The sequence below is a fragment of the Eulemur rufifrons genome, chromosome 14 (assembly GCF_041146395.1).
Source record: "Eulemur rufifrons isolate Redbay chromosome 14, OSU_ERuf_1, whole genome shotgun sequence".
Taxonomy (NCBI): Eukaryota; Metazoa; Chordata; class Mammalia; order Primates; family Lemuridae; genus Eulemur; species Eulemur rufifrons.
The window spans coordinates 35,923,922-36,061,669 of record NC_090996.1 but is presented as its reverse complement, the minus strand read 5'-3'; the positions used below and the strand labels follow the sequence as shown (position 1 = coordinate 36,061,669).

Genomic DNA, 137,748 nt, shown 5'->3' with positions numbered 1-137,748 from the left:
GCGTCACGCCGGCCCGGCTGCCGCGTGAGCGCACAGCCCCAAGGCACCGCGTCGGAGGCAGAGAGCAGCCCTCACCAGACCCGCACCTGCGGGGCCTTGGTCTTAGGCTCCCTGAGCCCCAGAACTGAGAGGAAACAAACTTCTATTCTTGGTAAATTAGCCAGTCTCGGGCGTTTGGTTGTAGCAGCGGAGACGGGCCAAGACACCTGCTCTGCTTGCTTCTCCAACAGCGTGTGTCGGGGGTCGCCGAACATCGGAGCACTTGACCTGCCCAGCTCTTAACGGGGCACCGTGCTCAGCCACGGGAGGAATTTGGGAGGCGATAGCCGGGGCTGGGCACGAGCAGCGGGTTTCTCTAAGCTGGGCGCAGGGCTCCTGGGGGCGGGGGGGGGGGGGGGGGGGGGGCTGGGTCCGTGCCTGTGGGCGTTTGTAATTAAATTCTTTGCCCTTTTTATTTTGACATAATCTCAGACTTAGGGAAAAGTCACAAAAATAGTACAGCGAATGCCCGTGTTCCTTTGCCCAGATCACCCAACTGTTAACATTTCCTCATAGTCGCGTTATCCTTCCCAGAGAGTGCGCCACGCCAGGTGCTGTTCATGCGGCCGCGTTTCTTAGAAGCGGGTGGGGGTGGGGCTCCCACGCAGCCTGAGTGAACATCGATACAATGTGTCGGATCATTCTCCTACCTTGTACCATTCTCGCACACCACAGGTTAGCATCGATACAATGTATCACACCATCCTCCCACCCAAGTTAGTATCGATACAATGTATTATCTAATCCTTGATTTATATTCAGAATTCTTTCATTATCCCTGTAATGACTTCTGCACGTTTCTTGTGAGGTTTACTCCTAAATATTTTATCCTCTTTATTTCTGTTCATGGTGGGAGCGTCCCCACCGTTCCATCCTCGGACAGGTTATTCCTTGTGCACGTCAAGCCTGTTGACTAATTTCATACTATTCCTTACTGAACTCACTGACTGTTTGAGTTAGATTTCTCCCCATTGATACTCTAGGGCTGAGCTGCCCCATGTTGTGGTCACACGTGGCTATTTCCATTTACGTGTAAGTGAAATACAGAGGCAGTTTTACTTCTTTCCAATCCCTGTGGTCCCAGCTGATTCCCCGTGTCTGCAGGGCGTCGAGGGGGTGCAGGACGCTTTGACTCGTTCCTGCTCTTAAGGGAGATGATACCGCCATTTTCTTATTCAGTGAGGTGTGGCTTTATGAAAAGGAGCATATTTACTTATATATTTCTGTTTTCATTACTGTTTATATTTTTATCAGTAATAGGCATAAACTTTGCCAGAGGCTTTTTCTGCATCTGTGGAGATGATCATGACTTTTCTCCTTAGCTCTATCAATACAGAGGATTTGACTCATGGATTTCCCAGGATGAACCAGCCTGGGCTGCTTGGAATAAACCCCGCTCAGTCGTGGCGTATGATTCACTGTGGTGTCGGATTCTTCTTGTCAATATGTCACTTGGTACTTTTGCATCAGTATTCACGTGATATCGTCCTGTAAATTTCTCCTTTTACACTGATTTTCTCACAGTTCAATGTCCATGTTATCCTTGTGTTATAAAAAGAATTTCAGATGTTCCCTCATTTTCCATGTTGTGGGATAATCTGTGGAGCTCTGAGACCGTCTTGTCCTTGAAGTTCTGGCAGAATTTATCTGTGAACTATCTGGGCCTGTTTTGTTCTCTGTTTTTTTTTGGTGGGATGGTTCCTCGATAACTTTATTTCTTCTATGGAGAAGGATCTGTTTACATTTTCTCTCTGTGTTAGGTCAGTTTGGTCCACTGCGTTTCCCCAGAACATTGTTTCACGTAGGTTTTCAAATTTATTTGTAGAGGCTGCTGCAAAGTAGTTGCTCAGGATTTTAAAAATGTCTTGTTTCCATAATTTTTCCTCTTATTATTTCTTATTTACATATTTGATTTGCTCTTTTCTCAATTAATTAGTGGATTATCTATTTTTTAAAGACCAGGATTTGAGTTTATTATTATAATTAGGTCTACTATTTTTCTGTTCTTTATCTCATTAATGTCTATTCTTATCTTTATTATTTCCTTTTTTATGCTTTATATTGATTTACTTATTTCTTCTTCCAAGCTTTTTTTTTTCTTTGAGACAGCGTCTCGCTTTGTTGCCCAGGCTAGAGTGTCATGGCATCAGCCTAGCTCACAGCAACCTCAAACTCCTGGGCTCAAGCGATCCTCCTGCCTCAGCCTCCCGAGTAGCTGGGACTACAGGCATGTGCCACCATGCCCGGCTAATTTTTTCTATGTATATATTTTTAGTTGTCCAGCTAATTTCTTTCTATTTTTAGTAGAGACGGTCTCACTCTTGCTCAGGCTGGTCTCGAACTCCTGAGCTCAAATGATCCACCTGCCTTGGCCTCCCAGAGTGCTAGGATTGCAGGCGTGAGCCACCATGCCTGGCCCTTCCAAGCTTTTTGAGCGGGGAATTTATTTATTTTTTTTTTGGTGATAGAGTCTCACTCCATCACCTGGGCTGGAGTGCTGTGGGCTCATCACAGCTCACTGCAGTCTCCAACTCCTGGGCTCACGCGATCCTCCTGCCTCAGCCTCCCGAGTAGCTGGGATGACAGGCGTGCACCATTGTCCCCACCCAGTTTTTGTTTTCTTTTTAAATAAAAACACTTAATACTATGAATTTTCCTGTGGTCAGTGCTCTAAATGTATTTTATAGAATCTGATAAGTAGTGTTCTTATCATTTTTTAAAAATCCTCTAATTTTAGTTATATTTCCTCCATCCATCCAAGAGTTCTTTAATAGTTTTGTCAGCAGAAAAGAAGCTAAACTCTGTAACATAGTTTAAAAAGGTTTACTCTGAGCCAAATTTGAGGACCATGGCCCGGAGCCACGCCCAGAAGCCTTGAGCAAGTGGACTCGCTGGGCGGGGTCACGGTTTGGTTTTACACATTTCAAGGAGAGGGAATTACACGTGAACTCATGAATCAATACATGGAAGGTGGACACTGGTTTGGCTTGAGAGGGTGGGGCGTCTCAAAGCAGGGGCTCACGTTAGAGGTGGGCTTAGACGCTTTGATTTGTAATTGGTTAAGAAATGAAGCTCCTTTGTTAAAGGAAAGGCCAGGAATGTTTCAAGATAAGGAAGTCTGTTAACCAGAGACAAGCCAGGGGCCCAGACTCAGCACTTGTGCAGACCGAGACCGGCAGGCCCGTCCCGCGTAGTCTCAGCCTGTCGGTGAGTTGTTACAACAGCCAAGGACGTCCCGCAGGAAGGGAGGGGCGTGCTGCCGCCTGTCTGGCCTCCCCCTCACGGCCAGCGCCTGGGTTTTAGGGGATCCCTGTGGCCGGGAGGGGCCATTCAGTCAGCTGGTGGGGGCGCCCCGAGCTCGAGATTTTTGGTTCACAGTTTAAAAAAATGCCCGTGTGGAGGCTCCATTGCTTCGACTTGTTAATAATCTGTCATTTTGTTGCATGTGGTTAGAGCTTCTGGAACATTTTTACTCTGTGAAACTGGCTGTTTTCTCAATGACTGTGTTAGGTTCTGTTGCTGCAAAACCTAAACCTTGAAAACGCTGTGTGTCGTCCCACGTGTGCCGTGTCACGGCGGCTCTGTGCACCCCCTGCAAGGGTCTCAGGGCCGCGTGGACGGCCGCCTCCCCCTGGGGCTCGGCCGAGTCCAGTCCCCGGTGGCCGGTGGCGGAGGCCCCGCTGCTGCCGGCTGTGGCCTGAGCCCCGCGCAGGGGGCCGGGGGGCTGCTCGGGCTGCTGCGTTGCCTGGCAGGAGCCGCCGGCCCGCTGACCACTCCCAGGCGTGGCCGCCCTTGGGCCTGTGGGGATGGTCCCCTGTCTCGGGCGTGGGACCCTCCCTGAGAGCCTGACAGGGGTCTGTCAGCAGGCGAGTCCCGGACACCTGCGCTGGTGACGGGGCCAGCTTCTCTCCGTGCGTTTCCTCTGCGAGCGCGTGTCCTCTGTGTGTGTGTCCCTGGCCAGTCTCCCTGGGTCCCCTGCGCTGCAGCCTCGTTCCGACGTGATTTTAGTTTCCTTCCTTCCGCCTGCCGTGAGCTCCGTCCCTTCCTCCGGCTTCCTTCACGCTCTGCGGGCGCCGTGGGAGGGCGGGTCCCGCCGTGTTTCCAGGTGTTTCTGCTTTGACCGCTCCGCCCGCCTGCGCCCAGGTGCCCCGTGTGGATGGTCTGGGTCTGTCTGCGCCGCGGCCGCGCGGTGACGAGGTCCCGGCTCCGCGCTCCTTCGGGCCTGTGCCCTCTGGCTTTTTGGTCGTTTTGCGGTGCGGAGCGCCAGGCTCGCCTCCGCCGCCCCCTCTGAAGGGAGCTCCCGCCGTGGCTGCTCCCCGGCGGCGAGGCCTCTCCTGGGCCGCCGCTGCCGCTGCCTCCCGGGCCCACCGCGTCTCCCGCGTCTCCCGCGTCTCCCGCGTCTCCCGCGTCTCCCGCGTCTCCCGCGTCTCCCGCGTCTCCCGCGTCTCCCGCGTCTCCCGCGTCTCCGGCGCAGCCCCAGCTTCCCGCGTGGGAGGAGGCGTCCCCGGCTCCCTCCTCTGTCCTCTGCGGTTCCTCGCCACCGAGAGGCCCCCGTGGACCGTGGACCTGGACCGTGAGGGTAGGTGGCTGGACCTGGGCCTTTCCCTCCCCTCTCCCTCCCCCTCCCTGCCGGCTCACCTGTAACTGCAGGTGCGGCCCCTCTGTCTTCTTGCTGGCGGGGCTGTGCTGTGCGTGGTTTCATCTGGGCTTGTGCGTCCTCGCCCGCTCCGGGGGCAGCAGGGGGACGCTTTGGGTGTTGGCCAGGCCCCAGGGGTGGCCCCGGTGTGGCCCTACAGGTGCTGTCTCCCGGGCACCTCTGCCCTTGGCGCCGTCGTGGGTGGAAAATGCCACTCGGGCTCCGTTCTGGCTTCCCCGTGTGTGGCTGAGGGCGGCACCTGCCTCCCCGTCTGCGGCCACAGGCCCCGCGTCTCTGGTGCCGATTCCTCTGGGGGGGTGGGGAGGGCCCCACGGGGAAGCGTCTGCCCACGGGCATCAAAACGTTTTCCTGGTTTGTTTCTTTCCACTTTCTAATGATTTCCCCGAAACTCTGCCGAGCCTGGGAACCGCCCAGAGCGTGTCCTGTGCACACGTGACGGAGAGTGGGCGGGACGGACGCGGCTCAGTCTCCTTGTGACCCTCACTCTCGCAGGGGACAGTGTTGTCTCTGACACCGTAAGCTCCAGGACACTTCACGAAGCTGCCCCTTACCCACCCCACAGAGGGACCAAGGGACACATGTTTTCACACTGCACTTTCCGGTCCTTGCCTGAGAGGTTCAGCTGTGAGTGAATAGAAATAGACGTAATTATGGAAAACGCTGGCGCTCAGAAGTGGGCAGCGGCCAGGCGCGGTGGCTCACGCCTATAATCCTACCACTCTGGGAGGCCGAGGCGGGAGGATTGTTTGAGCTCAGGAGTTCGAGACCAGCCTGAGCAAGAGCGAGACCCCATCTCTACTAAAAATAGAAAGAAATTATCTGGACAACTAAAAATATATAGAAAAAAATTAGCCGGGCGTGGTGGCGCATGCCTGCAATCCCAGCACTCTGGGAGGCCAAGGCAGGTGGATCATTTGAGCTCAGGAGTTCGAGACCAGCCTGAGTGAGAGCCGGACCCCCTGTCTCTACCCAAAATAGAGAAATTAGCCGGGCATGGTGGTGCATGCCTATAGTCCCAGCTACTCGGGAGGCTGAGGCAGGAGGATCGCTTGAGCTCAGGAGTTTGAGGTTGCTGTGAGCTAGGCTGACGCTATGGCACTCTAGCCTGGGCAACAGAGTGAGACTCTGTCTCAAAAAAAAAAAAAAAAAAAAAAGAAGTGGGGAGGGCAGTATCTCTGGGTGGTTTTTCTATGTTTCGGGTAATTCTCGGCGGAAGGGGTGTGTGAGCAAGGACAGAGCGCCGGCGCCGGGTCCTCGCGGCGGCTCGGTGGGCTCAGACCTGCCGACTGGTCCTTGAGGCTCCGATGCCATCTGTCCTGGTCCCGCTCAGCGTTGGGGACCCTCTATCCCCTCCTGCTGGGGTTGTGAGGGCCCCTCCCCAGGTACCTGGGGCTGAGGTCCCCCAGCTCTTCTGCCCTGGGAGGAGCCACGTTGGATCCCAAAGTGAAAGGCCGTTGGGGTCCTTGGGTCACTCTAAAAATCCCTCTCCCCAAAGACCCCTGAGCAAGGGTCGGTTTTCCTGCCATAGGAGGAGAATTCTGTGGGAGGCGGGTGGGGCTGGGGTGCAGTTGAGTCCACAGGGGGTGGGGCAGGTGTGGGCGGGGCAGCCACCTAGGCACGGCACCCGCGAGTCCAGGGGGAGCCTTGGCCAGGTCCTGGCCCCTCCCCGCTTCCTGGCTGGCCCTTCCTCCCCAGGCCGGGCCACCTCCCAAGTTTCCTGAACGGCCAACTCGACCCCGAGGGTCCCAAGGGTCCACCTTTATTTTTTAATTTTATTTATTTATTTATTTGTTTTTGAGACAAAGTCTCGCTCTGTTGCCTGGGCTAGAGTGCTGTGGCATCAGCAACCTCAAACTCCTGGGCTCAAGCGATCCTCCTGCCTCAGCCTCCCGAGTAGTTGGGACTACAGGCATGCACCACTATGCCCGACTAATTTTTCTATTTTGGGTAGAGACGGGGTCTCGCTCTTGCTCAGGCTGGTCTCAAACTCCTGAACTCAAGCGATCCTCCCGCCTCGGCCTCCCAGAGTGCTGGGATTGCAGGCGTGAGCCACCACACCCAGCCAAGGGTCCACCTTTAATCATGTTGAGGGGACAGGGTTGGGCTCCCACCTCAGTTCGGTGGCATCTAGCAGGTCACAAGGGTGCACAACCCTCACCTCTAGGGAAACATTTCATCCCCCGAAGAACCCGCCCCATTAGCTTCGCTTGTTTCCGGCCCCAGCCCGCCGTCTGCTTTCTGCCTGGATTTGCCGGTTCTGGGCGTTTCGTAGAAATGGACTCACATGGCAGGTGGTGTCCGCGGTTGCTTTCTCTGATGACCACGTCCTCGAGGTCCCCCCACGTCGCAGTGTCTGTCTCAGTTTCCTTCCTTTTTAAGGCCAAGATTCCTCTTTGTGGACGGACCACGCCGTGCCCACCCATCATCCGTGGATGGACACGTGGCCGTGCCCACAGCCGTGACGTTGTGAGTGGTGCTGGCATGAGCGTGGGGGGCGAGTGTCTGCCCTGTTAAATTTCTCCCAAGCGTGGGCCGGGGGTGGCATTGCCGGGTCGGGCGGTGACCTGGTGACCCCGGGTTTAACTTCGGGGTTTTGCTGCAGGGGGCAGGCAGGCCCTGCGCCGACGGGACTGGGTGGGCCGGAGCTGTGGTGGCAGCAACGCCGTCACCGTGGCCTCTGCCCCAGCGGGTGCGGCCCTCGGTGTCTCTGCCGAGGGGTCTGGCTGCAGCAGCGTCACCTTTGCTGGCGGACAGCGGCTGGTCCTCAGCTGACCTGCTCCCAGCCCCGCCTGGTCCGCCCTGCGGCAGGGACCGTCCCGGCCGCTCCAGGAGCAGCCGCAGGGGGAAAGTCGTCTCCGGCAGTCCCGGGTGGGGGGGGGGTGCAGACCCAGCTGTTACGGCGCTTGTAGAAGATTCACGGCCGTCAAGAGGGAGCTTAGGGTGCCGATCACGCCCGAGTGTCAGGTGCCGGCGCCTCCATGAGCCGCCTCTGCGGCTCTGGCACTCTGGCTCCAAGCTGGCATCCCCCGCCACCGTCACAAGAGCCTCGGCCACAGCCGCCACCAGCCTGGCACTGTCACAGCAGTGCGGGCTCTGCGTGCAGATGGCCGGGACCCCCTACGAGTGCGTTTGTTGGCGGGGGACTGTGGGGGGTGTCGGGGGGGTCAGAGCACGGAGGGTGCCGGAATCGGCAGCGCATCACTCCCGGCTCCTGGAACACAGCAGCCGCGACAACCCAGCCAGGCCGGGAGGGGCAGGGCCACCGAGGCCAGGGGGTGGAGTGGGGACCAGGGACGGGGTCCCCACTCGCAGGGACCCCTTTAGTCTGCACCGGCTGGCCCCTTAGTCCTTGGGCTCGAGCGTGCATTTGGGGTGGGGGAGAGCAGGGCCCTTGGCCCCAGCAGGCTGTGGACCTCGGCACCTGCTCTGTGTCGGCCACGGCTCCGCCCCGGGGAGGGCGTGGTCGGGTGGGGACAGCCCAGCGGTGGCTCAGGAGCTGCACCGAGGGGTCTCAGTGTGGTGCTGGTGCCCTCCCCCCCCGCCTCTCCCGCGGGCACAGCGGCCTCCTGACCCGCACCTGTCCTGGCCAGAGCCGTGGCCGGGCGCAGACGCCCACTGCCGTGTGACATGCGGGTTTCAAACCAAGACTGGCGGGAACAAGGAGCAGCCGCACGGCCGGCACCGGCCACGAGTTCCGGCGAATCTGCCGCACGAGTGTGCGTGTCACGCTCCTGCCTGTGTGTTCTGCCGACCGTTCCCAAGGGCGCAGCAGACGCCGGACCCTAGAAACACTTCCTGCCCCGGAGCGCGGACGAGCCAATCAGAAAACAGGCCGAGTGGACAAGCACGTAAATTCCAGAAACCGGGATGGGGACTGACGCCCCCGTGGTGACGACAGCAGAGGTCCCGGTGCCCTCGGCTGGGGAGGTTGGGGACAGAGTCCCCGGGAAGACATCGGAGTGGGGAGGGTCCCCGTGGAAGGTCAGAGCAGGGGGCACGGCGGGAAGCCCCGGAATGGGGACGTCGGGGCAGCCGCAGGGGGCGGGGGGAGGGGACGTGGGACGCTGAGAAGGCATCGGAGAGAATTCAGTGCCCTTTCCGGGTAAAGTCACTGAGAAACTAGGAGTAGACCTCACTTGAGGTCACAAGTTCAGCTGCTGTGACGGTTACGGAGCCTGCGGTGTCTGTGACACTTGGGGTGAGTTTTGGTTGTCACTGGTCCGTTTGTTCTAGGCAGTCACAGCAGTCACATGTACGTGTGTAGCGGGGCTTGTGTTTGACTCGCGTGTGCCCAGGTGGCCCAGAGGCGGAGCCGGCCCCCCTGAGGTCGTGGGGGCAGCTGTGCCGTGGAGGTGACGCTGCCGGTATGCCCAGGCCACGGCCAGGATGGCGGGCGTGTCGGTCTCCGGTGGCTTCTGTAACAAGTTACCACAAGCTGGTGGCTTCAAAGGACAGAAATTCACCCTCCCACAGAGCCGGAGCCCAGGAATCCGAGCCCCCGGCCCAGGTCCTTCCTGACCCTTGGCTGGTGACCTCGTCGCTCCAGGCCCTGCCCCGTGTCCCTGTCTCCTCTTCTGACTCTTCCCGGGACGCCTGTCGTTGGACTCGGGGTGTCCCAGCCCAGGACGCCCCCCCCTCGAGACCCCACCAGTCCTCACCCCTGCAGAGACCCCTTCCAAGTGAGGCGACTCTCAGTTCTAGGGTGAGGACATGGACGTACTTTTCTGGGGTCCCCTATCTGCCACCATGGCGGGTCCCCAGACCCCACACCAGAGCAGGGGGTGTCCCCACCTGGGCGCAGACCCTGCCACGGTGGGAGACGGCTGCCTTGTGGCCCCCGGGACTCGCTGGTTCTCGTCTCAGATGCCACGGCCGCGGGCCCCGGGGTCAGTGTGGCCGGCGAGTTAATCCGCGAGGTTCCTGCCCAGTGTGTGTGTCCGTCACCCGCCGTCAGGTCCCCTCCTTATTGTCCCTGCAGGGGCAACGGGTGCTGTGGGGTCCCCACTGTGACATCGAGAAGGGGACACTGGCCTCGTGCTGCCTCGTGCTGAGGGGATGGGCGGGTCCTCGGCGCTGCCTGAAGGGACCTGGGCTCAGCGTCTCCCCTGGGAGGGGTCCTCTGAGCGTCCCCTGTGCAGGCCCAGGGCCCGGGGACGCTGCCAGCCCTGCTGCCAGCAGCCAGCGGGAGGCGCAGACCAGGGCTTGGGGCACAAGTGGGCACTTTGTTTTCTGAGCAGCCGGGGTCCCCGTCCTGGGCTGGTTGTCGGCACAGCTGTGGTGCCTGAGACAGGTGACGGTCAGCTGTCCGCGCCAGGGCTCCCCGGCGAGTTTAACCCTCGCCTGGCAGGCGCCCCTGACTCCTGGCGGAGGCAGCCGGGCCTCTCCCCGTGCCCCACGCTGGTGCCAGGATTCTTCACTCTCCCTCGACATCCCCGGCCAAGACACTGAGACCCTGTTCCCAGAGGGCACAGCCCCCACCCCCGCGGGAGGACCTGCCAAGCCATGAGCCCCAGCGCCTGCCTCTGCTCCAGGTGGGAGAGGTGCCTTGGGGTCCGAGTGCCAGGCTGGGCTGGGGACAGGAGAAGGGAGAGGGCTAAGGGCCGCTGCCACCTGGAGGCCCGCCAGGCTTTGCCACTGCCCCCCAGCACTCAGGATCAATTGAGCCCCCAGCTGGGTCCTCCCTGCCAAGAGCCTGTAGCCCAGCAAACCCGGGCACCCAGCTCTGTTCCTCCCGGAGGCAGGGGCTCGGTGGTTGTTTGTGGAATGAACAAAGGGCCACCCTCGGTGGGGCTGAGGGACGCCTGAACTCAGTGAGCCCAAGGCAGGGCTGGGCTCCTGCGGGCCCCGCTGCGGTGCTGGGCAGGGGCCGGGGGACCAGTGGCTGGACGGCGTCCCCCCGGGGGTAGTGGACGCTGGGCATTGCCGTGGAGGGTGAGGGAGGCAGCGCAGCCAAAGGACTGGTCAGAGTGACGCTGGGTGACAGGACGTCCCCAGGCGGCCACAGGCTCCCTGGAGGAGGTGTCCCCATCCCGGGGCTGGGTCTGCCTTTGGAAGAGGCGTCACCCCGAGCAGAGATCTCCTTCCCAGGTGTCCTGTGGGCTGCTGGACGCTGGCGTTTCTTTCTAGAAGGAAGAGGCCCCTGAGCCCCTCTCTGCGGTGGGACGTTGAGTCCAGGCCCAGCGGGCCGGGCGGGAGCTGGGAAGAGGGCTGGGCGGGCCCAGGGTGGGGCGGTGGCACGTGTGTCCCCAGGCCTGGGCACCCACTCCTGTTTCCGGAGCATGTCGCCGGCCACACAGTGACACACTGAGATGTCAGCAGCGGGTGTCGGACACACAACCGCATACGTGTGCGTGCTGTGTGCATGCCCTGGCTCCCCAGGGGACACACCGTGAGACAGCCCCTCACCTCACGCACCCCCACCGCCACCCTGCACCGTCTGTGGCCTTGGTGACGCTCTCCCAGGTCCCGAGGAAACCCGAGTGTCCGCGACAGGCTGTCCAGGCCCCGCCGACCGGCCCGTCACCCCCAAACTCCCACTGGCCTGGCCTTGGGGGGAGGAAAGGGACCAGGGCTGCTCCTCCTGTCCCCTCAGCGTCCCCTCAGTGTCCCCCTGCAAGAGCAACTCGGGGCAGGTGACAGAAGGAGAAAGAGAGACAGAAGCTTAGCGGGTGTTGTGGAGGTGGCCTCTCCGTCCCCTGTGCCGGCAACGCCTGGCTCCAGGAAGGGGCTCAGGGCCCCCGGTGTCTCCACAGGGACTGGAAGTGGTGCCCGAAGGCCCCTCCCCCTCGTGCGCAGGGAGGGCAGAGGCTGGGGGGGCCTGACCCCGGGGCACGTGGGCTCTGACCCCGGGCCACGAGGGCTCTGACCCCAGGCCACGTGGGCTCTGACCCCTGGGCCACGTGGGCTCTGACCCTGGCCCCGTGGGCTCTGACCCCGGGCTCTGACCTCGGGCTCCATGGGCTCTGACCCCTGGCTCCGTGTGGGCTCTGACCCCGGGCCCCGTGGGCTCTGACCCCCGGCCCCCGTGGGCTCTCACCCCCGGGCCCCGTGGGCTCTCACCCCCCGGGTTACGTGGGCTCTCACCCCCCGGGCCACGTGGGCTCTGACCCCGGGCTCCGTGGGCTCTCACCCCGGGCCACGTGGGCTCTCACCCCGGGCCACGTGGGCTCTCACCCCGGGCCACGTGGGCTCTCACCCCGGGCCACGTGGGCTCTCACCCCGGGCCACGTGGGCTCTCACCCCGGGCTCCGTGGGCTCTCACCCCGGGCCACGTGGGCTCTCACCCCGGGCTCCGTGGGCTCTCACCCCGGGCTCCGTGGGCTCTCACCCCGGGCCACGTGGGCTCTCACCCCGGGCTCCGTGGGCTCTCACCCCCCGGGTTCCGTGGGCTCTCACCCCGGGCCACGTGGGCTCTCACCCCGGGCTCCGTGGGCTCTCACCCCGGGCTCCGTGGGCTCTCACCCCCCGGGTTCCGTGGGCTCTCACCCCGGGCCCCGTGGGCTCTGACCCCGGGCCCCGTGGGCTCTGACCCCGGGCCCCGTGGGCTCTCACCCCGGGCTCCGTGGGCTCTCACCCCGGGCTCCGTGGGCTCTCACCCCGGGCCACGTGGGCTCTCACCCCGGGTTCCGTGGGCTCTCACCCCGGGCCGTGTGGGCTCTCACCCCGGGCCCCGTGGGCTCTGACCCCGGGCTCCGTGGGCTCTCACCCCGGGCTCCGTGGGCTCTCACCCCGGGCCCCGTGGGCTCTCACCCCGGGTTCCGTGGGCTCTCACCCCGGGCCGTGTGGGCTCTCACCCCAGGCTCTGTGGGGTCTGACCCTGGGTTGTGGGCTGTGACCCTTGGCTGCAGGTTCTGACCCTGGGCCCAGGTTCTCTAACTTAATGACACCCGCAAATACGCTAATTCCAAAGGTGACATTCCGAGCTCTGGGTGGACCGGTGTTTGGGGACACTGCTCAGCCCAGGGGTGCAGCTGCCTTCCAGGTCCAAGCTGACCCTCAGCCCCTCCCGGGTGGAGCTGTCGCCCCAGGGAGGGGACGCACAGGCCCGGGGACGCTGCCCAGAGGCGCAGTGGCGGACGTGCTGGCGGGTGGCTGGGCAGGCCTGGGGGTGACGGTGGCCAAGCACTTGGCACGCAGGGCGCTGGTGGGGCTTGTCCCCTGACCTCAGGACTGTGCCGTCCAGGGGACGGGGCCACGGCAGGGCAGGGCGGGCAGGCAGGGACGGCCCTGCGGCAGCTGTGCGGTGCACAATGGGCCGGCGCTGGTGGCCACACAGGCGCTGACACTGCGCTAATGGCTTCGTGTTCTTTCACCCAGAAGAATTGTGAGTGTGGAGTCGCGCGGGGGCCAAGGGCACTCGAGCCCACCCTTTAAAGGAACAAGGCGTTTTCTTCCCCATCCCCCATGTGGCCCAGACAGCTGGCCCCTTAAATATTCATCAGCCCCATTGAGATGCAAATGCGCCGCGCAGAAAGCTGCAGCTGCAGGGCTGGCAGCGGCGCCCTGGCGGCCCAGGTGCAGCCCCGGCCGAGCCAGCGCAGAGGGCGGCTCCTGGACGACCTTCCCCGAGGACAGACGGGCGCTTCCTCCTTGACAGCAGGAAGGACGGCGTGTGCCTTGCCCTGTCCCAGTCACTCTGGTCACAGCCCTCCCGGCTCTGGCTGAGCCCTTGGAACAAGGGGTCCCGACAGGGGGACGTCTCCGATGGCACCACTGCCCCGAAGGCGCGAGGCCGGTCAGGTGTGCTCAGGCCGGCTGTGCTGGGCTCTGGCCTTGACTTTGGGTGGCCTGACAGGGGAAGGGGCCGTCGGGCTCCCCAGGCCCGAGTGACGCTGCCTCCCTTCCTCCCCCGTCTGGTGCCACTTCTTAAAACACTGGGAGAACAGGAAACACCCCCAGAGCAGAAACGGGGGGCGGGGGAGCATCCACAGAGATAGGGCCTGAGGTGGGACGTGGGACCCCCGGGGCCTGAGGGACCCAGACAGATCCAGGTCTTCCCGCTGCCTCGCGCTCCTGAGAGACCAACGCCCAGCAGCCGCTCTTCCCGGGAAACCCGCTGGGAACGCACGAGGGTCTCACGCCTCGCCGAGAAAGCACGGGTTTTCTGATTGGAACTTTTCTATTGTGACTGGAACACACTGGAAAAAGTACACAAAATGCAAGCACGAGCTCAAAAACTGCCCCCACAGTGAGCGTCAGCGTGACCAGCACCAGGCGGGGGACGGGACGCCTGTGTCCCCAGGTCCCTGCAGTGCTCCGCTCGCCCACGCCCCCGTGCGAGCTCGCCACGGTTCGCTGGTCCACGCCACTCCCAGGGACACGCGGCCGCTGGCACCTTTGTCTCTGGGCTCTGGAGGGCCGTGTCCCGCGGGCGCCTGTCCACACCGCGGCGCTGCCGACTCACTTTACCGCGCGTCCGTTCTGTGTCTGCGCCAGTGCCGGGGCCGCAGTCTCACTCGCCGTAGCCTGGTGTGGGCTCCTGCGTTTGCGCCCCTGTCACCTGTGTCATCCCCAGCCCTGTGCTGCATGATGCCATGCGGGAAGCGTGACACCTGACACGCGTGGTCAGTGTTGAGACCGTGGAGGTTCACGCGCTGGGTCAGGGCTCGTCCGGGCAGCCAGCTGCACTTCACACAAATAAAACGCAGCTGTTCTGGGTGTGCAGCCCGTGGTGTGACAAACGTGTGCCCCGAGGCACCACCCGGCACCCGCAACGGAACATTCCGGTCTCCCCAGGTGGTCCCTGCTGCACTTCCTGGTCACCTGGCCCCAGGTGCGCACGGCTGTGTGCGGTTTCCGCACAGACGGGATCACAGGCGTGTCGTCTCCGTGGTCCGTGGCTGAGCGTGCGTTTCTGGGGCCCCGGCGCCGGTGTGTCGGCCACTCGGCCTGATGGTGGCTGCGGACGACTCAGCGAGGGAGACGGCGCCACGGTCCGTCCGCGCTGCCGCGGGCGCCGGGTGGCCCTGGCTGCTACGTTAGCTCTGCCGTGAACGCCGCTCACGCGCCCGCGTGTCCTCGTGTCCGACGGCCGGTCGTGCGTTTCGTGTTTCCGAGGGAACCAGCGGCCCGTGGGGCGCCCTCCCCCGTCTCCGGACGAGCTCGCGTAGGGTGACGCCGTTTCTGTTACCTGTCGGGCGGGATTCGCCGGGGAGACTCTGCCTGAAGTTCTCTGGGAAAGTTCTAGATACGAATCGGCTTCTTCATCGGCCGTGGACTCTGGGTTTGCCGTCTCTCCACGAGGGTCAGCCTCACTCCGTCCTCACGGATCTCGTTTCACTTCATCGGGGACGCGGCGTCTGTTGGGATAAAGTTGCCCGTGACGTTCCCTCGTCACCCTTTTGGTGGCCGTGACAGTCTGCAGTGACGTCTCCCCTTTGCTTCCTGAGATCGGCCACTCGCTCGTCCCCTGGGCCTGTCCTCGCCCTCCCGGTCTGTTCATGTCACCGACGTTTTCCAAGAGCCAGGCCGGGTTTCTCCGGGGTCACTCTGTGCAGTGCTGTCCCCGGAACGACGTCAGCTTCCCGTCCGTGACCGTGGGTGATTCTGCCGTTTATTTACGTCAGCTCCAGTCTCTCTCGCTCGGGGCTTTCTTCTCCTCGGAGTTTACTCCTGGGTGTTTTGCTGTTTCGGATGCTGTTGTCGACGGGTTTCCCGAGCGTCCTTTGCAGGCTGTTGCTGGTGTGTAAACACGCCTGGTTTCCGTGTGATCTTGTGTCCTGCAACTTTGTTGAATTAGTGTATTAGCTCTAGTAACTTTTTGTGGCTACGTTGGGATTTTCTACACACAGGATCCTGCCCTCTGTGAATAGAGACGGTTTTACTTCCTTTCCAATTCTGTTTCCTTTTATTTCTTTTCCTCATTAATTTCTCTGGCTAGAATTCCAGTAAAATGTTGAGCAGGATGAAAGTGGAATGTCCTTGTCGTGTTCCTGATCTCAGGGGGAAGTTTTCGTCTTTGCCCGTGGACAATGCGGCTGGCTGTGGGCTTTTCCTAAGTGTCCTTTATCGTGTTGAGGAAGTTCCTTCTGTTCCTGGTTTTCTGAGCAGTTTTTGTCATGAAAGGATGATGGAATTGCTGGCCCAGGAACTTTCTGGAATGTGGAATGGCCACGAGGATGGCTCTGCAGCTTCCTCATGGGGGCCTGGCTTGAGCCGGATGCGGCGAGGTGGCCCAGGCTTTGGCTGCCACTGCCGGCAGCCGCCTCCCCCATCCAGAGTGTCACAGCCGCGGGGGTGCTGTGCTCTGCGTGGGGCGCAGCCCCCGGTGGGCAGAGGCTGCGTGGAGGCTGGGCCGCCCCAGCCACCTCCTCTTCCCGTCTCCCTCCGACGTCTCAGGCCAGGGTCAAGAGCAGGACCCCCGTGCCCCCAGCCCCCGTTAGGGGAGGCCTAGAGGCCAGACCCCGAGCACCCACCCTCCCCACTGTGCTGGTGGGGTTGGGGGGTCTCAGGGGGACCAGCTTGGCCAGGCCGCCAGAGAGTTGCAGGGGCGTAGCTCAGGCGCGGGAGAGCAGGTGGAAGAAGTCCAGGGCTTCCTAAGTTCCCGGCCCTTTGGACACGTCAGGCCCCCCGCGGGCAGCCCCTGGGGTCCAGGAGCAGTGGGCGCGTGACGCGCTGGCATGGGTCGCGCCTGTGTGATGCCAGCACCCCGTCCCCCTCACGCGGTGGCTGTGCTCTCCTCGGGCAGGGCCCGACCGCCCTCCTGCAGCCCCCGGCGTCCTCCCCAGTGCAGACAGTTCTGCAGGGGACAGCTGAGGAGGGACACAGCCCGATCCGGTCAGGACACGGCCGTCCGGGCCCCTGCCCCCTCCTGCTCTGGAAGGTTCTCTCGGGTTGGCTGCAAAGCTGGAGTTGCGAAGAGCCCACAGTCAAGCATTTGGGCCTCTCATCAGGCCAACGGCTCACCCAGCGACTCGCAGCGAGTGCCACGGCCTGGGCACAAGACGGAGACCTCCGCCCGCCAGAGCAGGACGGGGCAGCCTGCGCTGGGGAGCAGAGCGGCTGCGCTGACGGCCACGTGGGCGTCAGCACAGTGGTTGCCGGTGCAAAGGCCCTGCGGCCCCCGCACGGCAGAGGCTGGTTGCTGGGGGTGGGCTCAGCAGTGCGGGGGCCTCGGGACCATTTGCCAATGGGTCCGTGGGGCCGAGGGGACGGGGCTTTGGAGGGGGCAGGCCTGAGTCAGCTGAGGCACCACCACAACCCGGGCCTCAGGCCACCTAGGATGGCCCCAGGGTGAGCAATGTCCAGGGGTGTCTGGAGTGACCAGACTGAGGACACCAGGACCCGTCCACCCCCAGGACGGGGCGTCTCCCTGAGCAGGGCTGGCGCCTGACCCCTGCCCCAGGGCAGGTGGGGACTGCAGGTCGCGCAGAACAAAGGCGGCCGCTGGGGTCCGTCGTCCTGCGTGGGGGCGCCCGCTTTGGCTGCGGCTCCCAGGACGGCTGAGCCCCCCGTGCCCTCAGAGCCCCTCGGAGGACTCCCTGCCAGCGGGGGAGCTGCCAGGTGGTGGTGTCCCTCGGGGCACCCGGGTCCCCTCAGGGAGCGGGGGCAGAATTTCCCTCACCCACGAGGGGAGGCGCCCGACCTCGGCCTGTCTGAGGCTGGAGGGGCCCCGTCCCGCGGGGCAAAGCGAAGGTGGCCGTGTGCAGGCGGCGGGTGAGGCGGGTAGGAGGAGGAGCTCGCGCTCTGCAGCTGCCCTGCGTCCAGGGCTTGGCGGGGGCAGCTGGTCTCCGGCGTCCCCACCCCGACACGTCCTGCGCCCAGCCCCCCACCCCCAACCCCCGCCGATTCGTTCGTGGACTTTCTGCCCCGCGCTGACCCCACTGACCCTGCGCTGACCCTGCACTGACCCCACACTGACCCCACTGACCCCGCACTGACCCCACACTGACCCACTGACCCCACACTGACCCCACACTGACCCACTGACCCCGCACTGACCCCGCACTGACCCCACTGACCCTGCGCTGACCCCGCACTGACCCCACACTGACCCCACACTGACCCACTGACCCCGCACTGACCCCGCGCTGACCCCACTGACCCTGCGCTGACCCCGCACTGACCCCACTGACCCCGCACTGACCCCACACTGACCCACTGACCCCACACTGACCCCGCTGACCCCACACTGACCCCGCTGACCCCAGGGCGTGGGCGGCTGTGAAGTCAGGAAGCTGCGAGAGGCAGACCTGGGGTCCCACCTGCAAGTTCAAGTCCAAATCCAGCAACTCGCGGGTGCCCGCCAGGGAAACCGAGTCCCGCAGGGGGAGGTCCCGAGATGGCAGGTCTCCCCGCGGTGTCCAGGCCGTGCGGTGGCCTCGAGGCTGTGTCCCTGCGATGCAGGACTCAGCTCGGCCTGGGTCCCTGTGCGCCCCCGGCCCCACGTGGCGGGACAGGGGCTGTCCCTGCAGGGCTCGCCCAGCTCCTCTCCCCAGGCCCAGCGGCCCACGCGGGAGTGTCGGTCTCTGCTGTGCAGTGACGCCCACCTGGGCCTGACACCTGCGCCACTGTCCCTGCGTCCCAGGGACACTCGCTGGGCAGAGGCCCCAGCAGCCAGGAGTGAGAACACCCCCCGGTCCCCCCATCCCACGCAGCCTCCTCGCACGCCAGCCGTGGTCCTCCCGGGGCAGGGACGCTGCCTTCCGGGCACCCCCACGGCCTGGAGCAGCCGGTGCCCTGCCCCTCGCCGGCCTCCCCCCCCGCCCCCGCCCAGGGCTGGCACCAGGGGTCACACCCTGGTCCTCAGGAGCCCAGACTCACCTAGCACCTGGGGGACAGCCACCCCACGCCCGTGCCTGAGTCTCCTGGCCTGGTCACCGGCAGACCCTGCACCCCACACGTGGCACCCAGCCCCGTCCACAGCTGATGTTTTGCTTCACGGGGCCATTGGGGACATTCCTGAAATGTCACTCGGACTGGCCAGTCCCCAGGTCACCCCTCACAGCCTCCGTCAGAGATTTCGGAAACACACGACAAACTAATGATGGATGAATGAGTACCATGTGGCCCGTCCACGTGACGGAGTATCTCAGCCACGGCAGGAGTGGAGCCCTGACATGGTGACTTGGGTGACCTCGGTCACTCAGTGACAAGCCAGGAGAGGGTCACATGTGGGATTCCCTTTACACAAAGTGCAGGGAGATCAGAGACCAGACGAAGATCCGTGGTCCGGGCAGGGTTGGGGGAGGCGCAGCCTTGTGGACGGACCAATGCCCGGAACTGTTCACTTAGGGCTGCGGTTAGTTTTGTCCCCATTTCCGCCTGGAAACGCTCCACTTGTCTCCCGGGAAGCTGCGGCGCCTTTCAGTGGCGAGAGCACAAGGGGCGGCCCGTCCCTCCCGCCGCCGGCTCCAGCCCTGCCCTGTCTTGCTGGGACCTGCAGCCCCCGGGGGTCCCAGGAGGCTGGAGTCAGGGCTGAGGCCCCTGCAGAGCCCTGGGCCGCCGCGCAGAGCTGGAGAGCAGGGGCCACGTGGTCCTGGCAGGGTGGGCTCTCGTGGAGGGTGCTGGGCAGGGCACGGGGCCGGCGTCTCCTTGGGCCTCACCTCACCTGGCCTGGCCTCCCGCGGGGGCTGGGCTGGTCCTCGGGACTGTTCCAGCACCTCCTGCCGCTGCCGGACACGCCCCCCGCGCTGTCCCACGTGGCTGGTGGGGGCGGCGTCCCAAGGATGTCCCCCCAGGCGGGGCTGCCCGGGCCGGCGGCGGCAGTGGGCTCGGGGGCTCCCCCGGGCAGACGTGCTGGCTCCAGGCTGGTCCCTCTGAGGCCTATCTGTCCCTCGACAGACACAGGGCGCCCTGTTTCCCGGGAGCCCAAACACGGTCTCTCTGTTCGCACCTGGGCCGCCCGGCCCCCCAGGCGGGCTGTGGGGGCTCCACACAGACCCGCGCTTGTGCCCACCCGCCCGGCCCCTTGGCCTGAGCCACCACGTCCCTGCCAGGGCCTCCGCTGTGCGGCCGGCCAGGAGCTCCAGGCGCCCTGGACGCAGGGGGCGGTGGGAGGAGGGGTGGGTGGCTGTCACCCCCGCCCCCACCGGCCAGGGGGAAGGCAGGGCCTGCTGCCGCAGGGGCTGGGGCTGCTCCGGCCTCTCCGGGGATGAGCCTCTCCCCTCGGCTGTGGGGAGGCGGCTGCATAAGCAGGGACACCGGCCCGTCACCCACACTCACCCTCCCCTCCCTCCTGCCGCAGGGCCCCAAGTCCCCCCCCCCCCACGCTTGGTTGCGCAGGTCGGGGAGGTCAGGGAACGTGAGGTTGGGGGACAGGGTCACAGCAAGGGGAGGGAGGTGCCTCGACAGGGCCGTGGGACGGAGGCCAGAAGGGCGGGGGGTAGGGGGGCGCCCAGGAGATCAAAGTGGGTCTGTCCACACCTCACAGATGGCCCCGGCTAGCCTGGAGGTGTCCGCATGTGTGCACGGGCCGTGTGCAGGGCTGCGTGCATGTATGTGTACCTGTGTGCAAGGCTGTGTGTGGGAGGTGCCCAGGCAACGACCTTGTCCCAACACCTGCTGATGGCACAGCCTCGGGCTGTGGCCGGGTGACAGGGTGCTGGTGGGTGAGGCCGGCTGAGGGTGCCTATGGGGACAGGGCCAGGGGCTTCCTGGCACCGACCTAGGGAGCCGGGACTGCAGGGTCTTGGGACACAGGCGGCGGGGCCTGCAAGCCCCCCGCGTGGGCGGACAGCACAGACGCCCGCCCGGGGACTCAGACCCGTCACCCTCCTCTCCCTGCTCTTGTGGGGGCGTCAAGCTGGGGGCGTGTGGGCGGCGGAGTGAGGGCCGCGGGCAGAGCGCAGGGAAGACGGACAGCAGCCGGGTCTTCTGCCTTTTATTTCTTTCTTTTTTTTTTTGAGACAGAGTCTCACTCTGTCACCCGGGTTGAGTGCTGTGGCGTCAGCCTCGCTCACAGCAACCTCAGACTCCTGGGCTCAAGCGATCCTCCTGCCTCAGCCTCCCGAGTAGCTGGGACTACAGGCGTGCGCCACCATACCCGGCTAATTTCTTCTATATATTTTTAGTTGTCCATATAATTTTTTTCTGTTTTTTCTTTTTAAGTAGAGACGGGGTCTTGCTCTTGCTCAGGCTGGTCTTGAACTCCTGACCTCCAGCGATCCTCCTGCCTCGGCCTCCCAGAGTGCTGGGATGACAGGCGTGAGCCACCGTGCCCGGCCTTTCTGCCTTTTATGTCACGCTGCGCGTCTAGGTGGCCTCGGGGACGGCCACTCCCGCGCCCTGAAGTAGTCCTCCAGGTCCCGCAGGCCGAGTGCTGGGAAGTAGGGGCCGATCCTCTTCCGGGCCCACCACTTGCCCTCGGCGGCGTGTCTGCCCCCGGGACGGCTGAACTTGTACCTGTAGTGCTCGCCTCGGACCCACCTGCGGGGGACAGCGCGTCAGCCTGGCGCCCACCTGGCCCCCCGGCCCGAGTCTCGTGCGCCTGCCGGGCTGCGGCGCTCAGAGGGCTCCTCATGGGGACACGGGGCTGGGAGGCCCCTCAGGCCCTCTGAGCCTTCCCAGCCACCCACGGTGGAGGGGCCACCCCAGGGAACCCCGCTCCCAGCACACGGGGCCCTGGCAGGTCCCCAGCAGGCCGAGAGCCCCGCGCGGAGGCTCCCTGCAGAGCCGGCCGGGTGGGCGTGGGCGCTCCAGGAGAGGAGACCCCTCGGGGACCACCGTGAAGCATCTGCCCCAGCCCAGAGGGCAGCACCAGGCAGGGCCCGAGGCCGGTCACAGGCCTCAGGTGACCCCAGCTCGGGAAGGAGTCCATGGCACCTGAGCAGGTTGGTCCTGGCTCGTGTCCTGGGCACCCAGGGCTGGGGCAGCTGACCTGTCTCTGCGGCGTGCGGGGGACCCGCCTCCCCGGATGGGGGCTCAGAGAGAGATGCGGGTAGGGGTGGTGGGGACTCTCCCCAGTGACCCTGGTGGCCCCGGGACTCAGGCCAGGCCGGGTCTCTGTCCCGAGCCCAGCGGAGCCCGCCGAGGACCTGGGGTTTTCTGCTGGCGCCCATGACTTGGGGTGGGACTCGGCCCTGTCTGCACCGCCCAGCGTCACCCAGCGGCCCCTCCCCAGTTTTGCAGCCGGAGCTGGAAGCCCCTCGGCCCCTTGGGGCAGCCCCTGCCCGAGCCGCCCGCGGGGGAGGGCTGTGCTTGCTCTCAGACGCTCGCTTGCGCTTTCCAGGGTGGCTGCCCCGTTCTGTTCCCACCAGCAACACGCGTGACCCAGGTGGCTCCGTCTCCCCTTATCTCAGCCATGCTGACGGCCTCGCGTCTCGGTGTGACCTGCGCGTCCCCCCACCCCCCGCCGGGTCACACCGTCAAGCGCCCGTTTGCCGAGTGTTTACCCTCGTCCGGAAACGGCTCTGCGCGTGGGGTGCCCATTTCCAGCTCGGTTATCTTGCTGTTGAATTTCAAGGTTCTTTATCTATTCTAGGTTTGGGTCCTTTGTCAGATGTGTTGATAATGCTTTGCAAGTGTCTTCTCCCCGTCATGGCATTTAAACAAAACCCTGTTAGCAGAGTCTCAGAGCAGAAGTTTTTAATTTTGATAAAGCGCAATTTACCAGGTTTCCTTTTCGGGGTCGTCCGTTTAGTACCGAGTCCGAGAACCCTTTGCTACCTCACGTCCCCACGCTTCCTCCTCCCTCGCGCCTGACAGTTTGCCGCGGTGTTTGATGCTGAGTCCACACCCACGCTGAGGGGATCATCGTTTGCCAACAGGCTCCCGGCTGACGAGCTGTCACACCGCGGCACGGCTGGGTCCATGTGTGGCACTCGGGGCTCTCCGCTCTGTGCCGCTGACCCGCGGGTCCGACCCCTGCCGACGCGGAGCCGATTGCTGCCGGTGTGTGTCTTGGAACTGCAGACGGCTCCTCCCACTTCATCTCTCAAAATGGTTTAGCTATTCTAGTTCCATTTCTATATAGAATTTGGAATAACTTGTCTTTATCTGCAAAAAATCTTGCAGGGATTTCGACAGGAATTGTGTTACACTTGTACATAAATTTGGAGGGTCTTAGCCGGTCATGGTGGTGCCTGTGGTCCCAGCTACTGGGGAGGCTGAGGCGGGAGGATCGCCGCAGCCCAGGGGTCGGAGGCTGCCGTGAGCCTGGGGGACGGAGCAAGACGTTGTCTCTAAAAATAATAATAATGACTTGGAGGGCGCCGCCATCCTCACCATGTTGAGTCTTTCAACCGAGGAACACGGCAGGTCTCTCCATCGATTAGATCTTTCACTTTGGCAGCCTCGCAGCTTTGCACTCAAGTCCTGTGCGTGTCCTGTTAGATTTACACCAAGTCTTTCACTTTTGTGAGTGCCTGTAAGTGGCGTCGTGCATTTAGCTTAGGTGTCTGTGTTCACTGCTCGTGTCTGGGAATCCGGCGGGGATGCCGGGCCTGGCCTGGCAGCTGCCCCCGACACGGGCTGGTGATACTTGCACGAATTCTGTGCAGACATCACCGATATGCCCAATATAGTGAGATAATCAACGGGGTATGTTCACGTCTCACAGGCCATTAGTACTTACTCACCCCTCTCGTGCAGGGCGCGGCAGGGCTCGGCCGCACCCGGCGCTCTGCTTCTGCGCAGGGCCGAGCGCCGTCCGCACACCTGCTGCCCGACGGGGCCCTCTGGGCTCCCCTGGCCTCACGGACAGAAAGGGCAGAGTGATCGTATAAACAAACGTGCACTGCAAACGGCGCAGCAATTTAAAATTATGATTCTAGCAGGAGGAGAGAAATACATTTTTAAAAATGCCTCGGCCGGGTGGATCTGAACAACAGAAAAGAAATACAGTTGGGTTTTGTGCGCTGATCTTGTATCCTCTGGCTGTGCTGAATTCACTTACTAATTCTTTTTTTTGAGACAGAGTCTTGCTCTGTCACCCGGGCTAGAGTGCTGTGGCATCAGCCTAGGTCACAGCAACCTCAAACTCCTGGGCTCGAGCGATCCTCCTGCCTCAGCCTCCCAAGTAGCTGGGACTACAGGCATGCGCCACCATGCCCGGCTAATTTTTTTCTATATATTTTTAGCTGTCCATATAATTTCTTTCTATTTTTAGTAGAGACGGGGTCTCGCTCTTGCTCAGGCTGGTCTCGAACTCCTGAGCTCAAACAATCCGCCCACCTCAGCCTCCCAGAGTGGTAGGATTACAGGCGTGAGCCACCGCGCCTGGCCTTCACTTACTAATCCTGGGAATTTTTTGAGTGGATTCTTTGGGATTTTCTGCGTAGACAATTGTGTCATCTGGAAATGGGTGCAGTTTTATTCCCTTATGACCTGTAACCCTTTTCTTTTCTTTTCTTTTCTTGCCTTATTGCAGCAGCCAGAGCTTCCGGCACTTGCGGAGTGAGTGGTTAGACCCACGTCCCTCCCCTGCCTGGCCTCGGGGAGGCGCTCACGCTCCCGCCAGCCTGACCTTGGCTTCCGGGCTTTCGCAGATGTTTTCCTTATCAAGGTGAGGACTTCCTCTCTTTCCCAGGGGTTTTATCACGAATAGGTGTCGAGCCTGTCGGATGCTTCTTCCACGGCAGTTGACGTGGTCATGTGAGTTTTCTTTTCTAGTTGGTTAACGCGGCAGATCACACTGAGTTCCAAATACTGAACCAGCCTTCACCCCTGGGATACACCATACTTGGTCATGGTGTATAATTCCTTTTTATATATTGCTGAATTCTATTTACTAACGTTTTATTACAAAATTTTGTGTCTACATTCATAAGGGATATTGGTTTGTAATTTTATTTTCTTGTAGTATCTTCATGTGGCTTTGGTATCAGATAAACGCTAGCTTTATAATATAAATTGAGATGTTTTCCCTTCTATTTTCTGGAAAAGACTATACAAAATAGATATTGGTTCTTCTCTAAGCATAGAAAGAATTCCTCAGGGAAACCATCTGGGCCTGGAGATTTCTTTTTGGAAGTTTTAAATTTCAAATTCAATTTCTTTACTACTTAAAGGGCTATTCGTCTATTTCATGCCAGGTGAGTTTTGGCAGTTTGTAGTTTTTGAGAAATTGGTCTATTTCCTCTACATTGTAAAACTTATTTGTGTGTGTGTTCATAGTATTCCCTTCTTCCCCTTTGTACGACTGCAGGGTCTGTCACCACACCCGGCTGAGCTTAGGTTATTGATCTGAGACCGTCTCTCTCCTCGGATGTTCGCCCTCAGCGTTCTCCGTCCCACCCCCGCTGTGACTGTCCCGCGGATGCTGACGTGGATTCTGACGTGTCGTGCTCTGCATTCCGGCCAGGTCGGTGGGAGGCACAGTCTGTCAGTGTCAGTTAGTTCTTCCGGTTGATGGTAGAATGTCGCTGTGTTCCACGTTCTTGCCGATTTTCCCTCCGGTTACTTTGTCAGCGGTTGAGGAGGGTGCTGGAGAGTCCAGCGGTAGCTGGGTTTGTCTGCTTCTCTTCCTGTGTCGTGCAGCTCTGCGATGAGTGCGCACACACTTGGGGCTGCTGCGTCTGCTGCTGCCGTTGGAGAGCGGCGCCGTCTCTGACCGTGTCCTTTGCAGGGACGTCGACCTTACCTGACATTGATAGTCACGCCTGCTCTCCCTTCATGGGTATTTACATGCCGTGTCTTTCCCTGTCCTTTACTTTTAATCCGACTATAGAGTTGGTCTCCGAATTACAAGTTTTTGACTCTGTGATGTTGTGAAAGGGACCTGCGTTCAGTAGTGACCACACTTCGACCCACACGGTCACCCTGTGTGTCACTGTCAGGGCCGTATTCGGTCCGTTACATGACATTCAACACATGATAACAGAGGTTTGTGTTAGATGATTCTGCCCGGCGCAGGCTAATGTACGTGTTCTGAGCATGTTTAAGGTAAACCAGGCCAAGCTATGATGTTCAGTAGATCAGGTGTATTAAATGCACGTTTGACTTATGTTATTTTCAACTTGTGATGGATTTATCGGGACATAACCCATCACGAGCTGAGCAGATGCTCAACTCTGTTACCACAGTCGAAGTGGCTTTCTTTTAGACAGCATGTGGCTAGGGCATGGCCTTTAATCAATTCTGCTGATCTCCTTTATGTACAGTTGATATAATTATTTATATGTTATGGTTTAAGTCTATCATTTTGTTTTTCCATTGGTGTTCTTCCCCTGCCTCATTGTGGGTTATGGAAAAGTTTTTTAGAATCCCATTTTGATTTATCAATAGTTTTTAAGTGTACTCTTTGTATAGGTTTTTTTTTTAAATTGTTGCTCTTCATACTACACATTGTACACACGTAACTAATCCTAATCTGCTAGTGTTGCTTTGTCACCAGTTCAAGTGACGTACAGAAAACCTCTCTCTTTATGTCCATTTGCCCTCACCCATTTATAATTGGCTTAAATATTTCTTCTATGTAAATTTTGGACCACTTCAGAGAGTTCATAACCTTTGCCTAACCAAACATTGTGGACTCAGAGGAGTCCCAGAAGGAAAAGAAAAAGATCTTGGGCCTAAAAGAAATACAAGAAATAGTAACTGGAAGAAGGAAGGTCTATTGCTTTTACCCCTATTTTAATTCCTTTCTTTTAATTATCCTGGTGACAGATTCTCCGACTCTTCCTTTGTCTGCGACTCCCCTTCGTTCCTGAAGGGTGTTTTTGCGGGTAGGGGCTCTGGGGCTCTGGGCTGGCAGCTGGGAAACGCGGGGCCTTCACCCTGGGCCCCCACGGCTTTGGGGGCTGCGGGTGAGAAATCTGCTCTCCTCCCGGTGGCTCCCTGGGGGCTGAGGTGGTGTTTCTCGCTGTTTCCACAGCTTTTTTCACTGTCTTTATTTTCAGAAATTTGACTTTGATGTGTTTAGCTCTGAATTTCTTTGGGTTTTTCCTGGGTGGGGTTCACTCAGTTTATTGACTCTTTAGGTTTGTGTCTTTTACCAAATTTTGTAAGTTTCCAGTTATTATTTCTTCTAGTACTTTTTTAGCCCCAGGATCTTTTCCTTTTGGGACTTTGATGACACAAATTCTAGACCTTTTGTTACCGTCCCACAGGTCCCTGAGGCTCTGTTCATTTGTTTTCAGTTTGTTGTCTCATTATTGTTCACACTGGGTAGTTTCTACGTTTCTATCTTCAGACTCATTGATTCTGTCACCTCCGTGCTGGTACTGAGCCCTCATCGAGTGTTTTACTTCAGTTATTGTAGCTCTCAGTCCTAAACTTTTCATTTGGTTCTTTTTAAAATCTCCTGAGACTGTATTTTTAAAATTTGTGTCGTGTCCGTAATGGCTCACGAAGCACCTTTACAAGGGCTGTTTACAATCTTTGTGAGATGACTCTAACGTCCCTGTCATCTGTTGTCTTTTTGCTGTCTTCCTGGTTCTTGGTGTGACAAGTGAGTTTTCAATGGAAAACTGAGTATTTTGGATACTGAGTTAGGAGTCAGGATCTTATTTGAACCCGTTGCAGGTGGCTTCTCATACTAGGCTGGGAGAGGAAGGAGGGCCCCACCCTGCTGCCAGGTGGGGGCAAGGCCCGGCGGACACAGAGGTGGGTGTTCCTTGCTGCCGCTGGGTAGGACGGGAGTTCTGGGTCTGTACTAGGCCCCATGACACTGTGGCAGGGTGGCCTCATCACTGCTCGGTGGTGGTGAAAGTCCCAACTTTCCACCAGGTGTCATCGTGCTCTAGTCCTGGGGAGACAGTGCTGCCGGGTGTGGGTAGAAACCAGCCCCACGTAGTCTCTGTGGACACCTCCAAGTGGGGGCTCGCTCTTGCCCACGAGGATGAGAATCTCGGCCTCTATTCGGCCTCCTCTGACGGTACCTGGTGAGGGGCGGGCCCCTCCTTACAGCCTGCTCGGAGCAGGGGTCCGGCCCCCCGCTTGGTCTTCCTGGCACGGTGGGGCCACCGCTTCCCATGGTGTTTGGCGAGAGCAGCGTGATGAGAGGTTTTGGTTGGGGAGTTTCTGTCCATGTCTGCTGGCATTAGCAAGTCGCCATCTTCCTCTTCTCCCAGTCTAGGAAACGAAGCAGAGAGAGAACCAAGACACTCACTTCCATCGGTGTTGCCGCTGGGGTTCGGAGTCTCCTACTGGCGAGCCTTCCTCTCTCGGAGTCTTCCTCCGTCTGTTTTGTGTGTGGCGTCCGGGGGCTGTAGCTGCGCTCGGCGGGGGGAGCAGGGACGAGCGTCTATTCCACCCTCATCCGCTGTAAAAAGTGAACTAGGGATGAAGTAAATGCAGACCCACGGCCCGGCACGGAGTCCACACTCAGGCCCGGGGTGAGGCCACGGCCAGGCCATACCCGTCACGAGGCCGCACGTTCCAGCTGCCAGACAAAACATGCATCTCCAAGACATGGCCGAGGGACGTGTGCTCCGTGGCAATTTTAAATATTTCAGATGTTTCCCCTAAATATAATTCATTACCAGTTCATGTAAAAGATTAACTGATTTTCATGTCTCAATTTTCATAACATCCATCCTCTTTAGACAGGACCGTGGCATCCAGAACACGCACCTGAAACTGCTCAGACACGGCTGTTTCCTTCAGCACTTCCTGGCTGGGAAACAGATCTGACCTGTGCACTTCAGCGGAGAGAGGCTTCGCTTTGGGCCCGAAGGCGGCAAACCTTCCTCCCGGCCAGCCCCGCAAGCCCCGTGTGCCCGTGTGGAGCCTTGGGGTCACCCCCACCAGCCCCTGTTGGGGGACAAGGGCGCTTCAACACCGAGACATGGCCGGTCTACCTGCCAGCTCTCACCTGGGCAGCCCAGACAGGACAGTAACAGAGAAAACCCATGTCGAGCCAGAGGCATGAGCTGGCTGGTCACTGGCACACCTGGGGACGAATGTCTGCCTCAGGTGACTGTACTGTCCAGGCTCCACGCTCGGCCATCCTCTGTCCACCCCCAGGTTTGCTGGTGGCCCTGCCTGAAGGGGCACCAAGAGGGAGGGGCGGCGTCAGTCCCTGGACAGCCTGAGGCCCGCCCCACGCGGAGGGACGCCCCCCCCCATCTCCACACTCCCAGCCCCCCAGGGTGGGGAGGGGGTTCTGGATGCATCACTGGCCAGGCTTGGGTGCAGCTGCTTCTCTGCAGACCCTCGGCCTCGTCCCCATCCTGTCCCCCAGCTCCGGGGCTGGGGCCTCCGGACAGCTGCGAGCGACTCACTCCAGGCTGCAGCTGTCCTGGCTCCCAGCGAGGGAGACCCCGGAGCTGCGTGTGCCGTCAGCGGCTGACAGGGCGCAGGGGAGGGGACCGAGCTGCCTCACGGCTCCCTCTGTTCCCAAACCTCCAGGTGGCCGCTGGGTTCTAAGCCACGTCAGGGGCAGGGGACACAAACGTTCAGAGTGCCCACCCCAGCCTAGGTCTGTGAAGGAGGCCGCCTGGGGGTCTCTGGTCACCCACTGCCATCCCCAAATCCTCCTCCCCATACAGTCTCCAGGGCCCCCAGGCCCCAGCAGGGAAGCTGGGAGTGTCAGCCCATCACCCCAGACCCCGGCCACCTCCCTGGAATGTCACCCAATCACTGAGTCACTGCCCGGGGGCCAGGATGCAGGGCCCACAAGGCCCCACCCCTATTGCACCGGCCCCAGCTCCTCGAGCTTTGCCCTCCCCGAGGGGTCTGCAGCTGTCGGCCCCGCCCAGTCCTCTGCAGCCGCCTCTGGCCCCGCGTGCTGCTCCTCTAGGCCAGGTGCAGAGCGAGCGCCTAGGGGCCACCTCAGCAAAACTGTATGGGGGCCGCCCTGCAGCTGTCACCTCTGCCTGGCTGTCCTGGGCTCTTCTCAGCCATGGCGGGTTCGGATGGGGGGTCACACGAGGCAGGGATTGGGGCCAGCCTCGGCTCTGAGGCTCCTGAAGGCCCCAGCCCACCGGGGCCCCACGGACGGGGGAGGGCTGTGAAGGTGGGCGGGGCAGGGGGCCCCAGCAAACACCTGGCTGTGGGGGAGCAGATCCCACTCGGGGGCCATCCTACCTGGGGGGGTCTCTGCCGGAGAAGGGGTTGAGCGCCAGCAGGGACAGGGCCTCGGGGTCGTTGGCGAGGAGCCGGCCAGCCAGGTGGATGATCCACTCGTTGTGCTCGTAGGTCTGGGGAGGAGAGGACAGGCGTGGAGACAGTGTGTGCCCCCCCCCCCAGGCAGCCCTGACTTCGGTGTGTGTGTCCCGGCTGTCCTGGAGGGGCTCCCAGGGGGTCCACATCTCGGGGGGCAACTGCCTCACATTCTCCTCGTGGGCCCCGCACCTGTGGGGCACTGCTCTGCCTGGGCACCGGGGGTCTCGAGGCAGGCCCACCTGTTTCCAGGGCTGAGCTGGGGGTAAGGTCACCTGCATGCTGGCGGCAGGACCAGACGGCGAGTCCCCCCCTGCCTGCCCATCCACCGCAACCCTGCGGACTCCTTCGCCGGCACCCCGGGGGGATCTCGGGAGCTGGGCTCTTGGATGACAGCCCCCCACCCCCGGCTGGGCATGTCGTGGGCTCCGTCATTGTCTCTGGCGGGATTGAGACCCCCCCCAGCGGTGTTCTAGGGGCCTGTGCCTCCCCACCGCGGTGCTGGAGTGACCAGAGCCAGGACCTGCCGCCAGCACCCAGGGCACACCCAGGAGGGAGGCAGGGGTCAAGCACTGAGGGACGCCTTACCTGGAAGGCCGCGAACCACATGAGCCAGTCCAGGCGGTAGTGGTAGGGCGAGATGAGGCAGGGCCGTCTCCTGGGGTCCCCGGGCTTGCACTTGAACTCGTAGTCCTCCCACACCGCGTCGGGGGCGCTGGCGTTGGGGCTGGCTGTGCCCTGCAGGATCACCTCTGTCCGCTCCTTGGTGATGCTGTGGGGAGACCGAGGCAGGCCTGGGGGGGCTGCAGCACGCCCACTCACACGCAGGTGCGCCTCTGCTTCTCCCGGGGCTGTGGGCTCCCTGCTGGGCTCCTCGGGGCAGGGGATGGGGGCTCCCTGGCTGCCCACGAGGCCTCCGGGCACAGCCGGGCACCCCCACCCGTCTCTGGTTGGGGTCACTGAGCAGGCAAACGAGGTTACTGGCTTTGGGCCCCCTGGACCCCCCATGGGCTGTTTCGAGGGCACCTCCCCGCTGCCCAGAGCCCCGGCCGGCACACGCCCCGCCCCTGCCAGCAGCCGGGGAGGAGACAGAGGCAGAGGCTGTGCAGGGACCAGGAGCTGGGAAACCAACGCCAGTGACCGCCCGCTCTGGGAGTGACCGACAGGCTGGCCCCTGAGATGCCACCTGTGTGCAGGGAGGACCAGCAGGTGTGGCCAGGAGCTCCCTGCTCTTCCAGGTGGGGGGCAGGGTAGGGGCGCAGCCACACCTGCCTGGTGACCTGGACCCACTGCCGACCCCTCCGGCCCCCCTCACAAGGCCAGGACCGAGGTCGGCCTCCCGTGCGCCCGGCCCGCTGTGAGCGGCGGCTGCCTGAGCTGCTGGTTCCCTCCCGACCCCATGCAGGAGCCTGTGCCGTCCGCCCCAGGACCCCCGTGGACGCAGCCCTGCCCAGGGACGGGGACTGCATGGCTGTGGCCGCCTTACCCAACCCCCTGCCGCTCGCCCACAGCCCAAGTCCCTGGTGCCAAGGGTCAGGTGACATTCCGGTATCACCCAGCGCCCCCTGGACGAGCACACATGGTGTGGCTGGTCAGGGCGGAGTCTCCCTGAGAGGAGAGAGTGGGGAGAGCCCACCCCGAGCCCCAGTCCCGTACCTTCCGAAGGCCCCGTAGGTGTTGACGATCCTGAGGGAGCTGAAGGAGGCGTTCATGACCTGCTTATCATTCAGCAAGTTGAGGACCACGGGGACGCTGAGCCAGGCCACCAGGACGCCCAGCGAGAGGTTGGCCGCCCGCCGCACCACACAGCCTGGGCCAAGAGGGGGTTGTGAGAGCCCACCAGGCTGGCTCCTACCTTGGGGAGGAGCCTCGGTGCCCCCTTGGCCTGTGCCTGGGAGATCCGGCTGCCGTCCTGCCCTCCAGGCCCAGGGACGCCAGGGAGGTGCCTGCCGGCCGAGCAGGGAAGGGCCACCCACAGCCCCTGTCCCCACACCCAGGGCACCATTCAAGGCAGCTGCGAGGCTGAGTCCTGGCAGTTCTCACTAAGGGTCAGCAGGCGCTGAGGTCGCCCGCCCCATTCCCAGGGAGGATGCACGTCCCCCCAGGTGACCAGGGCCCACCTGCCACCGCCCTGCCCTGGGGGAGCCTGGGCCGCCACCTACCGAGTCTGGGCTGGGGCCCGGCCCCGCGGGCGTCCTCCTCCTGCAGCACCAGGACTCGGGCCTTGAGGCTGCCCGGCCCGGAGGGAAACAGCGGCCCCAGGGTGGCGTCATCGAAGCAGGCGAGGCTGGGCACGATGGTCAGCCAGTTCAGGAAGCTCAGGTTCCCGCTCACGATGAGCACCACCTGGGAAAAGGGCGGAGCTGGGTGGGGGCGTGGCCTGCAGAGCCCCACCCACCCAGTGCAGGGGCGGGGCCTGCAGAGCCCCACCCACCTGGCGGAGGGACAACTGAGGGAAACACAAAGGCCCCGCCCAGCGGTCTCCGAGCCAGTTCCCGCCCCCCTTTCACCCCGGAAGCCCCTGCAACCTCGGCTTGGTCACTGTGGCAGTGGCGGCTGAGGCCCCGGGCGCAGCTGGCCGCAGACAGGCCACGGGGTCCAGGACCGCGGGGACAAGGGACGGAGCGGGGACCCGGTTCCCACGCCCTGGCAGGAGGCGCGGAGCTGGTGGAGACAGGAGCCGGTGGAGACGCTGAAAGTGATGTATCAATAAACTGGATTTTAAAAAATAAACAACAAAACGGACCCATTTTAAGTGTACAGTGCAGTGGTTTTGACAAATGTCTGCGCCTGTGTAAGTCACTAAAATCCCGAACATTCCATCCCCAGCAAGTACCCTGGAACCTGCGTGTGGTGACCCTGTCTCCCCGCAGCCCCGAGCCGACCTGGTGCGGTCACTTTGCACATCGCCCGCGGCGGGAGGGGGCGCCGCCCCCCACAGGCAGCCCCCCAGGAATGTCAGGGCGCACAGGGGGACGCCCAGTCGCTGCCACTGGTCCCTGTCCAGGAGCGTCTCCGGGCACACGCTGGCTTGGACTGGGTCGCAGGGCAGGTGTGGGGCTGGGAAACAGACCGTGTTCCCCGTGGTGGCACCTTCCACGTCCCGCCAGCCCTGGGCACGCGGGTGTCGGTGGCCGGCCATTCTGGAGATGGGGGTTTAACCAGGTGGCCCCGCTAATGACACTGAGGGCAGCGGCGTGTCCCGTGTGGCGTGTGTTCACAGCCTTCCCACGGCGGTAACCAGGCGGAATCGCTGTGCAGCTGAGTCCGTCACAGACGCCGGACGCAGGTCCTCCGACCCGCGCACGCCCTGAGGGGCTCTCTGCCGCTGGGGCTTTGCCTGTCCCTTTTCTTTACCGGGTCTTTGCAAGACGTGAAGTTTTCAATTTTCATGAAATCCTGTTTGTCATTTTTAAATTTTACACTTTGTGCTTTTTGTGTCTCCTCTAAGACATCTTTGCTTACTCCGAGGCACAGAGACGTTCCTCTAGACGTTCTGCAGGTCTGGCTGCCGGCTGGTCTGATCCGTGCTGGTCAGTCTCTGACGGACGGCGTGGGGCGGGCTCCGCCGCACTGAGGGGCCCGACAGGAGTGAAACAGGCGCCGTCTGGACCGGGGGGCGCCTGTCCCGTCGGGGTCTGCAGCTGCCGGTGGGCCCTGGGCCAGCTGTGCCGAGGTGTGTCCTCCCAGGACGGCCTGAGCTCTTCCCACGGGGGAGCGAAGGGTGGCACCGTCCTGAGGGGCGACGCCGACACCCCTGCCCCGTCTCTGTGTTTTGACTAAAGCCCAGTCTTGCTCCCCGTAGCTGGGGGGGATTTAAGGTAATAGATGCTGGCGTCTAACGAGGGTCAGCGGGAGGAGCCGGGATTTGTGGATTACGACGGGTTTTATGAAGTGTGGATTCACGCCTCTCCCTGGATTAATTTGGAAAACTAGTTTTCCTGGTGCTGAGCCCAAAAGTAATTATTTCTTACCCTCTGCTGTCTGCAACGTCACCAAACTCCCGTGCCAGAGCCAGTCGGCCCGGTCTCCAGCCTTGGGTCCCAGCCCGAGGGTCCTTTGGCCTGAGCTGGCTGAGAGCCACCGACCAGCGGTCGGGCCGGGGACGGGCACCTGTGTTGTGGCTCCCTCACGCCCAGGCAGGGCGCAGGGCGGGTGCCGAGGCCTGAACTTGGGCGGGGCCCCTGGGTGCTGCGCAGAGACCCCCCCAGCTCCCCCAGAGACGCCTGGGCCACCTGCCGTCCGCCCCGGTGGCTGCGCCCGCTCTGGCCTTTCTCACGCTTCCTGGTGGTCGGCTCGGCCTGTGGCCGCCTGCAGACAGGACGGAAGCGCCCCCTGTCCACGGCTGCAGGACCGAACCTCTCCAGCAAGTCCCGTGTGGAAGAGCACGGCCATCCCGCTGTGTTCTCACAGCCTCCAGAACGTTCCAGAAGTGCCCCAGCCAGGACACTCTCCCACCCGCCTGGGCCCCCACGAGAACCTGGGTATGGCTGGACGGGGCCTGGGCGTGCGGGAAGCCACGCTGCCTGACCAGTCACCACGTGCCTCCTGGAGGCGGCGGCTTCTCAGACGCCTGGGGCCACTGTCCCCCCACAGGGCCACAGGGACCGGAGCAGCCTGGTCTGTGCCTGTGGGAGAGGCCTGCACTCCCCTGAGGGCTCGCGTGGCCACCTCCGTTGCGTTCCCGGGGCCACATGGGCCGGCCGCTCAGGTCCGCCCTGTCGGGTGGCACAGCCTCCCCGCAGCCGCTCGCCGCCTCCTCGCAGAGCCCGGAAGGCCCCGTCCGGGGAGGCAGCCCAGGAGTGTGAGCAGGATGCCCGGGTCCGAGCAAGGTCGGCTCCTGCACACCTGCCATGCGACGGCGAGAAGCCGGATGGTTCTGCCGGGACCTGAACCAGCGACTGAGACCCTCTGAGAAGGGGGCGCAGGCAGGAGCGTGCGGAGGGAGTGGCGGGGGTTCCGCACAGCACACGGCTCAGCACGGGCTTCCCGGGGAGCAGCGACCGGGAAGCAGAGCTAAGTTTCCCAAAGCAGCGAGACCCCAGCCTCAGGGCCGGACCCCAGGACGGGTCGCCGGAACCGCGTCCTCGTTTCCAAGGACGGAGGAGGAGTAAAAACAGTTACACATCTACGTGAAACAGCGTCACAAAGGGCGAGAGACGCAGGAAGGAGGAGAAAAGGGGCACAGGGACGGCGGCCGCAGGTGCGCAGGCGCCTCTGAGACCGACCAGGGGCCGGGAAGGACCTGCCCTCGCTCCCCGGCGGGCGCCACCAGGAACACACGGACCTTCACGCCTCGTGAGCAAACAGTGCCGGGGAGGAAGTTCGGCTGTGGCCACAGGCGTCGCCCGCGAGCTCCCAGGGCGGCAGGGACGGCCCAGCTCGCACTGAGTGTCGGACGACACGGCCCGGTGTCCACCCCCTTCCGTGTTCCTCAAACGCCCACACGCTGGGACACCACACGCCCTCCTCCATGGTCTGTGGCCCCGTCACCAGCCTCCAGCCTCCCCGTAGCAACTGGGGCGAACGGCCCGCTGGGCTCTCTGCCGGCCCCGGTCAGCACGGCCGATCGGAACTCAGTTTCCCAGGACCTCACGGAGAACGAGCAGCCAGCAGGCCACCACCGCCCTGTCCTGTGTCCCAGCGGTCCTCGGCCCTCGGCCCCCCGCGTCCCAGGCCTACGGGCCCTGAAGGAAGCTGCGACCTCGAGTTCCAGGGATGACTGGGTTTTCAGGAGTAAAACTCCACTGGTGGTTTCTGCTTTGGGCTGAGGGAGCAGGCGCTGGGCTGGGGCCACATGCTGGGCAGGACAGACCAACCCTCGTCCTGGGACGCTGACTGCAGCTCTGAGCCGAGGACAGGGAACGGCCCGTGACAGCCACGGCTCTCTCTGGGGGCGATTGCAGGACCCCTGCAGGGAGGGAAACCCCAGGAGCGCAGAGACCCTCAGGGCGTTGACTCGGGGGCAGGAGCCGTGTTGGTGGCCCGAGGAGGGCATTTCTCTAAACGGCTGCCTAGCTGGGCTGACGCTGCCCCCTGCCCCGTCTACGGCCGCAGGGCAGCCATTGTGCTTTCGCTGGGCGCCTGCCCCACAGCCTGGCCCTGCCAGCAAGGCAGCCGGGGGCCGGGGGTCCCTGAGCGACCGGAAGGGCCTGTGGAGCAGGAGGGCTGAGCCCGACGCCTGGGGGTTTCCTCTCACTCTGCAGCTGAGCAGACTCGGCGTGGCCAGAACTCGGGAGCTCGTGGCCGGTCAGTGGCCACTGTCCCTGCGGCCCTGGGACCCCAAAGCTGCCACGGCCTCACTTGTCCCCTCGGAGCTAGTGGGACCTGTCCCAGGAGACTTGGGGCTGTGTGGGGAGGGAGGAGGGACGTGCGTTCAGGCACCCTGACCTCAGGGCGCAGTGACAGTGACGTCACAGCAACTCACTGGGGGGAGAGAAGGCTCCGGGTCTCCAGGGCGGGAAGTGCCGGCTCCGACCTCTCCCCCGTCACACATCGGGCTTGTCCCTGTCTCTCCCTCGAACAGACCAGAGCTACGTGTGTGTTCAGTGGCCGAAACCTTTCTTCCCGCAGACGCTTACCCGGCGCCGCACACACCAGACCCCAGCAGCATCCTCGGTCGGCCCCACGTTACAACCTCAGGGGAGCACTGAGCAGAGCCCGGCCCGGCCGGAGCCCAGGTGTGGCCTGAGGCCTCAGAGCCACGTGGCACAGACACTGGCCTGGCGCAGCCTCGGGGCCTGGGCGCCGGCGCAGTGCGGACGAGTGCGGCTGTGCCGGGCCCCGCCGGCCTGCGCTGGGTTGGCTCCGTGCACCTTGCCGGCTGCTCTCCTAACAAGAGAGCAGGACTCTGCGCAGCCCGCGGCCCCCGCGCTCCGAGGGGATCTCGTCCTTCCTGTTTGCCTTCGGGGTCACGGAGCCTGTCCCTCAGAGGGGACCAATCTCGTCACACGGCCCAGCTGTGCTCCCCGCCGGCCACCGGCGATGGCGAGTGTGTCCGCGGCAGCGGACAACCGGCCTGTGGAGCCCGGGGCAGGGTGAGGCCCGTGGGGCGCCGGGGGCGGCACAGGAAGCCGGGCTGCGGGGGTGGAGACTGGCCCGGGGGACGCGGCAGCCGTTCCAGCCGAGCAGCCGACCCGGCAAGGGAGGGGCTGGAAACCTGGATGCTGCCCGCGGGGCTCTCGGTGACCGGAGGACACGCGCCCGCAGGGGACACACTCAGGGTCCCAGGAGGCCTGTCCAGCGGCCACGGACCAGGGCTTGGATCAGCGTCACGGAGACCAGAGACGCACAATGCGCAGCCGCGGAGCGAGAATCTGCACAGACGTAGCAGGCCACGCGCGGGGCGCAGGACAGACGTGTCCACGCGGCGCAGAGCGCGGACACACCTGTGACTGCACGGAAAGGTGCAGCTCGGGCAGGTCCGCGGGGCGGCAAGGCCACCGCCCAAGGCTGCAGGGCAAGCAGGTGCGGGCTGCGCACCGTTACCATGCCGACGCCACAGAGCTGCTCTCCCCGTGGAGACGTCCAGGTTCCGTGTGCTCTGCGCGAGCCCAGGGCGCCGCGCGAGTTCCCACCCAGCCCCCGGCGGAGGCCGAGGCCGCTGCCCTCCCGGGGCCCCTCAGAGCCGGTGCCGGCCGGGTGGTCTGGCCGTCCCGCCACTGCTCACGTGCTCCTCTCCAAGCAGGCAGGGGTCGGGGCCTGCGGAACCCTCCGGAGCAGCTGTGCAAACGGAGCGTGGGCGGAGGCGCACATCCCAGCCCCTCCCAGAGGAAGGAGCAGAGGAATCGGACGGCTCCAAGGAAGCGGCTGCACTCGGAGCCGCCCCTGGGGTCATAGGGCACTCCGGGTCCCAGATCCGCACGGAGAGGAGAGTGGCCCTGGCAGGGCACACGGTGGGTCACTCTGTCCCCAGCCCCACGTGCCCGAGAGGACCAGGTGTGTCGCAGGCACACTGGCCTCCCACTCCTCCAGGAGGGCCGAGCCAGGCCCCTGAGCAGAGCCGGAGTCCTGGACCCAGCTGTGGCTGCAGAGGACGCCGGGGACAGGCCTGACCTCTGGGGACCTGGCCGGTGCCGGGGCCAGGTCTCCTGGGGACACCCAGAGCCCAGGGCGGTGACGGCCCTCGAGGCCCCGCTCTGCCTCCTCCCCGCCATGTCACCACGTCACACCATGCAGGGTGTCCGGACAGTAAGTCCACTGGGGCGCAGACCCCAGGACTGGCCTGTCGCGCCCGGGAGAGCCCTCCACATGCGGGGGGGCCGTGGGGCTGGCGGGTGGAATCCTCGTCCTCGCCCTCCGCAGGCCCCCCCTGGTGCTTTCCAAACACGCGAGGTCTCGTCTCAGAGGTCAAAGGGCGCACCCCCAGTTCTGCGTCCAGGCTGAGCCCTCCCCAGCGGCACCAGCGACTCAAACTGCCCGCGCTGCATCCGTGAGTAACACGACCACCGCCTTTCCTCGAGCTCGCGGGAGCAGCTCCAGCTCACACGGGGGAGAGGCCGGGGTCGTCGGTGCAGCCGAGGGAGGTGGAGGCCCCGCCGGCCGGTCAGGTTCGCGACCCCTGAGGGTGGGCGCCAGCTCAAGGGCTGGGAAAGCAGCCAGTGGGCTTATTGACGCCCCAGCCCCGTGTGTCTGTCACCGTGGCAACTGCAGGGCGTGAACGGACCACATTCCTCCCCCTGCGTGTCATTTCCCTGGTGTGGCAGCTCCACACACTCCACCGGGAGGAGCAGGTGGGCTGGGACCCTCGGCCACAGAGCCCAGGCTGGTGGCTGCTCCCAGGGAGGCTCGAGCCCCTGCCCAGCGCCTCCCCCCACCGGTGGGGACCCCAGGAATCGGGCTCAGAGGCCACCCCTCCCTGGCACCCGGCGCCCCCGTCTGGGCCCTTCAGCGGGTGACAGGTAAACACGCTGCGGCACAGCCCAACAGTGGGGAACCAGGGCCGGAAGAAAACGGGTGACAGAGCCACGAGAAGACACGGAGGAACCTCAAACGCACGTTGCCAGTGAGACGTGACCTGGAAAGGCCATGCCCGTGTGGTCCCAACTCTGTGACACTCTGGCAGAGAAATAGCCACGGGGACGGAAGATCAGTGGCCGCCGGGTGCTGGGGAGGGGGACGGACAGGAGAGCACGGGGACCTTCAGGGCAGCGAGGCCAGTCCGAGACGTAGGGAGGACACACGTCACGGTGCCTGTGTCCACACCCAGAGGACGTGCACATGTCCTTGTGTGAACCACGGACGTCCGTCAACGATCCTGTCACCGGTGCCCCTACCCAAGGCACAGCAGCGCCCTCGAAAACGTCCACGGAAGAGCGAGGGCACAAACGTCACAGCAGGCTCATGGCAAAGACTGGAAGCCACCCCACAGTCCACAGACAGATGGTAAACCGAGGCAGGAAGTCACAGTGGACCCGGCCAGCAAGGGTGCACCCGACACACACACCGACAATGTGGTCGGACCCCCACCCAGTGCTGCTCCACGGCAGCTGCTCACAGAGGACGAGCCACGCCGCACGGCCACGGCCAGCCCAGCAGGCGGGAAACTGACGGGAGAGCGCGTGGGACCCCTCCCGGCCTGCACGAGGGTGCGGGGCGCCCAGGTGCATCGTTTGTCAGGACACCTGAGAGCTGTGCACCCCTGGATGCAAGTTTTGCCTCCATAAAAACAAACAATATGTAAGACTCAAAAATTTAAAAAATCCCAACCATCGGCCAGGCGTGGTGGCGCATGCCTGTAGTCCCAGCTACTCGGGAGGCTGAGGCAGGAGGATCGCTTGAGCCCAGGAGTCTGAGGTTGCTGTGAGCTAGGCTGATGCCACGGCACTCTAGCCCGGGCAACAGAGCAAGACTCTGTCTCAAAAAAAATAAAATAAAAAAATAAAAGCCAATCCCAACCACGTTTGTCTTGGAAACTGACAAACGGGCGATCACGTTTACGGGGAACAGCAGCAGAGACCCGAGACTGCTCACCCCCGGAGGAGGCGCGCAGAGCCCTGCCCTGGGAGCGACACGGGGCCCCCCAGCCGTCCACGGGAGCAGGGAGAGCGACCGCCCTGCACAGGGACCCCTCTGGCGAGTGAAAGGAAACTCTGTGACTTGGGGACCTTCGGGGCAGGGTCCCCGACGTGGGAGTGTCCGTGCTGGGTGTGTCTGGCCCCTCCCACCCGCTGAGCCCCAGACCCGGCCGCGCCTGGCGCTGCTGCAGGACTCGCTCGCTGCGTCCAGCCAGGCAGCTGCAGGGAGACCCTGGGGGCTGGGACGCTGCACCGAGGAGGCCCGGACACGAGCGCAGGCAGCAGGGAGGTCGCCCCTGGGAGGGGCCCGTGACACCCCAGGGTGCCCCCCGATGGGCTCCATGGCAAGGGGCCTGTGACACCCCAAGGCGTCCCCCGACGGTCCCCTCGGCGAGGGGCCTGTGACTCCCCCCAGGGCGTCCCTCGATGGGCTCCACGGCAAGGGGCCTGTGACACCCCAGGGTGCCCCCCTACGGTCCCCGCGGCATCCCCCGACGGTCCCCGCGGTGAGGGGCCTGTGACCCCCCAGGGTGCCCCCCGATGGGCTCCACAGCAAGAGGCCTGTGACACCCCAGGGTGCCCCCCGACGGTCCCCACGGCGAGGGGCCTGTGACCCTCCTAGGGCATCCCCTGACGGTCCCCGCTGCAAGGGGCCTGTGACCCCCCAGGGTGCCCCCCAATGGGCTCCACGGCAAGGGGCCTGTGACACCCCAAGGCGTCCCCAGATGGTCTCCGCGGCGAGGGGCCTGTGACCCCCCAGGGCGCCCCCCGAGGGTCCCTGCGGCGTGCGGCCTGTGACACCCCCCAGGGCCCCCCGAGGGTCCCCGCGGCGAGGGGCCTGTGACACCCCAAGGCGTCCCCCGAGGGTCCCCGCGGCGAGGGGCCTGGCTCACCTGGAAGAGGATCTGCAGCACCCCGTGCAGGACGCACATGTGCCGGCCCAGGAACAGGAAGAAGGGCACCACCAGCTCCAGGAAGTGGTTGCTGAGCGTCTCGAAGCGATGGAACCACCAGGGCGACCTGTGCAGGTAGTAGGCCATCGGGTTGGGCACCGGCTGGGTCTGCGGGGAGAGGGGCCATGAGCCTCGGGGACGCCGGGCAGGTGGCGCCCACCGAGGCCCCACCCAAGGACGCCGCGCCTGGCCCTGCCTGTGCGAGAGCCGGGGCCTTCCGAGGAAGCTGGTTTCTGAAGCAAAAGCAAGTTCTTTACCTTTGTTTTAAAACCGTCACCACCTAAAGCCCTCGAGCACACACTTTCGCTGAAGGAGACACGGCAGCTTCAAACCATCGGTGCCTAATCGAGAGCACCTGCTGCCGGCCGCCCCCTCCGGGCACCTCCCATGGGGCAGGCCCCGAGCGCAGGGCACGGAGGGGCAACGGCCACTCGCCCGCAGCCAGGAGACCAGCAGGACGTGGGGGCAGGCGCGGCTGCCTCTGGGCCCCAGACCTGGCCCCAGCCCAGGGCGATCCGGGGGCAAGAGCCCCCCACGTCCCCTCGGCAGCCCTGTGGGAGGCGGGCGGGGCCCGGGCCCCTCAGAGCAGCCGCCCCGGCTGACGAGAGGAGCGAAGGACTCGGCGCTCGGGAGGCAGAAGAGGAAACTTCTGGGCCTTTCCGAAAAGCCAGTTGGGGTCCAGTGTGTCCCGGGGGCCGCCGTGCGGGGGTGGGTCCCGTGCCCTCCCTGCTCCTGTAAACCCAGCGACAGGGTTTTGTTTTCGTTTGCACTGAGGCTGGAAAAACCACCTTGAGCTAAAACTCGGCTGTAAGCCGGGGAGGTGGGGGCGGCAACGTCGCACCCCATAAAGCACAGGGGCTCCCGCGCTGCCAACGTCGCGGCGGCCTCGGCCGGGACACTCAGCCTCGCTCGTTAGGGGACGATGACGACCTGTCGGAGCCTGGGCCAGCCCCGACCTCAGGTAACAGTTTACAAATTTGTGCTCCCCAAAAGAAACAATTTTAAATTAAAAAAAAAAAAAAAAGCAGGAAAATAGGAGGGGTGATGACAACCGTTTGGGGATCCAGGAGGCAGCAAACCTCGGGGTTCACGCTCTCCCCTCGGAACCCCCTCCCCCAGGCCCCATGGGGAAAGGGGTCAAAGGGCAGAAACGTCTGGCCACCGTTTTCCGCTGCAGAGGCCGAATCATGGTCTGGGCTGGTGAGGAAGGGAACGTGTGTAATTCCCGTCCGCGGAGTTTCTTAAAACGCTCAAGCTTCGCAGATTCACTCCACGGAGACCCGCACCAGGCATGCCCTCTGCCCACCCACGCGGGCACCATTGCACCCAGGTGGTGAGACCCTCGCGGGACGGCCGCAGCTTTCCCGGGCTTGTCAGGAACATGCGTCTCGGGGGCCGCCCACAGCCCTCAGTCCAAGGCAGGAGGTCATGCACAGGTTCCCACAGTGGCCGGGGGGACTGGGGGCCAGCGAAGACCCCGTCCTCCAGCCTCGGGTCTGTGCTGGGGGTGACGCTGCTCCTGCTCACAGGGGCGCAGAGAGGCCACTGTTTCTGAACCTCCCCCAACCACCGTGAGCTCCTCCCCTTCCCCCCTTTAATTTTGCTCTTTTCCCCTTTGAGAGAAAAATATGTAAGAACATTCAAAAGCACCTGCACGTACAGGAAATCAGGGAGGCTGTGCAGGCTCAGAACAGACCCGAGAGACCTAGAGTCGACAGCTCGGGCTGATCCTCGCACGGACACTTCCTGCAACAGCCACAACCCAACAACAACATCCACAACAAACCCTGGGGGAGGGAAGGGAATCTGATTTACACAGTTACACACCATTAGATTCAAATGTCCCACTTTTAATTAAAAATCACAAGGCACACAAAGAAACAGGAAAGTACAGCTTATTCAAAAGAAAAAAAACTGTCCTGAAAAAAACCAGGTGGCAGATGTACTAGACAAAGACTCCAAAACAACTGTCGTAAAGAGAAAAGAAACCAGAAATTCTGAAGCTGAAAAATATAATAACTGAAATGAAAAAATCCCTGGAAGGATTCAAAGGCAGGTTTGAGCAGGCAGGGGAAAGAATCAGGGAGATTGAAGATAGGACGATGGAAACGATCGAGTCCGAGAAACAGGAGGAAACACGGTTGAGGAAAACCAAGCAGAGAGGCTGAGGGACCCGGGGACACCGTCCCGTGAGCCGACACAGCCCTCACCGGAGCCCCAGGGGGAGTAGGGAAAGAGAGAGGGGCAGAGAAACTGTTTGCAGAAATAATGGCTGAGAACTCAAATTTTATGAAAGACATAAACATCCAAAAAGCTCGAGGAACTCTAAGGAAGATGACGTCAAAGAGGCCGACGCCAGACGCCTTGTGGTCAAAGTGTCTAGAAAGCAGCTCGTCACACCCAAGGGACCTGAGCAGGTTTCTCATCAGGAGCGTCGAGGGCAGACGCAGGGGCCGACACTCGCAAAGTGCTGAAAGAAAAAAGCCACAACCCGACAACCGAGAACTCTCTGTGCAGCAAGGCCGTCCTCCAAGGGTGAGGGCGGCGTCCAGACATTTCCAGATGAACGGAGCTGAGGACGTCGCTGCCACGACCTGCCGGCAGCGCCGGAGAGACCCCCTCGGGGCGGGACGAGGACGCTGGGCAGCGGCAGAACCGCAGGGAGGGTCAGGGTCCCAGCAGAGGCGAGTCCCCGGCGATGGCCAGAGTGGGCAGAGTTGGGACAACAGCTTGTCACGCCACGCCTTGTTTTCAACATGAGATACAGACACGTTCTACACAATTATGAGTTTATGGCTTTGGACACACAATGTATAACAATGCAATTTTGTGACATCCACAGCTGGAAGGAACAGGGACAGAGTTTTCGTATTAATATGTTATTGAAGTTAAGCTCATATAAATCCAAATTAGGGTGTTACAACTTTAGGATGTTAAATGTGACCCCCACGGTCATTATTAAAAAAAAGCTACAGAATCCACACAAAAGGAAACGGGAAAGGAACTTAACTACGTCACTATTAAAGCACACACAGGATAGGGTTCTTAGCAGATAAGACACGAAAGAAGAAAATATTAGTGAATTTGAAGACATGGCAATACAAACTGTCTCTACTGAAACACACACAGGCACACACACACACACACACGTACACACACACAAAGTATTTTCCAAATGTGATGAAAACTATAAACCCACAGACCCAGCGAACCCAACACACTCAAGCTCAAGAAACACTGGGAAACGACGCCAGGTGCGTCGTGACCCGAGATGGAGAGAAACCCCGGGTGACAGAGACGCGCTCAGGGTGGCCAGGGGCTGTCGCGGAAACAACAAGGACGAGGACACAGCGGAGCCTCTTCAAAGCCCAGAGTCACACTCGACAGCCAAATGACAGTGAAACAAAGGCCGCTTCAGACACCGACGGGCTGAAGGATTTGTCACCCGCAAACCCGCACCGCCAGAGGCACGAGGGAGTCTGCTCCACGAAGGAAGGACGGGAACAGACGGGAACACGGGCCCACGCGGAGGGAAATGGCGACGACGCCAGGCCATTGTCCGGCTTCGGTAAACAACTGCAAAGAATGACCTCATGAACAGAAGTGACGCTGACGAGGCTGTGGCTTGTGCCACACATGAAAGGGACCTGCCCGAAAGCAGCAGCACAAAGGCCGGGGGGGAGGAGGAACGGGAAAAACCTCCAGAAAGTCACCTCTGCATTTGTGACGTTAACATCACTCGGAGGTAAACTGTGGTGGATCCAAGATATACACAGGAAACCCTAAAACCACCTCAAAAACAAAACAACAGATAGAGCTACTAAGCCAAGAAAGGCCATGAAAAGGAGTCACAAAAATATTCAAATTAATAAAAAAAAAAAAACCAACACCAGAAAAAAGGAACAAGGAACGGTAGGAGCAACGGGAAACAGCAAACGGCAGCTGCCTCCTCGCAAAGGCTGCACGTGAGGCCCGTGGCCTGGACGCCGGGTGACACCAGCGTTCGCCAGACAGGATAAAAAGACCTGGCCACGTGCCGCCGTGAGAGGTCACCACGCACAGGTCAAAGGCAGCGGCTGGAAACGCCACGCAGACCCAAAGGTCGGACTTCAGAGAGAGGGCGTTAACAGCAGCAAAGAGGTCGCTTCGTCTCGGCCACGGAGGCCGTGGACTCTCCGACACTCCCCAGGTGGACGGACCCGCCCGCGGCCAGGCCTCGGTCGCCCTCGGTCACCAGCAGAACAGAAAACAAGGCAGAAACGGCCGGAAACATGGGCGGCCGACCCGGGCTGAGTGACACCCCAGAACACAGCACGCGTGCTCCTCTCGCCTTTGTTTCTCTTTTTCCCTTTTGCTTTTTGCCAAAGCCTAGCGAGTCTGGGCACACACTCTCTTTTTAAGCTCAAATGGAGCTTTCACTGAGACAGACCGTATTCTGGGCCACAGAAGATTCGAGGCACATAAAGTATATTCTGACAACAAAGGAATTAAATCAGAAAACAATTGTGGAAAGGTATCTGGAAAATCCCCACGTATTTGTAAACTCAACCACACGTCTCTAACTGGCCTCCATGGAATCTGCATTCCAGCGTGTCACGGCACTGCTCTAGCCACCTCCCTGGGTGGCGTGTCACCAATTTACAGCTGGGAACACGGAGCCTGTTGGGCACACGTGGCCAGGATGGGTGCTGGGAGGGGCCGCACAGCTTGGGGTAGGGAGGAGTGACCCCTGCTGACCCCCAGGCGGCACCCCCACCCCCAGCCATGGCAGGGGCCTGGGTACCCCCCGCCTGTCCCCGGCGTCCCCGACAAGAGGCATGGAGGTCCAGGCCTGCGGCAGGCTGGCCACGCGGCCCCCTCTCGGGCTGTGGGTGGGTGATGAGCAGGGTCCCTGCCCCAGCAGGTCTCTGGGCCCCAGTGACAGCCAGGCCATGCGGCCGTCACCAGGGCCAGGGCCGACGTCACACAACGCTCGGGAAGAACCACCTGGACGCACCTAGAACACGCCACATCCACCCCCAAAGCACGGTTCCCCGAGCCGGGTCTGCTCAGGCTAGATCGGGTGGCGAGATGTCGGTTCATTGCAATATTTGGTCTACTGTAAAATTTTCCACGGCAAAAATAAAATGTCAAAAATGACATCAGAAAACTAGGTTTCAGCAGAAACATGCAATCAAATCTTGAGGTAAATTTTTTAAGTTTTTAGCTGTTTTGCTCTGTTGCCTGGGCCAGAGTGCAGTGGCATCACCACAGCTCACTGCGACCTCAGATGCCTGGCTGAACTAAAAGATGATTGCCAAGTGCAGCTGCTCGGCTCCTGGGCAGGGCTGGGGACGCCACCACGCAGACCCCATGCTCCTGCGGCCTCGGGGTCCCGACAAATCCTGCACCCAGCAGACAGAGATCTGCAGAAAACCCCCTGGTCACATCCACAGGTGCCCCCAGAGCATGCTCCTGAGGGCGTCTGCAGCGGCTGTGACATCGTGACCTAGGGGGAGAGACGCGTTTGGTCGTCATCAGGCGCCCAGCACGGAGATTCCGCACCCCGGAACTCGCCGAGTCCCGGGTTTGTGCTACAGGGGAAGGACCCCTAGGGGCGGGGGCTGGTCCCAGAGGAACCGACCACGGGGGCAGGTGACACTCAGCCCTGTCCCCCCCAGGAAGCCGGGGGTTGGTGCGTCCTCGGCCTCCCGGGCGCGGGCATCACAGGCACGAGCACCGCCCCGGCCTCACAGTCTTAGCTGACTTGGTGCCGCAGCTGCTTCGAGCTCTGCTAGCGTCCCAGCCGCTGCTGGGAACTTGTCTCTCCATTCGGTTCTATCAACTTTTGTTTAATGTATTTTGAAACAATGTTACGTACATACAACCTTAGGATTTCTATGTTTCTTGTTAAAGTAACTCTTAACTGAGCCTCGTTCTCCTCTCTCTGCCCTCCTTGCCCTGAAGCCGCCTTGTGTGATGTTAACAGTCGGGCCAGCTTCCCTTCCGGTGCTGTCTGTACAGCTCCGTATCTTCCCCACCTTTTTACTTTCAACCTGTTTCTTTGATTAAAGTATACTACGCACGAGCACACACGCACGCGCCCAGGACACACACATGCACACGCACACGCAGGACACACACGGCGCTGGTCCCGCCCATCCCAGCACCTGCGCTGCCCTCGGAGCCGGCCGCAGTGCGAGCCGGCTGTCCATGCCCTGGCTCGGAGTCTAACTTAGAAACTCAACCAACACCACACAAAGGCTCCTTTCACGCGCTGCCGCGGGGACTTTACAAATAACAGGAGTGGAAAGTGATTTATATCCCCGGGTCAGAGGTCAGCTTGGCACGGCTGACTTGGGAGCAAAACAACAACGTAAACTTCCACTAACTGCTCACGCGCACCCCGCGCACGCCGAGAGGGAGGGAGGGAGAAGCTACGTGCGGATTCGAACGCCCAGCGCAGAGGGGACCAGCCTGGCGGCCGCGGGCTCCTCAGACACCTTCCAACAACCTGGCAGCCAAGACCACGCCTGTCCTCGTCACAGCCCAGCCGTGAAGTTGCCGGGCGAAGCATTTCTATGCAAGTGACATGTCCAGTACAAGGAAATTTTAAGGCACAGATTTGTGTAATCCAAGTATTTCAGGGTTGAAAGTGTTCAAATTTGGTTAATTTGTAGAGCAGAGGGGTCCACGCGGGAACCCAAGTTTGCTGCTAACGGCGTTTCCTTGCTGCTCCAAATGGAACGTTGCGTATTTTAAAGCCAGTTGAACAGGACATAAAGCTGCTGGCAGGTCAATTGCATTTATTTTTCTCCCCTCGTTAAGTGTCTGAAAGCTGCGGGCTCCCGTGGGCTCGTCCGCGGACTGTTTCACTGAGCCGGCTGTGACCGCAAACAGCCGTGGAGCGGAGCCGTGAGCTCACCGACGGAGGCTGACAGGGCACGCTGCAGCCTGTCACTCCGCGGTGCCCGCTCTGGCGTCCATATGCCCTACCGGCTGCGCCGCAGCTGTGTGACGTCAGCGGCCGAGCTGGGCGCCACGGCCCCGCCACTGAGATTCACAGGAACTGTGGGGGAGCCACAGGGACGCCAGGCCCCTCATGGTCACAGGGGCGTGTAACTCAGGCTTCTGGGGACAGACGCCGCCACACGGGAGGCCCTGGGGGACCTGGCCGGACCCTCGCTACTGCGACCTGGTGAGAAATCCATGTCTGGCCGTGGCCGGCCCTGGCTCACAGCTTCCAAAGCCCCCGGACGTCCTGAGTGACGGGTGAGAGGAGCCCGTCGGCCACACCTGTGATCACAGGGACGTGACTTTCATTCCCAGCCCCGACCTCTGGGACTCGGTCACCAGCGGCCAGGGACTGAGCCAGTTGTGCCCACACAGGAAGCCTCTGCAGACAGGTTCGGGGCTTCGCGGTTGGTGGGCGCAGGGGCTGCTGGGAGGAAGCCTAGGGGGCTTGGGGGTCCGAGCACCCCACCCCCGCCTTGCCCTGCGTCTCTTCCCTCCGGCTGCTCCGAGCCGTGTCCTTCAGGACACACTGGTAACCGTGAGCACGCGTGTCCCTGCGCCCCGAGAGCCGTCCCAGCGACTTGTCCGCCACGAGGAGGGGTCATGGGAGCTTGACCTGTAGCCAAGGCAGGCAGAACTTGGGGGTGACCTGGGGTTCCAGGGGTGCCCGCTGTGGGGGCATCCTGTGGCCTCAGCCCGGGGGCCTGTGCCACCCACGGCGGGGCTGAGTGAGGGGCAGGACACCTGGCGTGTGACCACGGGGAGCCGAGAGTGTCGATGTGTGAGAATCCGTGCGTTTGGGGTCGCAAGTGCAGTGAGTGGAGAAACAGCGTTTTCTCTTTTCTCCCCAGGGTGGGAGGGAGACGGCAGCCGCCCGCCTTTCTCTCAGTGTGACCACGAGTGTGCGGTGACGCGTCCCCAGGATTTCTCCTGCTGTGGCTGAACCCACCCACAACTGCCAGGGCACGTGACACCACCGCCCTGTCTCGGGGACAGAGGACGGGTCTGCTCGCCCCGTGCTCTGAGACTCGAGGGAGGAACCCCAGAGAGAGACGTCCCTCGGGACGGCAGTGCTGTCACCAGCTCCCCCTGCGGCTGCAACTGCGCCCTCAGGGCTCCTCCTCCGAGGTGCTCTGCACTCCCCCCACGGGCAGGGGCGGCTCTGCTGGGCAGGGGGGGTCCCTCCCCGGCTCCTCTCTGAGCCGCGCAGTGGACGGACAGCAGACGGCCTCACGCCCCAGAGCAGACGGGCGAGGCAGACACGCGGCAGACACACGGCAGACACATGCGGCAGACACGCGGCAGACACACGGCAGACACACGGCAGACACACAGCAGACACGCGGCAGACACATGCAGCAGACACGCGACAGACACACGCAACAGACACACGACAGACACGCGGCAGACACACGCAACAGACACGCGGCAGACACGCCACAGACACGCGGCAGACACGCAGCAGACACACACAGCTGGGGGACCAGACCCGCCTCAGCCCGTGTCGTGCCCAGAGAGAGAACTCGCCCCGAGCACCAGACGCTCCCAGAGCCTCTCCAGGGCCTCCTCCCAGCGGCGTCTAAATCCCTGGGGCCACACGGCCACCGTCCCTGCCCTGGAGACACAGACCTCAAAGGGATAATCCGGCGGCTGCTCCCCGACCCTTCAGCCCCAGCCAGGGGGAGACGCTCCGCAGCCGCCTGGGGGCTGCCCCACCCCAGGGAAAGCAAGGAGGCCGCTCACCTGGGCGTGGGGCTGACCCCCCTGGAGCGGGACGCGCAGGTGAGCTGGGCGCGGGTGCAGGCGCGACTCACCTCGTAGTGGAAGTCCATGCAGGTGAGGTCTCGCCAGCACGGGTCCCCCCGGATCTTGATCAGGCCCTGCTGAGGCAAGACAGAGGCGGCGTCAGTGACATCCGCGGCCGAGAACCTGCCGGGCAGGAACGGCGGGAACGGATTCACCCGGTGCCCGAAATGCTCCAAAAGGTAAAGTTCAAGCAAAGCTTCACGAAGGCACGTTCAGACCTTTGTGAACATAACCTGACAGGTGCACGTTACAGGTAAAAACAAACAGCGGCTCCTTTTCGTGAGGCCAACGCCCCTTGTGCTTCCTCAGATGTCCGAGCGTCACCACCGTGACACCGTGACGCAGCCGGGGGCCCTGCTCACGGAGGACCTGCAGCGCCCTGAACACAAACCCCCTCTGCAGACGCCGAGGACCGCGCCAAAGCCGTGACTCTCGACTGCTACCGCCGCCGCCTGGTCACGAGCTCAGTGGGCCGGAGAGAAAGACGTATCCACGTCCGAACCGCGGCCGCCCCCTCTGCACACACGGGGACCCAGGCTCAGGCCTGGAGCATCTCCCGTGAGCCACCGTGCCGCCCTGAGTCCCGAGGTGAGGACGGGGGGCACCAGCCGGGGACACGGGGCGAGACTGCCGTGGGGGCTCCATGAGCAGTTGGCCCTGCGGCCGCCTCAGCCACCAGCGAGCGCCAGGAAGGAGGTGGCGCCTGTGCCTGTCTGCTCTCTCCCGGGCACTCGAGACTTCCGACAAGTGAGAAACTGTCCCCTACCAGAACCAAAACCACTGCTTGCGACACAGAGATTCTCCTCCAGTTCCTGTCTGTCACTCGCTGAGTCGGAAGGTCAGAAACTGCACAGACGGAGAAACAGCCCCAGCCTCCTCCTGAGACAGACAGCGGTTGCCGCAGCTCTGACTACTGGTCAAGTCTCGCTGACCCACCCGCCTGTCCTTCCGCCCACCCGTCCTTCCGCCCACCCACCCGCCATCCACGCATCCAGCGCACGTGGACCGAGTCCCGTGGGGTACCAGGCCCTTCCTGCAAGCCCAGGTCCAGCTGGGCCCGGAAGAGGCCACGTCCTGGGGAGGGCAGGCACGTCGGAGGTGCAGGGGCCAGGATGGGGTGTCTGTCTGTCCTGGAGGCTGTGACAAAGCACCACAGGCTGGGTGGCTCATAGCAAGAGAATTTATTTCTCACGTTTTGAGGCTGGAGGTCTGAGCCCAGGGTGCAGGCAGGGCCGGGCTCTGGTGAGTGCTCACTGCCCGGCCACAGACGTCCATCTTCCCCCCACGTGCTCATGTGCAGAGGGTGAGGGGTCTCTGGGGTCCCTCGTACAAGGGCACTAGCCCTCGTCACCCGAGTGAGGGCTGCCACCCGCAGAGGTGCTGGGCATCTGGGTCCACCTGACACCGTCACCCTGGGCTCAGACGTCCAGGTCACAGCAGGGCAGCCCTGGGAGGAAGGAAGGGCAGGGCACGGGCATGGCGGAGCAGGGAGGCCGCCAGGGAGGGCAGCTGGGCCCCCGCGCGGGATTTCCTCCCCTCCAGGAACCCCCGGCCTGCCCCAGGCCTTGCTAAGACCCCAGCCCTCTTCCCTGCAGTGCCTGCCGCCCGCGGACGTCTGCGAAGCAGCACCGGCAACGCGAGATCAGCGCTGGGCGATCACCAGGGGCCACTGCCCAGCCGGCGGAGGGCAGAGTGGGGACAGGGCTGTGTGAGTTCCGGCCACCGTGCGATCGGCAAAGGCAGGGGCCTCTGCAGCCGGCCGGCAGAGTGACCTGGGCAGGGCCGGGCCGTGGTGCGTGTCCAGCCCCAGACGTGTGCGGGCCGTGCAGCCCACAGGACTGGGCGGGGGACTGCGAGGGGCCGCGGCCACCTGACCCCCCTGGCCTGGGCCACTGGACCGAGAGCCCCTGACGTCACGGTGCCTGGGAGGGGGGCTGTGCGGAGGGTATCCGGGAGCGTCGCCACGCGGGGATTCGAAGGACGAGTTAACTTGAAAACCGAGAGTCTCGTCCTCTGGAAACAGGTTTGCTTAGACCACAAGAGCAGGGAGAGGCAGCATCGGGCCGGCGCTCCCGCTCGGGGTGTGTTGGCATTTGCGTGACACAGCGCTTCAGAAGTCAGGTGTGTCCCGCGACCACGCTGCCGGCCACGGCGAGCACCGGCCACGGCGAGCACCGGCCGCAGGAATGCACCGCCCCGCCGGGCAGGGGCGCGGCCGCCAGCACCCAGGCGCCCGGGAGCACCGCTCGGCTCAGAGCCCGAGGGGGACTCTTCGGAGATTCAAACCAGGAGAATAAGAAAAAAACAAAATAATTAAAATGTCATTCAAATTCTAAGCTGATATGAGACACTTAAAAATCTGAAACATTCTTGCAGGAGCGGAGGATAATTATATTCCTCCCATCTAGCGATTCCTCCCCACGTTGCACATGTCACATTTTCCACGGATTTTTTTTTTCTTCCAGAGCAAGTGTCAAAGGAACAAAGCCTTCTTTGAGGCTTTTTCAGCCCAAAATTAATTCTGAAAAAAATGGCACAGACAGGCCAGTAACGTGCCAGACCCGAGGAACACGAGCGGCCACGTCCCTGCCGCCCTGGGCTCGGGAAGGGAGAGTGGGAGACGCCAGAACATTCTGGGGTGATGAAAGGTGGCTCGGGCCCTGCTGTGACGGGGGAAGTGGACAGCTCCTATGTCCTGGTGCCTCGTGTCCCTGAACATGCTTAACTCCAGTTTGAAAACATAAAACACCGGCCGGGCGCGGTGGCTCACGCCTGTAATCCTAGCACTCTGGGAGGCCGAGGCGTGTGGATCGCTCAAGGTCAGGAGTTCGAGACCAGCCTGAGCAAGAGCGAGACCCCGTCTCTACTAAAAATAGAAAGAAATTATATGGACAACTAAAAACATACATACAAAAAATTAGCTGGGCACGGTGGCGCATGCCTGTAGTCCCAGCTACTCGGGAGGCTGAGGCAGAAGGATTGCTTGAGCCCAGGAGTTTGAAGTTGCTGTGAGCTAGGCTGACGCCACGGCACTCACTCTAGCCTGGACAACAGAGTGAGACTCTGTCTCAAAAAAAAAAAAAGAAAACGTAAAACACCAAGGTCCTGGGCCGCGGAGAGGAGTCACAGCCCCAGTGCTGCTGTGGACGCCGTGTCCGTGGCCCACCCAGGGCCCCATCCCACCCCGCCCCCCTGCCGGCGTCTGTGCTGACCGTGGGGTTCCCCCGTCTGCACACGGGGATCACTCACGGGGCTGCTCCTGTCTGCACAGGACACCAGAGGAGGAGCCCGCCGCCCCCCAGCTGGGACTGAACATGGGGGGCTGGGCTGGCACGCCCGAGCAGGTGAGGGGTCGCGGCCCCTCTGGGCGGTCACTTCTCTCTCTGGAGCTGAGCTCGGCGCACAGACGGCCACACGTGCTCGAGCGCCGGGCGACCGCTGCCTTCGAGATCCACTCCGTGACCCGGGCGGCTCTCAGGGCCCACCTGTGCCCACACCCGAGGGTCTGCCTGGCCGAGGCCTCTCCCACCCCGGGCTGGTGTCGGCACTTCCTGACCAGTATTTTGTCGTGAGGACATAGGCGTCCGCTCGGAGAGGAGAGACCGAGCGTCTGAAACGCGCGCGAGGGCCTCAGCTGTGGGCGTCTCCGGCAGCTGGCAGAGGATGGCACCTTCCGCTGGGAATCGTACCTGGCAGCTCACCGGAAGCTGCACTGGGATTTGAGTTCCAAGGGACCTGGGCTTGGATTAGTGCCTGGGAGTGAATTCCCATGAGCTCTAGGGCAGCGCCGTCAGCCCCCAGCAGCCGGGAGACGCCGCCCCCGGCAGACAGGGGGGGCCGCAGAGCCTGGGGCCCCACCCGGCCCTCAAGAGCGAGGACAGCGTGTGCACGCCACGCTGCGGCTTTCCGACCACGCGGGCCGGGCGGAGCCCGGGAGTTCTGTCCGCCTCCCCCGCTGCGAGGCCCGTGGTCCCGCTGTGCGCAGCTCTCGGGGCCCCGGGCTGGAGCCCCCCAGGCATCGGCAGAGCCCGGGGGCCACATCCGAGCCTGGACACCCAGGACTTGGGCCACCCGCTGCCGCTTCCCCAGAACGTCCCTGCCTAACCCGAGCAGCGACCCGGGGGCCAGCGGGGGACTAAAGGGACGTGATTCCACAGCCTGGGGTCTCAGGGCGCTTCCTGCAAAGGCAGCGTCACCCGCCTGTCTGTGGGCGCCCACCCTCCTCCCGGAAGCCACCGCCCTCTGTCAGAAGCAGTCCCAGCACGGGAGTCCGCCCGGTCTACGGTGTCAATAGCTGTCTCAGAAACTTGACATAGGAGATTTTGAGTTTACTACACACACACACACACACACACACGCACATATATATATATATTTTGCAAACAACATGTGATTAAACAGAAAACCACCCTCTGAATCCGGGACAGAACACGTGTGTGTGCACAGCAGGGTCAGCCGCCACTTGCGGGAAACCACGTGGGCTCAAACGCCGTTAGGAAGAGACGTCACTAACGCTGTCCTTGCAGGGTTTCATCCTCACCCGCCACCCCCTCCCCCAGCCTGGGGACCCTCTGGAAACCGTCTCCACGGCACCCGCACGGACAGGCTCTGCGGAGGCTGCAGGGGGAGTGGGGGACGTGGAAAGTCCGTGGCGCTGGGGCCTCTTTAAGCCACCGAGGAACAGCCCGTCCTCCGCGTGACAAACGGTCGGACACCAGAGGCACACAGGGGTTGCCGGGATCCTGCCCGGGGTGCAGCCGGGGCCAGACGTCAGACACCGCAGACCTCGACTTCCAGAAATTCCCGTGACGCCTCCGCGGCGCAGGCAGAGGACTGCCCCCTCCGGGCGCCCACGGGCAGGGTAGGGTGCCAGGACCTGAAAGAGCCTCTTTTCCTCAGCGCTGTCCCCGCTAACGCAGTCAGGCGATTAGAATAACCGCCCTCGCCGCTGAGTGGGGCGCCGGGACCAGGCAGGCCTGTCAAGGACACGACAGTCACGTCCCCGGGGCTGTGGCAGACGGCGGGAGAAAGGTGCCTGCCCGACCCCTGCCCGCTGCTCACCTATTCCAGCAGCTGCTGTGACTGCAGGACTCTGGATCAGCTGGGGTGAGGAGGAAGAAGAGGAGGAGGAAGAGGAGGAGGAAGAGGAGGAGGAAGGGGGAGGAGGAAGAGGAGGAGGAAGGGGGAGGAGGAAGAGGAGGAGGAAGAGGAGGAGGAGGGGGGAGGAGGGGGAGAAGGGGAGGGGCTGCTGAGGCCACGTGAGGCAGCCCCACGGCCCTGCCCGGCGTGGGCCTGTCTCGTCCCCTTGGCACTCCCCTCCCTGGAAGCGTCTCCCTGCGTGGCACCCGCCCACATCTCCTGCCCACTCACTGCCCAGGCGGCCTTCCTCAGCCATGAGAAGTCCCCTGTGGCACCAGGTTCCTTACATGGCCGCTGGTGGGCAAGGACCACGGGCGAGCCCCTGCCTGGGCCACCTCCCGCCCCCCCCCCGGGAAGGCCACCCCCTCGTCCTGCCTCCCAGCCCGGCACGCCCGCCGCGCCCCACTTCCACCTCTGCATCCATTATAACCAAGTCACTCGTCGGCTGGGCATGCGGAGCCCACTGGGCGCATCTCCCGCGACTGTCATGGGCAGAGAGCAAACCCCCGACACTGGCTCTAAGGCAACGGGCTGAGCCACGACCCACGGGACGCAAACCACACCCTGAGCATTGGGTGCGGCGCAGCATCGGGCGTCGGCCGCCCACCATGCAGACAGGAGCAGGGACACCCTCCACGGAGGTCCTCGCTCGCTCGTGGCCTCCTTCCCGTCAGGCCCAGCCCCTCCCCCGCCCCCACCTGCTCCAGGCTCCACCCAAACGCGCCGGGGCTGCAGCGCCTGGCCCAGCCCGCTGTCCGTGCAGCCACCTGCAGCGGGAGCTGGTTCTTGCCAGGGCTGCGTCCTGCTCCGAGCACGCGGGTGCCACAGCCCATCGTTCCGTGGCTGGAGGACACGTGTTGTTCACAGCATCCGGCTGGCATGGATGAAGCTCCTGTGAACGTTCCCGTCCGAGCCTGTGTGTGCACACGCGTGGCTGCTCTGGGAAGTGCCCGGGTGACGCAGCTGGCAGGGGCAGGTGCGTGTTCCCCTGCACGGACCTGCCCGACAGCCCCGCGGGTGGCGGCACCGTCCACATCCGTGTGCGGGAATGCGGCTGCCCGCCTGCTCACAGCACCCCGTGTTGACGGCGAGGTCTGGATTCAGGCAGCCCGAGCCCACTGCTGCCCCCGCCGGCGTTCGGCTCCCTCGGTCTTTGATTCTAGCTGTTGGGGGCAGGACGCAACATCTCAGGGCACATTTACTCCCGGTTTCCCTAATAGCCAACATATCTGAGCAATTTTTCAAGTGTTCTTAATAGCCATTTGCATATTTTCTTTTGTGAAGTGTCTGCTAAAATCCGTTTCTTATTTTAAAAATCAAATCCTCTTTATTATTGAACTTTATGAATTCTTTATGTATTCCAGATACAGGTTCTTTGTCATGTATAATGGTATTATGAATATTTTTCTCCTAATCTGTGCCGTGCTATTTTCTCAATGGTGTCTTCAGAAGAATAGAAAATTTAAATTTTGATGAAGTTCAAATTATCTACTTTTTTCTTTCATGATTAATGTGTTCTGTGTCATAAGCGATCGTTGGCTGCCGCAAGGATGCAAAAACAGTCTTCGCCATCTTCAAGGGCCTTACGTTTGCGGCGAGACGGAGCGGTCGGGAGCATTTGCCCCACGTGGATCTCCAGGGGTTCGGGCAGGAGCGGAGGCGGCTTCTCTCTCTCGGTTGGACTGACTTGGTGACTTGTCCCAAACCCCTGCGGGTGATGTCGCTGTGGGCCGACTTCTACAGCCTCCAACCCGCTCCGGCGACACGGCTGTCCGCCCACCTGGCCAGGGCACCGTCTCCATGACTGCGGTTCTGCAGTGAGTCTCGGGGCCAAGCCGTGAGGCTCCGACAGCCTCAGCCCTGCTCAGCGCCATCCGGCTGCTGAGGTCCTTGGCATTTCCAAATACACCGAAGGGTCAGCTTATCAGTTCCTGAAAAAAAATCCTTCTGGGATTCTGTCTGGGGTTTCACCCACAAGCTCAAACACTTACCACTTCTCTGTGTCGGGAACACCTGAAACCGCCTCTCTGAGGCTTCTGGAAACAGACACTGGATCACCTTTAGCTCTGCTCACCCAGGGTCCACCGGGCAGAACGACTCTTCCCCGGCTGTGACCTGTATTCCCGCCAACTGCGCTCTCCCCAGCTCCTCCCATGCACTGTGCTCCTGCCAACCGCGCTCTCCCCAGCTCCTCCCGCGCACTGTACCCCGCCAACCGCACTCTCCCCAGCTCCTCCCGTGCACTGTGCTCCCGCCAACCGCGCTCTCCCCAGCTCCTCCCATGCACTGTGCTCCCGCCAACCGCGCTCTCCCCAGCTCCTCCCGCGCACTGTACCCCGCCAACCGCGCTCTCCCCAGCTCCTCCCGCGCACTGTACCCCGCCAACCGCGCTCTCCCCAGCTCCTCCCATGCACTGTGCTCCCGCCAACCGCGCTCTCCCCAGCTCCTCCCGCGCACTGTGCTCCCGCCAACCGCGCTCTCCCCAGCTCCTCCCGTGCCAGCCCGGCCTCCGGTAGCCACTGCTCTGCTCCCCACTTCTCCCTGGCCACCTTCCTCAGCTCCCAAACGCGTGACAACATGAGACACGTCTCTGCGCCTGGCTGATTCCACTGCACATGGCATCTTCCAGCACTACCCGTGTTGCTGCCAACGACAGGATCTCGTCCTCTCATGGCTGGACAGTGTCCGCCGTGTGCACACGCCACCTCCCCTGTCCCTTCACTGTGCCTGGCTACCGTGAACACGCTACGGCAAACAGGGGGGTGCAGGCGTCTCTCCCACAGACTGGTTTTCCTCCCTCTGGGTGAACGCTCAGCAGTGGGACTGCTGGGTTGCGTGGTAGTTCCGCTTTCAGTTTTTTGAGGAACCTCCATTCTGTTCTCCGCAGTGGCTGCAAATTTACGTCCCCGCCAACGGTTGTGCGCAGGGGCTCCGTGCCCTCCCCGGCGCCTGTCATCAAATGTCTACACCACCCAAAATAATCTGCAGAGTCCACACAATCCCTGTCAAAACTCCACTTGCATTTGTCACAGAAATAGAAAAAATAGACCTAAAATTTGTGTGGAACCACAAAAGACCGGGAATAGCCAACGCGATCTTGAGAAAGAACAATGCTGGAGGCATTGGCCAGGTGCGGTGGCTCACACCCATAGTCCCAGTGACTCTGGAGGCCGAGGTGGGAGGACTGCTTGAGGCCAGGAGTTCAAGACCTGCCTGGGCAACATAGCAAGACCCCATCTCTAAAAAACAACAACAAAAAAAGCTGGAGGCCTCACACTTCCCGATTTCAAACTACACACAAAGCTGTGGTGGCCAGAACAACAGGCTACGGGCAACAAAAATAAGAGCCATTGACCAGTGGAACAGAACGGAGAGCCCAGAAGTAAACTCACTCGTGTACGGTCAACTGTGATGTGACAAGAGCTCCACAAAGACACAAAAAATGGGAAAACTGGATATTTGCACGCGAAAGAATGAAACTGCACAGTATCTAACACCACTCACAAAACCCGCTCAAAATAAAGACGTGAATGTGGTACAAGACCTGAAACTGTGAACTCTAGAAGAAACCGGGGAAAAGCTCGTCGACGCCGGCCTTGGCCGTGACACGGCACCAGGGGACAGGCAGCGAGAGCAGAGGGACCGCGGGGCCACGACAAACCACAGCACAGGGACGACCGGCTAAGTCAAAGGCGACCCACGAATGGGAGGAAACGTTTGCAAACCACGTGTCTGACGGGGGCAACGTCCGAAATGTTAACATCTGCGAAACTCATGTTAAACAGCACAAAAACACCACGGTCATAATAAAAAGCAGGCAAAGGGTCTGAGCAGACATTTTCCCAAAGACGACACACGAACGGCCACGGGAGTAGGAACAGGGACGGCTTCCGAGTGGAAGCCACCGCGAGATGCCGCCTCACCCCCGTCAGGACGACCACAGCCCATCCGTGTCCCCCCGGGGTTCCCGCCAACGCCGTTTCCGTGCCAGGATCCCATCCGGGAAGCGTTTGACCGTCACGCTCTCGAGGTGGACAGCTGCCCCAGCTCTGCCGTCTCCCGGGACTTTGACACCCGTCAGAACGCCGGTCGGTTGTTTGGAAGAACGTCTCTCTGTGAGGGTTTGTCTGAAGTTTCTCGTGACCAGACAGCAGCCAGCATCTTCTCGAGAACACAGAAGTGACGGCGTGTCCTTCTCGGAGCCCCTCCCGCACGGATCCCTCTCGGCACCCCCCTGGCTCCAGCAGCACCTGGAGGGGCCACGCCTGTGCCCCTCAGTGACCTCTGCTTCCCGCCTTCCGCCTGGAGCCGCGGCCCAGAGCGCTGCCGGAGGGCGGACACGCGGTGGGGCCTCCCTGCAGATGGCCGCCCAGGCCAGCTGCCCACGCGAAGCAGCTGTGTGAGCCTCCTGCTGGTGCCAGCGTCTACACGGCCCTGTGCTGGGTCCCCTGGGGTCAGGAGGGCTCAGCGCCCTGGCCCAGGCGTCCCAGGGGCGTGGAGGACGAGCCTGTCCCTGCCTTTCCACTCAGCACCTCGCCTGGCGGCCGTGGGGCTCCCCCAGGACGGGCACCTGAGACACGCCACCCACAAAACTGCAGGAGCCGGTTTCTGCATGAACCCGCCAAGGCGACCACGGGCTCCGGCTCTGACCCCAGAGCACACTCGTGGGATGGGGGTGCTGCCCCCCGGCCCGCCCGCGTCTGCCGCGGCTTTCTGCCACCTCGCTGGCGTCACTCCCAGCCAACTCGACCTTTCTGCCTCCCGCTGCGGAGGTTCGTCACGTCCCACACCAGCCGTACCGCGTGACTACTCCTCTCCGCGCGCCCGACTGCGTCTCACCCGCTGGCACCAACTGTCAGTCACACGCCACGAAAGGTGCTCTGCGTGTGCTGATGACTCACGGCCTCTGCCAGGCGTCGTGGGAGTTTGTTCAACTCTTGGCACCACGAGCCTGGCACGAAACAGTCTGACAGCTTCTCCACGGGGGCGGGGTTTCTCCACGGGGGCGGGGCTTCTCCACGGGGGCGGGGTTTCTCCATGGGGGCGGGGCTTCTCCACGGGGGCGGGGCTTCTCAGGGGCTGGGCTTCTCCATGGGGCGGGGCTTCTCCACGGGGGCAGGGCTTCTCCTCAGGGGCGGGGCTTCTCCTCAGGGCGGGGCTTCTCCACCCAGGGCTTCACCTGGATGCTGCCTCACCTACCGAGGCAGTGGTCCACATAAAGTCCTTTGAAACATTTCATATATTTTTATGCCTACTAAAGCCCACTGAGGGATGACTCTAAGATTAAGTCCCAGACAGATGAGGAGCCACAGCCTAAGAACATGGGTGCTGTGATTAGCGACGAAAAAGACTTTCAATGTTTTATTAAAAGGAACCTTGAAAACAACTCGCCTTTCTAATCACCTGGAAAAATGCGTGTGGAGACAGCATCTCACCCCACTGTGGGGGCTGCACACAGGGTCTCTGCTTGGACCCCACCCCGCAGCCACTCCCCGTTATCTGTGGCCACTCGCGCTGGACCTGGGCTGGGCCCTGCCACGGGGCTCCCGAGAGCTCCACCCCCGCCGCCCCTCCTGCAGTCGTGCAGCCCCGCGCAGCCCGGCTGGCCGGACGCAGGTGCCAGCCTCTGGGGTGGACGTGGCCACGCCCTGCTGCTCCAGCGCCGTCCGGGGCCCCACCCACTGAGCTCCACGCAGCGCTAACCACGGACAGTCACCACCCGGGGCAGGTGTCACGGAGTAGAGGGTGGGCTGCTGGGAATCGGGCCGGCCTGGGACGTCCACACGGTCAAGACCACAAGGATCTAGAGCAGCAGAGGTGACCAAGCTGCCAGGTGTGCCCTGGTGTCCCGCTGCCCTCAGGTGCCCCGCCCACGTCCCTCACATGGAGTGGCCTGCCCCTCCCTGGCCACCAGGGCCACGGGGACATCCGCAGGGCAGGAGCACCGGGAGCTGCAACGCAGGGAGGGAGGAAGGAGGTTCCCAGCCAGCGATGGCCTGGTCCCACCTCCTTGTCCTCAGCTGTGAGGGGCCTCGGTGCTGGGGCCGTGCTGGAGTCTCCTGCTGCTGTGGCCAGGCTGCCGAGACCGACGTGGCCGAGTCTGCTGAGACAGCGGCGAGCCCAGCCGTGGGGACAGGCCTCAGGGGTCCCCGTGCCCCAGGCACCTGTCCTGTCCAGGGGCCGGGCTGTCGGCTCCCTCACAGAGCAGACGTCCCCGGGCTCTGGTCAGGCTGGTGCTGGCTGAGACGCGAGGGGGGCGGGTGAGGGCCTCGGGGGGCCGCACGCACCTGCTGACGGGCCCCGGGCAGCTCCCACCAGGAACTTCGCCACCCGAGTCTGCGGCTGGTGCAGCTGAGACGGCGCCACAGCCCTGCAGGGCCCAGCCCCGACACACACGGCCCCACTGCCCAGGTCAGGGCTGGCGGGGAAGCCGTGGAACACTCCGGGCTGAAGCAGAGGAGCAGACGGCAGGGCAACCGCGTGAGGTCCTGGCATGGCAGCTGCCACCAGGGCCACGCCTGACTCCCAGTCAGTGGGCTCTAGCCCCTCACAATCTAAACAGTCACGCTCGGCACATCTGCACAAGGTTTCCAGTGCGACCAATGGAATGTTTCATAGTAATTCTGGTATAAAAATTAAGGTCTAATTAACAAAGAGTAAGAAGCGGAACAGAGGGCGAAGGCTCCCAACCTTTCTGCTCAGCACAGTCGGAAGGAACCACAGACGTGTCTCCCCTGTACCCCCAGGGACCAGCAGGGACGCAGAGGACAGGCTTGGACAGAGCACCAGGCACGCATGGCCCGTTAAGTCCACTACAGTCCAGTGAAACATCTGCCCCATGCACCTTGCTTTTTTATTTTGTTTTGTTTTTTTGAGAGTCTCGCTCTGTCACCCGGGCTACAGTGCAGCAGCCTCAAACTCCCGGGCTCCAGCCATCCTCCAGCCTCGGCCTCCCAAGCAGCTGGGACTACAGGGGCACAACGCCCGGCCCGTACCTGGCTTTTGTAAGCGACACACCTAAAACCAGGCGAGCGGCCGTGCACGAGAAAAGACCAGCAGGAGAGGGTTCCTGGCAGGAGAATCACAGACAACACGCATATGACACGTGACTTTCATCCTTTAAAAACGATCTCTGCCATGTTTCATACACCCCAGAACCCACAGGAGGGGCCGGGGGGAGGGAGCGGCCTCTGCGGCTGTTTCCCGCTGACGCGGTCGTGGACTCGGCGGGAGGAGCCAGTTGAGTTCCAGGCGCTCGACAGGCCCCTGCGGGAGGCAGGGGGACACGCACTGGCCAGGTGGGCCAAGGGGAGACAGGGGGACACGCACTGGCCGGGTGGGCCGAGGGGAGACAGGGAGCTGCAGGTCAGCGAGGGGGACACATCCCGCCTCGCCTGGAAGCCGCGCGGCCTAGCAGAGCTGCGGGCACAGGTTGGGCACGGCGCTGACAAACCGGAGCTCTACTCACCGCGCCGAGCATGATCCTGAACACCAGCCAGCGGAAGCCCCACAGGACGACCCGGGACGTGGGGCTGAGCCTGGGCAGCCGCGCCAGCGTCCACAGCGGGCACAGAAACACCCCCAGGAACCCTGTTTCCAGGAGCTGGGACTCCCACCCTGAAACGACAACCGAGACACCAAGTGTTAGCAGAGGCCGGACGTGCACAGGGAACCCACCTCTCCCACTCAGTGTGGCCAGAACAGCCCTTCACGTGGGACCGACCTCGCCACCCAGAGACAGGACAACCACCGCCCCCCCCCACCATGTCCGTCTAAACGGCAGCAGCAGCTCTGCAGGGGACAAGGGTGCACCCTGTCTGCCGTCCCCGTGCTCTGCCGTCCCGTGTGGGGGCGGGAACAGAGGGCGCGGCACGAGAAACCCGACGGGTTCATCCGTCTCGGCTCTGCTCACGATCACGACGCCCAGTTCTCACAGAAACTCCCAGAGCTGAGCCCGTCGTGGACCTGGCTGTCCACGCAGCCCACCACCCTGGGGGACCAGGGACCCCACTGGCCAGCCTCCGCCGGGTGCCAGACAGGACCAGAGCCGACTGCTCCCACGTGACACTGACGGACGCCTGGCACTGAGAACAGCGCCTGTGTGGGCACTCGGGGACGTGGCGGGGCCGGCAGGACCCGCGGACAGGCTCCCAGTGGGGTCCTCCTGCCCTGCTGGAGACCTCCCTACGCCACAAAGTGTTTTAAAATTAAAAGCTTTTAAACAAGCAGCTAACAAAGTAGCACTCAGTGACACCCGAAAGTATAAAATAAGCATCTCTGAGTCCACAGCGACATGAATCATCAAATCGACAGGTACACGAGGACCAGGACACACTTCCCTGCAGAAGAATCCTCATGACCCACGTAGACCCCAGAAGGCGGAGCGCCAGGCCCGCGTGAGGCCGCGCACAGGCTCCTCCCACAGAGCACAGGACGGGGTGGGGGGGCAGCGTGGGGGGGGGCGTGGGGTCACTGCATGGAGAAGCCCAACAGCACGCTTGGCGGGACGCGTCCCGTGGGTGGCGGTGCCCGGCGGGGACCTTGTGCGGGAAAGGCCATCGTTGCCCAGTGTCGTCCTCCCCAACCCAGCAACGGTGAGAGAACCAACGACACCCGTGGACGGGAACCCGGTTCACATCCCACACCCCCAAAGCCGTCCAGGTCACCAAAACAAGGAGAGCCCGAGACACCGTCCCAGCCCCCAGGAGCCTGAGGAGACGTGAGGACCCAGTGTCACCGGGATCCTGGGTCAGGAAGGGCCCCAGGGAAGGACCGAGGGAGCACGAGCGTGCGGACGTCAGCTGATGAGCTGGGTGTGGAGTACGTGGAACTCGATTTACTGGCTCTGCAATTTTCCTGTAAATCTAAAACTGCTCTAAAAGATAAAACCTATTTTAAAAAGTAGGAGCTGCAGGCCGGGCACGGTGGCTCACACCTATAATCCAGCACTCTGGGAGGCCGAAGCGGGAGGATCACTCGAGGTCAGGAATTTGAGACCAGCCTGAGCAAGAGCGAGACCCCCGTCTCTACTAAAAATAGAAAGAAATTAGCTGGGCAACTAAAAATAGATGGAAAAAATTAGCTGGGCATGGTGGTGCATGCCTGTAGTCCCAGCTACTCGGGAGGCTGAGGCAGGAGGATTGCTTGAGCCCAGGAGTTTCAGGTTGCTGTGAGCTAGGCTGACGCCACGGCACTCTAGCCCAGGTGACAGAGCCAGACTCTGTCTCAAAAAAAAAAAAAAAAAAAAAAGAGTAGGAGCTGCAGGCTGTGCCCCAGCGGGGGACCCTGAGGGTCCATGTTTCACTCTAACGACCGTGTCACCCACAAGACGAGACGCCAGCCTGCCGTGGAGGAGGCAGCTGACAAACAACCCCAGAGCCCCCCCCACCCCGCGGGTCACCGGACAGTTCTATCGGGAACCTGTGGTTGGAGGACACCTGGGCTCTGACCGCAGGTCGGAAAGGGCCCGACTGTCTGGGGGCAGCAGACGCCGGACCCCGAGACGGCTGCTGGGGTGTGGGGGGCACACGGCTGCAGCAGCGGGGTCCCCGGGGCCTTCCGGATGCGAGGACGCAGTGGGGGCGGGTGGGCCCTGGGACCCCGAGCTGTCTTCCAGGGCTGTGCAGCTGCGGCTTGTCACCAAGAAGAGGAACACTGAGGGGCCGGTTTACTGGGGACCCACCTGTCACCAGGGACCCCAGATCACACAGTGACTTAATCCCAATGAGATGGATCCCCAGATGTGCTAAGTAAACGAGGCTTTGGGGGAGAGCAAGCACACTGTGGTTCCACTTACAGAAAGTTCTAGAATGCACAGAACTGGTATAGGTTAAAGGAACCACAGTAACGGCCGGGGGGCGGCCATCACCACCAGGTTCCCCAGCGCCTCCTGAGTGGCCCACGGTCCTCACGCGGCTCGGGAGCAGGTGGGTGCTGAGCAGAGGCCTGGGGGTCTCTTGTAGCAGGACCCCCCGCCCGCACCCCCAGGGCACACTGGGCCCCGATCTCCCCGGCGGAAGCAGGCGCCGCCGGCTGGCCGCGGGCCCCTTGCGGACGCGCTGGGAAGGGAAGGGTCGCGAGGACCCACCTGCTTCTGTTTTCTGTGCTCGGATCCTGTGGAATCCCCGCAGCTGTGCTGCCGGACAAGGAGCGTCATTGTTCTTGCCTCAGTGTGGGGGACGACGCGTCCCCAGAAAAACAAACAGCCAGCGCCTGCCAGGGCCTCGGTGCCGGTGTCCCTCGGGGCCGCTGTTGCCCAGCGCGCCCTGGGCAGCACGGAGCACGGCTCAGCCGCAACCCGCAGACCCGCCGGGGGCCTGTCCCAGCCACGCACCCTCCACGCACGATGCCTGGGCTTTGCTGCCCCCCCCCACCCCCCGGGCCCTTCTCCTGGGGGAGGACGCGGCTCCGGCACCAAACCAACCCGCTGGAGAAGCCACAGGCACAAAACCGAGGGAGCCGCTCGGTGGGAGAGGCCGGGAGGCGGGCACAGCCAGGGACAGGAGGGTGGCGGGGGGCTGGGTGCTCACTGTCCCCCAGGGATGTCCCCAGAGGCTCCCGCCTCGGGAGGACACCATGGGGGGCACAGACACCGCCCCGAGGCTGGGACCACACTCCAGGAGTCCACGGGGCACGTCCAGCTCAGGCCTGACAGGTGACTGGCCCCAACGCAGTTCTGACCACAGCCTCAGGGGCCGCCGCCCCGTCCACGGCCCCCAGGTCCTCGCCTGTGCTGGGCAGACTGCCCGGGCGTCGGCCACCTGTGACCCCCGGCAGCTCAGCCCCGCAGACGTGGACCAGCCCCAGCCAGGCAGACTGGTGGCGCAGACCCCCGTGGCAGAGCCAGCCCCTCCCGCTCGTGGCCCGTGCTGACCTCAATGCCAGCCCATGTTCCGTGTCCACCTGTGGGAAAAACTTGTCCGCAGGTGTGACAACACCTGTGCCCCGGGCCAGCTCTGACCACTCCAGAGAAATGGGTAAATGCTTCACATTCAAGAGCGAGGGACGGCTGCGGCACACCCTTCCAGTGTTGGTGAAGAGCCCAGATGTCACGTGGACAAAAGCTGGGGGGGGGGGGGGCGGCCCACCAAGGGGCAGCGACAGGCCAGAGCAGGTCAAGTGCCAGAGCCTGGTGCACCGTGGCCTCCCTGCCCCGCAGGACGGCGGGGGGGCCCCCAGGAACACGCACACTCGGCGTGGGCCGCGGGCCACGTGACTGCTCTGGCCTTCCGCGTTCCCTCCCTTCCGTCCCTCCCTCCAGCCGTGGTGGTGAAACGCTCGCAGCTGTGGGCTCAGGTGGAAGGTGTGGTTTCTCGGCACTAAATCTCCAAGTGCAAATCACTAACGATACGAGGACACGGAGCCAGAGGGCCACGCAGTTCTCACCCCCAAACCAACGGCTGAGAACCCCTTGTGCCGGCCCAGGAAGGGGCGTCATCTGACCTCCGACCTCCAATCTCCCGAGGCTCACAGGGCCCCGGGCATCGGGCATCGCCCTTCCATCCGCCTCGCTCAGCACCTATTTACAACCAGCCAGGGGAAAAAACGCCCTAGGACCCAGGTTCCAAAGAGCCAGAGCTGCAGACCTGAGGGGCGCGGCCTGGGGACATGCAGGCTGGGCGGGTACAGCCAGGGAGGGACACCCACAAGGGACCCCACAGGACAGAGGGGGGGCGGCCCGGCAGGCGGAGACTGCCTGGGGGGCAGATAGCCCCCCTCATCGTCAGGACGGCCCAGGGCTGCCCCCGCTCGAGGGCTGAGCTTGGAGGCACCTGCTCCCCGGCAAAACCAGCGCAGCCACACGGCCGTGTCCTCCTCTGCTTATGGGAACCAGAGAGGGACGGAGGGCTCCACCACGGAGGAGCCAGAAGATTCGCCACCAGGAGACCTGATCCGCACCCGGCGACTCGGGACTCGCGGCAAACTCGGGAGGGAACGGGCACCCGAACCAGCGAGGGGGCCGGGGCGGCGGGCGGCGGGACTCGCGGCAAACTCGGGAGGGAACGGGCACCCGAACCAGCGAGGGGGCCGGGGCGGCGGGCGGCGGGCTCGACAGACCACTCGGTCAGGTCAGCGTGTTGGGGCTGAGCCGCCTCTGACCACGGCAGACACGTGATTCAACACGACGTCTCAGAGGCGCAAACCGCCACGATGGCCACGCCAGCAGGAAAACACCAACTGAGGTCTCATTAACTTTGTGGAAACTATTTTCGTTACTCAGAGAGTAATTAAATATAGCACAGATGGATCCTTCAAAAGTGACAGCCACCATCCGCATTAGAGGCAGGAAATCCATTAGCTGCGCTGCTGAAACGGGTGCGGGAGCGGCCTTCCCGCCGCCGGCTGTCACTCAGCGCCGAGCTGGCCGCCCTCTGCCACCCCAGGGGCTTCTAATCGTGGCCCCAGAGAGAGCTGGGAGCTTTTAAAAGTTTCCTTAATCTTTACAGGTTATATTTTAGGATGAAAAGTTACGAAATAGCATTCCGAGATCTCGCTGCACTACAGCTGACGCGGGAAGGAGCTGCTGGCGGCAGACCCGGAGCTGGACAGGCTGCCAAGCAGCCGCGGCCACCAGACCCGTGTCCAGACGTGGCCCGGCCAGCGCAGAGGTGGTGGCACTTGCAGGCCAGACCCACCCGGCGCAGTGACCAGCACACAAAGCCGTGGGCCCCACTTCTCCACGTGTCTCCGGCTCCAGGGAAACTGTGTCCCGTGACCCCGTTTGCCGAGTACCTGCCGCACAGGTGGCAGCGAGGCCCGGCCTCTGAGCGTCTCACGGGCGCCCTGGCGGCAACCACGGCAACGCGAAGGAGAAAGCCGCCTCCTCCTGGCAGGTGTTTGGGGTGTCGCTGTCTTCAGACCCTCAGATGCGTGAGCCACGCCTCTGTCACCCGTCCCGCTCTGCAAAGCCACTCCCAGCGCTCTGGTCAGTGCTGCTCGCTGTCTGCAATGGAGACGCCACCGAGGGTGGGAATGCTGGGAACTGCGTTAAGCAGAGCTAAGGTCACGTGTGGCCCTGTCTTAGGCCTGGCACACGGAGGCGACTCCACGGAATCAGGCCGGAGCACACGCGTTGTGGCTTCTAACTCAGCCAGCTGGAGCCGCGCACAGAGCCCGTCCCGCACACACGCCAGTCGTCACCGTCTCGCACTGCCCCGCACAGCCGGCACCCAGCCCTCGTTAGCAGGCACCGCACGTGGGGGTCTCGCCCAGGCCTGCCGACCCCTCCGGCCCCCGGCGATGACAAGACAGCACGGTCCCCGGCACCGTGCCACTAGTGCTCCTCACCCCCAGCCGTCCTGGGGGAGCCCGGGGTGCTGGCTGGGCCTCCCTGGGCTGGGCTCTGCACAGGAGTCTCAGACCTGGCCTGAGCCCATCGGGTCCCTCCGGCCACGACCCCGTCACAGCGTCACCCGGCCTCCGGGTCACGTTCCCGTCAGGACGGCATTTCGTGCGCGTTTTGGGGATCTGCTGCTGGGCGGACGGGAAGCTCGGGCCACAGCCTGACCGCGGAGAAGCCCCGGTCGGCGTCCGGCCTCGGCCGCGGGACTCACACCAGACAGCAGGTCGCACCCGGAGCGCGTGTCCTAGCAAGCAGACGTTCTGACAGAGCTGGTTCAAGGCCTCACGCTTTACACAGTTAGCACGGGCTGCACGCTCCCAGTCGTGAAGCGCTTAGCAAACCGGGAACGTGTATTTCAGGGACGTCCTAGGGCTCTGCAGAGAACCAGGAAGTGACCTCTGTAACCCAGGCACCCCAGCGACCCTCCATCCCCCATCGTGGTGCTTGCTAGTGCTCGGTTGCCGTGACAACCAGACTTCCTGGCCCCAGGTGTCCCGGCTGCTGACCTGCGTCCAGGTGTCTCCAGCAGCCTGAAAAGAAAACCCACACCATGACCTTATGAGCTTTATTGGTTTGGGATAAATATGAAAATGCTTCCTGTCGACGGAAATGAGACTTAGCAACAGGGATTTTTAGGATTAATCTACTCCACGTATTTGAGCTAGGCCAGGCTGCAGGGCACAGGCGTGACGGTGCCTCTGCTTCCGTTTCCTGCGGCTGAAAATCAGCCGGAGCTCGCTGGGCCGGGCGACTGTCCGCGTGTCAGCAGACACACTGCTCCACACGCTCAGGGGTCAGCGCCGCCCGGTGTCCCCGGTGCTGCCGCCGGGCACAGGCTGCCACTGGTGGAGCCAGGCGGGTCCAGTCACGTGACCTGCAGCACACCTGGGAAGTGGGCGGCATCACCCACACCACGGCCAGCACGCGCCCAGGTCAGAGGTCAGCTCAGAGGTCAGGGTGGCCCTGAGGCTGCTGCCCCCACAGACGTGGTCTCTGCCCCTAGTGGACACGCAGGAGCTCTCTCCCCGCCCGCTGTGGCCGTGCCACCCTGGCCGCCCTTACACTCCATGAAAGCCAGCTGTCCCCAGCCCTCCCACCAGGTCTGCAGTGACAGGCGGCACCAGGGCACAGGGGCGGAGAGACCAGGGGCCGCTGAGGGACAGCCCCCCACAGACCCACCTGGGTACCCAGTGTCTGCCCAGGCCAGAGTGCGTGTCCCTGGGGGGACAGCAACGAGGACTGGACAAGAAGAATGGGCGCCCTGGCCCCAGTGGCCTCTGGCGACAGCCACGGTCTCACCCAGGGAGGGGATTGGGGGGGGGGCAGCGATGTGGGGGGGGCAGCGATGTGGGGGGGTGGGCAGCCACATCCCGGGCAGCAGGTGCTCGACACCTGGAGAAAGGCCAGGAACGCTTCTTCCCAGAAGAACCCACACACAGATCATGTCTCAGCCTAGGCAGGTGACAGGAGTCCCGTCCACGGGGACCCTCCCACCAGCATGGAGAGATTCAGAGAGAACAGAACATCCATGATCGTGTGGACACGAAGACGTCGGCTTTAAGATGCATTTTCTTCTAGGTTCCACTGGATGACTGTCACCGCTATTACTAAGTGAAAAACTGGAACGAAAGACATGTACACGATACGGCCTTGTTTGGGTAAAGCAAACACTGACCCCTAAACCCTGTGTGTGTGCGTGCGTACACACATGTGCACCGTGTCACGTGTACTTGTGCGCCTGTGGGCACGTGTGTGCACGCGTGTGCGTGTGTTTGTGCACAGATCTGAGTCAGCACGAGAGGAGGAAGGGCATGACGGGAGGGTAACCCGGGTGGAGGACAGAAACCAGATGAAAGACCACCCTGAAACGAGAGCCCCCGTGAGGCCGTGTGTGCACACGTGCAGAAAGCAGAGCCCACCCCGCACAGGGCCGCACACGTGCTGGGGGCCCAGCGTCTGCCCAGGGGCGGCTGTCCTCTCCTCCCGCCCCGCGCCGGCCGCACGCGCCACACTCCCGCAGCGGGTCCCCGGGTCTCGGCCAGGAGCACCGGCTGCTCCCCGGGGGGCGGCACCCTGGCCCGGCCCAGTTCTGCGACTCTCCGCTCCCCCGTCTTCCCCTTCCAGCAGCAGAAAGCCGGCCCCGGGCAGCACCACCTCCCAAGGCTGGTGTCCCGGTGGCCAAGCGGACAGACAGCATGGTGACATGGTGACAAAGAGAAAGGACCGGACAGAAACACAACTGCTGGAGCCAAGAAAGACGCCAAGACTCTGGTGGAGAGCGGCAGGGATTCCAGAAAGGCGCCGACGCAAGGAGGAGACTTGGTCCCAAGGCCGAGGAGGTGGCCTGGGGGCCCCTCCCTCTCCGGTGCTCACGGCCAACTGAGGGCCGCTTGTGGTGGGAACGCAGCAGCAGCTGGTGGAGAACCCTCTCCACCTGGACCGGTCCTCGGCCAGCACACGGCACCGGCAAGTGCTTAGAGCCACCTGACCTAGGCTCCCCCGAGGGACTCGGACAGACGCTGCCCTGGTGGCGGGCGGGAGGGGCTCTGCTGGCACTTGGGGACTGGGCTCTGCGGGGCGCTCGCCCAGCGCAGGCTGAGCGACTCAGCAACACAGAAGGGCCCGAGGGGACCCCAGAAAGGAGCCTGGCAGCGGCAAGCCTGGACAGGCCATCAGGGCCGCCTCTGATCACGGGACGATTTAATTAGCGGAAGCTGCATCCTTGAACTCGGGTGGGAAGAGAATTAGACGGACGTCAACGGCAGCAGCGGCAGGAGCACCTCGGAGTCGCGGCTCAGGCCTGGGAGGAACCTGCTGAGCTCCCTGCAGGCAGGCCCTGCTCCACACGGACAGGCCTTAATGAAAGCTGCCAACTGGGCCAGTAAACTCCTCGCTACGCTGGACTTTTAAAGCGTGAATTTAAGAGCAGCGAGGGTGAAGGGTCACGCGGGCGTTTGATTCGCAGCTGGCGGGAGGCGCTGCCGTGGGGGAAAAGCCCACGCGCAGTGTCCAGGCCACGCGGCCCTCGCCCGGGTCAGGGACGGCCTGAGACAGACCCGGTGGGGCGGGGGAGGGGGCGACACCCAGCAAGGGCCCAAGACACGGCCTGTCTGCGCCAGCCCCTGCGACGAGGGCAGACCCCGAGCTCTCCTGCGCCCCCACCTGGCCCCGTGCTGGCCCCCACTGACCTACTGCCGCCTGGGGGTGCTGATCCCTGGCCCCCTCTCCGCGAGCTCCAGCGCGGCGTCTCCCTGGCATTTATCCGCCTGGGCTTCACCAATTACTGCCTGGGCTTCGCCAATTACCTGCCTGGGCTTGGCCAACAGCGCTTCCTCCTGAAAGGAAGGCCCCACGCCCGCCCCCGGGTGTCCGGTTCTCACCTGAAGGGACTGCGGTTAGCAAACAGACCTCATTTTCCTCTAGAGCAGAGGTCCCCAACCTTTTCAGCACCAGGGACCAGTTTCATGGAAGATAATTTTCCACGGACCGGGGTGCGGTGGGTGTCGTGGGTGGGGGGAGGTGGTGCGGAGCTCAGGCGGTGCCGGGCAGCCCGTTTCCCAGCAGGCCTTGGACGGTGTGGGGGATGCAGCTGTAAACAATAGCCCAGGGCACACGGGACCCCCAGGCCCCATCCTGGAACTGCCACCACCCTGCAGTCCCCAGGGGGAGCGGGGCCACGGCGTCCACCCCCAGGCCCGCCCCTCCACGGTCCGCACCGCAGTCTGGTCCCCCTGCTCGGCCCCAGCGCTGCGTCCCGCCAGGGGGTCCAGCGGTGCTGGGCGGAGACGCCCTCACTGTCCGTGCGTGGCTTGCAGGCCGACCCTCCCACGCCCAAGGCCACCGAGCTAAAAACCACCAAAGAAACGACAAGTGCAAATGCCTTCTGGGGCCACGACGCTCCACGGGCGAAAGTGCCAGGCGCCCCCCACCCCCGTGGCTGTGTCTGGGCACGAGGACCCTGCAAAACAGCCTGGGGGCAGCCGGAGGAAGCCCCACGCCGGCCTGGCCCGTGGGGACCGCCCTGTCCTCACCCAAGGCTGCCGCTTGGTCCCGGGTGGCAGGTGCAGCTCCTGGTCACGAGGCCCTTCCCGGGCATCTCTCTCCCACCCTCACACCCTGGTGGCCAGTGGGACCACCCTGTGGCCCAGGCCTGAAAGCAGCCTGCGGACCCTACGCTGGGGACAGGTTCCCGGGACTCGGCCCCGGGCACAAGTGCTGCGCCCGTCCCACGTCCAGACCTCACCAGCCCTCCCTGGAGCTCCCTTTGCGGCCTGGGCACTCGGCTTGGAGCCCCAAGGGGGCTGAGACCAGGCTCGGGGGCTGCGAACTTGAGAGGCTCCTGCCAAGAGCGCCTGGGCCTGGAGGAACCGGCGGGAGCCCAGGCCCGCGGCTCGCGCCCTCCCAGATTCCCGCATTGTTCTCAGACGCACACGCACAGCACGAGGTTCGAAACCGGCTCTGGGGTCCAAGCTCACCAGGTATCAAAAGGCACATTTCCTGCGGGGGGGCAGGAAGCAGGCGGCACTCACGGGGCGCTGAATTCATTACTGCAGCCTCATTCTTTGAAGTAAACGTTACCGGACTGGGCGGCCTTCAAAGCACGGCCACATCTGACCTCAGCAGAGACGCAGACGCGGGTGTAACAGACACCACGGTTTTCCTGTGTCCTGCAAAACACGGTCCCCCTCACGGCTTCTCCACGGGGGACACAGCCGCACAGCGGGCCCCAGGTGGCCTCATCTGAGGGGACTTTCAGGCAGCAGGAAAGTGCCGACAGAAACGCAAACACTCTGGGGCACAGTAAGGGGACGTCGCAGCCAAACCCCACGTCACCCGTGCAGACCTCCCCGCAACCCGCTGCCCGTGACAACGTCCAGGGCGGAGCGTGTGGAGCGGGGGCCCCGGGAGGACGCGGCCTGCGCTGGGTGGGGGCCTGGCCGCGTGCGCTGCTGAGCACTGAGGTGCAGCTGGCGCCACCGAGGAACCGGCGTCTCGTCTCAGTCTAACCTCAGAAACACGGGCCGACGCTGCCGGGAGCTGCCCCCCGGGGAGGCGCCTCCCTCGGCCGCAGGCTGCACCACGCCAGTGCGAGCTACGCGGCTGCCGCGTCCTCATCAAAGCCCCTTTACGACACCAAGACACAGTCAGTGTAATTATTACTCACATGAGCGTAGAGACAGAAACAGCCCGGGGGGACAGGTGCTCACCGCGAAAACCTGAGCCACCTGCGCTGCGGCCGGAGGAAGGAAACCGCAGGGCGCGAGCAGGCGTCTGACTTCCCCGGACGGCGCCCGGCCCCGCCGCGGCCCCTGGCTGCTTCCGGTCTCCAACACGAGCCGAGGAGAAGACAGTCCCAGGACCTGCGAGGCTGCACCTCTGGGGTCTCCATTCCTGCACGGTGTTCGGAATGACAAGCTGCCCGCACGGGTGAAGACAGCGTGGGGTCTGGTCCCCCGCAGGGGCTCCCGTGAGGAAAATGTATTGAGTCGGCAATTTGCTTCAAAGTCCCTAACATTATCACCTGCGACCAGAGAAGCAGTTACATTTGTGAAGACGCCCAGGGAACAGCAACAGAAGCAAACGCAGAAGGCGGATTCGCTTCAGCTCCGAGCCGGCCCCTGCCCGGCCCAGCCCCACGGCAGTCCGAAGGCTCACGCACCCCCACCTGTGCGCACCTCCACCTGCGCACACCTCAACTGGCTTCCGCTTCCGCTTTGCAGGTGGCCGGGGTATGGGAGGGCAGCTCCAGCATCGCCCGAGGCCGGAGCCTCACCCCTGGCGAGGGAGCGGGAGGGTAGGGGGTTTCGGTGCCGGACCACCCAGCTCCCCGAGCCCACTGGCCTCCCCTCCCCGGTGTGACTCCGCCACCTCAGCACCGAGACGGAGGCAGCCGCCACCTGCCCTCGCACAGCCCTGAGTGGGGCCAACGGTGCACGTGGTTTGCTGCACAAAACCCGAGCGGGGCCACCGGGAAGGAGCAACACTGTTGCAACTGCAGATAAATAAGTAGCGTTTGCTAGGAAAAGAAGGTTTGCTGATCGGAATGTTGGAGGGGAATTTTGGTATCACACACAATTCTGTTCACTCCACAGGGAGGCCCAGGCCTTGCGGGCAGCAGCTTCTCATGTCTCCCCTCCCTTCCCAACTCACCAAGGTCCCTTTCCTTTGACCCAACTCTGTGCGACTAACAGGCTATGTGACCAGCTGGTGGAGAGGAGGTCGTGTAGGGTTTGCAGATGGAGAAGGGGCCGCTGAAATAACCGTTCCTCGCAGACAGGACGTCCCAGAGCTGCACGTCCCGTCGGTCCCTGGTGCCGGCCCGGCAGGCGCACCCAGAGGGCGCCAGGCCTGAGACAGCTGATCATTGTTGCTTCAGACAGTTACCTGCCTTTTAAGGTGATTAAAAATCAGGGAATTTTTTTAATTTATATTTTAACACATTCTGATGTTTGTTTCTTTAGTAGATCCCCATTCCCGACACCACTGGTCCTCAATCCTGAAGGAATGAACACACGTGAGGAACAAAACAAGGGCAGTGGCCTGCAACGTGAGGACACGGCTCTGTGGCCGGAAGCCGCGGGGGCCTGGACCAGACGCCCCTCCCCCACGCCCAGAACCGAGGAGAAGCCGAGCTGGGCGGGTCCTCCAGGCCTCACGCACCTGTGAGGGCTTTACAGACGAACACCCGCCCCTTCCACTTCCCTCCCTCAAGTCTGGGGAGTTGGCTGACTCACAGGCGCACCTGTGTCCCAGGACCTGCTGGAGGCCTTGAGCCTACCTGGTGCACAACCACCATCCTCCCGCCCACCGTCCTCCCGCCCCCGTCCTCCCTCTGCCGTCCTCCCACCCCCGTCCTCCCCCTGCCGTCCCCCGGCTGCCCTGCCAGCTCCCCCCTTGCCTGGACCGGACGGCCAACACCTCCCTGCACCAGAAGAAGCACAGACCACACAGCCTCTGGGCCGCACCAGCACCTTGTGACGTCCTCGGTGCAGACGGGCCCCAAGGCTCATGTGTGCTGGGGGAGGGACAGCCTGGGCTTCACCCCGGGGAAGGGGCGGGGGCAGCACCGCTGGGGTCCCACCATCGGACAGCGCGGCTGCCCAAGGCACTTGGGAGTTTCCGCCTCGGCGCTGGCCGCTCTCTGGGCGGGAGCCGGCTTGGGGGACACAGAGGTTAACCCAGGGCTCGGCGCACTGGGACGCTGGTGGCCGAGGCCCGAGCGGTAAGAACTGTGGGGGAGACGCGTGGGGACACCTACCGACACCCGTGCCAGCGGTCCTCACTTACCGAAAGAATACCTGAAAAAGAAACAAAGAAAAATATATTGAAATTTTGGCTTGCTTTGACCAAAGACTTATAAGTTAAACCACCGTGTGTCCCTGATCAGGGAAGCCCCCATCCCACTGTGGGGCCCCGGGACAGCACGGGGTCAGGACAGCGACGCGAGGACCTGCCTGCCGGGCGCTGGGCCCAGGAGCCCCCCACGCCCCGGGGAGCGAAGACGCAGCGAGTCAGCCCCATTTGGACCCCCCCCACGTCCCAGAACACCCGGGGGCTGGGGTCACACGCGGCCCACTGACATCAGAGCCCACCCTGGGTGCAGGAGGAACATCTGCCCCTGCCACCTCGGCCAACATGGGGCCCAGTTCTCAGCTAGAAAGGGACAAGGCCCGGACACGCCCCGGCGTGGTGAACCCCGGAACACAGAGCTCCGTGAGCCAGCCTGACACAGAAGGCCCCGCAGATGTGACTCCGCTTCAGGAAGGGCCCGGAACGGGCCAGCCCCGAGGGACGGGCTGTGGGCCAGTGGCTGCCAGGGGGAGGGGGCGGGGCCTGGGGTGGGCTGAGGAGAATGTTCTAGACTGAAGTACAGTGAGGGCTTCAGAACCCTGTGAACACACCAAACCACCGACTGGCCCCTGTGATGCCTGGACGTGTGGTGTGCGCAGCGCAGCCCGGGCCCAGGTGGGTGGGGTGGAAGGTGGGTGAGGCCGCAGGAAGGCGGGACAGGCGCGGACGGGCTCTCGCGCCATCCGAAAGCTGCCTCCAGGCCACACATTCCGTTCACGGAGAGAGCGCGCAATGTGAAACATGATCAAAGACCCCGACAGTACAAGGACCACGTGCTGGTGGTGTTTCCACCTGGCAGCAGCAGAAAGGAACGACGTCATCACGCACACAACGGGGCGCACGGGTCAGACCTGCACGCGTGTTCCCCGTGTGAAACACACTGCGCTGAGGGGCAGCGGGCGGGACAGGTGCGACACGTTGAGGCCTCTCACAGATGAGGAACGGAAAACGCTCGGCCCGAGGAACACGGCAAAGGACCAAACGCAAATCCCAAGGGAAACAGAAACAGCAAAAACAACCCAGGAAACGCTGTCGGAGAAATGTGTTTAAACCATATTTTCCACTTGTCAAACTCTGAGAGACTCTTTCTGGGAACGTGGTATCCCGTGCAGGGAAGGGGACGAGGCCAGGCCCGGCCACCGCACACGGCTGCCTGCGGCGCAGCCGGCAGCGCCCTGGCGACGCACTTCTGAGCTGACAGCCCAGGCGGGGAGTCTCGGATCTGCAAAGCATCGCGAGCCACAGAGCTCCTGATGAAGCCTCGTTTCCAGGGGCAAAAACCAGACACGACTCAAACGCCCGAGGGCGGAGCTCGGTCACCGCAGTGAGCGCGTGTGACAGGCACCCACGGCCACCGCACGTGTCAGCGAATGACCCAAGAGGGCAGACGCCTGAGGTGGGCGGCTGGCGGGACCCCGTTTCGTGAATAAAAAGCACAGGCGCCAACAGCTGCTTTCTCAGCAGCGACTCAGACTCGGGACACGCCGTCTCCACGGGCTTCGGCGGCGAGGAAAGCAGGAAGCGCAATCAGACGCTGTCGCAGGAGAACGTCAGTGACACGGGAAGATATTCATAATCTGACGTGAAGTTAAGAAATGTTTAGGTAGTTGTTTTAAATATTGTTACAAAATATTGTAATGAACATGATTTAAGAATGAAGTGAGACACACGTGGGGTGAAACAGCCCTGCAGGGGGAGCCCCCTTCTGTGGGAGAGAAGCGGGGCCACAGGAAGATGCGTCTGTGCCTCGTTCCCGAAACCACAACAACAGGGGTCTCTGCAGAGGTCATTAAATTAAAGCCCTTGGGACGAGATTGTCCTGGATTGTCCAACCACGCGTCTCCGTATCAGAAGGCACAGGAGACCCGGGACAGGCAGGACAGGGGCACGGCCCCAGGCCCACCGAGACGGCCCGATGGACCCATGCAGGGCAGGTGGGGGACGGGCATGGAACCTCACTTCCTTGCAGTCCCGGAGCCAGAACAAGCGTTTCACCCTCGCTGGTCAGGACAGGGCTGTGAGTGCCAGCCCGCCTGGCACTGCTGAACGTCCCCGCAGCGCCGGCCTCGGCCCCGGCGCTCTTTGAAGTGGATCCGCCATCCCTGCTGTCTAGGAAGGAAGCACCAACGGCAGCCCCTCTGCAGGAAGCAGGACCCCCGAGACACCCGACTTCCGTCCAAGTTTCCAGAGATAATCTTTTCTTCCTCCGGGGGCTGGGAAAGAGAACAGGGCGGTTGTACAGCATCCTGGACGGCAGCAGAGAGACCCTCAGGGCCGCTGCCAACGTGAAACACAGACGAAGGGACCAGAAACACGGCGTCTTGGCAAAGCTGACACTACCTGGAGAAACAGGAGCAGTCACGAGGGTGTCCCTCTGCAAGGCCCGCTGTGCGAAGGCCCGTTCCAATCAGAGTTAGGCCCCTCCTTAGAGTCACTCAGAGCTGTGTGCAGCAACAGCCGTTAAACACGGGCTCCGTCTGTCTCAAGCCGGCGCCCCCCAGGACGCTCACATCCCTAGACCACGACAGACACCCAAAGCACTAAGACACGCGTGTGAGTCCGTGCTGACACGCACAGGGATCAGATCAGCAGGCAAACGGGGGACCAGGGACACAGCTCCCTGCAGAAGAGTCCTCACCCCCAGGGAGGCAGAGCCCCCCAGGCCTGTGTGTGGCCACACAGACCCCTCCCAGAAAGCACCGGACTCGAGGGCGACGTCACTTGCGTGGAGAAAGCCCACAGCACGGCCTGCCGGGCGGGACAGGCCAGTGTCCTACGGGATGAGTCGTGTGAGCAGCAGGCACCCAGCACCACGTGAGGAACAGGCTCCGTGGCGACCACCAACAGCCACCGGAGCCGTGCACGGGCAGGTCTGCAGGAACTTGCCCCTTCCCTGCACACCAGCCGGCGGGGAACAGTCCCAGCATGCGCCGGAGCCTGTCCCGACTGCACACGTCGCCTCGGCCACACAGAGGCCGTGGGGCAGAGCCGGTCGTGGGCACCAGCTTCCTGCCCTGCCCTGTGAGAGGGTGACAGTCGCTGACACCCTTCTGACCCAGCGTGCTGCCACCTGTGAGGAACACCGGCCTCAAGACCAGCACAGCCACCTGGAGGGTGTCAGGCTCACCTACAGGCGCCCTGTGTGCCGGCTCCTGTCCCCCTGCACAAACCTCCGGGCGCCATGCTGTGCCACCAAGGCCAGGCCATGGGACCCTCAGCCTCCGCTCAGATGCAACATCTGGGAGACGGGAGTTCTCTGTAAGGCAGACACGGCCAAGTCCTCACACGTCACCAATTCACTGCTGTCCTCAATGATACTCCAGTCTCATCCCACAGGGTCCTCTGGCCAGTCCGGGGGGCATGCTCGGCCAGAGTCCTCGTTCTGACCCGGCGACCAGGCCGGCTTCCTCCTGTCTCCCTCCCTGACAGACACGAGAGCTGCCTGGGACCCCCACAGCCTGCCGGCCCGTCACGAGAACCACGCTGGGGGCACGGGAGGCAGAGCAGACTCCGCCGAGCTGCCTGGCCTGGAAGAAGCCCTGTGGTGGCAGGCAAGAGAGTGACCGGCCACTGACCGGGGCCACCACATGGCATTACTGTACCAAGTCCCCAGGACAGGGAGGTCATATGGGTTTTAACAATCCGTTAAAAGCACACAATTCTGTCTCTCAGAAAGTCCTTCTTTACTTAAGAAAAGGGGACCCAGAGTGGCCCCTGACTGCCCCTAACCACATGCCCTCAGAGGCGGCCCCTACGACCTGGGCCACCGCTCCTGTCCTTGGACACCGTCACACCAAAGCTCCTCCGGTCACACCCGACCACGGGGACGGGGACGGGGCCTGTGGCGGTGGCCGGGGTGGCCAACACGCACCTCCAGGCCGAGGCCCCCGTGCCCTGCAGGCCTCCACAGAAGCAGGAGACTCCGAGCGTCTGTGGACGACAGTGACTCCGATGCCAGGACTCCATCTCCGCCTCTGAGTCTGGAGAAGCCGATGGGCGGCCGCTTGCGCAGTGGACGGGCCTCCAAGGAGGTGGCCGGTCCCCGGGCACGGCACGGATGGGCCTCCAGGAGCCTGCGCGGCGCCCGGAGGAAGGTGCTGAGCTGGGCGGGAGGGCGCGTCCCTCAGCTGCCACCAGGGAGCAGCCACGCCTGCACCCGCAAGGACGCGCTCCGGCTACGGCGCCCCCATCTGAGCATCTCAGCCCCCAACAGAGATGCTCTTCTCTCAGCTTAAATACACGGACGGAAGGAAGAGATTGAGTCTAATTTTAACTTTGAACTTTGGTGTAGCAAGAAAGAGAGGCCTTTTCTACTTGGGGGGGCCTCACCGTCTGGGCAAGTTGTCAAGGTCACCTGTCCTCAAGCTTCTGACACCCCAAATCTGCCATCCGCCAGGGAAACCAGGGTCCCGGCTGAACTGAGAGCACCTTCTACGTGGACGGCCTGCGTCCGGTTAAGCACCTCACCTGGGTACGTGGCGCCTGTGCGTCCCGGGCCCACGGCCACACGCGTCTGGGCCACACCGCACCCGGCAGGACCCAGTGCCACCGGCGCAGATCTCTGGCGGCCAGGGCAGGTCAGCACCCGTCTCCACCGAGAGAGCCTCTGCTCGCACGGGTTCACCGCAAACAACACGTGGGTCATTGCTGAGAAAATGTACTTCCATTTCATCTGGCTTCAGGGAGCTTAAATTAATTTGAATCACGTTTTTTAACATACCCAAGTGGGGAGCAGAATATCTTTTCCAGTGAAGAAATACAAGACGATAGTCGCGCCCCGAGTGCTCGGCTGGTCTTCAAAACCTTGAACGGGGGTTACTTTCCCGACCCGCACATCCCAGCCGTGCCTAGAAATACGTTTCAAAGCCAAACTTGGAGCCCGTGAGTTTCTCCCGGTTGCTAAGTGGAACCAGGTGGGGCCCGAGGCTCGTGTCGGGGCTGGGAGCCGCCCCCGCGTGTGCCAGGGCTGCTCTCACCTGCTGTGACGCCCACCGTGCCACCGCGCCAGGGCACCTCAAACTCTCCTCCTCTGGGTTGCATTAAAACCGCAACGTCTCAAAAAAACAGCAGCCCCTGAGAATCACAGAAAAACACCGCCAGAGTCCCCCCAAGGCCGTAAACTTCCGCTTGCCCGGCCCAGGGAGACTGGGGGAGCGCAGACGCCAGTCCCCGAGGCCACAGCGCCCCGCGAACACCACGTGGGGAGGGGTGCGGCGCAGAGGAGGCCTCCCTCACCACAGCCGCGTGGCCAGCACGGCGAGTGCACGTCGGCCCCCCACGGCCACCAGACGGCCGGGGCACGCACAGGACGGCCTCCTCACCACACAGAAGCCACAGTGGCTGCACAACCCCTATTTCCACCCTCACTGTTCAAAAAGGAACGTAATGAATCAAATCAATTCCTCCCTAGGAAACCAACACAGTCCCGCATGGACTGAACGTCACAGTGTTCCACCACGATGTGTTTTTGGTCTCTCGGGGACAAACGTGTTACAAATGGCTGATGAAAGACACGCCTGTGGCCCAGTAAATGGCTGTGACAAGCCCCTCGGTGCTCCATGCGATGACACGCAGGTCAGCTTCCTGTTTAGCGCAGCTCACGCCACAGCGGAACGGAGCTGAGCGGTTCCTAGCACCTTCCTTGAACCGCAGAGCTCCCCCGGCGCGGCGGGCTTGCTTGGGTGGGATCACACAGGCAGGCCCGGGACAGCGGGGGCGGGGCCTGCGGGGCCCAGTCTGCTGTCCCGCGGCCCCCTTTACGCCTGCTGCCCGGGGTCATGCACACGCGGCCCCCAAGCCCAGCGTCCCACCAGCAAGCAGGGGCTCGGCCAGGGCAGAGCCTCTCCGGCGGCTGCGGAGGACGGGACGTGCGACTGAGGGGGGCCGGCGCCCGGCGGCTCCCAGCCCCTGGAGATGTCGGCGGAGCCAGCAAGGCCACGCTGAGAGGGTCAGTGCCACGGCCCGAGCGCCGGCCCTGCGTTCCAAGTCCACGCTCAGGAAGTGTCACGTCCCGGTCCACGACCGAGGGAATCTCCGTGTCCTGGCACCACAGAGACCGTCAGGCCACGACAGACGCCGCCCAGGGAGGACAAACAGCCCCGCACGGGTCACTGGGACAGAGGCCTGGACGTCTCCACCTCCGACACGCCCACACGGACGGACGCCCGCCCCACGTCCACCTCTGGTCTCCATGGCCATGAGGTCCACCCCTCCTGCCAGGGGCAGGTCTGACCTGTGACCCCAACACCGGGACTGGTGATGGCTCCTCTTGAATAAGGAAGGGGGACTAAAAGGGCCGGCCTCGAAATCCAGCCCCCCAGCGTGTTCCCAAAGCCCACCCGGCCTCGGCCTCCCCCAGGCTGGCCGCAGAGCGTCTCCAGGCGGGACAGGCCACTCCAGCAGAACCGGGTCTTATTCCCCAACATGGCGGCTCCTGCAGCTTGGCTGGTCGGCAACCAGCAGGCCCTCCCACGGCCGCGTGAAATGAGGACATTCTCCTGCATTAATCTAAGACGAAAGCGTGTTTGGGCTCCGCACCTGCCAGCAGGCCTGGGAGTGCGTTTGGCAGGGAGCACCCCCGGAACCGGCGCAGCAGGCTCCACAGTGTGCGCCTCGCTCCTGCCCACTTACCAGACCTGCCCCACGTTGACCAGCGACAGGTAGAGCACCCAGAGCGCGGCCATGAGGACCATGTTGGCGCAGCCGGTCACCAGGACGAAGGACGAGATGCCCAAGCCCAGCAGGGCCAGCAGGTCCAGGTTGAAGTTCATGTCTGACCAGTCCAGCAGCCAGAGGACGGTCGGAGCAGAGCTCAGGGCCTCCCAGCCGCGCCTGCCCTGGAAGTAGCGCTGGACGCTGGTCAGGTACGCTTTGCTGGGCAGCAGGCCCCTGTCGCCAATCAGCTGCTTGTTCTGCTGGAAAGCCACCAAGAACGCCACCACTGGAAGAGAAGGAGGACAGAGGGATCGTGACCGGGACAAACCATCTGCGGACACTTGTCGGACGTGCGGGGGCTTGGCTGGGCGGGAAGAGTTCAGACTCGAGTCAGCACTTTCTCAAAATCTTGGGGGAAAGTCTGGAAAACCCAACCTGGGGAAGACACGTTGTATACGTGCATGTGTTGACCCACATACATGTTTTCTGTACCTACATGTATGTGTAAATAAATCAGACATCATTCACATAGCCCACGTGCCTGCTCACATGAACGCTGAGCTGACCGTCCCGACCGCTCTCCGCATCTGCCGCCACGAAACACGTCCTGAGAACCACGGATCGGGTCAGAGCGCTGCCCCCAAAACACGCCACAGGACTCGAAGCATGTTGGTCAAACACAAGCCATGATCACCTTCCTCCCAACCACACGCTTCTGGGTTCACTTCCCAGGTCCCCACCCCCGCGAGCGCCCCTACGTCCTCCAGGCGTCAGTGTGGACACGGCACTGAACCCCATTCCTTTCTGGAGCCGCGAAGAACAAAAATGTCGGTCAAAGACACAAAGACAGACCACGAAAACGCAAAACCCGAGACAGCGGACGGCGGTGTTGCCGCCACGCAAACAGACTCAGCAGCAAGGGAGGAGGGCGGGGGAGGAAGTTGCACAACGACAGGGAATTACAACAGCTGTCCCCAAGCTCAGAAAGGCAAAGCTCACAGTCAGCGACAGGATCCGGACGTGGACAGCTGTGAAGCACCGATGAAAAGATCACAGATCTAAACGCGTGGAGAGAGACACCACGTTCGTGGACTGGAAGAGTCAAAATCATTAAGGAGTCAATTCTCCCTCCTTTGATCCACAAATTCAACACAATCTGAACCAAAACATCCAGCAGGATTTTCTGTAGATATTAGCAAGCTGATTCTAAAATGTATGTGGAAAGGCAAAGGAACTAGAATGGCTAAAATAATTCTGAAAAAAGAACAAAGTTGGAAGACTCACATTACCCAAATTTAAGACTTCTATAAAGGCTGGGTACAGTGGGTCTTGCCTGTCATCCCAGCACTTTGGGTGGCCAAGGCTGGAAGATCACTTGAGACCAGCCTGGGCAACACAGTGAGACCCCATCTCTACAAGTATTAGCCGGGCATGGTGGCGCTTGCCTGTAGTCCCAGCTACTTGGGAGGCTGAGGCAGGAGGATCCCTTGAGCCCAGGAGATTGAGGCTGCTGTGAGCTGTGATCGTGCCACTGAACTCCAGCCAGGGCAACAGAGCAAGACCCTGTCTCAAAACAAACAAAAAGACTTGTCACAAGCTGATCAGGACAGCGTGGCACTGCTAGAAGGACGGCCACATAAGCCGATGGAGAACGGAGGGCCCAGACACAGCCCCACACAACTGCAGTAAACTGACTCCGTTTGCTTTTTTAACACACCCAGGCCTTTCACAGAGGACCTGCAAAGCCAAGCGGTGCGTGTCATTGGCTTCCAAGTGGCTGCAGAGAGGGACACGCACTCACTGCCCACGAACTCCCAGAACCACCGAGCACTCAGAACAGAACAGAAGGGCGGGGCCTCCACCATTCCTCTTGGCTCCATTTCTCTCAATTTTTCCAAAGAGCAGCCAGGAGTGTGGCACACGGTGCCACGGTTCTGCTGGCCGAGTCGGTCCCGTCCTGGTGCCGTCGAGAAGGCCGAGCCACAGGGGCTGGAAACTTGCCCAGGGGCTCCAGGGGAACGAGGGGAAGCGGAAGACAAGCATCACGGTCCTGCCTCCCGCCGGCGTGGAAGCGCCTTCTGCCGCCCTGGTGTGTCCGCGTCACCCGAGGACCATGCCACAAAGCGGGCCGGGCGGAGCCCACTTTCTTCTCTATTTATGCTGCATTAAGAGTATTTTCTGGTCCCAGCTCAAGCTGGACGCGTGAGTGGTCCCCAACCGCCTCACTGCAGGCCCCAGCCGGGCTGCGCTGCTTGGTGCAGACGAGGGACTGGGACGCGGCGAGGCCAGAAGCTCGTCCAGAGCCAAGGACGCAGCCCTGAGACTGAACGGTGCCCCGCGGCCCCCGGGAAAGAACAGGACCCTGGCAGGCGCCTGGTCACATGACGAGGAGGAGCGCAGGGCAGCAGGGCCAGTCTGCAGACGCTCGGCAGCCGGTCTCCACAAATGCCTCCCAAGTTGGAAAAATGTCTCCTAGGCGTTTGGACTTCATAGGAAATGTCCTTTCGCCACACTCAGGCACGCTCAGCGGCTGCCCGCGAGCCTCTCCCAGCGCCCTGGTCTGTTGTCGGGGAAGCGCGCCGGACCTCGCAGGAGTCTCGCCTCAGCCCCGTGGTGGCCGAGCCACTGTCCACCTCCTCGTGACGGAGCCGTCTGGATGAGCGGCGTGGCCAAGGTCACACAGCCGGGTGTGGGGGACCAGCTCTGAGCCTCACAGTTCCCAACGATCGCAAGCTTCCGGAAAGTTCTCTTCAGTGAACCGGCAACCATCAATCCAATTCCAACCAACTGTACTTACATTATTTCCAAATAACGTCTCAATTCCAACGTGGCTTAAACACCTGGCCTACCTACTGTGTGTAATTCTCGTCAATAGTAAACAAGTCTGAGTGCAGCCCAGGAAAAACGGGCGCAGACGTTGAACCGGTCTCACTCTGGCGGGTCTCTCTCGGTACCCAAATGGCTCCCAACGCGGCTTCACGGATGGCGGCTTTCGCAAACACAGGAGCTGTCCGAAATCCCATGAGCTCTGCCCCCGCTGCTGACCGCGGACCTCCCTCCGCACCCTGGAAGGGGGTTTTCAAAGGGCCCAGGAGCCGGGCGGCTGCAGGGCCCCAGAGCAACTCTTTACTGGACACGCCTCCCCCCGCAGGGCTCAACAGTCTACCGCGTCTTCAGCCTGCGTGGACCCCGCAGGGCCCCTGCAGAAACAAGCTCTGCACTTCAGGCTCGTCTCTAAGACGAAGTGAGCACCAGCGTGTGCAGCCCCGTGCACAGGCCCCTAGCAGCACGTGCGGCTCTCCTGACGTGTCTCTGGAAGGCTCCAGGGGTGGGCCCGGCTAGCCCCACTCGTCATTAGAGCAGACCAGGTCGCACTTGTTAGCACGACGACTGACAGGAGGGGACCGTGTCATAGGGCTTGCTGGCCAGGCTGCTCTGCCCTTCATCCCCAGCGACCCTGAGTGCGGCACTCGCTCCTGGGCTCCGTTTCCTTGTCGTACACAGGGACAGGGACGGGCTTGCGCACAGGAGGTACCAGCACCCAGATCCCACAGCCCAGGCCGGGAAGTCCTGCCACGTGAGCTTCTACTCATCCAGATCCAGCCACCCCTGGCAGCAGCCACCCGTGCCCAGTGGACAGGCAGTGTCAGGCGTCCACTGCCACCTTGGCAGGGCGGCCACAGTCCTCCAGGGGCCCCTCAAGGCCTGAGAGAGAAGCTGGTGTTTGGGATACGTGGGCTGGAGCCAGGGGCCTGGACCCCAGGCCGTCAGCACTCGACGCACACGGGCTGCAGCTGAGCCTGCCTCCTCGCTGCCCACTGGGAGGGGGACGTCACCGGGGGTGCCAGGACACCGGGGCTCCACAGCCCTGCTGAGACACGGCTTCCCTGTAACAGAACACGCTCCAGCCCCAACAGCGTCACTGCAGGCGGCCCCAGAAACCATTTCGTGCACAGCTGAGCCATGTGCAGTGAGCGCACCCCCAGCACCTACACACCCTGACACACCCAGAGACGCCTACGGCTGCTGGGGAAGGACCCAGCACCACAGACACAAAACCGGGCTGAGGCAGGAAGAAGCCTGTTGCTGGCAGCCGGCCTCTTGGGTCTGGCTTCAGGTCTTCACCGGGCCTTTCTGTGTTTCTGACGCAACCAGTTCTCCTGATCTCTCAGTCTTTATTATACGCCTTTGGAGAGAACCTGTCTGAGGTTAAGTCTGCCTGAGTTTCAGTGTCTTTTTTGAGACAGAGTCTCACTCTGTCACCCGGGCTAGAGTGCCGTGGCATCAGCCTAGTTCACAGCACCCTCAAACTCCTGGGCTCAAGCGATCCTCCTGCCTCAGCCTCCCAAGTAGCTGGGACTACAAGCATGTGCCACCATGCCCGGCTAATTTTTTCTATATATATATTTTTGGTAGGCCAGATGATTTCTTTCTATTTTTAGTAGAGACGGGGGTCTCGCTCTTGCTCAGGCTGGTCTCGAACTTCTGACCTCGAAGTTTCAGTGTCTTTTAATGGCAGTTTCTACAGAACAGGTTTGGCTGTGTGTTTCACTACAAGTATTTCAGTAGCCAGAAACGTTGTAAAACTCAACCTTGAGTGAAATATCTGGAGAGCCCCTATGGCATCCTGGAAAAACCCTGGGATTCTGTGGGACAGGGTGTGGCTCGCGGTCCCAGTAAGATCCAGAACTTTCTAGAAAGAGGTAAATGCAGGATGACTGTCAGCTTGCACCAGGCCTCAGCCAGAAAACCACATCCCTGGAAGATGGGAAATTGGTTCCTTGATACAGCTGCAAAACACTGATTCTACCCCAAATATACTCACTCACAAGACAGAAAAAAATGCGTATGTCAAAGCAAACTGCTCCATGCTGGGCACCAGGCTCAAAATACCGGCTTGACCCAGCGGTTTAACACCTACTGGAACAGAGCGTCCCTGTGGGATCAAAGGCAGCCGCTGCTCCTTGCAGAAGCCCCCGCGCGAGGTTCACAGGCTGCGCGAGCAAAGCCGCCGGGGCTCCCACGGCAGCGCGGGCTCTGCTTTTACAGGTCTATTAAAGTCTCACAGATTCACTTTATCTTGACTTCATCGTTTGCTAAGTGACAGCGCAAACTTTTAGAATGACTGTTCAGCACTGCGGAGGATAAAGCACCGCTGGGGAGAACCATTGTTTCATAAGAGCTTGGGAGAGGAAAGTGCTCCAGCTCACGCACGCACGCACGCACCTAAGCTGGAGCCCACGTTGGCAACCCCACAGAACCCGACGGCAGTGCCCGCCTCTCGCACGTGAAGCCCAGCCGCTCCCTCCACAGGAACATGCCAGCAAGCCGCCCACGGCGCTGGGGAACAGACGCTGCCCAAGAGCTTCTGCGATGGGACCCTCCTTCCGTGCAAGGAGAGTAGGTGAAGGAAGAGACAGACAGTCCCTGCCCACAGCAGACAACCGCGCTGGGCAGTGCCGGCCGGGCCCCGCTGCAGCCCCGGCTAGCCTGGGCTCTCCCCCCACTTCCAGGCCTGCTCTTTGTTACTACTGACAGGTTGGCCTTACAAAACATTCATTGCGTGTTCCCTAATGGCCCCATGACCACGGGACTGTTCCCCTCCAAACCAAAGTTCTGGGTTTTGCGGGGCTGGGTGGGAGGGACTTGGACACGTCCAGAGGTTTTGAGCCTGAGCTGACTTTTCTCGGAGCCAGCTGTGCAGGCTGGTCAGCAGGCAGGCCCCGCACAGCTGCGGCCCGGAGGGTCTCAGCCGGTGGGTCAAATCCCTGGGGGAGGCATCAGGCTGACCCTAGTGAAGTCCTCGGGCCCCTCGCCCTTCCCCACCCAGCCTCCTCTTGGAATCCTGCCCAAGGCGGGGTCAGCAGCTTGGTTGAGAATGTCAAAGAAGAAACTGCAGCGGGACCACCGGCCAGTCACCTTCCACTCCGCGCCGGGAAGGAGGCTCCCAGATTTGGGAAGGGGCTGCACAGGCCGGGGAAAGAGCGGGAACTTCTCACTCCCTTCGCAGCCGGGGCTGCCCTGTGCTGCGGGGCAGCAGGCGCACGCAAACCCCCGACCTGACAGCGAACCGGTGACTCCGAGGTTCGGGACAGGGGCCCTGGGGCCGCCACCGCCACACAGAGCTGCACTGTGCCAACTTTGGGGAGCACCAGGTGGGGTCCCGGAGACGACAGCCGGCCGGCGGGCACAGACGGCAAAGGGGGCCAAGTGCAATCCCCGCTGAGCGACCTCGCCCTCCCCTCCCCGTCCCGAGCCCGCGTCGGCCTCACCCCGCCCAGACGGCGGCAGGTAGGAGGGGCGTGCGCGGGGGGCGGGGCGCTGTGCGCGGAAGGGTACGCGGTGCGGAAGGGCGGGGCGTGCGCGGGGTGCGGGGGTGCGGGGGTGCGGAGGGTGAGGTGCTCAGAGGGGCGGGGCGTGCGTGGGGGCGGGGCGGGGGCGCGCGGCACTGCTGACGCCGGCGGGAGCCCGGGCCTGCCCGGCACTCACAGTAAACGAAAGCCAGGGCCCTCAGGAGCACGATCCTGGTCAGCCAGAAGGTGCCCGGGCGGAGGCGGGCCGGGCTGTCCGCGGAATCGCGGCCCGCAGCGGGCGGCGACCCAGGCGCGGGGTCCGCGTCCCCGGTTTTCCGCTTCCTCAACGACGTCTCGGGCGCAGCCATTGCTGGGCCGGCACGGCGCATGCGCGGGGAGGGCCGCGCGCCGGGACGCTCCGGCTCCGCCCTGGAGGCCCCGCCCACAGGCCGGACGCTCCGCCCCCACCCGCGGCGGAGTCCCGCCCCCGCCGGGCTCTCGGGCGCGGCTGCCGGGGGGGCGGGGCCGGGTCCGCGGGGCGCGTGGCCGACCCAGCCCGCTGGTTCCCGCCATCGCGGTCCCGCGCCACAGGCGCCCCGGCGCGCTCCTGCCCCGCGTTCCGGGCGGGCGCCGCTTCCAGCGCGCGGGGCTGTGGGCCTGGGCCGGGCTGGGCCTGACACCCCCGGAACCTTCCGCCTTCCCAGAGCCCCGGACCGGCGCTGCCGCCTCCTCGGGCCCCAGTGCTGCTGACCGAGGCCACCGACCGAGACTGCGCCCGCGGGACTCCCCACTCTGACTCGGGTGGCGGGGCAGGGCCACAGGTCCCTGGGGGTGGGGGTCCCGGCCCGCGGAATGGGACACACTCAGGGCTCTCAGAAGGAAATCTTTGAGGTGTAGGTTTTTCCTTATTTATTTGTAAGAACTCTTTACATATGAAATGCTGCTCTTTTGTGTGTAATGCAAATGTTTGTCCTGGGTTTGTTTTTGTTTTTACAGCTTGTCCCAGCCTCTTAATTTCATTCCTAGTGTTTTGACATAAATTATTAATTCTTGTGTGGTCAAATGATCCAGCTTTGTTGCTTATTTAATTATATCTTCACCACGGCAGCATGAGCCTCAGGAGGGCAGGGACTGGCTGGACATTGGCTCGCCCAACTCTAGCCCAGCCCGGCAGCTGCGGGGACCCCTCCCCAGCCGCCAGCCTGCCCCGTGTTGGGCGACAGCGTACACAGACAGCTCACAGTGTGACTTGAAGTTTCCTTTTCTCCAGAAAATCCTCCCTTGGGAGCCCAGCTGGTTTGTAGAAGGTGCCGCGGTGGGTGGAGCACCCTGTTCTGAGCAGGGCAGTGCGCGCCCCAGCACGGCAGGAACAGCCCAGCCTGCACCCTGCACCCCGTCCTCCCACGGAACCCCACGACCCGCACCTCCTGCCCCCCACTCAACACCAGCTGCAGGACTTCTGGGTCCCTGCCTGGATGCCAGAGCTGCTCAGGGGACGGACGGCCGGGAGGGACAGCTCTAGCATCAGGTGTGACCCTGGGTGCTGCATTTCAGGTGGGGGCAGTCCTCACAAAGGGCCCCTTTGTTCACAGCATCCCCTCGCTGGGGCTGCCTTGTCCCCCCCGGAGGGGCACAATGGGGCATTGTGCAGAGCAGAAAAGGGCCCTTGTTCCCCATCCAGCGCTCCGGGCTCCGGCTGGGCTCCGGCTCGCTCTGGGTGTGCGCAGGGCCTGCAGGGAGCTCCTGCTCCCCTGAGCTTGAGTTTCCTGTGGGGCCCATCCGCCACCGAGGCTGGGCTTGGGGCTGGGGCACGTGGGGCAGGGCCTGGCCGAGGACAGGCTCCGTTCTTGCCCATCCCAGCCCGAATCTGATCCAAAGTGCTCTGGGGTATCACTCAGCCATAAAAAGAAAGAACATTCTGACACTCTGCAACGTGAACTTCAAAAATACCAAGCTAAGCGAGACAAGACAGACACAAGCCATGTGATGCGCGATTCCATTCACGTGAAGTCTCCAGAACAGGCACATCGCGGAGCAGGGAAGTGGACTCGGGGCTGCCAGGGCTAGGGGGCACGGGAGGGGCCGTTAGTGGGCGTGTTTCCTCCTGGGGCTGCGAAGCTGAAGACGCTCTGGAACTAGGCGGAGCTGGCGGCTGTGCCACACCGAGGATGTGCTAAATACCAGCTGAAATGGTTCATTTTATGCTATGTGAATTTCACCCCAATTTTAAAAAAGTAAAAACAAAACAACAAAAGACAGTCCTGCATGGTGTGGCTGCGGAGTGACGGGGCCAGCGCTGCTGTCACCTGCCTGAATAGATCGTCCCATTTATACCAGACCTGCTTCTTCATCCGCATTAAAGAGCATCTGGCAATTTAAAAATAACACTTAGACGCGGGCGTGCCTTACTCCCCAAGACTGTGCTTCACTTAGAAAAACAGAAATCTCTGCAAACCCAGACCAAGCTGCAGCGCCTGGAAGCTCCGCGCTGGGGAGAGGGGCCACCTGCCGAGCGGGGTCTCTGAACGTGCCCTTTCTCCCTGCAGCCCAGCACCCTGCAGGCCACGCCAAGGACCCGCCCTGAGCTGCCTCTCGCCCGCGGACGCAGAGGGACTCCTGGACTCACACCGTGGAGCAGAAGCCATGTGAGAAAAGGTCCAGGCGACGGGAGAGGCTGCCCCAGGGCTGCCCTGTGCTTCGGGAGAAAGCGGGAGGTGCTTCCTCGAGAGGAGCCGCCAGCTCGAGCAGTGGACGCCCAGGGTGGGACCCTGTCCCCGCTGTCCCGGCCTCTGCCAGCACCACCCCCAGGACCGAGGCACACACAGCCGGGGGCTGGCTGCGCTCCCAGCAGCTGCGGGCCGGCTTCACAGAGGAATGAGCCCCTGTCAGCACCTCGTCCAGCTGTCCCCCCGGCACCCCGGCCTGGCAGCTCCCGCCGCATCAGGGCCATTGTCCCTGACGTTCAGTTGCAGCTGTCTCTGGCACCCACAAGGACTCAGCTTGGGCCCAAATCTAATTGTGCACCCTTCATTTACCCCAATTTTTCATGTCTTGAAATCTGTTTAAGGAGGGGGGCAGGACCCGTCGGTGCTAACCCTTCTGGAAGGGTGGTCAGTTTGGGCAGATGCCACCGTGACTGTCCAGCGGCCAGCACCCCCGGAGTGAGGCCGGCAGGTGCGGTGGGGGCGAGTGAGCAGGTGTCGTGCCATTTGCCGGCCGTCCTGGGACGGTGACTCACGGGCGGCTGTTCTGCTTGGCCCAGCCTCCTCGGCTCCGGGCCAGGAGTACTCCTGCGCTGTACCCCGGAAGATGAGGCCCTGTGCAGCCCTGCGAGCCAGCAAGCGTGGTTCGTAGGCAGAGTGGGAAGAGAACCTCCCAATGCAGTTATGTTCTCTGGTTGTGGGGTCCCGTGGCAGAAAAAGAATGTGTAACTTTTTTTTCTCCTGGAATTCATATTCTGAACTGGAAGAAGTCTTGGAAATTGCCGCACCCAGAGGTCACAAACCGGATGCCCACAGGCTGCACTCTGCCCACAGAGAAGTATCAGTCAGTGTACAGGTCAACAGTCACCACAGTAGTGCTGCGTAACAAACAGCCCCGGAACCACAGGCCCTCGGGAATCGGTGAAAAGGCAGACCCAGGAACCCCGTGTCTCCCGCCTCCCCCCACAAGCCTCTGGAGCAAAGCTTTGCTGCAGACCGTCGTCTGAGCCTCCCGGCTGCAGCCCCTCGAAGCAGCACCATCTGTCTTGCCGAGAACCACGCTGCTTTCTTCCACTCTGCCCACGTACCCGCCTGGGGCCATCTTCATTAAACCTTCCTTCAGCATGTTCAGAAAAATAAATACTTGGGAGACAGCAGAGATCTTTTTCCAGGGTGTGTTTTAATTTGCCTGTGGTGCTAATGGTTCTCTGGAACGTTCCATCGTGGCAGAGGAGGTCAGCAGCCGAGCCTGCCAGAGCCCCCTCACTGAAAAGGGATTTTTCTTGGTGACATGTTTATTTCAAGCCACCATTTTCCTCCCTAGTTATACTTGAAACGGGGGTCTGCTTTGGGAGGTTTCAAATTTGGACATTTTGGGCAAGAAGCCTCACTAAATCTGAAAGTCGAGCTTGGAAGGACGGACACTGGTCTTGGCAGCCTGTCTGGGCCCAGAGGGCTGCTTTTCTGAAGTGAGAGCCCCACCAGTGTCCCCTTCCCTCCCGCCTGTGGCCTGAGAAATTCTCCGCAGGCCGCGGGGTGGCTTCTCCGAGGAGCTCACGCCCAAAGGAAGAGCCTGGCCGGGGCCCTGGATCCAGGAGATGAGGCCCAGAACGGGGCTGGAGGTCCACGTGTCTGTCACAGAACCTTCTGGTGCGAGGCACAGAAATCAACTCTGCACAGCACAGTTGGGGACGAGATCTACTACTGGCTTATGGGACGGAAACGTCCGGAGCGGAGACGGCTCGACCCCGAGTCTCAAACATCATCAACAGACTCAGCCTCCCTCGTGGCAGGTGCCTCCGTGGTTCGCTGCTCGTGGAGACCCCTGGCCCCGCCTGCAGGTGTCTCCTGGCTGCAGAAGCACCTCTGCCTGCCACCGAGCACAAGGCGCCGAGGGCCAACGGTGCAGTTGGTGTCGGCTCCACCCCAAGCCCGACCGGGAGGAGGGGCGGATGGGGCACAGCAGGGGGTGTGGGGACCCGCTACTGGCACGGGGTGATGGACGCAGAGCGGCAGGGACCACAGCTGCTCCCGACGCATCTGTGACCCGTGCGTGCACCTGCCACTGGGGAGAAACGAGCACCGGGCCCCCTCCCTGCAACCGTTTCAGAACGAGGACGGCCACCCAGGCGTGTGGGTTCATTTGTCAGGGGCTCCTGGTGCATGGCGGACGGCAGGGCTGATGACGTGGAGGGACAGGTTGGGGCAGCGCACCCCGCCCGGGGAACCGGAACACTCCGCTCCTGCAAGGCAAGATCGAGGAGCACAGGGTGGTCTCCATCGAGTCCGAGGGCTGCAGAAAGGGCGAGGGATGGGCAAGGCCAGTTCCCGAGCAGACGTCACCCTGAGCAAGGGGCCAGCCTTGACGCAGACCAGAACTGGGGCCCCAGCTGGCACCGTGAGCACCCCAGGGATGCTACATTAGGGGGCTCAGCAGAAGGTTGTCCCCGAGCCCCGCGAGCCCCCTCCGGCCTCTCCAGGGACCAGCGGGGCAGGCAGCTGTCTCCACCCAGCCGCTGCTCAGAGCTGTGCACCCGTCCGCCGTTTGTCTCTGCGACACCAGCCAGTAATTAAAAGCACCAATTAACCTCCGAGGCTGCGCGGGAGGCAACGCCAACTGCCTCTGAGCACAGGGCCGGGAGGCCAGGCCAGGGCTGCGGACACGCAGAACACGCCAGCCGGGCTCCACGGCGCTGCGCCCGCCCCCAGCGCTTTTCTCTTGAAGTCTGCACAAAACACGCAGGCGGCCTCCCTGGGCCAGGCGGCCGGTGGGCGGGACCACCGGGGACCAGCGGGGGAGGGGGGGACGACAGCCGTGCTGCTCCAGGAGGGCGCTCAGCCTGCAGCCCCAACACACATGCTGTGCACACCCCCAAACACACAGGAGACACAGGCCACACCCCCCACATACACACAACAGACACCAACACACAATCCCCACCCACCACATACACACAACATATCCCCACCACACACAAACACCGCACACAAAATACACACACCATACGCACATCATACACACACCACACGCACAACAAATAAACACACGGCACATCACACCGCTGTCCACACACAGCCTTCCGGGGTCGCCGTCCCTAGAAGCGCAGGAGTGGGCTGAGGGGGTCTTTGGCCTGGGGCCCCCACAGGCCGAGGCTGGTCCTGTCTGGGCAAGGGCAGCACCCACCAGCCACACTCCTGCTGTGCAGGTGCCCTTGGCGCCTCTGCGGGACAGGGGTCTAGAAACCTCCTTCCTGTCAACTTCCCCTGCCCGCTTCAAGTTCCACCGGCAGACCCTCTCCTTGAAGCTGCCCAGCACACGGGATGGCACTGAGGGGAGGGGTGGGTCGTGCCAGCCCAGCAGGTCAGGGCAGGGACAAGGGGCTGAAGAGAGAGGGGGAATGGGGCCCACTCATGAGCACGTGGGGCTCAAGAGGTGGGCACAGCGGTGGCTCCAATGGCTGCCCCTCAACTCTTCAACCACCAGGGCCTCTGTCATCAAATCCCCTGTGCTCTGTGCTGCCGCAGGGCCTTTGCACATACCACCCACCCCGGGAATGCTTTTTCTTCTCTCCATGAGGTTGGAAGCTTCGGGTCTCAGCCTACTTGTCAAAGGCTCAAAGAAGCCTCCCCAGACCACCCTTCTTACAGACCCCCCACCCCACCCAGTGATGACGATCTCTGCCCTGGAGATGTTACTTGTTTGCTGGCTACTTCCCCCGCCCCGAGGCCAGCACCTTCGGGAGGAGCATGGAGCACCATTGCGGAAAGCCCACAGCACACAGCAGGTGTGTAATCTGTGGGTGATGTTCCGCAGACCACTGAGGGCCCAGGCAGGGACCTGGGTGAAGGGCGGGGCCTCTACGGAGGTGGAGAGCCTGCACAGACGGGTGGGGAGGGGTCTTCCTTGGCAGGTGACAGAGCCAGAGGTGGCAGATGGCAGAGGGGGGGCAGCACAGCCACTCTGGCACCCAGCTCAGGCGGAGCCTCCCAGCGCACAGCTCACCTTGGCAGCCCTCCCCAGGGCTCCCCGCACCCCGCCTGGGGGTCAGCCCTGTGTGCGCAGACGAGGGCACTTTCCCCTCCGCCGCGGGCAGGTGGCAGGCAGCCTGGCCCTGGTTCTTCAGTGCCCAGGCTCATGCCTCCCGAGAAAGCCCGCCTTGAAGCCCCAGCTCCTGGACATGGTGCCAGCCGTTCCAAATGTGAGGCTGTGGGTCCGGGCAGCCGCCGGGGCCACCATCTCCCGGCCGGCCAGAGCGAGCCCGAGGTCGGTAAGGCGCGCGCGGGGGAAGCTCCAGCGCGACCCGCCAACTTGCCTTTGGAAACACCAGGCCCTTCTGCCGGCCGGGCTGGAGGCGGCGCCACTCCGGGGCTGCGGCGGCCACTGGCCCAGACGTAGGTGACTTGGGAGTCGTGTGCGGTTGGGGGACCTGGCACCCTTGCTTAGGGTCGTCGGGATACACTTTGGAGACGCAAGAGTCCCGCGTCGGCCACCCGAGGGGGCGGCGGGGCTGTCGCCTCTCCGCGCATCGGTCGAAAGAATGCCGGCCGCGCTCGAGGACTGCGGGCCTGGGGCCAACTCGCGGGGGCGGCCGCGGGAGGGGACTCGCAGCAGTGGCTAGGCGCTCGCCTCGAGGGAAATGTCCCCTCTCCGACCCCGCTGCCCCCACCAGGGCGGCACACCCCGCCCCCTCCCTCCTCCTCTCCAGGCGCCCCAGGCGCAGAGGCCAGGAGCTGCCTCCGCCTCCGTCGGACCACCCAGAGCCGCCGCGCCGGAGGGCCTCTGCGCCTCCAACCCCGGGGTCACACCCGGAAGGCCCTAGGCCCCCGCGTCCGGCCACGGCATCCGCCTGGTGGCCTCAGGGACTCGGCAGCCGGGGTCAGCCCAGGCCCCGCCCAGCGCTCCCGCCCCCTCCAGCCGCCCGGCCCGGGCCGCGCCCCCGCCAGCGCTCGCGCCCGGATGGGGAGGGCGACCTGGGGTTGGGCGCGCGTTACCTGGACGTGCGCTGCCCGCAGGCTCGGAACGAGCTGGCGGCTCCCGCGCGTCGCGCCTGCCCGCGGACGGGGAGCCCGGGCTTCGGCGCCGCGCGGCTGAGCGGACCCTCCCCTGGGCCGCGGGCAGGCGGCAGCTGACCCGGCGCCTCTGGGTTGCGGGCGAGACGTCGAGGCTCGAGATGGGCCGTGTGTGTGTTGGGGACCCGCTGCCTTGCTAAGCATCGGGCCAGGGGGCGGACCCACCCGGGAGCGGCGACCGGCCCGCAGAGGAGAGCGCGCCGCAGAGCCCCCGCCCGCCCTCCAGGCCCCCTTTTTCCTTCCCGGTCCCCCAGGAAGGGGGGCTCGCGGCGCGGGGAGGCGGGAGGGCGCGGATCCTGGGATGCTGGGCGCGCCGGGCCCACGTGGTGCGGCGCCAGGCGGGGCGGGCGGGGGCGCAGCGGGAACCGCGGAGCTTTCTTTATGGGTGGGGGGGCGGGGGTGGCCGAGCTCCGCCCTCGTGGGAGTGGGGAGCGCCCGACCAATGGAGAGACGGGTGGGGGGAGGGGCCTCGGGGCGCCGCTTAAAGAAACTTGTTGCGGGTCCCGGAGCCGGGACGGAGCTGCGGCGGCGGCGGCGGCGGCGGGGGAACCCGAGCTGGGGCGGCGACGAAGGTCGGGCCACCGCGCGGCGACCTCGGGTCCCGGAGCGGCTGTAGCGCAGCCCGGGCGCCGTTGCACTTCCCCGTGCGCGCCCCTCCGCGCGCAGCCCCGATGCTGGACATGAGCGAGGCCCGCGCCCAGCCGCCCTGCAGCCCGTCCGGCACCGCCAGCTCCATGTCGCACGTGGAGGACTCGGACTCGGACGCGCCGCCGTCGCCCGCGGGCTCCGAGGGCCTGGGCCGCGCGGGGAGCACGGGGGGCGGTGGTCGGGGGGACGCGGCCGAGGCGGGGGACGAGCGCTTCCCCGCCTGCATCCGCGACGCCGTGTCGCAGGTGCTCAAGGGCTACGACTGGAGCCTGGTGCCCATGCCTGTGCGCGGGGGCGGGGGCGGCGCGCTCAAGGCCAAACCTCACGTGAAGCGGCCCATGAACGCCTTCATGGTGTGGGCGCAGGCGGCGCGCCGCAAGCTGGCGGACCAGTACCCGCACCTGCACAACGCGGAGCTGAGCAAGACGCTGGGCAAGCTGTGGCGGTGAGTGAGCTGTCCCCTGGCCGCGGACGGCGGGGAACCGGGACAGCGAGCGGGGCCGCTTGGCCTCGGGGCCTGGGGGAGCGCGGGGTCTCAGAGACGGCAACCTCAGGCCGGCCTCCTCGGGCTCCACGACCCGAGTGGGAAAGCAGCCTACGGCCGAGATCCCACACCAGGTGTGGGTCTGGGTCTGCCAGGGCAGCTGTGGCATGTGCACCCCTGTGGTGTGTACGCTCTCGGGCACATTCGCCAGCTCTGGGGACATCCTGCCGGGGTGCCAGCCAGCCACTGTGAGCGGGCCGGGCACGAGGGCCTGCCGGGCTGGGAACCGGGGTCCTGCAGCTCCCTGGAGGTGCCCTGCTTGGAAAGGGCGCCCAGGACGCCCATGGGAGGGGGTGGGGCAGGCAGGTGGACAGGGTGCCAGTTGGCCAGCTGCTGCCTTCCCCACAGCCTCGGCCTCTCCTGGCCACCTCTGTGCCCGCAGCAGGGAAGGATGGAGGGGAGATGAGGAGGGAGCTGCCTGGCAAGGCAGGCTTTGTGCACACGCTGGCTTGGTGGAGCTGGCCGTTTGGCAGAAAGTAGGGCACAGCAGTGCAGGACTTGTTGCTGGGAACAGGCCACCCCCACCAAGCGCCCTCCACTTGGGTTTAAAATGGAAGTCTGTGGGTTTGGGGCTCTGGTTCCCTGTTTCCTGCTCTTCGCCTGGTGAACCGGGGCCGGGAGCTTTCAGATCTGCCCTTCCTGCCTTCTGTCGGGATCTGGGGCACAGCCCTGCTCCCCTAGGCCCTGCCCAGACAGCTCGAGGGAAGCCGTGGGGAGCCTGAGGGGCATGTGTGTTCCGTGGCGCAGGGAGGACAGATGCCCGGGTCTCGCCAGTGTGTCTGAAGTCTGGGGTCGGGGCGGCTGCAAGCCCAGCTGCCCGCTGGTCCGGCAGGGTTCCCGAAGCCTTGCTTTTGTCCACAGTGTAATTCTCGGTCCTGCCGGCCGCCCGCAGAAAGCCCCAAAGGGAGGGAACAAACAGGCTTGGGAAGGGGGGCAGTAGGAGGAGAAAGACAGAGGTTTGGGGCCGCTCCTGGGGCTGTAAGGAGCACACAAGCCCCCCAAGCCGGCACCGCAGCTCCCGCCTTCTGTTCTCAGCGAGGGCTGCGCCTGTGGCCCCTTACCCGGCCAGGGTGTCTCGTCCTCTCCCTGCACCTCGGCCGCGGGCCTGGCCGTCTGCTGCCGGCCCAGGGCGGGTGTGCGGGGCACCCCGGCCATCCCTGCCTCTGCCCTGTGCCTGCAGCTTGCTGAGCGAGAGCGAGAAGCGCCCCTTCGTGGAGGAGGCCGAGCGGCTCCGAGTCCAGCACAAGAAGGACCACCCGGACTACAAGTACCAGCCGCGACGCAGAAAGAGCGTCAAGACCGGCCAGAGCGACTCGGACTCGGGCGCCGAGCTGGGCCATCACCCTGGCGGCGCCATGTACAAGGCCGACGCGGGCCTCGGTGACGCGCACCACCACGGCGACCACACAGGTGGGCGCCAGGGCCCCCCTGGCATCTGAGAGTTGGGGAGGGGGCAGGTAGGGGCGTGTCTGGGTGTCTGGCCGTGGCCAGGCTGAGCCACAGTGTGGGGGCGGGGCTCACTGCCAGCCCAGCGCAGATGCCGGACAGACAGCCACCCTCCGGCCGCCGTCACAGCCCATTCTGACCCACGAGGGGGCTGCCCAGCCGACGGTTGGCTTGGCTTGGTCTGGTGCCCCGGGAATTGGGGGTTTTTAGCGCAGCCAGCCAGACCGGCCGCGCCAACAGGAGGGAGGCCCGCATGGTGGCAGGCAGCAGCCCCAGCCCCAGGGTCAGACTGGCGGGTGGACTCCCGTAGCCGAGCGGCCTTGGCCACGTTGGCCGGAGTCTGGGAGCCTGGGTTTGTTTGGTGGTGCCAGGGAGGAGGTTCTGTGTGGCTTCACCGTGGCCCAGTGCTAGCGCTGGCCGCCCTCTCCCCCCACGTGGTCTCCCGGGAGGGTCCGAGGTCTTCCCGGAGAACCGCGCTTAACGGAATTTTCTCGGCCAAGGAGTGAGGTCTGGGTCTGACTTTGTTGGAATTTCTGGGAACCGTAAAGAAACAAAAAGCCGTTCATTCCTACCTGCGGCAGTTGGCCTGCGGCGTCCCTCCCCTCGTGGCCGGCCGCGGCCCCTCCCGCGCCCACAGAAGGGGCATTCATCCCGCAGTGTGCTCTCTCCGCAGGGCAGACCCACGGGCCGCCCACCCCGCCCACCACCCCCAAGGCCGACCTGCACCAGGCGGGCGCCGGCGCGGCCAAGCCGGAGCTGAAGCTGGAGGGGCGCCGCCTGGTGGACAGCGGGCGCCAGAACATCGACTTCAGCAACGTGGACATCTCCGAGCTCAGCAGCGAGGTCATGGGCACCATGGACACTTTCGACGTGCACGAGTTCGACCAGTACCTGCCCCTGAACGGCCACTCGGCCCTGCCCGCGGAGCCCAGCCAGGCCGCCACCGGCTCCTATGGGGCCGCCTCCTACTCTCACCCCGGGGTGTCCCCTGTGTGGGCCCACAAGGGCGCCCCGCCGGCCTCGGCCTCCCCGTCCGAGGCGGGCCCCCCGCGGCCGCACATCAAGACGGAGCAGCTGAGCCCCGGCCACTACGGCGACCAGCCCCATGGCTCGCCCGGCCGCGCCGACTACGGCTCCTACAGCGCCCAGGCCAGCGTGACCACGGCCACACCCGCCACGGCCACCAGCTCCTTCGCCAGCTCGCAGGGCGACTACACTGACCTGCAGGCCTCCGGCTACTACAGCGCCTACCCCGGCTACCCGTCCAGCCTCTACCAGTACCCCTACTTCCACTCGCCCCGCCGGCCCTACGCCTCGCCCCTGCTCAATGGGCTGTCCCTGCCGCCCACCCACAGCCCCACCAGTAACTGGGACCAGCCCGTGTACACCACGCTGACCAGGCCCTGAGGCCACCATGCCCTGGAGAGGGGCCCCCACCGGCGAGCACGGCCTCTCTCTGCCAAGACCTGCCGGGCTCCTGGCTGTGTGCTGGCCCGTGGGGGAGCGGCTGCCGCGGTCACCCTCCAAGTGCCGGCTGAAGCTGCGGAAACGCCTCTGTCACCAACGCCCGAGGCCTGCAGGTCTCCAAGCCTCCGCTGACGGACAGCGCTCTCTTGTCCCTCCTTCTCCCTCTCTGAGGTGGCTGGGGATCCCCAAAGGACGGCCACTCGTCCCTCTTCTGTGTGGCCTGCGGACACCAGCGCCTGGGGTTTGCATCTCTGTCCCTGCAAAGCAGCAGCACAGAGGACAGGGATGCTCGTGGTCTCGGCTGGGGCTGCCGGAGCGCCAGGCCCGCCTGGGCGCAGAGATCCCCTCGCACCAATGGAGGACGCTCCCGGGACGGCGGGTGGCGTGTCACACGCTCAGGCTTCATCCACGCGAGCGAGCGCCCTGGGGACCAGCCTGTGAGACCCCGGCACTCCTTGTAGTCAGTCCTCCCGGGCAAGGTTTGGTTGTGATTAACAAAACTTCTCTCTTTTTATTTTGTTTTTTGGTAATTTTTATTTTTGAAGCTTAAAGGTGTTTGTTTTGAAAGCTGTTAAAGATGTATTTATGTTCCGTATTATTTTATCTTTAATTAATGAAGTATTTGTGCAAAGAGTAGAATTTAAGACAAAATGGAAGCCGGGAAGCTTGCTCGGGGGCCCGGTGGGGAGGAGGGTCACAGTGTTGGCGTCGGTGGCATCTCAGTGCTTGGATCTGGCGCGTGGGGAGGCCACTGTCCCCCGCTAGGAAGCCCCGGGGGCCTGGGCGCTGCCCCTCCTGCTCGGTGGCCAGAAACCCTGGGAGGAGACGGGGTTTGCCGGGCAGCATCTCTGATCGGGCCGGGGTGCCCGGCGCCCAGGGTCAGGTTGGGGTGTGGGCGGCAGGGTTGGCCCTGCCCGCAGCCTGCCAGGTGGCGGAAGACAGGAATTTCCTGGGGAGGGCGGCTCAGAAACGCGACCATCTTGGCGCAGGCGCCGGGCGCCACCCCCCAAGCTGTGAAACACCCTTCTCCACTGAGCGTCGGGCTCCTGGCTGTAGAGGAGCGGAACCGATTTAGCTGCCTGCTTCTGCCGCGCTGAGCATACGATAACCGCCTACTTCATGGAAACTCGTGCCTTTAAACTTTGTAAATTTAAATACATCTGAGAAATTGCTTCTTTTTACTTTTTCTACTTTTCCTACCTTTTTCTAGAAAAAAAAAAATTTTTGTGTTTGGCACCTCTCTCTGGGGGTGGGGACCGCAGCAAACTGGTTTTACGCGGTCTGTCCCCGGGCCGCGTGCGGGAAGACTGGCCTGCCGCAGCACGCTACTCTCTTTCCAAGCAGCACTAACTTTTGTACAGATCAGTTGGGTAAAATTAAAAAGTGCTTTTTATCTAGGTGGGCTGCGTGTTGTGTGTTGCTTTCCGTGAGCTCCGGCGGGGAAGGTGCCCGGCCGGGCAAGGTCCAGGGCTCTCGGCGTAGACTTGGCCCCTGCTCCCCGAGCTGGCCGACACGGGGTCCCACCGAGGCAGGGCAGCCCCTCAGCCTGCGTGGAGTCTGAGTTTAAACCCCCGCCGGCCCTGCCCCAGCTGCCTCGGGAGGTGGGGCCGCGTCTCCCTCCTTGGGGGCCTCAGTGGACACAGCAGTCCCAGGGGCCCGATCGGGGCCGTGTGTTCCTCCCAGGCGAGTCCCGGAGCCGGTGCTGGGGGGCTACGCGGCGGGCGCTGGGAGCTGCCGGCGTTTTTCGGGCCCTGGCCGGGAGCCAGGCTGGGAGCGGGATAAAAGCTGCCCCACGGGGACGGGCAGAGCTGTCTGGTTGGAGGGAAGTTTCTAGGGAGAAAACAGTTGTGGGGAGTGACAGCCAACGGGGACAGCCTGGTCCCCTTGCCAGGCCTCCCGGGCGCACGGGCTGCTCAGGGCTGGGGCCACCACGTCTGTGCTGTGCAGAGGCTGCCTCTCAGGCACCTTGTCGGGGGTGGGAGGACTGTGCCTCTTACGAGAGCCCCAACAGGAGCAGCTGCATCTGCACTTTCAACGGGGTGGCCCCAGTGGGGCACCCACCCGCCCCTGCCCGCGTAGCCGCCACCCTCCCCTGCCCGCGCCGGGGCTCCCGCGTCCAGGCCCTGCCAGCAGCAGCAGCGTCTGGGGAGAGCTGCGCAGCTTTACGAGGGTTCCTGACGTCCGGGCTGTGCCAAGCCCCCCGGCTGCGGGGGAGTCTGGGGAGGGGCTGCCACCGCCAGGCTCCTGATGCCACAGCCTTCCCAGCCCCCGCCTTCGTGGAACCGGCCCAGCCTGTCCTGCGTCCAGCCAAGGCTGTCCGGGTCCATATGGCCCCCTAAGCTCGTGCATTGACACCCCGAACCAAGGAAAACCCCAGGTGTCCGGCTGGCTGACAAGCCGGCCAGGCCCCCCCGCAGCCCGGCATCCGCGCTGTGGGGCCTGCCAGGTTCCCAAGGGCTGGAAGGCCCTGAAGTTTTGTTTGGCCTTGGCGGGGCTCCTGCGTGTTAACTCCTGGGGGCCCGGACCCTCCATCTGGCTTGCCACGGGGTAAAAAGCCCCCTCGGCCTGGGCCCAGGGAAGCCTCCTGTGGGTTCTCCCCCATCTGGGTTTCGTGGCGATTGAGGCTGCCCCCCCATGGTGCACCCACTCCCCGGCTGGCCAAGGGGCACACACCGCCTCTGGCTCTCTGCACCCTCCCCTGCCCTCCGCCCCCTGCCCTCCACTCCCTGCTCTCCACCCCTGCCCTCTGCCCCTGCCCACCACCCCTCCCCTGTGTCCTCGCTGCTGGGCCGGCTGCTGGCGCCCTCCCGACCCCCGACCCCCGGGGCTCCCTCAGGCCAGGGGTCCCGGGAGCCTCCAGGCGCCGGGTCCCAGGGCTGCTCCCCGGGGTGGGGCCGCTGCCCGGCCCTCTGGCTGGTGTGGTTTTGCTGCAGAAGGTGGGCCCCCCAAGAGCCCCCGGCTGAGACGCTCCTTCCAAGGCTGGCCAGGCTCCAGGCGCAAGCTCCTCCCGAGCCCAGCTCCCCCCGGAGCTCCCGCAGCCCATCCCGGACAGGCCAGCGGGAAAAGTTCCTCATTTCTCATTTCCCCACCCAGAGCAGAGAGCGTTGTCTCGATCTCAGCCGAACAGAATGCCCTGTTCAGACCGAAAGGGGAAGTGGGGCTGAGGCCGCCCGGTTCTGGGAGTCTGGGAAAGCCCCTGTCGTCCCGGGACCGTGTGGCTCCCGGGCAGGTTTTCCGCTTGGATGTGAGCTCGGGCCAGCGTGGCTGTCGGCCCCGGGAGGGCCTGAGTCCGAGCGGCTGCCGGGGGGAGGCAGAGCCGGGACCCGCTCAGTCTCCTGGGCCGGAGTCTGCAGTGAGGGGACGGCCCCCGAGTGGGGTGCCGCAGACTCGGGGGCCTGGCGTGGAGACCCCAACCCTTCCTGGCCAGCGTCTGCCCAGATGCCAGGCCCCCAGCCGGGCGAGGACGGACGATCTTGCCGACCCCAGCTCTAGCGTTGGGCTCTGTGACGTTTCTGGGTGGTGACGTGGTGGCCACTGGGTGCCAGACAGGACCCAGACACCCCACGTGGACGGCGGCTGAGCCACGTTCTTCCAGGTATCACCACAAATCAGCCCCTCTCAGGCCCCCCAGCCTTGGGCCGTGGAACCAGCACTTTGCCCAAATCCCCAACCTCCGCCCGGGTCGGTGTGGACCCCAAGGTGAGGGCCGAGGCGCCCCTACCGGAGCGCGGGTAGAGAACCGTTCCCAAGGGAAGGGGCCTCCCGCCGTGGCTGCGCCACACGTCGGCTTGTGCCCTCCCACGGGGCCCGTGGGCACGGCAGGTGGGGCAGTGGCTGGAGCCGCAGCTCAGATCCCTCCGCTCGGCCCTGCCCGCGAGGACATCCGCATCTCCCAGCCGGGACCGGACGCCGCGGCCCCTGGTCCCACAGCCAGGGGCTGCCAGCTCAGTCCCGAGGCCCCTGCAGGGAGGGGGCTTCAGCCTGCTGACCGCCCGCCGCCCCTCGGCCAGGCGTGTGGGAGCTGCAGGGACCTCCCGTCCCCGACCCCCAGACCTAAACATCCCGGAGTTGTCATCTTTGTCGGGGAGGGTGGAGCGTGGGCAGCGGGGCCCTCACCTCCACCTGCCCTCAGAGGGCCCTGGCGTCCCTGCGGGTGCCAGACCTCCCACTGCCGGCCCAGTCCGGGAGGGGGCAGATCTGTCCCCAGATGGGCTGCGGGGCCTTCAGAGGAAACAGGTCAGTGGCACGTGGCTGGGCCTTGGTTCCACCTGTCTCTCGGGGACCGTCCGAGTGGGGCGCTGTCCCTGGCACTGCCCGCCCGGGCTCTGCTTTTCCCTGGCTCTGGAGCTTCCTGCGAGAGCCTCAGTTTCCCCACCTGTGAGACGGGAGGGGCCTGGGTGCTGGAGGCTGGTGAGACCAGGCCCTGTGCCGGCCGAGCGTTCACAGGTGCCCGGTGGGGACCGTTCGTGGTGAGGTTACCGCCGCGGCCGCGGACGCATCGGTTTGCTGTTGGCGGCACAGGGCAGTTTCGCCAGCAAGAAAATCACAGCGAAACCGGCAAAGCACCTGCCTGGTCCCACCCTGCCCGCGACCGAAACCCAGCGGGCTGCTCCCGGCATCCCCGGCTGGGTCCCCCGAGAGAAGGCCGGGTGGGCCGGTCGGTGGTCAGCAGCTCTGCCCCCACCAGCGTGCTACCCTGTGCCTCAGTTTCCCCGGTGACACTGAGTGCCTGGGGACCGACTGAGCCCGGGTGGGTGTGGCCGTGGCTGCACGTGGGCCTTGCTGGTGTATCTCAAGCAGACTTGTCCCCGGAACTGCGGTCCTGGGTGCAGCGACACCCCTGCCCGCCCCTTTCGGCCCTCCCGACGGGGCTGGGCCCAGCCTGGGAGGCTCCGTCCCGCCAAGGTCGGCCATGGGACAGCCTGGGACGCTCAGCAGACCGGTCCCCAAGGGCTGGGTCTTTCCGGGGACGGCTGGCAGCCGCCTGAGTCCCGCTCCCTCAGGGCCGTGGCGAGGGCCGGGCGCCCAGCCCAGGGGACCCCACAAAGGGTTAAGGGGCGCGGGCGGCCGTGCCCACCTGGGGCGGAGCAGCGCTGGTGCCGGGCCAGAGCGCAGGGCGAAGGCGCTGCATCTTAATGAGTCGTCATTGCCGGCGAGGCCTTTGTCTGTCTTTATCCGGTGCACAATAAAAGAATTAATTAGACAGAAAATGGCAGGGCAAGGGACTGACAAGTCATTAAGGGCTGCTGAATGACCGGGAGATGCAGCGGGCACCGCGCTCCGGAATAATGGCCACAGCGCTTTGTATGCGCGGCCAGTAGGGCCCCGAGCCGGGCATTGTGGGCCCCGGCGCGGCCGGGCGGACGCAGCGGCCTCCTCTCCCAGCAGAGCGGGCAGTGGCACCGTGGACAAGAGCCGAGTGTTAATTTCTGCGCCCGGACACGGTAGGAGTGTTTGCACCCAGAGGGCACCTGGGGCGGTTGCACTGCCCCTTGGACTTCACTGCCCGGCTCGGGGTACAGAGCCCACGGGGGTGTGCGGGTGTGGGGGCTCCCTGCTCTGCCAGAGGGACAAGGCAGGGTGGGGAGGAGGGGGAGGGGGAAGGGGGTGGGAAGAGGAGGGGGGGTGGGAGGAGGAAGAAGGTGGAGAGGAGGGGGAGGAGGGGGAGGAGGGGAAGGGGATGGGGTAGGAGGTGGGGAAGAGGAGGGTGGGGAGAAGGAGGACGGTGGGGAGTGGAAGGGGGCAGGGGGCACCTTGCAGGACCCAGGAGCCCTCCCCCAGCCGGCTGCCCACAGCGGCTGTGCCGCCACGGCTGCTTGGACGCCACCAGGAGGAAAGGGCCACCCACAGCCCGGCCCTCACGCTCGCGGACCTGAGCTCCTCGTGGCTCCACGGCCTCCGCGCTGACCAGGAGGCGTCCGGGGTGGCAGAGCCCGAGAGCAGAGGCTGGCGAAGGACCCACCGTGGGGGCAGGGCCGGGTGTTCCTGTCCTGCAGGGCTGCGCCTGGCGGCCGGGCTGGGGGTGCAGGGAGGGGGCAGCCCTGGCCCGTGGCAGCTGTGGTGGCAGGGACTCTCTCCAGGGGACACTCTTCCCCACCCCAACCCCATGTTGGAGCCGAAAGCTGTCAGAGCCTGACAGACCGCTGAGGGGCGGTGGCTCCGTGTCCAGAGTGGGCAGCATCTCAGTTCCAGTTCCGCCTCCACGGGCCTCTGCCACAGCCTCCTCCCAAATCCTCACCATTAGCAGAAAGGACCGCAGGCTCAGCCCAGGACGGTGGCCTCGGGCCCATGGAACACCCGTCCCCGAGGGGCAGGTGGCGGCATTCCTGGAGAGGCCCAGCTTCACCTGGGCCAGCCGCTTTCTCTGCAGCGTCCTGAACCCAAGGTCTTCCCGGCTTCTTCTTGCTTCCCTCCCTCGACAGGGAGCTCACTCCCTGTGAAGGTGTCTGTACCGGTGCTGGGCGGCTCGGAGTGTGGCAGAGTTTCTCTGATTCCTCTGTCTTCCTCCCGCTGTGCCCTGGCGTCTGGGAAGACAGAGTTGGGGGTGCCACCGGGCACCCACTTACCACGCCGGGGTAGGCCGTGCTGAGGTCAGGGCCGGGCAGAGTCTCTCATGGTCCTGCCAGCAGCAGCCAGCCTGGCCGGCAAGGAAGTGAATGAATGAATGGGGGTGGATTGGCTGTGTAGACCCAAGAAGATTCAGGGTTTTTCTGCTCGGAGAGGAGCCATTCAGCCGCCCCTGCAGCTCCCCTGATGGGTGGATTTTCTTCCAGCCTCCACAGCCGCCTGGCCAAGTGTCACAGAAGTGCGTCATCGTGCACCAGGACACTCACGACACGCTGGCCGCCTGGAGGTGATGGGCGTCCTCCTCCGTTTTTGCTTCAGGGCTGGGCCTGCCCACTGGCCGTGTTTCCTGTAGAAATAGCTCTGCTAAGTGTTGAGGGGCCCAGGGTGCAGAGGTGACACCTTCCAGGTTCCACGGGGACAGAGGTGGCTGCGTGAACCCACCAACCCAGTCCCTGCAAAAAGCCATTTGTCAGACTTGCTTCCCAGTAACCAGTAAATCCGAGGGTAAAAGGGAATTTTGGTTTGGAACGGGCAGTGACGATTTTATTTTCTTGACTGTGTGATGACTTGACATTTTGGAAACTGGCCGGGGGCGGGCGAGGTCCTGCTTAGCCTTTGCCTGGGGGGCTGTCTGCTGGGAACGGGTCGGGGGTCAGAGGTGGGTGTGAGGTGGCCCCTCCCTCCCTGGGCCTGAAGAGGGCTCAGCCCCAGGGACCGCCGACGGCAACACTCCCGGACGCAGGGCCTTGGACTTCCTGGTCCCGTCTCAGCGTCCGCCGCCTCCGCCGCGGCCTCTTCCTGGCGGGATGTTGGCACTGGAGGCAAACCGGACCCTCCTGCCCTGCCCATGCGGGGGTCGCCACCCACAGTTGTCCCACAGTCACTCAGGGGCCTCCCCTCCCCCAAGCTCCTGGGGACCCCTTTCCAGGTGGGACCCTGGCGCAGAGCAGGGGGGCAGAGTGAGGGGGGGCGGCAGCCAGGGTCCCAGGGCCGTGCACAGTAGGTGCTCCGACAGTGCTCCCTGGGAGCGGGGTGCCAGCCTGATGCTGCGGAGGGGGTGCTCCCGGGGCAGGAGGCCGTGAGGGGGACACAGGGCTGGGGGCAGCCGGCTCCGCTGGGCAGGAGGAGCAGGAGGGAGGAGGGGAGCGGCGGGAACCTGCCCCGCAGGACGCGGAAGGCCGCAGAGCCCCGAGGACAAGGACACAAACTCGGTGTGGCCACAAGCTCCCGGTGACAGGGACAGCGCCTGGTCTCTGCTCGCGGGTGGGGCTGGCGCCCAGGGCTCAGCACACAGCAGGTGCCCGGCCGCCCCCCCAGCGGACACCCAGCTGCCACACGGAGCCAGGCCAGGGACAGAGAGCGTCAGTCGCCACGTTGTCCTTCAAAACCGGCCGTCGCCGCAGCCCCAGGTCGTGTTGGAAGGGACTTCCTGTCGCAGGGTCGCGACGCCGGAGAGGGTCTCTTCCCAGCATGTGCCAGGAAAAGCCGAGTGGCGGGAAGGCTCCGAAGCCACGTCACCCGACAGCACCCCGAGGTCCCCAGCGCGGCCCCTCTCAGCACTTCGTCCCGTCTCGTAACACCCGAGGACGCCTGTAGGCAGGCGGGTGGCTCTGGGGGCCGGGGGTCCCGGGGCAGCGCCTGGCCCTGGGCGCAGAGCCCGGCTGCTGTGCTGGGAGGACCACGACCGGTTAAATCAAGCGGAAAATCGGTCCTCAGCCTCCCCTGAGGCCGCCGTGTCCCCAGGAAGGCGCGGATTACCCAGCTGCCGGCGGCTCCTTCCTGCCTTTGCCGAGGAGATTCGATAGCCGGACAGCTGCGCTGACCGAGCGCGGGAGGGGCCGTGGGCCCTGCGGCCCCGTGGGCCAGGCTGTGACGGGGGCCAGCGTCCTGCCGCCTGTCCCCTCCCCAACATCTGGCCGCTGCCGCCCGCCGGGGCCTGGGACTCCCGTGCTGGGTCCCACGTCCCCACCTCTGCCTTGCGCCCCCACCCCTCCCACGGCGAAGCGCAGGCAGGGCCGGCAGGCGTGGGGAGCCCTGGGGGTCTGCGTCAGGCCCCTCCCCAGGCCCAGGGCCCCTGCCTGGCTCCGGGAGCCGGTGGGACCCTCGGGTGGGTGGCCGCAGGGGTGGCGCTGACTTCCAGGCAGGGGGCAGGGGGGTGCTGGCCCCAGAGTGCCGTGGACTTGCGTGCAGAGGGACAGAAAGCCCACAGGTGCCCCAGCTCACACGCACTTGGTACGCACGTGTGCACGCTCACCCACCCACAAACATGCACATACAGCGCGCGCACACGCCAGGGCCTCGTGCCTGGTCCACACGGGCTGCCTTTCCCCACTCACCTGCCCACCCAGGTGCCCCCGGCCCAGGCCTCCCTCGCCCAAGGGGCCTCCTGGCGCCTTGTGCGTTTCTGCCCTGGGCACAGCAGGGAGGCGGGGGGCGGGGGGCTGGCGTGGGGTGGGGGCAGAGCCCACCCATGTGGCTGGTGAGCCCAGCCCTACCCCACCTGCAGTACGACGTCCCCTCCTGGCCTTGGTCTCCTCTGCTGCAACTGGGAGGGGTCTGGGGGAGCAGGGCGAGGGCACTTTGGGGACCCACCCAGGAGGGCAGGTGCTCGGCTCCCGACACGTGGGGGGTGATGCGGGGAGGGCCCAGGAGACCCCCGACCGGCCAGGCTTCCTGCGGGGACGTGGCCGTGGGAGGGACCCCAGGCCCGACGCTGCCAACGCAAGCCCTGAGCGACGACCCTGGTGACCGTGGAGCCCCCCACACGAGGGTGGGCGATGGGTGGGCGCCCTCGGACAGGTGTGCCGCGTCCGGGTCGCTGGTGTTTTTCTGGGTTATTTTTATGATAACCATTCTAACTGGTGTGAAGTGGTGTCTCAGTGTGGTTTAGACTTGCATTTCCTGATGACTAGTGACGTGGGGCGTCCTTCCATGAGTTTGAAAAGTTGGCCGTGGGCGTGTCTCCTTTGGAGAAATGTCTGTTTCAATCCTTTGCCGATTTTCAGTGAGGTGATTTGTTGTTGTTGAGTTGTCAGGGCTCTTTATATATTCGGATACCAGTCCCTTGTCCGACCAATGATTGGCAAATGTTTTCTCCCATTCAGCAGACTGTCGTCTTACTCTCTTGGTGGTGGCCTCTGAAGCACGAAGGTTTTTAACGTGGATGAAATCCGATTTATCTATTTCTTCTGTTGTTGCCTGCACTTCTGGCATCTTCATTCATTTCTATCTGGCCGCTAGAAGCTATGGTGCCTGAACCCTGTGTGAGCAGGGCGGGACATAGCTCCCTGTGCGTGTGGACGTGGCCTGCATGTGCAAGTGCTGGCACAGCGGGGAGAGTGCACCCGGCGTGGGGCACAAACTGCAGGTGTCAAAGGAGCCCGGGGAGACCAAGGCAATCAGGGAAGACTTCCTGGTGGAGGCGGCTGTTTCTTCATGATGCTGGGGGACCTTGCCCCCATCTGATGGTGGGGGCTCCTTGGTGTGGTGGGACCCCCAAAGACCCCTCCACATTGTGCTGCCCCCTCCTCCTTTGGGGCCCAGCCTCAGGCCCGGGAGCAGCGTGCACCGAGACCACGGGGCTGGAGGCGGGCGGGTCATGGGTTCTGACTCACAGGAGCTGTCTCAAATTGGATGGAAACTGGGGAAATTGGATTAGGGCAGAGGGGAGCCAAGAGCAAACAGCGGGAAATCTCCCCGAGCGCCCAGCAGCCTGGCGGGCTCCGGGGCGGCCGCGCGGGGAGAGGCGCTGGACATTTCTCGGCGATCGCGTCATGTCCGAGGGCGGCCTCCGCGCCTCCGCGGGAGGACGGGGACGGGGCGCTGCCCTCCCTGCAACCGGCTTATCTGCGCTGAGCTCACTCGATTCCGAGGATTAATTTGGAAACAATTAAAATTCTGTGCAGCACAACCTGCAGGCCGGGCTGGCAGGCAGGGAGCCTTTCATCAGCGACGCAGAAATCTAATTAGCGCGGGATTAGGCCGCAGACCAGCGGGTGGGGACGGGGGAGGCTCCCAGAGGGCCCAGGACGCGCGCGGGGCAGCAGCCCGGCCGGCCTGAAGGCCACCCGACAGGCGTCGTCCTGACCGCGACGCCCCCGTGGCCCAGCCCACGAGCCCTCCCCGCCCACGCTCTGGTACCCGGCAGACCCACCGCAGCCGGAGGGAAGGGGCCGCGGGCCCGTGCGCGGCGCTTTGCCGCGGTGGAACGCGGTGGAACGCGCCCAGCTGTTTTCTCTCTAAAACGCGCCTTCCGATGCCTGGCCATCCCATCAGTGGCTCTTTGTTGGCCCAGCGAGACGCAGCGGCTGTTTTGCTGGTGTCTGGAGGAGCCAGGTTTGGCCGAGACGGGCCGAGCGCTCCCATCGGGCCCTGGGGCTGCAGAGGAGACACCTGCAGAGTCACCTGTTGGCCAGGTGTGTGAGGCCAGCAGGGCCGAGGTGGAGCTGACCGATGCCTCCCAAGCTGCCCCTTCCGGGCGCCACAGGCCCCCCCGTTGGGCACAGCCAAGAGGTGGGACAGTGGACCTCAGAAGGTCCCCCTGGTGACCTCAGGTCAGGGCCACTGTCCCGGGTGCCCCAGAAGTCAGCAGGGGAGCCTTGGTCTCCCGGGGTCTGGACGCAGGCTGGTGGGGGCGGGGCTGGGCACATTCCTCTTCGCGTGCGGGAGCCCCTGCCGCTGTGTGCCTGCCCTGCGGCAGCCTGGCAGGACCCTCTGAAAGCTGCAGACCCTCCTCCGGGCACGACGCCCCCCTCAGTTCCTCTCCCTGCATGGGGGCTGCCAGGCACAGGGACAACTCTGAGGGCGTCGGGGCTCTGCTCTGGCCCCGGTGCGGGCGGCAGTGTGAGCACGTGTGGGTGCGTGTGGGTGCGTGTGTCTGTCAGCCCGCGGCTGAGGGGTCCCCCCAGCCACTCAGGGGTGGGGTCTCAGGGCACCAGCCTAGGGGCAGGGGCTTTCCCATAACGACGGGGAGCCAAGGGCAGGGGAGGATGGGTGCAGGGAGGGGTCACCCTGCGTCCCCCAGCCCTCTAGGAACCCCAGAGCTGGGGAGGGGCTCGCCCCACCACGGCACAGGGAGAGTTTGGGGGCCAGGGCTTCTCACCCCTTCCTGCCCGCCCACGTGGCCCCACGAAGCCAGCAGGGACCAGGGCCTGGTGATGTCCTGGGTGGGGTTCTTCCCAGGGGGTGGGGGCAGACGTCTGCGTGAGCTAATGGGCTCGAACTCTGGCCCTGGCTCTGGCCTGACTGGGGGTCATGGGGGCTGGGGGGAGGCTTTGTTAGTGGCTCCGTGGGAGCCTGTTTGTCCCTTGGCTGTTTGGAGCCAGACAAGGCCCAGCCAGGGTGAGGGCCAGGCATCCGGCCCAGCCCGGAGCCCAGGGGTCCCAGAGGTCCTTGCGGTGGCAGCCCCCGGGCAGGCAGGCCCCGGGCAGGCAGGCCCCGGGCAGGCAGGCCCCGGGCAGGCAGGGCAGGCCGTCCCAGCAGACAGTCAGGTGGGGGTGGGAAGGGGCCTCAGGGAGGGAAGGGACTTGCCCAGGGTCACCTGGTGGTGGGGCGGGGCCTGCTGATGGGCCTGGTGCCCCCACGCCCAGGAGGAAAACCTGGGCTGTGCCCCGGAGACCCCAGCTCTTGCCTCCAGGCCCAGGCGCTGGGGCTCCTGGAACTTCCTTCCACGGCTTCTGCCCACGGGCCCTGGCGCTCGGGCCGTCCTCACCCCAGGGCGACCTTGCCGGAGGTGTCTCAGCAAACTTCTGCTTCTGAGTGAATTCCCCACGAGGGAGGAAGTGGGGCTTTCCTGGCTGGAATGCGGCGTTCGGGGCAGAGGTGGCTGGGAGTGCCCGGCGGCTGCCATCCGGGCGGGGACGTGTGTCGGGGAGAGCCAGGGTCTGGCCGGGCCTTGTGGCAACACCTAGACACAGAGAGGAGGAGGAAGAGGAGGTCCTGGGACCGTCGAGGTGGCAGAGGGACAGGGCTCGGGCTGCCTCCAAGGCCCCCACCTAGCAGGCAGCTGAGCCTCCGGACCCAAGCCCTGGAATTCGCCTCACAGAGTTTAGGGCCACCACCGGCCCCCGTGTGGTCCTCGATGTCCCAGGGGCTTGTTCATCACTGGGTCCTGATGGGGGAGGGATCTCTGCTCACTCCCTGCTGGAGCGGGGGGAGGGGTCCGTGCTTGTCCAGGGCCACCGGGCTCCAGCAGGGGACGGCCACGGCCTTGTCCCCAGAGTGCTGCCGCTCTGAGCCCAGTGTAACCTGGTCTCTCCTTTCCTAGGAGCTGCTGGGCGGCAGCTGGGTGAGGGAGCCGACCGGTTTCCCCATGCGCCTGGGAAACACCCTTGGGATCCGCTTGGCGGGGGGCCAGGCTCCCCTGCAGGACCTTCCGTGTCGGCGGGCGGCGGGCAAGCGCAGACAGCCCAGCCCACCTGGCCGCGCTGGCGGAATTCCCTGGGTGACGGCTGAGTCCCTGGCCCGGGGGACGCAGAGCTGGCGGCCGGTCGGCTCAAGGTCCTCCTGGCCAGGCAGCTTCTCCGGGGGGACGGGCCCAGGGCAGGCTGGGCCACGCGGTTCCTGCTTCTTGGGAAACAGCAGCTGGCGGACCTCCCGGAGGCCCAGCCCGAGGGGCCTGGGTCTGTCTGGCCTGGTGAGCAGGGCTCCCTTGGTGGCCACGGCGATGTCCTGAGGCGCCTGCGAGGCTCTGCGGACCCGAAGGTGCACGTCAGACGGGAGCACGCAGCGCGTGCAGTGTGTCTCGGTGATGCTGGCCGCGGAGCGACCGGAAGCGTCTCGCCGGTACTTGTCACACTGACCACAGGCTACAGCGGTGACGTTTGGGAAAATTGGGTAATAAAATATCACAGTGAATTTTACACGCCTTTCGTTTCACCTTTTTTAACGTGGACGCCAGAAAATTCTAGATGCGCGGCTCAGACTTGTGTTGGGTGTCCAGTTCCTGGAGCCGCCCAGATCCCCGGCAGGCGACGCCCGGGAGGGACCGCAGCGGCCAGAGAGGCGGATCCGGCCCGGGGTGCAGGTGACGTCTGCGAGGACCCGGTCACGCGCAGTTCCTGCCAGGCTCGCGCGCCCCACGTGCCACAGGGGCGGTGGCTTCTGTCCTGCTCACCTCGTAAGCATCGATTGAGCATCGGCTGTATGCTGGGGGTCGGTTGCCTTTGGCTGCAATTTCCTTACGGGGCGAATGGGTTCCCCGAGGAGACTCGCTGGAGTCCCAACCCCGCACACGTGTGACCGGCCCGTGTCTGGAAACGGCTTTGCAGGTGCAGTTCGTTAAACGAAGGGCGTGCGGGAGCGGGTGGCGCAGTGCCCAGGGAGGAGGCAGAGGCCGAGCACAGCGGCCGCAGCCAGGAGGGCCAGGCTGGCCGCAGCCACCAGCAGCCCCGGCAGGTGAGGAGTGTCCCACAGCCGTGCGGCACCTGGACTTGGGCAGGTTGAGTTCGTGTTGGTTCAAACCCCCCGGTTTGCTGCTCTGGGGAATCAGCCTTCGCCCCACACGGGTGTGATGCCGTCCGGGGGAGGCGACAATAACCCCGGCGGCTGACAGCCACGTTCGCGGGCAGCGCCGAGTGGGCGCGCTCCAGCGCCTGCCTGCCGCAAATAACTCTCCAAGGCGCCTGCTGAGCCGGCTCCTTCTCCCACCTGGCCGTGGGCAGCAGAGGCTCAGAGAGGTTCGGTCACCTGCCCAGAGCCACACGGTGGGGACGGGGAGCGGGGTCTGGGCCGGGTGCGGCCACTTTCCTGAAACTCGCCCTTAGGGTCGGAAGCGCAGGTCACGTTCTCTAGGCGTGAGGCTGCAGCTTTTGGTTTTGGAACGCTCTGCGGCGAGCACGGATACAAATGTATTCATTCCGCTGTCAGCGCCCGCCTCCCAGAACAGTTGTTCCCTTGCTATTTTTTTCCCTGTGGGCTGTGAGTTCCGGAAGGTTCCGAGCGATGACGCTGTGGTGGTGGCAGGGACGGTGGCTCCTGTCTCTGGGCACACAGCAGCTATCCTACTGGCTGGTGAACACAACTGTCCAATGTAAGAACCGCTACCGCGTGTTCACAGATGAGCGCAGAGCCAGGGAGGCGGGGACCCCGGCCGGCCCCTCCCCGAGGCCCAGAGACCGGTCCCCCTGCCCCTGGGGTCCCGGGGAGCCGCCCAGCCACGGACGCCCGGGGAGGCCGCGGGGTGCGCGGAGCCGTGATGGGAGAGCGGGAAGCGCCCAGGGAAACCCCCGGGTCTGTGTCACCGGAGCCTCTGGGGTCTGGTTCTGGCTCCCTGGCGGCTCCCTGCGCCGTGTGCACCCGCGCCTTTCCCACGCCGTCTGGCGCCGCAGGGACCTGGCGTGCAGGGACCGGGCTCCGTGAGGGGCGCAAGCCTGGAACGCGGCGACCGCTGGACTGTTTGAGGAGCCGCCACACGGGTCTCCACGTGGCCACACGCCGCCCCTCCCCCCCCCCCGCAGCCCCCCCATGCCGGGCTGGGACCACCCACCCCCACCCAAGTGGCCTCCCCAGGACACCCCGCAGAGCTCTTCTCCCAGCAGCCACGGGCGAGGAGGGGAGAGGATTTGGGGTCCCCAGGAGAGACGGCCACGGCCACCTCGACCAGGCCCGGCATCCTGGTGCGGACGGGGCACTGGGCTCTGCCCCTGGGGTCCACGTGGGACAAAGACACGGGAGCCTGGACCTCGGTGCAGCCGTTGTCTCCGCGCTCCCCACGTCGGGACGTCCCACCTGGGGGGCGGCTCCCAGACTGTCTGCGTGACGGAAAGCAGATGGCCCCTCTTCCCCGAGCCCGCCGCGGCCGGGACGCTCAGCGCTGGCCGGGCAGCCGGACCACTCGCATTCCCAGACGCGCGGCCGCTTCCCCTCGGCCCGCCGTCCCCAGGAAGGAAGTCTGCGCCGCCGCCAGACACCACAGCCGCCCCCGCCCCGACGCGGCCCCCGTGACGCGCCCCCCGATCGTGACAGACCTGGGGAGGCCTCAGCCTCCTCCCCAGAGCAAAGCCCCAGCCCCCCGGGCCCACACTCTCGGCCGGAGAGTGGCCACACTGTGTCCACCCAGCACCGCGCCTTGGTCACCCGGGAAGCCCAGCTGGGCCCACAGGCCCTCCAGACGCTCTGGCCCCGAGGACGGGCCTCTGTCCCCAAGGACGGTCCTCTGGCCCCGAGGACGGGCCGCTGTCCCCACGCCCTCCGCCCTCCTTTCCCCACCTGGCACCAAGAACGCCCCGTGTCTCCCTCACTGCCCGGCCCTTCCTCAGACACAGCTCACGGCTGGTCACCCCACAGCCCCACCGAGCGCTGGCCGCTGTCGGCCTCGAGCGCAGTAGGGCCCCTGCAGGCCCCACCCCCGCGGCCGCAGGACCCCCTCCTGCCTCTGCACCCCTGGGTGCAGCAGACGGCCCCCCACTCGCAGGTGTTCCCCGCGGCTGCCCAGCTCGAGGCCCCCCCGTCCCGGGGGCTGCGCGTGGCCACACACGAGGGCCGGGCCCCAGGTCCTCCAGGTGCATCTGCGACATAGGGACAGGGCAGGGGTCTGAGGGAGGCGTCTCTCACTTCCGGCCCCCATGCCGGACGGCGTCCGTGTTGCCCCCGCGGGAGACCCGCCCTGAGCACAGCTGCCGTGGGCCCTCCCAGCCCGGACCAGGCCCCCCGGGGCCCCTGGCGCCTGCCCTGGCGGAGCCTCCTGTTTCGAATTGCAGCCTGGTCGGGCTCCCGCGCTCCACTCCCCTCCGGCTTGGCGACCGGGGAGCCTCCTGGCCCCGCGCGAGGTGTTCTGGGCGCTTTCCAGCGGGCTGGGCCGGCGGAAAATGACCTCAGAGGGTGCAGTGGCCGCAGGCCTGGGGGCACTCAGGGGGCTTTGGGGGTCAGGTTCCCAGGCCACAGGCTGACAGCCTTGGGGGGGCACTGAGTTCCAGCCCATCCCCCGGCCCCGGGGTCACCGCCTGTGTCTGGCCTCAGCCCCGGCTGGAGTTGTGGAGGCCGGGGAGGGGGCCGCGTCCTCGCAGGGGAGCAGGACTCGGCCACACTCTGCGAGGTTCTCTGTGGTCACATAGGCCAGAGGGACAGTGGGGCCAGCAGCTGTGGCTCTGGGCCCTGGGGGTAACAGGTAACAACATGGACAACGGGTACCCCTTGGTCCAGGGCCTGCCCGGAAAGGTCCTCTGTGGGCGCCTAGACCAGAGGGGGCAGAGTGACCCTGCCATGGGGCCCAGGGGGACCGGGCTTGTCACCCGCAGGGGCTGGGTGCATCCCCTTGTCGGTGGGAGCCAGAGCCTGGGCTGCGGAGCTGTGGCGAGACGCTGGGGTCCCTGGTCGCCCACCCTCCAGGCCCACTCCCCGGGCCAAGCAGGGCGGGGGGCTTGCTGAGTCGGCACCGCTGGGTGCTGGGCTCAGAGGGAGCTTCCCAGGATGCACCTGCTGCCCCAGTTACTGTCCCCGTCACCCAGAGGAGGAAACCGAGGCTCAGAGAGGTCGGGGAGGCTCAGCCTCAGCTGCCGGGGTGCCTGCGTGGCAGGCAGCGTGGGCCGACCACCCAACCGCACAGAGCCCGCACGGCGACCCCCAGCAGGCTGTTGCCCCGACGCCACACGGTCTCTGGTGGGCTTCGGGTGGGGAAACCCGCCCGGGGGGGCCCAAGCTGCCCTGGAGGCGGGGCTCCCTGCGGTGGCTGCGGCTGTCCTGGGCGCTGGGGGCTCGTGGACCTGTGGCCCCGTCTCTGCCTGTGTTTGTGTCCTTTGCCTCGAGGACGGTCTTTTCCGCCTCTGTCTCTTACAAGGTCCCCTTGTGAGAATTCAGGGCCCACCCGGGCCAGGATGATCTCATCGGCAGACCCCGGCCTTTCACACCTGCAAAGACCCTTTTTCCAAATGAGGTCGCATGCAGTTTCTGGGGGACCTGACTCGGGGGACCCCCTCCAGCCCACAGCTGCCAGGTGCACAGGCGGGGCTCAGAGCTGGGCTGGACTCCCTCCCGCTGGCCCAGAAGGGCCGACGCCTGCCCCCGCCGTCCTCGGCGGCATGGGACAGCGACCGCTGCCGCCACCTCCACGTCCTTGCAGGGCACAGCCAGAGCCAGCTTTGGGCCACGCGGGAGGTGCCTCCTCTAGAACCATCCAAGGGCAGGGGCAGGGGGAGCAGGTTTGCGTGAGGCTCTTGGGCGAGGGCCAAAGACCAGGCTTGCGCCGGGGCTTGTGGTTCTGCCCTCGCTGCCCCCAGCGTCTGAGAGAAGGGAGTTGAAGACGCTTGTCCTCCCAGACCACCACCTCCCAGGTCCCCTTGTCTCTGTCCCTCCATCCGTCTACCATCCACCCCTCCACCTGTCTGTCCATCTGTCAGTCCATCCACCCTTCCATCCATCCCTCCATCCCTCCATCCATCCATCTACCATCCACCCTTCCGCCTGTCTGTCCATCTGTCAGTCCATCCACCCACCCTTCCATCCATCCATCCATCCATCCATCCGTCTACCATCCACCCTTCCGCCTGTCTGTCCATCTGTCAGTCCATCCATCCTTCCATCCATCCCTCCATCCCTCCATCCATCCATCTACCATCCACCCCTCCACCTGTCTGTCCATCTGTCAGTCCATCCACCCTTCCATCCATCCCTCCATCCCTCCATCCATCCATCTACCATCCACCCTTCCGCCTGTCTGTCCATCTGTCAGTCCATCCACCCTTCCATCCATCCCTCCATCCCTCCATCCATCCATCTACCATCCACCCCTCCACCTGTCTGTCCATCTGTCAGTCTATCCACCCTTCCATCCATCCCTCCATCCCTCCATCCATCCATCTACCATCCACCCTTCCGCCTGTCTGTCCATCTGTCAGTCCATCCACCCACCCTTCCATCCATCCATCCATCCATCCATCCGTCTACCATCCACCCTTCCGCCTGTCTGTCCATCTATCAGTCCACCCACCCTTCCATCCATCCATCCCTCCCTCCCTCCCTCCATCCATCCCTCCCTCCCTCCATCCATCCATCCACCATCCACCCTTCTGCCTGTCTGTCCATCTGTCAGTCCATCCATCCATCCTTCCACCCCTCCATCCCTCCATCCATCCATCTACCATCCACCCCTCCGCCTGTCTGTCCATCTGTCAGTCCATCCATCCTTCCATCCATCCCTCCATCCATCCCTCCATCCATCCATCCACCCATCTACCATCCACCCCTCCGCCTGTCTGTCCATCTGTCAGTCTATCCACCCACCCTTCCATCCATCCATCCCTCCATCCATCGATCTACCATCCACCCCTCCGCCTGTCTGTCCATCTGTCAGTCTATCTATCCATCCATCCATCTGTCCACCAGCATGTGTCCGTCTGTCCATCCCGTGTGGCCCTGCTGAGCAGCGCACGGGAGAGGAGGGAGCCACGGCCAGGCCCTGGCCCCTCGTGCCTCCCTCCCGCCGGGCCCAGGCCTCCCCGGCGCCAGGCAGGCAGCCCAGCTCAGTGCGAGCTCCGGGTGGGCGTGTGGCCTCCTGGCTCCATCACCGCAGCTGAAAAACATTTCCAGTTTATAGCGGTGTCAGGACCCGCCCTCCTCGGACGGGGAGCGCGGGGAGGGACGTCTGTGGGTCCCCGCTGACTCAGACCAGAGAGGACAGGAGAGTGGGGCTGAGGGTGTGGGGGACGTGGGGCGTGTGGAGGGCTGTGCCCGGGGGGGGGGTCCCCTGGGCTGCAGCATCCACAGGTCAGGACGCTGTGGGCAGGGGCGCGGTGCCAGCCTGGGCAGGGAGGGGCGGCTGGGGGGGTGCTGGAGCCTGGCAGTGGGGATGTGGCCAGCCTGCCAGAGCCCTGGAGCCCAGCGGGGGGCTGGCCGGGGGCGGGGCGGGCTCTCTGGGGGAGGGGCGTGCAGAGTCCTGGAGAGGCCTGGCCTGATGCCCTCTGACCCTGCCTGAGCGGCCACTTTCCAGCACTTGTGAGGCCTGGGAACTGGATGACCCGAGGCTGCTGGCCGCAGAGGTGGCCCTCAAGGGTCTGGGCCTCGTGGCTTTGGTGGGCCGTGGGCCCAGGTCGGCACCAGCGTGTGGTCTCCCCCGTGGGCCCAGCCGGCCTGGGAGGTGCAGGTGGGGATGCTGACGCCACGCTGTGCCGCGTGGGTGGGGGTGGCAGTCCGCGTCTGCAGCCAGCCCGTGCCACTGCCCTGGACAGAGCCTGGCCCGTCCCGTGGGCTCCAGCGCTGCCTGCCGGGCTCAAGTGCTCAGGCCGAGGCCTGTGTCCCCTCCCCAGTGTGGGCCGCGGTGGACAACGGGGCCTTGTCCAGAGTGGACGGGACACTGGGGGAGGGGAAGAGCCCGGTCAAGAAGGGCCCCACCCCCGCTGTCATTAACCCCGTAAGGCCAGGGTAGGGTGGTCCCACTGTGGCGCCTGCTGTGTGCAGCCTCTCCCCGGGTGCTGGGAGGGCGCGTGTCACCCTCAGAGCCTCTGCCTTGATTAAGCACCTGCTGTGTGCAGCTGCCCGGCTGGGCCCTCCTCGTCTGTGGGATCGTCACTGCCCTGCACAGGGTGCCCCCGCCAATGTGCCCCTCCGCTCCCACCACCAACCATGGTCAGCCGAGGCGCCCCTGGTCACCAGAAGGGCCTGGGAGCCGGCACTCGAACACCGGCGTTTCCTCGCCTGCCAGGGGGAGAACCGCCCCCCCCCCCGCCAGCCCCGGCCCCCGGCCCCGTCCCCCCCTCGCTCCCCCCAGACACGCTCAGGGCTCTGGCCCTGTGTGGGGGAGGGGCCCACCTAAGACCCTGCCCAGGGCTCCCTCTGCCGAGCAGGGGACGACATTGTCCATCACTGTCCCCGACATGTGGCTGCTCCTCATAGGATCTTGCAGTGGGCTGGGGCCCGGGAGGCCCCAGGACCCCCTGCAGTCAGGGAGGGGCGAGAGTAATCACCCCCCGGAGGAACTGGCGCTGCGCCCGCCCCCTGGGGTCTCGGGTGGAGGCTCTGACTGCAGAGCCAGGAACCACCCTGGTGGCGCTGCCCCGCGCCCTTCCAGAGTCCCGAGCGGCCTCTCCCTGTCTCTGTGTCCCTCCGGCCCGTCCACCCCGGGGGGTCCTGCCTGCACTGGCCACAGCCCTGGCCCGGCCCATGGTCCTTGGCGGGGGCTCCGTCCTGCCGGTGAGCCATGGGTGTGTGGTGCGGCCGGGGCTGTCGGGAAGGCCCTGACCCCTCCTGGGATCCGCACAGCTGGGGCCCCGAGTGGGGGTCCGGCAGCCACACCCGGCGAAGGCCGGAGCCCTGGGGCTGAGGGCGTGTGGGCAGTGCCACAGCGGGACCTGTCCTGATGCTGTGACACATCTCAGGGGGCTTGGCCGACAGCCCCGCCAGCACGTGACCCTCCCATCTCCTGACAGTTACGATTAGGGGGCTCTCTCCTCCCCCCGGCCGCCACCCTCTACAGGGACACCCCAGCTTCCTGCAGGGCAGGGCGCAGCAGCTGCCCCAGGCGTCCTCGCGGGGGCCAGGCAGGGCCCAGAGATCCCGCGGCTGAGAGACGGTCTGCCTGGGCCCCCCGGCCGGGCCCTCCCCGGAGTGCTGTGTGCGTCGCTGCTGTGGGGATTTGGGGCGATTATGAGCGGCTGTTTGTGGTTTGTCCTGGGTACCTGCCAGTTACGAGCTGTGGCTGGAGGGAACCGGAGCCCGCGGTGTCAATGGCACCTGAGCAGGTCGCACGGGGGTCTGGGGGGCTCGGCCCGTGGTGCCCCCCGGTCCCGCCTGTCCCACCGGGAATCCCGGGCAAGCCCCTCCCACCTCTGGGCTGCACGTCCTGCCACGTCTGGGGCGGTTTCTCTCACAGCCATGTCAGCTTGCTGGGGCCAAGGGGGTGGGGGGGGCCCTGGGGGCTCCAGCGTGGCACCAGGCTGCCCCGAGGCTCCCCGACACCCTTCCCATCCGTGGCACCTGGGAAGGGGCAGAGGGGAGCTGGGTGGGGCTTGCCTGGGAGTCACATGTGCTCCCGGAGGCAGGAGCCCAGCAGGGTCCTCTGGGGGTGACACTCACCACGTGGGGCTCATTCTGCCTAATATCACCGTGCCAGGTCCAGGACCCAGAAACAAGAGCACCCTCAACTCTGAGCACCCCAAGCACAGGGACCCAGGGGGTGTGGCCAGGACAGCCTGGCCCTGCTCCCCTTCCTTGGCCCCCTCACTCAAACACTCCTCCAGGGAGGAGAGGCCTCCGGAGGGCTTCCTGGAGGAGGTGGCACTGAGCTGGTGCCTGACAGGCTGGGCCGAGAGTTCCCTTGGAGGCAGCCTGGCCCAGGCCCGGCGGAGGAAGCCCTCACCTGGCTCCAGTCAATTACACGCTCCCTTGCTGCCCCCCAGCCCCCGCGGCTCCAGGCAGGGGCGTCTGTGCCATCTCGCTCAGAGCATGTCCTCACTGCCTGGACCCACGTGGCCCCGACGCCCGGCTCCCCGAGCAGCAGCGTCTGCCCCACAGGCTGGCATTGTGCTCGGAGCCCCTTCCGGAGCCACCAGCCCCAGGTGGCCTCTCGGCCGGGCTCAGGCCCAGGGGCGGGTGGAGCTGGGCAGGGGCCCACGGGGAGGCCTGTGCAAGGTGCCAGGAGGGAGAAGCTTTCAGAGCCGAGCGGTTTGCCCGCGGCTCCAGGCCTGCGCCGGGTGTTTGGCAGAGAGGCCACCCCGCCGGGCAGCCAGGGAGGCACGGGCAGGAGGAGGCTCTCGGGGGACTCTGTGGGTCCCAGGAGCGTCCCCCTGGAAGGGCGGCCACCGGGGGCTGGGCCAGGAGTCCAGACACAGGCCTGAGGCCCAGGCGGTTCTGAGCCCGTTTTCCCATCTGCTAAATGGCTGGCCGAGCGGCGCTCACAGGGGCCGGAGGTGCTGCTCGGTGGCGGTGGCTGTGTCCAGCGCGGTGGGGGCCTCCGGGTGTGCGTGACGCGCCCCACCCGGCTGCCCCACGGCCCGACCTGGCGTCGCAGGGAGCTCCAAGCCCAGGGCCAGGTTTCATTCCCACCCGAATCCTGCCGTTGGGGCCAGCGCTGGCGTTTCACTCTGCTGCCTCCGTAACATCGCGGCCGGGAGCCCCTACGCGGGGACAGCTGCCCCGGCACGGCAGCCTGGCGGCACCTCCCGCGGCCGGGAGGGGGGCGGCCTGGCCCAGGCTCCCGTGAAGGGGCCGGAGGCGGCTGCCAGAGGCCTGTCTGACCGTCCGGCCGTCCAGCGCCCCGGCTGGCTCCAGCTGTCCTTACCTAACGCCGCCGTGGGGGGGCTGGCGTCAGCCTCCACATGTGCTCCCGCCAGCAGCGGGGTGGGGGCCGCGAGGGGAGCCTCCCGCCTGCCTGGAGCGCGGCCCGGGTCTGGCCCTGCTCGCGGGAGCAGGGTGGGAGCGGGCCGGGGCCAGAAGGCCACCTGGGCCCAGCTCGCCGGGGAGGGGCCGGGAGAGTGGGAGGACAGGCACGTTCGGGTTTGTGACTTGGCTCTGGGAAGAATGACACGGTGACCGGCCTGGCCACTCGCTAGCTCCTGTCACCCCTCAGCCCCCGACGCAGCCACTGGCCACTCTCCACCCTCTACAGGTGGGGAGACTGAGGCACAGAGAGGGGCTGTCAAGTGTGGAGGCTGCGGGTGGCCAAGGGGGGGTGTGGCTGTCAACTGAGGGTCACTCAGCCAGGCAGGGGCCACGTCTATCACCGGCTCTCGGGGTCACCCTCGGTCTTGCAGGCCCCGTGGCTGCCCTCCCACGCGGCTCCCCCCACCTTCCTGCGCGTCCTTCCCAGCAGCGCCGGAGCCGCCGGGACTGCTCTGCTCCACCCGCCAGCCCCGGCCACAGCACCGCCACATCCCGGTGCAGCCAGGCCCTGGGCTGGGCCCGAGGGGGCGGGGGCTGCCTGTCCAGCCGCGGCCCCGGCCACAGCCGAGCGGGCGGGCCGGGCCGGGAGAATAGGCGCCTTCATGCCGCAGCCCGAGTTCTGAGCTGCGGCATGGCCCCGCCCGGGCCCCCGTGCCACCCCCCGTGCCCGTCGTGCCCTCCTCCGTCCGCGCGGCTGGTGGCAGGGCCTCCCCGTGTGGGACCGGGCAGCCACCTGCTGCCCACAGCCGCAGCCGCACAATGGGCCCTTGTGAGCGGGCGGCGGGCGGCGCCTCTCGGCCCACCCTGGACTCAGAGCCCCGTTGTGTGGGGCGGCTGCCCTGGCTGGGCAGCAGGGGCCGGCGGGCTGGCCCACCCGCCCTCCGCCACCGTGGTGCCGCCCAGCCCCCTCCCCTTGCAGTTCCTGCCCAGCCTCCCCTGGGGAGGGGGCTCTGCCTGCCTGGGGGGGGGGCGGTTTCCAGGGCAAGAGCTCCAGCCAAGGGCCCCTCCCCAGGGCTGTCTCAGCAGCCCGGGCTGAGCAGCCTGTGTGCCGCTGCCGTCCCCTGCAGGCCTCACCTGGGCCCCAGGCCTCAGCCCCTCAGGGCCAGGGCACGGCAGGAACCGCTGCAAACGACACAGCCCCCGCCCCGTCCCCAGCTCCCCTTGAAGTGGACAGGGAGGAACGGGCATCTCGTCTTAGGGGAGCTCAGTGCCTGAAGGAGGCCACCTCCCTGGGACAGTAAGGGCACAGAGAAGCAGAGCTGAGCAGGGGAACAGGCAGGAGACCCCAGCGCCTGGATCTAGCCATGCCTGAAGCCATCCCCCTAATTTCATGACCCCCAAATTTGTGCTTCTCATTTAAATCAGGGGGATTGGTGTTTGTGCCATTTGCATCGGAAGGTTTTGAGTGGATCCTGGGCAGGGGCTGAGGTCAGAGGTAACCTCACTCCCTTCCCTGCTGGGGAACCCGAGCTCCAGGGACCCAGGTCTAGCCTCGGCTGCCTGTGGCTCTTGCTGCCCTGAAGGGATCCTTGTCCCTCTGGCCGGGCAGACATACAGACTCCCCAGCGCACTGTGGGGCCACCAAGCGGTCGGTGCCTCCTTGGGGACCCAGACACAAGGTCCCGTCCCTCAGGGCAGCGTACGGCAGGGGCCTGCTCCACGACCAGGCTCCAAATCCTGCACATTGTCACCCTGAGGCCACACTGTGTCCCCTGCTGCCCCACCCTTCCTCCCTCTGCCCCTGGCTGTGCCCAGAGCCCAGGGCAGCCCCTGCCCTGTCCCCCGTTTGCAGACGTGCCCCGGCCCCACCCTGCCCCCAGCTGCGCTCCCGCCCGGCTGTTCCCTGCAAGCCCCGCGTCCCCGCGTCCCGGGGCCTGTGAAGCTGAGGATCTCCTCCCGGGCTGCAGCTGCACTCACATGTGTGGGGGGAGGGGAGGGGGCCCAGGGCTGCCTGGCGCTCACTGGCCGCCAGCCGGGGCGCCGCCTCGGGTGGGGGAGGCAGGCTGGGGGCGGACATGGTCCCCAAGCCCTGCAGCCTGAGAATCCGTGTCAGGCCGGGGCCGGGGCCGTGTGTCCGCAGCTGGGGTGGCGGCCCTGGCCTTGCCGTCTGCGGGGCCTGCGCGGGGGGACGCTCAGAGAGAGCCGTGTTTCTCTCTGGCCCTCGGATCCTGCGTGGGGTCCTGGACGCGGGGCCGGGGGTCAGGAAGGTTCCACTGCGGCACGGGGACCCAAGGAGGTGGGAGCCCCTCCCAGGTGGTGGCCGCAGCCCCCACGGGGGCCTCCCCAGGGGGCCGCCCTCGGCCAGCGCAGGGTGGTGCTTGGCGCCGTCAGGGGCGCCAGAGACAGGCTGCAGCCGCCGCTGTCTTATCGGGGCCGACGGGGGCAGCTCCATCACGTCACCCCAGTAGACCCCAGCCCCCACCCCCGCCCCATGCTGGACACGGCGACAGGTCCCTCCAGTGCTGGGGATGGCAAGTCATCTCGAGGACCTCCGCGGCCCGGTGCCCTCCACCTGCCTGCCCTGGGCCCCCGGACAGGTGCGTGGCCCCCACCTGGGCCTCAGCTTCCCAGCCCAAGGAGGGACAGTCCAGCTAGGGCAGCCACAGCCAGGCTCTGCAAGGGCGCTTGGCCTGGGAAGGTCACAGGGTCAAGTTCAGAGATTAGGCCGGTCCAGAGAGCAACACAGTTGGCGCTTCACGGATGCTCAGTCTTCCTGGGAGCCCCAGGGAGCCAGCCCCGGCCGGGGTCCGCGCTCGGGCCGGGGGGACGCCCCAGGCAGGCGTCCAGCCCGGAGCTCCGGTCGGGCTGGAGCAGCCCCGGCAGCTGAGCCGGTGAGAGGGACACGGTCGGCCCCGCTGAGGGGGGGTGGTAATGGCAAAACCACCTCTTCCGAGGGAAAGCGTGACGCGTGCAGCGGCGCACATGGCTCTGGAAAAGACGAGAATTCCCAGACACAGACGTCCTGGAACCTGCCGCTGGGTCACTGCAGCCCTGCACGGCGACAAGCGGTAAAACAAACACCCCTCTCCCGTGTCGCAGGAGGGGAAGTTCCCGAGATGGGAAACCCAGACCCTCGGAGCGTCGCTGAAACCAGCCATCATGCGCTGAGGGTCTGGCGGACGACACGCCAGCGGCTCACCTGCCCACGCCGGCACCTAGCGCTGGGTCCCGGCTCCCTCCGCCGCCCGGGGTGGACGAGGTGTCTGTCCCCGGAGGGCGCCAGGAACTGGACTGCAGGGGTCTGGCCCAGGCCTCTGTCGTGGGGGCCGGGGGAGGCCAGGCTGCGGAGCGGGGAGCTGTGTTGCTGGAGACCCAGGTTGGGGCTGAGCCCCACAACCCCCCCATCCAACGTCAGACCTGGCCTGGGCGGACGGCTCTGCTCCGTCGGGATCAGCCAGGGCAAGCGCGGCACCCGCCTCGGCGCCCAGGGCAGCATCGCTCACGGAACCCCCCACTCGGGACTCGCGCAGTGCACAGCACAGCCCCCAGGCCACCACCGCCACCAGGCAGCCCCTGCAGGGGAGGAACAGCGGTGTTCCCTCTTGCCCAGAACGCCCCGCTCCCGTCCTGCACGTACCTGGGGGGGCGCTGCCCTCCCCACTGCGGCAGGCCCAGCCCCCCGGCCCCTCTGCTCTCAACCCGGAGATGCCTCTCTGTGCTGTGGCTCAAAGCCCTGGGGTCTCAGTGTGGGGGCTGGGGGGCTGGGATGTCAGCGGTGCTAAGGCCACTGTGGAGTCAGCCTCCCGCTGGGGGTGAGAGAGGCATGACCAGGAGCCCCCTGGAGCCCCCTGGGCTGCAACCCCCCTGGGCCCTGAGACCCACCTGGAAGCTGATACCCGCTGAGCCCCATAAGTCCCCAGGCCCTGACACCCCCTGGGCCCCGACACCCCCTGGGCTCCGACACCCCCCGGGCCCCGACACCCCCCGGGCTCCGACACCCCCCGGGCCCCGACACCCCCCGGGCCCCGACACCCCCCGGGCTCCGACACCCCCCGGGCTCCGACACCCCCCGGGCCCCGACACCCCCCGGGCTCCGACACCTCCTGGGCTCCGACACCCCCCGGGCTCCGACACCCTCTAAGCCCTGACACCCCCCGGGCCCCGACACCCCCTAAGCCCCAACACCCCCCGGGCTCCGACACCCCCTGAGCCCCGACACCCCCTGGAACCCTGACACCCCCGGGCCCCTGACACCCCCCGGCCCCCGACAGCCTCCCGTACCCCTACACCCCCCAGGCTCCGACACCCCCTGGGCTCCGACACCCCCGGGCCCCGACACCCCCCTGAACCCCGACACCCCCTGGGCTCCGCCACCTCCACTTTGTGGGCCCAGCACCTCCCCTGGGGCTCGACACAGTCCTGTTTTTATAAGGACACCTGCCATTGGATTTAGAGCCCCCCAATCCGGTACGACCTCATCTGAACTAATTAAATTTGCAAAGACGCCATTTCCAAACAAGGCCACGTTCTGAGGTTCTGGGTGGATGTGATTTTGGGGGACGCCGGTCAGCGCAGGAGAGGCCCACGGTGGGCGGGGCCCCTGCACCGCTGTGAGCAGGGCGTGCGGGTGGGAGGTCAGTGCCGAGGCCCAGAGCCAGGAGGGGTGGGAGGGAGGTGTCGTGCCCAGGGCGGGCACACGGCAGGCGGTGGGCACCAGCTCTAGGCCAGGGAGGACAGTGTGGGCATCAGGCCTCGAGGGGCCGCCTCGGGCAGGGCCTGGGGCAGCCTGGGCTTTCCGGGAGGTCACTGGAAGCGCAGGGGACGCATGTACCGCGCCTGGCGCTCTGGCCACAGGGCGCACATGGCTGCAGGGAGCGCTCGGCCAGCCTGGCCGTCTCTGCTCAGCGGACCCGCGGGCCTGAGGACCCCGAGCTCCAGCCCTGGCCCAGGCCCGGCCCCAAGGCAGGCCACCGTGGGCAAGGGCCCCGCACCCCTGGGACCCGTCCTTGGCGGCCAGGCTGGGCACAGGCCACACCTGCTCTGGGGCATGTGCGGAGGGGGCTTCCGGGCCTGCAGCTGTCGGCCCCGAGGACAGACGCGGCCCCCCCTCAACAGCTGGGCCGGAGGCTCGGGAGCCAGGACGGCCCAGGGCCAGGCCCCCGGCCCCCCAGGACTGGGTACGGCCATGCAGATGCGGGGCAGCGAGGGGTGGGCCTCGAGCGCGGCCCGTCCCTGGCCTCAGCCTGACGGGGCAGTGGAGTGGCCCAGGCGCAAGGCGCGAAGGGCTTGACCAAGGCGGCCCGGCAACAGCTGGCGCCTGAGGGTCCCCGTGATGAGGGGTGGGAGACCAGGCCTCTCTGGAGGCCACCGGGCCTTGGAAGGAAGACGCCCTGGCTTCTCCCCACTCCTTGCCTGGGACCTGGGGTCAGACCGCGGCACCAGGTCTGTCCTGAGCGGCCTGCCGCAGACCCCCGGCCACAGGCTCCCGCAGAGCTCGGGTGGGCCGCACCCACCCCCGCCAAGCGCCGGGGTCTGCACAGCTGGGCGGGCAGCAGCCCTGGCCTCGCTGTCCGCCTGCCCACCTGGCTGTGGTCCCTGACAGTCGGTTCAGCAAAGGACAGGCCCGCTGTCCCCGCCAAGGACGCGCTGGCCTGGCCAGTGCGGGACCAAGCGGCCGGTCCGCCGGGATTTGGGGATTTTGGGCCAGCTGCTGTGGCAGGTGTGGCCGGCCAGCTGCTGGAGGCAGGGGAGGGGTGGGCGCCCAGGCTGGGCCCCTGCCAGGCGGCAAAGCCAGTGGGGGGGGGGGGCGTAGCAGGGTCTCCCACCCCCCAGCGAGATGGGTCCAGCCTGGCCAGGGTCAGCTGGGCTGTCACCCACGGGGAGTCCTGACCACACAGCGGAGGGGCAGGCACAGGCGGGAGCCCCCTCCCCCCGTCTTGGGGAGCGTCTGAGAACGGCACGGCTGCCCCCCAGCAGCCAGCGCCCGCTTTGTTCCTATCGCACAGGGCTGATGGGGGCCCGGGGATTCGGGAAGGAGCCGGGCTGCGCAGTGGTGTGGTCCTCTCAGAACACGGGATCAGTGGGCAGCTCTTTTGGGGGGCTGAAGTGGAAGAGGGGGCCGGGAGGAGGCTGCCTGGGGCTGGGGTCGCTAGAATCAGGCCCAGCTGAGGATCCGAGACCCAGCTGTCCCCGGGACAGCTTTGGTGCGGCTGGCCCTGGACATTAACAGCTGTCCCCGGGGTCAGGTGGGCGCCCCGCACCCAGGCAGCAAGTGGCCCCCCCACGGCACCCCAATCAGAGGGGACGGGGACTGACAGACACAGGCCCCGCTGTCCGGAGGACAGTTCTGGGAGGCAGCGTGTCGCCGTGGGCGGAGGCCCCCACGACGGGCTTGGGCCAGACGCGGCCGGGCCAGGGCTGGTCTCACGGTCAGACCGCGGGGTCGGGATCCGCCGGTCTCTGGTGCCATCTGGTGGGCGCAGTGGTCACTGCGTGAGGCCGAAGCCCGGGCGGCTCCAAGGACCAGACTCTGGGCGGGGACGGGACTGGCCACGCTCACCGCAGCCACAGCCCTTCCTGGACGAGGGCAGAGGCCGTGAGAGCCGGGTCCCAGCGCCTCCCGGAGGCCCCTCCGCCCGGCCCACCCCCACGGCCTGGCAAGGACGGGGTCCCAGCCGCTCCCGCTGTGTGGCCGTGCTGCCCCTGGCCCACCAGATGGCGCCAGAGGCCGGCGGATCCCGACCCCGCGGTCTGACCGTGAGACCAGCCCTGGCCCGGCCGCGTCTGGCCCAAGCCCGTCGTGTCCCCTCCGCCCACGGCGACACGCTGCCTCCCAGAACTGTCCTCCGGACAGCGGGGCCTGTGTCTGTCAGTCCCCGTCCCCTCTGGTTGGGGTGTCCGGGGGGGGCCAGTCCCCTACACTGCCGGGCCAGGTTCTCGGGGAACATACAGGCACCCCGATAGAAGAGGCCCCAGGGAAACGGGGCAAGATGGGGTGAGTCCAGGGAGCCAGTGCTCTGGGGACACTGCTCAGAGGTGGGCAGGGATGACGTGGCCCCCTGGTGCTGCCACCTGCTGCCACGGGCTCACGTCACCCTGGAGAGCCTGGGTCTTGTCCAGGCAGAGGACAGGTCTGACTGCGCAGGCCAGCACGACCGCTGAGTACGTTCTTGGAACACAAATCCAGCCGCGCCTACTCTGCTCGGACACCCCCAGGGCCTCTGGTCACTCAGTCTCTGTCGGGGTCAGGCCCAGGCCCCCTGCCCACCCTAGGCCCCTTTCCTGCAGCCCGCCCAGTGCTCCCTGCCCAGCCCACGGCTTCTCTGCCCCAGGGCCTTTGCACGGCTGTTCTCTGCCCGAATCTCTCTCTCAGCCATCCCCATCACTGCCGGAGCCAGGCCCACGCCTCAGAGAGGCTGCGCCTGTCCTCCACCTCCACATGGCTGTCATCGTCCCTCCTGTCACCCTGCTTCTCTCACTGTATTTATCGAAACCTACAAGTACCTCTGCTAAATATCTTTTTTTGTTTTTTCCCACCTCTTTGCTCTCTCTCACAGAACAGGCTGTCTGACCACAGGTGTGCCCGCAACCCCAGCACACCTGGGACCTGCTCAGAAGCGCAGGTGCTCAGGCCCTCGCAGACCTGAGTTAGGCACCTGGCAGGAGGCCCCCAGGTGGGTCTGTGGCCTGCGCAAGTGAGACCCCGCTCAGATGGACACCCAAGACCACCAAGCCAGCCAGGGCCACCTGCTGCTCTCCCCTGAATGGGGACCCCTCCGTCGTCCTCAGGCTCTCGAGGGCGCTAGAGGGAGCCCCACCCCAAGAAAACGGTGGGGCGGGGGGTGCAAACTGTCATCCTCAAGGCCAAGGGGACGAGGGCTACCAGCAAGGAGTGTGCAAAGGCTGGGATGGGCGTGGGCTGGAGGAGGCCGAGGGAAGCTGCTCGCCCCGCCCCGCCCCCGTTCGCCCCACCCCACCTCGTGCCCGCCCCTCCCTCGCCCCCGCCCCGCCCCGCCCCGCCCCGCCCCACCTCGTGCTTGCCCCGCCCCCGCGCTCGCCCCGCCCCCGCCCCTCCTGCTCTCGCCCCGCCCCCGCTCGCCCCGCCCCACCTCGTGCCCGCCCCGCCCCGCCCCACCTCGTGCCCGCCCCGCCCCGCCCCACCTCGTGCCCGCCCCCCCCCCGCCCCCGCTCGCCCCACCCCACCTCGTGCCCGCCCCTCCCTCGCCCCCGCCCCGCCCCACCTCGTGCTTGCCCCGCCCCCGCGCTCGCCCCGCCCCCGCCCCTCCTGCTCTCGCCCCGCCCCCGCTCGCCCCGCCCCACCTCGTGCCCGCCCCGCCCCGCCCCACCTCGTGCCTGCCCCGCCCCGCCCCCGCTCGCCCCACCCCACCTCGTGCCCGCCCCGCCCCACCCCGCCCCTCCCTCGCCCCCGCCCCGCCCCACCTCGTGCTTGCCCCGCCCCCGCGCTCGCCCCGCCCCCGCCCCGCCTGCTCTCGCCCCGCCCCCGCTCGCCCCGCCCCACCTCGTGCCCGCCCCGCCCCACCCCACCCCGCCCTACCTCGTGCCCGCCCCGCCCCGCCCCCGCCCTACCTCGTGCCCGCCCCGCCCCGCCCCACCTCGTGCCCGCCCCGCCCCTCCCTCGCCCCCGCCCCGCCCCACCTCGTGCTTGCCCCGCCCCCGCGCTCGCCCCGCCCCTGCCCCTCCTGCTCTCGCCCCGCCCCCGTGCTCGCCCCGCCCCCACCCCTCCTGCGCTCGCCCCGCCCCACCTGGTGCTCGCCCCGCCCCCACCCCGCCTCCGCTCGCCCCGCCCCCCTGGTGCTCGCCCCGCTCCTCACCCCTCCTCCGCTCGCCCCGCCTCCTGGTGCTCGCCCCGCCCCGCCGCGAGCGCAGCCTCTCACTCCGGCCAGAGGGCGCCGCGCAGGTGAGTGCTGCCCACTGTTCTGCGCGGCTCTGTCACCCTCTTTGGGCCCCCAGTACTCTGTGCGCAGCCCTGGCTGGTGGTCTCGCTGTGCGTCCCCGCCTGCTGAGCGCCCTGTGCCCTACTCGTCCCCCGTGCCCTCCGCCCGGCACCTCTCCTCTCGGGCTCGCCTTCCGTCTCCCACCTCCTCGGCCGCCACCCCTCCACCCGCACCCCCACCCCGCCACCCGCCAGCCTCCCGACCGCGGACCGCCCGGCTGCCGGGTCAGGGCAGGAGCCACAGGACGCAGACACCCCCTCAACCCCGGGCCGCAGCGGCAGGGCTCGCGCTGGGGGGTCGCGGGCGGGCGGGCTCCGGGTTGGGCCGGCGGGAACCAGGGAGCAGCAGCCACTGGGCGCGCAGGGAGGGAGTCGGGCCGCGATCGCGCTGCAAGGTGGGGGTCCGCGATTGGGCGCTGGGGAGGCGGCTGGAGTCCTCCAGCTGCAGGAAGGCTGCGGGCTGAGACCAGCGCCCCGGAGCCCGGGGGCAGCACCCACAGACTCTGGGCCTGGTGGTCACCGCGCTGGGCAGGCTCTCCCCTGCCAGATGGGACGCAGCCCCGTCACAGCTTGGCATTTGGCTTATGCTCCCCTCCCCAGAATCAGGTCTGCGAGGGCCTGAGAACCTGCCCTTCTGACCGGCTCCCAGGTGTGCGGGGATTGCGGGCACACCTGTGGTCAGACGGCCTGTTCTGTGAGAGCGAGCAGAGAGGTGGGAAACAAAATGTTTCCCGGAATGTCCCAGGGTGCGGGCCCCTGGGGTGCTCCTCCGTGCAGACGCTGGCGGCCTGGGGCCCTGGGCAGCGAGGGCAGGAGCCGCCGTAGTTTGAGACAGTCGGTCACCTGCCCAGAGCCTTCTGAGGAGAAGGGGTTGCCCGGGGAGCCAGCAGCGTGGCGCGGGGGGCGTGGGGGAGTCCTGGGCGGAAGCTGGTGGCAGCACGGATGACAGCCACCCAGCACTGATTTCCAGCCAAGTAACAAGCACCTTCCGAGGGAGTTCTGGGGGGAGGGGCCTTGGGCACTCCTGCAGCCCTGGCCGAGGCCCCGAGGGGGGCTGTGCCCGCCCCGGCCTCCCTCTGCTGCTCCGGGACAGTGACACCACCGCGCAGTCCCCTCATGGGAAGGGATGCTGCCCCTGGCCGACGGCTGCCTTAAGGATGGACAGTATTTGGGGGGTGGTGCAGAAGTCGGGGCTGCCACTGGCCGGACCCCCAGACTGGACCCCCTGGTGGGGGAGGCCTGGACAGGGGCTGGGGTGTGGGGGCCTGTCGTCTCAGCCATGACATACCTCACCTTCGCCCGTGGGTCTGCAGCCCCCAGGGAAGGTTTGGGCCCCCGAGTGCGAGATGCCACCCCTCCCCCGTGTCTGCAGCCTGTGCAACTGCCCATGGCAGAAGCCGCTGGCCCTGCAACCCCTTCGGGGCCAGCCTGGGGGGGTGGTGAGGGCAGGCTGGACTGCCCAGCCCTGGACCTGGAGGACGTAGGCCCCCCAGGAAGCCTCAGCACCCCCTTTTCTGAGAAGCCCAGGTGCCTTTCGTGATGCTGAGCTGTTTGGGGCAGTAATTAGGGAGCCCCCTCCCGGCCGTGCGCCAGGCCCTGCTGCAGCCCTGCACACGGAGCACGTTTCCGTGTCCTCTGTGCAGGCTGCAGCCAGGCTGGGAGGAGCCACGACTTACCCAAGACCACACGGCCAGCCGGGCAGGGGTGGGGGTGGGGCTGGGGCCTGCCCCCCACCCCCACACACTCCCGGATGTCAGGCTAGAAGCTGGCGAAGCAGGTCCTTCCGGGCGGGGGCTCTGGGCCAGAAGGCCCCCAGCACTGGCTCCCCCACCCTAGGAAGAAAGGGCCTTGGGGGCAGTTTCCCGGGGGAGGGGCAGCAAGGGAGCCTGTGGGCTCCCTTCCCGGGGCAGGCACAGAAGGTCCCCCATTTTTGAAAGAAATGAGAGCTGCTATGGAGACTTCCAGGAGGGCCGTGGTCTGGAGACCCCTGGGGTCTGAGCGGGCGTCCAGGTGGACGGGACCCCGGCAGCCTCCCCACCTTGACTTTGTGGGGAGCTCGCAGCCCCCAGCCTGCTCCGAGGCCTCCCCCAGGCGCCCAGAGCCCAGAGGGGCTCCCCTGTGCCCAACACGCCAACTCCCGCGTCAGACTTCAGAGCAGCAAAGAAGGAGAACAGCGTTGTCGTGCGCCTGCCTCTGGGAACGCAATTCCGCAGTCTTCTTGGTCACACAAGGAGGAGTTACTCTCCTCCCCGTGGGCCCGTCGCCACCTCAGGGCCCGGCCACTCAGGTCGGGGGGAGGGGACCAAAGCCCTGCCAGGGTGGGGTGCAGCTCACAGGCCTCTGCAGCTGCCGGGGTCCTGTCCCCCTGGAGCCCCCAGCCCCCTGCCGTCCCCACGGCCCTGCTACAAGTCATCTCCGCAGGAGCCTTAAACACTATGTGTTTGATTTCTTGTAAAAACGAGGGGGGGACTCCTGTGCCCGGCCCCGGGGAACAGGGGTCAGCAGCCTCACTTCTGTCCCCAGGAGCGGGCGTCCAGGTGGCCTCTCTCCATCTGAGTCTCACGGGAGAGGCCCCGCCAGCTGGGCGCAGATGCTGGCTGGAGGCTGGGGTCACCGGGCACCTCTCTTCCCTAACACAGGAGCAGGCCCGCCACAGGGACCCCGGGGCAGGCTCTCCAGCTGCAGTCGTCCCCACACGTCAGAGCTTGACTTTGACAGAGTTGGAGGGACCCTGCTCAGGTCGGGAGGTGCCCGGCAAGCGCCTGCCCTGCTCCCTCCCCAGCCTGGGCGTCTCTGCCCCCGGGCGCAGGCGGGACATTCTGCGCACTTCACGTGTCTGCGTGTTTACGAGGGGCCGCGTCTGCCCTGCCCACAGGGGCCGAGGCCCACAGTGCCAGGCCTGGTGTGTGTCCCTCGAAGCAGCGGTGACAATGCCCCATCGGCCGTTTCCCAGGTCGTCCTAGCCCAGTGGGAGCACCTGTCCCAGGGGCCGCCATCGGCTCAGGGACCTAAGCAGTTGGCGCTGCCTCACGGCCAGGCTCTGGGGGCTGTGCCGGGGTGGGGTGGGCCGCGCTTCCCAGAGCCGGGGGCGCCTCTGCAGCCTGTGGCAGACCCGACACCCAGGCGGGGTCAGCTTTGGGGTCGCCCAGGACAGCTGCACCTCTCACACGGGTCAGCGGGGCTGCGAGGGTTCCGGGGAGGCATGGAGGGCGCCCAGGGTATCGACAGCCCTCCCCGTCCCGGCTCCCGGCCACCTGCCCGGTTGCTCCTTCCTCTCCAGGCTTGTTTTCCAAACAATTTGCTTAATGCGATTCCCGGGTTGAACATGACTAATCGTGTTTACCCCGTAATCCCGCTGCCTCCGGCAGGCGGGGCGGCCCGGGCAGGGCTGCCTGGACGGCCAGACTCACGGCCCTCGTCCGCCCTTCTCTTGCAGAGACGGACGCGCCCTCGGGCCGCCGCCATGGAGCCCCTGTTCCCGGTGCCCGCGCCCGGCTGGAACGCCTCCCCCGCGGCCGCCCCGGCAGGCAGCGACAACGGCACGCTGGCGGGGCGGGCGCCCGCGGCCGGGGCCCGGGCGGTGCTGGTGCCCGTGCTGTACCTGCTGGTGTGCGCCGTGGGGCTGGGCGGCAACTCGCTGGTCATCTACGTGGTGCTGCGCCACGCCAAGATGAAGACCGTCACCAACATCTACATCCTCAACCTGGCGGTGGCCGACGTGCTCCTGCTGCTCGGGCTGCCCTTCCTGGCCACGCAGAACGCCGCCTCCTTCTGGCCCTTCGGACCCTTCCTGTGCCGCCTGGTCATGACGCTGGACGGCGTCAACCAGTTCACCAGCGTCTTCTGCCTGACCGTCATGAGCGTGGACCGCTACCTGGCCGTGGTGCACCCCCTGCGCTCCGCGCGCTGGCGCCGGCCCCGCGTGGCCAAGCTGGCGAGCGCCGCCGTCTGGGCCTTCTCGCTGCTCATGGCGCTGCCGCTGCCCGTGTTCGCGGACATCCAGGAGGGCTGGGGCACCTGCAACCTCAGCTGGCCGGAGCCCGTGGGGCTGTGGGGCGCCGTCTTCGTCATCTACACGTCCGTGCTGGGCTTCTTCGGGCCGCTGCTGGTCATCTGCCTCTGCTACCTGCTCATCGTGCTCAAGGTGAAGGCCGCGGGCGCGCGTGCCGGCTGCCGGCGGCGGCGGCGGTCAGAGCGCAAGACGACGCGCATGGTGGTGGTGGTGGTGGCCGTGTTCGCGGGCTGCTGGCTGCCCTTCTTCGCGGTCAACCTGGTCAACCTGGCGGTGGCCCTGCCCGAGGAGCCCGCCTCCGCCGGCCTCTACTTCTTCGCGGTGGTCCTGTCCTACGCCAACAGCTGCGCCAACCCCATCCTCTACGGCTTCCTCTCGGACAACTTCCGCCAGAGCTTCCGGAAGGTCCTGTGCCTCCGCAAGGGCTACGGCACCGAGGACGCAGATGCCACGGAGCCACGGCCGGACAAGAGTGGGCAGCCGCGGGAGGCCACGCCGCCCCCGCGCAGCCCAGAGCCCAACGGGCTCATGCAGACCAGCAGGCTGTGAGCCCCGTCAGCCCCGGGGAGTGGGGTGTGCCGAGGGCCCGGCACCAGCTCTGAAGACGGGGCTGCCGGGCCGAGGGTGGGCACAGCGTGGCCAGAGTCCTGCCAGCCTGTGCTGGGCGGGGCCCCCAGAGCTGGGCTTGGGGACAGCGCTCAGGGCCTCCCCGCTGTGTCCCCACCCGTGTCAGCCCCCCCAGCCGGGGCAGCGGCTTTTCCTGAAGCTCCTTCCGCTGGGCACGAGCGTCTTCCTGACCCTCGGTGTGAGCTGGCGACCTGCCCACCCCGCGGCCCCGCTGGGCCCCCCCAGCTACATGTGCCCTCGTGTGTCAGCCCCGCACCCCCCGTCAGTGTGCAGGCGCCACTCTGTGAAATTAAAGGCCCCCCAAAGCCTCTGCCCTGGCTCTGCTCCCCGGCGCCTCTGCGCTGCGGCCTGGCCTCGGAGGACGCGGCGGGGGGGCCAGAGCCGTGCTGGGCCCTGGTCAGCCAGGGTCACGCCTGTCCTGGGGGCTCCAGCCCCTGCCTGCGGCCCCCACCGGACGCTCTGGCCACAGCTGCTGTCCCAGAGAGACGGAGCAGCGCGGCGGGGGTGGGGGAAGGAGGCTGCCCAGTGCGGAGGAGGCCGGGCTGGGGGGCAGCCGGCCGTGTCCACTGGGGTTGGTTTTGTCCTGTGGGGCCCAGTGCTGGGGTTGGGGAGGGGCTCCCACTGGAGGCCGGGAGAGACCAGGGGACCATGGCTGTGTCTTCTGCTTTTAGGCAGGGCCGGGCCAGGAGAGGGGCAGGGACAGGAGAGCAGAGGGGACAGTCCTGGTGGCCGTGGGCAGACAGCAAACGCCATGCTGGGCAGGCAGCGGCCGCGTGGGTGTGAGCGAGCGCCAGGCCCCTGTGGACCTGCGCCGCGTCCGCCAGAGCAGGGCGCGTCCTCCCAGGAGGCGCAGGGGCGGCTGAGCCGTGCGGGGCAGGCCGGGTGGGCGAACAGCTCCAGACGGGCTGAGCCTGGGACACTTTCCGAGGGACGAGGACACTCGTGTCTGACGGCCGCTCTCCTGGATAAATCGCAGAATAAATGTTTGATTCTTTCTCAAAGCAAATACTGTCCTTGCAGCCGGCGCCTCCGGGCCCCAGCGCGGCTCGAGGCTGCGGGGCGGGGGATGGGTGGGAAGCGGGACCGGACAGGTGCAGTTTGTGAGCGGGGTGAAGGGAAGACGGGAGGTGTGTGGGGGTCCCGGGGTGCGGGGTGAAGGGAAGACGGGAGGTGTCTGGGGGTCCCGGGGTGCGGGGTGAAGGGAAGACGGGAGGTGTCTGGGGGTCCCGGGGTGCGGGGTG

At 64.8% G+C, this 137,748-nt stretch overlaps 3 protein-coding genes across 4 annotated transcripts; 2 read left to right on the top strand and 1 right to left on the bottom strand.

The window, feature by feature from the left end:
• Nucleotides 1-20,508: 20,508 nt before the first annotated feature.
• Nucleotides 20,509-88,612, bottom strand: LMF1 (lipase maturation factor 1). 2 transcript variants are annotated; one of them, XM_069487136.1, is made up of 11 exons: nt 88,420-88,612; nt 81,907-82,216; nt 75,214-75,224; nt 62,053-62,201; nt 49,454-49,519; nt 40,587-40,754; nt 31,840-32,023; nt 31,334-31,487; nt 30,266-30,449; nt 29,603-29,715; nt 20,509-21,061 (listed from the first exon to the last, which is right to left on the bottom strand). In XM_069487136.1, exons 1-11 carry the CDS (start codon nt 88,610-88,612, stop codon nt 20,875-20,877), a joined length of 1,719 nt encoding a protein of 572 aa, XP_069343237.1. In that variant the 3' UTR covers nt 20,509-20,874. The 2 variants fall into 2 exon arrangements, with proteins under 2 accessions (XP_069343237.1, XP_069343238.1); XM_069487137.1 differs by having other exon boundaries at nt 29,603-29,719; nt 30,350-30,449.
• Nucleotides 88,613-96,666: 8,054 nt separating this feature from the next.
• SOX8 (SRY-box transcription factor 8) lies at nt 96,667-100,040 on the top strand. The gene is made up of 3 exons (XM_069486622.1): nt 96,667-97,088; nt 98,368-98,597; nt 99,307-100,040. Exons 1-3 carry the CDS (start codon nt 96,667-96,669, stop codon nt 100,038-100,040), a joined length of 1,386 nt encoding a protein of 461 aa, XP_069342723.1.
• A 35,291-nt stretch (nt 100,041-135,331) lies between these two features.
• Nucleotides 135,332-136,429, top strand: SSTR5 (somatostatin receptor 5). The gene has a single exon (XM_069486541.1). The coding sequence runs from the start codon at nt 135,332-135,334 to the stop codon at nt 136,427-136,429; it is 1,098 nt and encodes a 365-aa protein (XP_069342642.1).
• The last annotated feature ends 1,319 nt before the right edge of the window (nt 136,430-137,748 follow it).

Excerpts from the sequence above, each read along its gene's own strand:
- LMF1 (XM_069487136.1), bottom strand. The coding sequence starts at position 88,612 with ATGCGCCGTGCCGGCCCAGCAATGGCTGCGCCCGAGACGTCGTTGAGG. Across the intron at positions 40,755-49,453 it reads GCATGGACTTCCACTACGAG|ACCCAGCCGGTGCCCAACCC; the intron begins GTGAGTCGCGCC and ends CTCTCCCCGCAG. Across the intron at positions 32,024-40,586 it reads TGCTGCAGATCCTCTTCCAG|GTGGTGCTCATCGTGAGCGG; the intron begins GTGAGCCAGGCC and ends CCCTTTTCCCAG.
- SOX8 (XM_069486622.1), top strand. The coding sequence starts at position 96,667 with ATGCTGGACATGAGCGAGGCCCGCGCCCAGCCGCCCTGCAGCCCGTCC. Across the intron at positions 97,089-98,367 it reads ACGCTGGGCAAGCTGTGGCG|CTTGCTGAGCGAGAGCGAGA; the intron begins GTGAGTGAGCTG and ends CTGTGCCTGCAG. Across the intron at positions 98,598-99,306 it reads CCACCACGGCGACCACACAG|GGCAGACCCACGGGCCGCCC; the intron begins GTGGGCGCCAGG and ends CTCTCTCCGCAG.
- SSTR5 (XM_069486541.1), top strand. The coding sequence starts at position 135,332 with ATGGAGCCCCTGTTCCCGGTGCCCGCGCCCGGCTGGAACGCCTCCCCC.